The sequence below is a fragment of the Lissotriton helveticus genome, chromosome 12 (genome assembly GCF_964261635.1).
Source record: "Lissotriton helveticus chromosome 12, aLisHel1.1, whole genome shotgun sequence".
Taxonomy (NCBI): Eukaryota; Metazoa; Chordata; class Amphibia; order Caudata; family Salamandridae; genus Lissotriton; species Lissotriton helveticus.
This window is the reverse complement of record NC_136073.1, coordinates 81,404,763-81,548,941: the sequence shown is the minus strand read 5'-3', so window position 1 is coordinate 81,548,941 and position 144,179 is coordinate 81,404,763. Positions and strand designations below refer to the sequence as shown.

The 144,179-nt window shown below is 41.3% G+C and overlaps 1 protein-coding gene across 1 annotated transcript; it reads right to left on the bottom strand.

Annotated features, from left to right (window-relative positions):
- Positions 1–43,020: 43,020 nt before the first annotated feature.
- On the bottom strand, positions 43,021–132,813 carry LOC144797870 (vomeronasal type-2 receptor 26-like). Its single transcript, XM_078668673.1, has 7 exons — positions 132,519–132,813; positions 121,710–122,460; positions 69,830–70,121; positions 53,484–54,305; positions 47,826–48,146; positions 44,043–44,166; positions 43,021–43,949 (listed from the first exon to the last, which is right to left on the bottom strand). The coding sequence occupies exons 1-7, from the start codon at positions 132,811–132,813 to the stop codon at positions 43,021–43,023; spliced, it is 3,534 nt and encodes a 1,177-aa protein (XP_078524799.1).
- Between the last annotated feature and the right edge of the window lie 11,366 nt (positions 132,814–144,179).

Sequence of the window (144,179 nt, the reverse complement as noted above, 5' to 3'; positions counted from 1 at the left end):
TCGTAAAAAACTGGTGGTCCAGGCCTTAGTGGTCTCAAGGCTGGACTACGGCAACTCCCTCTTCCTGGGATCCCCGAAATATGCTAACCGTCTGCAAGTCGTCCAAAACGCAGCAGCTCGGTTACTACCAAATATACCTAGACGCCAGTCAATTACACCCAGACTGAAGGAACTTCACTGGCTCCCTGTTCAGTCAAGAATCAAATTTAAAGCACTCAATCTGGCTCATCGTGCTATGCACGGGAGGGGCCCTGCACTTATTCAAAAACTGGTTACCCACTACATTCCCCAACGACAACTGAGATCCAGCTCAAAATTCCTCATGAAGAATACCATTGCTAAAAGAGCCAGATGGGGGGGTAGATCCTTTTCCCATCTTATACCCAAACTCTGGAACAGCTTGGATACCGACATCTGATCCATCCAAAATGAAACCCAGTTCAGGAAAAAAATCAAGACCTGGCTCTTTCCACAAGGCTAGTCTCTCCCTCCTTCTCTTCTTCGCATCGCAGCGCTGAGATGCCCAAGGGTAGTCATGCGCTTTACAAATCCCATAAACATAAACATAAACATACTGCCATAGGACATAAAATAGAAGCATTATTTGCTGGATATTCATAATCACAAATAAATCCCTGACATTCTGATTGCAACAGTGAAGATCAAAGCACTGCTCTGAGGATTTTCACCATTCCATAAAGTAAAATCTGGGAATTGTCATCCTAATTCTGTTGCCTTGTCTTGCCTCTCATTTTTTTCTTTCTATATCTACAAGTTTCTTGTTAGACACTGGCCTTTGGCTCTGCTGAACCAGCAAAATGGGGGAATGGGGGTGCAGAAGAAAGCAGCAGAACAGAGAGGTAAAGAAAACAAATTGTGACAGATAAAGAAGAGAGGAAAGGGATGTAGAGATAGAGTTGAGTTAGAGGGAGATAGGGGAGAGAGGTAGGGTAAAGATAGAAAGATGAGGTTTACAGAAAGAAAAAGGCAGAGAGGTGTAAAAGGAAAATGTAGTAAAAGTGGTTGAGGGAGTGATATTGATACGTTTTAGAGTGATTTAGAAAGAGCTAGAGATAGACAGAAGGGACGGTAGAAACAGGGAGAGTGGTAGGACATACCAATGGGTATCAGGGGGGATCCTTGTTGATGGCCCACGTTACTTTATCAGAGGGTTTCTTAGATGGTATGGGTCCTTGGTGATGTTCCACGTTGCCCATGCTTTAAAATTGCTCGGTATGGACAAACATTTCTAAGTCTTTGAGTCTATTTGTGACTAAGTAAGGCAAATTATTTTTGCATGTCTCTATGCAATAAAGCAGTGCTTTGCTCCATACTTAATGTACAATGTATAGGTATCCTTGTGTGCTTGGGTGTGAATACATGTGTATATAAGTGAGCAGGCATCTATTAGCATGTGGGAAAAGGACACATCTTGATAAAAACACTGCAGAATATGGAGAAAATGAAGGTGGACACCACATGTGCCACAAATGTATACAGGATGATTACTTTTGAATAAAGCCATCAACCTGTGGGTGACAATGACCAGGCACCGTATTAATGATAGTCAGTGTGTGTCATGCTATCACATGCTAACACCATTCTAGCGCTTCCTATTGCACATTTTGTGGTTACAGTAACATATGAAAAAAATCCTCAAAAAGATTTCAAGGGGCAAGATGTATCAAGCGTTTGTGAAGGTAAACAGTCATAATATCGATTCCAAAATATAGAATGGACATAATATCGCAGTAAAAATATAGAATAGACAAAATATCGAATGGACACAATATAGTGGTTAAAAATATCGAATTTAGGGTAAGTAATATCGATTTTCAAAATATAGAAGTCAAAATATCGAAGTATACAATATAGGCATTAAGTATATCGATTTTTTAATAATATCAATTTTTTTTAAGTGTTTTGTATGTTAGTATATGTGTGAAAAGTGTATATTAATTTTTGTAATGTATGTTTAATGTATTTTAAGTAATTAATTTTATGTTATTTAATTTTTGCGTAATTTTATTCTGTAGCGGGTTGTGGGTTTATAGGGGAATAGGTTGGGAAGTAATTTAATTATAATTAATTAAATATAAATTTTTAGCAATTATTATTAATTTTTAATAAAATTTTTCTTTTTAGTTCTGTAGCGGGTTGTGGGTTTATAGGGGAATAGGGTGGGAAGTCATTTAATTGTAATTAATTAAATATTTGTATTTATTTATTGGTATTCATTTTGAATTTATTGTTATTTTTTAACAGGTAATTAATTTTTATTAATTGCCAATTAATTTGTATTAATTGATTAATTGTTAATTATGTTAATTTTCTAAATTTATTTTCTGTAGTGGGTTGTGGGTTTATAGGGGAATAGGGTGGGAAGTAATTTAATTGTAATTAAGTAAAAAAAAAATCATTTATTGGTATTGATTTTAAATTTATTGTTAATTAATTTTTAATTGGTAATTAATTTCTATTAATTGGCAAATAATTTTTATTAATTGGTAATTATTTTGTATTAATTAAATATTTGATAATTATGATAATTGTATTAATGTGTTTTCTGTAGTGGGATGTGGGTTTATAGGGGAATAGGGTGGGAAGTAATGTAATTGTAATTCATTACATATTAAACATACTTTTTGTGTATTGATAATTAATTTACTGTTAATTTTTAATTGGTAAATTTTTATTATTAATTAGTTTTTGTTATTGAAAATGAATTAGTTGTTAAGTAATTATAAATAGCTATTAATTTTTAATAACTAATATGTAGTTGCATTTCTAATTAATTATTACATAATAATAAATTGGTTATTAATTTCAATTAATGTTTTATTGGTATTGATATTTAATTTATTTTTAATAATATATTAAATCATTACTTTCCCTTCTGTTAAACTCACTGGAGTGGGACTAGTAATTTTCACCCTCCCGCTATCTAACACTTTCCCTACTGTTGCACTCTCTAGAGTGGGAATAGTATTTTTTACCCCTACGCTATACAACGCTTTCCCTACTGTTGCACTCTCTGGAATGGGAATAGTAATTTTTACCCCTACGCTATCCAAAGCTTTCCCTACTGTTGCACTATCTGGAGTGGGAATAGTAATTTTCACGCTCCCGCTATCCAACGCTTTCCCTACTGTTGCACTCTCTGGAGTGGGAATAGTATTTTTTACCCCTACGCTATCCAACGCTTTCCCTACTGTTGCACTCTCTGGAGTGGGAATAGTAATTTTTACCCCTAAGCTATCCAATGCTTTCCCTACTGTTGTACTCTCTGGAGTGGAAATAGTAAATTTTACCCTTCCAATATCCAACGCTTTCCCTACTGTTGCACTCTCTGGAGTGGGAATAGTAATTTTTACCCCTACGCTATCCAACGCTTTCCCTACTGTTGCACGCTCTGGAGTTGGAATAGTAATTTTTACCCTCCTGCTATCCAACGCTTTCCCTACTGTTGCACTCTCTGGAGTGGGAATAGTAATTTTTACCCTTACGCTATCCAACGCTTTCCCTACTGTTGCACTCACTGGAGTGGGAATAGTATTTTTTACCCCTACGCTATCCAACGCTTTCCCTAATGTTGCACTCTCTGGAGTGGGAATAGTAATTTTTACCCCTACGCTGTCCAATGCTTCCCTACTGTTGCACTCTCTGGAGTGGGAATAGTATTTTTTACCCCTACGCTATCCAACGCTTTCCCTACTGTTGCACTCACTGGAGTGGGAATAGTATTGTTTACCCCTACGCTATCCAACGCTTTCCCTACTGTTGCACTCACTGGAGTGGTAATATTAAATGTTACCCTCCTGCTATCCTACGGTAAAATATTGTACATTTTTTATTAATAACTTATATCAATTATATCTTAATTTTAAGGTTATATGAGTATTTTTAAGTATGTTTTAGTTAATTATATTTATTATTTCATTAATTTTAAATTACTTTTAAGACATTTAGAAAAAATCGATATTTAGACTGACTATATTTTTTACAGACTATATTTTGGATTCGATATTTTTGTACTTACCTGTTTGTAGATAGGAATTCGATATTTTGGCATTCTATATTTTGGTGACTATATTTTGGTAAGTCTATATTTTGTCATTCTATATTATGTCAGTGATCCGTTTGTGAACAGTAAAAAGCCTTTTGGGATGTATCTTCTCAAAAGGCATTCGCAAAATAGGGAAGCGCAATTTTGCGACTACCCATTTTGCGAATGCATTTAAGGAATCGCAATTTGCGATTCCCTAAATGCAATGCAGGAAGCAAAAAAAGATTGCGTCCTGACTTTAAGGAATCACAAATTACCACCAACTTCAAGTTGGTGGTAATTTGCGAATTCCAAGAAAAATTTACTTTTTGGAATTTTTCTAGGTACCATGTGGCGTACATACATGCCCTTAGGGCATGTATTAGCGCCAAAATGTGCACACATGTATATTTCAGGGAGGCACCAGTGTGTCCATTTGGCACCGCATGCAATTCCTATTCATTCCTATGGGCCTCTAGGTCCATAGGAATGAAGAGGAAGCTGTTCTTTATTTGCGACTCACAATTTGACAGTCGCAAATAAGGAATGCGTAGGAATCGCAATTTTATTTGCAAAACCTACATACATTGCATTTTCCGAGTTGATAATAGCGAAACGGTAAAATTCGCTATTAACGACTCGTAAAATACAATATTGATACATCTGGCCCAAAGACTTTTGAATGAAGAATCATGGCAAACAGTGGATAGGTGGCAGTGGGAAGTAAGAAAGTACTGCGACTGATTTAAAATATATGTAACATGCATTTTAAATCTGCCTGTATTTCTTTATTTAACAGAGTTATAACGCACAGCTGCTCTAGAACAGCTTTAAAGTACTCTTCATAGAAAATGGTTTGTGTTACACAAGAAAATAGAGCAGAACAAATAAAAGAGTGACTAATTCTATAACATATGGAGCAGATTCAGTAGATTAGCTTTTGATCATTTGAATGTACAGAAAATGTCATGAATAATCCGAAGAGGGGAGTTTTTAAATATTTCCTGGAGGTGATGGGAGAAGGTTGGGCTCCTGGTGGTCTAAGTAAAAGTGAGTCTTTGCTTCTGGTTTCCTTAAGGTCTCCTGAGATTGTGAGTGGGTTTGTTAAGAAGGGAGGATTCTTTAAATGAATAGCTTTTGTAAAGCATGCATTAAGTTCCTGAATTTCATTCTTGCTTCTATGAGTAGCCTTGTTAGTAGTAAAATGGTAAGGCACAGTTGTTTTTATGTAGGTGGTCCCAGTCTATCTGTGGGGTCGATATCTGTTTTCAATGGGATGAGAAATGACTGGTTTAAAAGGGCATTACCAAAATCAAGATGAGAAAGGTAAATCTAGAGCGGGGCACACCGGACTAACCTACACCTAACATCCTCCTGCACCAGTCGCTCCTGGGGCCCCGACGCTATTGGTCTCCCCTGCCGCCGCTGCCAGCAACACCGCGCGGCCGCAGAGGGGGGAAACTACAGCTCCCAGGCTGCCCAGTGGATGTACCGCCCACCGCAGCACAATCGCGCGCCCGGAGGCGCTTAAAGAACTGAGGCTCCCTTGAAGGAGCGGGGGACATTGGTCTAGAGCGGGGCACACCGTACTTACCTACACCCACCATCCTCCTGCACCAGTCGCTCCTGGGGCCCGACGCTGTTGGTCTCCCCTGCCACCGATGCCAGCAACAATGTGCGGCCGCAGAGGGGGGAGACTACAGATCCCAGGCTGCCCAGCGGCTGCACCGCCCACCGCAGCACAATCGCGCGCCCGGGGGCGCTTAAAGAACTGAGGCGAGGCAAGGCAGGACCCACTCCATAACATGTATTCCACCAGACTTCTTTGGCCTGAGCAAACCCAAGGAACTTGCACTTCAACAGAGGACTGAGCGCGCTCTCTACCAAGATCGGGGCTAAGTCTACTAATATACTGCATTAAGCTATTTAAAATCATTCCCAGTTTTATTGTGTTTGCTAAAACAGGTTACAGATATAGTGGTATGGGGAAGCGTAAATCGATGGAGGGGGGTTGGGGATGGCAACCCCCCTAAACAACGAAAGGGAAAGAAACCCAAAAAAGGGTCTAGCTATGCCGCTGCAAATTGTGTAATAGATCGAATTAATATTCTTGTGGAAGATTGTAGGGAGATTCTTGTGGCTGATCAAGGTAACACTAATGGTGAGGTCTCTACTGAAAAGAATGGAGCTATTTCAAGTCTAGCAAATGACGCTACTGATCCCCCTTTAATCCCTGCCATGTTTCGGGCAAAAAGAAGAGTTAAGGATGGAAGCAATAACGTAAATAGTGGCTGTTTAAGTATAACGGGTGAGGCTCTTTGCCAAGTGGGTCATGAAGTGCCCCTTAATGTTCCAATTGAGAAATGCCCATCTCCCTCTGTCCTCTCGATACCCTGTGGTAACAGATTTGCGGTTCTGGCTGATATCCATAATGAGTCCTCCATCACACAAATGATGCAGCCGGAAGGGGCTGATGGGTCATGTACTGCCCCCGAGACTCAATCGGCAGCCAGTTTGACTGCGGCACCTAATACCAATACTAGCAGGGGCAAAGTAGTATCTGATGAAGTTAATACGCTAACCAATCTTGTTATCCTCTTACGAGATGAAATAGAATCACTAAAGTTACTAATTATAAACCTAACAACTTTGGTTAGTAGAGTGCCAAAGGGAGGATCAAATACACTTTCTAACGTGATACAAACCACATGAACTTTCTTCCCGGCAAAACCAAGTATAGTAAACAAAGCACATCAAATACAAGCAAGGGACAAGCGTAGTGACTTAGCCAAGGTACCTCCCACTGACATAAGCAATAATGCCGCATGTCTTTGGAAGTCCCAAACCGTGGGCCATCAACGCAAAGTTGTAGAGCAATGGGCACCAACTTAGAACTACCACAGAAGTCAGTTTCTTTGGTGGGTGGGGCAGATACTACACTTAGGGCACTTGAAAGTACGAAAGCAGCAGATGACAATGCTAGCAGGAAAAGAGGGGCTACCTATGCTAATAACGCCTATTCCTCAAATAAAATATACATGGCCAATGTCCCTAAGCTTGATAAAGAGAGAAGTGTAATCAGAGAGTACCCGGATTCCTTAATCAATAAAGCTATCCACTGGCTGCGCCACGTTAGAGGCTGCCACTCGGTGATTAGGGAAGACATTCTGGAAGCTAAAAGGATAAGTGCCCCTCATGATAAATATGACTCTATCGAGTTAACTTTGAAATCAGTGCATCTTGCTGAAAATCTCTTTGCATTAGAGTTTAGAACTAGCGTACCGGCACATTCACTGATTCAGCTCAGGAAATCGTGTTCTTCACCCATGGAGCGTTTTTATCACACACTGAGCAGTGTGAATGGAAGAGATGGGTCCGGGTTGGATAATAATGATTGACGTACCCCAGACCTAAATCAAGGTATCAGGGGTAATTGGGATGCCTTAAGTGGGGAGAAAACCACAGGGGAAATAGTGACAGTTGGTAGGGAATCTATGGGTGTGGAACATCCTCCTGACTTTAACATGAAGATAATTGCGAATAGCGGGGAGAATCCAACAATTGAATCTAATGCAGAAACTATAGGTGAGGTAAAATTGGTCCCACTCACTTCCCCTGCCATTGCCACTTCTTTAAGAACATCTGATAGTATTAGGGTTGGTGTAGGTAAGCTAGTCTCATGGAATATTGCCAGGTTGCATTCCAGACAGCAATCTCATGATTGGTTAACATTTGTTGACGAATTCGATGTGTGCATTTTCCAGGAGACTTGGCTATGTGAACCTCATTTTGCTCAAGGCTATTTAAACAATTTTGTCCCAGCAACAAAGGGACCCAAGGGGCGACCTATGGGTGGCTTGGTTATATCGGTTCGGCAGAGTCTATCACTCCACATCGTAGAGGTAGACACCAGAAACAAAGATATCCAGCTTATTAGAGCCGACCTGGGTCCCTTGGGATGGCTTGATATTTACAATGTTTATGCTAGGGGTAATAAGGGTGGGAGGTCAGAAGTTTTTAGCGGCTCTGGATTCCCTCCTCGAAATTTACTCTGCAGATAATAACATTGTGATAGCTGGTGATTTCAATCGAACCTTCGAGCCTTTGGCCTTTTATGATTTATTTTTCTGGGGACGAGGAGGATAGGCAATGGGGTGTCCCCTAATTTGATTTGAAACTGGTTACTCGCTGGTCTGAGGATGTTATTTGCGTAAATGCTATTTGTTATGAAAAGGGGGTAAGGGCTAAGAGTGATAAGATAGGGGCAAACACTTTTGACAATGGGCGTTACAGTAGTAGAATTGACTACGTCCTTTGTAGCATGAAATTGTGGAAACTAGTTGGTGATATGGAGGTCAAATGGAGAATCGAAAGTGATCATAACCCGCTGTGCGTAGAGCACAAATGGTGGACATCTGAATCTGTGCATCCGAACCTAGTCGTGGATAGTGTTCCTACAATTGTCCCTACAAATGATTTGCGTAGGCTAAGATGGGCGCATGTTATGGCTAATCAACAGGCTATGGATAGTATTAGTGTGGAGGCTGATAAAGCCATAATGGCGATGGAGCAAACAAACATAGTTAACCCAGGCTCGGATGTTGTAACCAAAATCCACGAAAGCCTCTTTTCAAACATTAGGGACCACTTCTTGAAACCTGCAAAGAAGAATAGCGGTGCAACGTCTAAGACGGTTAAGTGGTATAATACTGAATGCAGGAATGCCAGATTCGCCTTAGGCTCAGCTATCAAGGGGAGGCAATTAGCGACCATCCGTATCGCTAGAAAGGAGTACAGGAAATGTATAATAAATGCCAAGAAATTGTGGGACAAGCTTCATTGGCAAGATCTAAAGGAGGCCAGTGACAGAAAAGATTCAAGGCAATTCTGGAGTGTTGTTAAGTGGGGTAGAGGTGGTGTATCTGATCCTCCTAATAACAACGTATCACAGGAGGACTGGGTCAACTATTTCAAACACCAGTACGCCCAAAATCAGCTTGACAACATGATGGTCGGCTTCAGGCCTGCCTATTACAAAGGAAACTCTTTTAGTATTAGTGAAGTCAAGATGGCTCTTAGCACAGTGGCTAGTGGTAGAGCACCGGGTCTAGATGGGGTGACGGCGGACGTCTTTATTAATGATAAAGAGCGTTGGAGCAAGTATATTGTTCTCTTTGCCAATGCAGTGGTACAAGGTGCAGCTGTCCCGACATCATGCAAGGCGCAGTCATAATCCCTGTATTCAAAAAAGGAGACAGATCGCAGCCAGGAAACTACAGGCCCATAAGCTTAATTGACACCATCCAAAGGGTGGTTGGGAGGATGGTTGTCAATAGGCTTCTTGATTGGGCCGAGGACAATAACGCTCTGTCACCCTTCCAGGCAGGGTTCCGAAAGTTTACCAGCACTGTAGACCAGGTCTTCCGCTTTACTCTATTGCAATGTAAGACCGTGTTACTGGGCAAGGGCAGCCTGTACACGGCTTTTGTCGACCTGCGGGCTGCCTTTGACCTAGTCCCTAGGTCTCAGTTGTGGCGGGTTCTGAAGAGTCTGGGACTTCCCGTAGAATTGTTGACAATGTTGATGAGGTTCCATGAAGCACATTTTGCTAAGATACAGTGGGTAGGGCAGGGAATGGTCACTCCAGACTTCCCGGTGGAGCGGGGAGTCCGCCAAGGGTGTGCGATGGCTCCCACGCTTTTTACGTTGTACATCAATGGTGTTGTTGCCCGCATGCTCTCTGCAAATGTTGATGCTCCCATATTGGCTGGCATTAAGACACCCATTATAATGTTTGCAGATGATACTCTGATTTTATCAAAGACCCCGAGTGGCCTGCAGCACGATTTATCTATTTTTGATCAATTCTGTGGGGAGCACGGCTTAGAAGTAAATGTAGCCAAAACCAAGCTCATGGCTTTTAACCCTCATCGAAGTTTTAGACATAAAATTACCATGAATGGTCGGCCTCTAGAGGTGGTTAAAGCCTTTACGTACCTGGGGATTCATGTGTCAAATGATCTTAGATGGTCCCTACACATAGATACTGCAGTATTAAGGCACAGGCAAATTGTAGGAGCTCTTGGGTCAGAGCATAGAAAATCCTTGACTAAACCAATGAAACCAGTACTTCAAGTGTATGAGGCTAAAGCCCTCAGCTCAGCGCTTTACGGCGCTGAACTGTGGGGGTTTGAGAAATTACAGCCACTTCAAATTTCGGAAAACAAGTTTTTCCGTCTTATCACTGGTCTTCCCAAAAGAACTCCCTTGTTGCCACTCAAGTACGACCTTGGCAGGAAAGCTATTGTTGACTCAGCCAGGCTTTGTCCAATCTTATATTGGCGTAGGCTTTGGACTACACCTGAACTCTCACATTACGCGGAAGGATTTCTGGACATCATTATAACTGATGTGTTCCATAAAGTCGGATGGTTGAATGAACTCAGAAAAATGCTGGGTCTTCTAGGTCTCCAAATGTTATGGGAACATCCAGAGACAGCTTTATTCCCATCAAAAAAAGCCCTAAAGGAAATCTACTGGGAGAAGGTGACCCTTCGGAACTGGTGTGGCACTAGCGCCTCGACCATGGCTGGAGGATTCTTAGAAGCTAAGCCCAATCCTAGTTTAGAACTCTACTGGGATGTTATAACCATACCGAGGGATAGGAAGCTCTTTTTCAACTAAGAGCGGGTGCCCTTCCGCTTAGATCTTTGACAGGCAGGTGGGGTGGTCCATCTACTAGCAATTGTCCTGCTTGTGGAACACACAGGGAAATAATTGGCCACTTTTTCTTTGCTTGCTTGGCCTATGTAGAACCAAGACGTATTTGGTTAACTCCATTGTGCAAGTCCTTTGTAGATAGGAATTCGATATTTTGGCATTCTATATTTTGGTGACTATATTTTGGTAAGTCTATATTTTGTCATTCTATATTATGTCAGTGATCCGTTTGTGAACAGTAAAAAGCCTTTTGGGATGTATCTTCTCAAAAGGCATTCGCAAAATAGGGAAGCACAATTTTGTGACTACCCATTTTGCGAATGCATTTAAGGAATCGCAATTTGCGATTCCCTAAATGCAATGCAGGAAGCAAAAAAAGATTGTGTCCTGACTTTAAGGAATCACAAATTACCACCAACTTCAAGTTGGTGGTAATTTGCGAATTCCAAGAACAATTTACTTTTTGGAATTTTTCTAGGTACCATGTGGCGTACATACATGCCCTTAGGGCATGTATTAGCGCCAAAATGTGCACACATGTATATTTCAGGGGTGCACCAGTGTGTCCATTTGGCACCCTTGAAATTACATGCGCAATTTGCGAGTTCCTATTAGGTACTCGAAAATTGCGCATGCAATTCCTATTCATTCCTATGGGCCTCTGGGTCCATAGGAATGAATAGGAAGTTGTTCTTTATTTGCGACTCACAATTTGACAGTCGCAAATAAGGAATGCGTAGGAATCGCAATTTTATTTGTAAAACCTACATACATTGCATTTTCCGAGTTGATAATAGCGAAACGGTAAAATTCGCTATTAACGACTCGTAAAATACAATATTGATACCTCTGGCCCAAAGACTTTTGAATGAAGAATCATGGCAAACAGTGGATAGGTGGCAGTGGGAAGTAAGAAAGTACTGCGACTGATTTAAAATATATGTAACATGCATTTTAAATCTGCCTGTATTTCTTTATTTAACAGAGTTATAACGCACAGCTGCTCTAGAACATTTTTAAAGTACTCTTCATAGAAAATGTTTTGTGTTACACAAGAAAATAGAGCTGAACAAATAAAAGAGTGACTAATTCTATAACATATGGAGCAGAGTTCAGTAGATTAGCTTTTGATCATTTGAATGTACAGAAAACGTCATGAATAATCCGAAGAGGGGAGTTTTTAAATATTTCCTGGAGGTGATGGGAGAAGGTTGGGCTCCTGGTGGTCTAAGTAAAAGTGAGTCTTTGCTTCTGGTTTCCTTAAGGTCTCCTGAGATTGTGAGTGGTTTTGTTAAGAAGGGAGGATTCTTTACATGAATAGCTTTTGTGAAGCATGCATTAAGTTCCTGAATTTCATTCTTGCTTCTATGAGTAGCCTTGTTAGTAGTAAAATGGTAAGGCACAGTTGTTTTTATGTAGGTGGTCCCAGTCTATCTGTGGGGTCGATATCTGTTTTCAATGGGATGAGAAATGACTGGTTTAAAAGGGCATTACCAAAATCAAGATGAGAAAGGTAAATCTAGAGCGGGGCACACCGGACTAACCTACACCTAACTTCCTCCTGCACCAGTCGCTCCTGGGGCCCCGACGCTATTGGTCTCCCCTGCCGCCGCCGCTGCCAGCAACACCGCGCGGCCGCAGAGGGGGGAAACTACAGCTCCCAGGCTGCCCAGTGGATGTACCGCCCACCGCAGCACAATCGCGCGCCCGGAGGCGCTTAAAGAACTGAGGCTCCCTTGAAGGAGCGGGGGACATTGGTCTAGAGCGGGGCACACCGGACTTACCTACACCTAACATCCTCCTGCACCAGTCGCTCCTGGGGCCCCGACGCTGTTGGTCTCCCCTGCCACCGATGCCAGCAACAATGCGCGGCCACAGAGGGGGGAGACTACAGATCCCAGGCTGCCCAGCGGCTGCACCGCCCACCGCAGCACAATCGCGCGCCCGGGGGCGCTTAAAGAACTGAGGCTTGCTCCGCGTCGCGGTCTAAGCCCGGGCAAAGGGCGGGCCGTCTGTGGCTGTCCGGGGCTGGACGAGGCAAGGCAGGGCCCACTCCATAACATGTATTCCACCAGACTTGCTTTGGCCTGAGCAAACCCATGGAACTTGCACTTCAACAGAGGACTGAGCGCGCTCTCTACCAAGATCGGGGCTAAGTCGACTAATATACTGCATTAAGCTATTTAAAATCATTCCCAGTTTTATTGTGTTTGCTAAAACAGGTTACAGATATAGTGGTATGGGGAAGCGTAAATCGATGGAGGGGGGTTGGGGATGGCAACCCCCCTAAACAATGAAAGGGAAAGAAACCCAAAAAAGGGTCTAGCTATGCCGCTGCAAATTGTGTAATAGATCGAATTAATAATCTTGTGGAAGATTGTAGGGAGATTCTTGTGGCTGATCAAGGTAACACTAATGGTGAGGTCTCTACTGAAAAGAATGGAGCTATTTCAAGTCTAGCAAATGACGCTACTGATCTCCCTTTAATCCCTGCCATGTTTTGGGCAAAAAGAAGAGTTAAGGATGGAAGCAATAACGTAAATAGTGGCTGTTTAAGTATAACGGGTGAGGCTCTTTACCAAGTGGGTCATGAAGTGCCCCTTAATGTTCCAATTGAGAAATGCCCATCTCCCTCTGTCCTCTCGATACCCTGTGGTAACAGATTTGCGGTTCTGGCTGATATCCATAATGAGTCCTCCATCACACAAATGATGCAGCCGGAAGGGGCTGATGGGTCATGTACTGCCCCCGAGATACAATCGGCAGCCAGTTTGACTGCGGCTTTAATACCAATACTAGCAGGGGCAAAGTAGTATCTGATGAAGTTAATACGCTAACCAATCTTGTTATCCTCTTACGAGATGAAATAGAATCACTAAAGTTACTAATTATAAACCTAACAACTTTGGTTAGTAGAGTGCCAGAGGGAGGATCAAACACACTTTCTAACGTGATACAAACCACACAAACTTTCTTTCCGACAAAACCAAGTATAGTAAACAAAGCACATCAAATACAAGCAAGGGACAAGCGTAGTGACTTAGCCAAGGTACCTCCCACTGACATAAGCAATAATGCCCGCATGTCTTTGGAAGTCCCAAACGGTGGGCCATCAACGTAAAGTTGTAGAGCAATGGGCACCAACTTAGAACTACCACAGAAGTCAGTTTCTTTGGTGGGTGGGGCAGATACTACACTTAGGGCACTTGAAAGTACGAAAGCAGCAGATGACAATGCTAGCAGGAAAAGGGGGGCTACCTATGCTAATAACGCCTATTCCCCAAATAAAATATACATGGCCAATGTCCCTAAGCTTGATAAAGAGAGAAGTGTAATCAGAGAGTACCCGGATTCCTTAATCAATAAAGCTATCCACTGGCTGCGCCACGTTAGAGGCTGCCGCTCGGTGATAAGGGAAGACATTCTGGAAGCTAAAAGGATAAGTGCCCCTCATGATAAATATGACTCTATCGAGTTAACTTTGAAATCAGTGCATCTTGCTGAAAATCTCTTTGCATTAGAGTTTAGAACTAGCGTACCGGCACATTCACTGATTCAGCTCAGGAAATCGTGTTCTCCACCCCTGGAGCGTTTTCTTCACACACTGAGCAGTGTGAATGGAAGAGATGGGTCCGGGTTGGAGAATAATGATTGACGTACCCCAGACCTAAATCAAGGTATCAGGGGTAATTGGGACGCCTTGAGTGGGGAGAAAACCACAGGGGTAATAGTGACAGTTGGTAGGGAATCTATGGGTGTGGAACATCCTCCTGACTTTAACATGAAGATAAATGCGAATAGCGGGGAGAATCCAACAATTGAATCTAATGCAGAAACTATAGGTGAGGTAGAATTGGTCCCACTCACTTCCCCTGCCATTGCCACTTCTTTAAGAACATCTGATAGTATTAGGGTTGGTGTAGGTAAGATAGTCTCATGGAATATTGCCGGGTTGCATTCCAGACAGCAATCTCATGATTGGTTAACATTTGTTGACGAATTCGATGTGTGCATTTTCCAGGAGACTTGGCTATGTGAACCTCATTTTGCTCAAGGCTATTTAAACTATTTTGTCCCAGCAACAAAGGGACCCAAGGGGCGACCTATGGGTGGCTTTGTTATATCGGTTCGGCAGAGTCTATCACTCCACATCGTAGAGGTAGACACCAGAAACAAAGATATCCAGCTTATTAGAGCCGTCCTGGGTCCCTTGGGATGGCTTGATATTTACAATGTTTATGCTAGGGGTAATAAGGGTGGGAGGTCAGAAGTTTTTAGCGGCTCTGGATTCCCTCCTCGAAATTTACTCTGCAGATAATAACATTGTGATAGCTGGTGATTTCAATCGAACCTTCGAGCCTTTGGCCTTTTATGATTTATTTTTCTGGGGACGAGGAGGATAGGCAATGGGGTGTCCCCTAATTTGATTTGAAACCGGTTACTCGCTGGTCTGAGGATGTTATTTGCGTAAATGCTATTTGTTATGAAAAGGGGGTAAGGGCACTAAACGGGAGGACTGAGAGTGATAAGATAGGGGCAAACACTTTTGACAATGGGCGTTACAGTAGTAGAATTGACTACGTCCTTTGTAGCATGAAATTGTGGAAACTAGTTGGTGATATGGAGGTCAAATGGAGAATCGAAAGTGATCATAACCCGCTGTGCGTAGAGCACATATGGTGGACATCTGAATCTGTGCATCCGAACCTAGTCGTGGATAGTGTTCCTACAATTGTCCCTACAAATGATTTGCGTAGGCTAAGATGGGCGCATGTTATGGGTAATCAACAGGCTATGGATAGTATTAGTGTGGAGGCTGATAAAGCCATAATGGCGATGGAGCAAACAAACATAGTTAACCCAGGCTCGGATGTTGTAACCAAAATCCACGAAAGCCTCTTTTCAAACATTAGGGACCACTTCTTGAAACCTGCAAAGAAGAATAGCGGGGCAACCTCTAAGACGGCTAAGTGGTATAATACTGAATGCAGGAATGCCAGATTCGCCTTAGGCTCAGCTATCAAGGGGAGGCAATTAGCGACCATCCGTATCGCTAGAAAGGAGTACAGGAAATGTATAATAAATGCCAAGAAATTGTGGGACGAGCTTCATTGGCAAGATCTAAAGGAGGCCAGTGACAGAAAAGATTCAAGGCAATTCTGGAGTGTTGTTAAGTGGGGTAGAGGTGGTGTATCTGATCCTCCTAATAACAATGTATCACAGGAGGACTGGGTAAACTATTTCAAACCCCAGTACGCCCAAAATCAGCTTGACAACATGATGGTCGGCTTCAGGCCTGCCTATTACAAAGGAAACTCTTTTAGTATTAGTGAAGTCAAGATGGCTCTTAGCACAGTGGCTAGTGGTAGAGCACCGGGTCTAGATGGGGTGCCGGCGGACGTCTTTATTAATGATAAAGAGCGTTGGAGCAAGTATATTGTTCTCTTTGCCAATGCAGTGGTACAAGGTGCAGCTGTCCCGACATCATGCAAGGCGCAGTCATAATCCCTGTATTAAAAAAAGGAGACAGATCGCAGCCAGGAAACTACAGGCCCATAAGCTTAATTGACACCATCCAAAAGGTGGTTGGGAGGATGGTTGTCAATAGGCTTCTTGATTGGGCCGAGGACAATAACGCTCTGTCACCCTTCCAGGCAGGGTTCCGAAAGTTTACCAGCACTGTAGACCAGGTCTTCCGCTTTACTCTATTGCAATGTAAGACCGTGTTACTGGGCAAGGGCAGCCTGTACACGGCTTTTGTCGACCTGCGGGCTGCCTTTGACCTAGTCCCTAGGTCTCAGTTGTGGCTGGTTCTGAAGAGTCTCGGACTTCCCGTAGAATTGTTGACAATGTTGATGAGGCTCCATGAAGCACATTTTGCTAGGATACAGTGGGTAGGGCAGGGAATGGTCACTCTAGACTTCCCGGTGGAGCGGGAGAGTCCGCCAAGGGTGTGCGATGGCTCCCATGCTTTTTACGTTGTACATCAATGGTGTTGTTGCCCGCATGCTCTCTGCAAATGTTGATGCTCCCATATTGGCTGGCATTAAGACACCCATTATAATGTTTGCAGATGATACTCTGATTTTATCAAAGACCCCGAGTGTCCTGCAGCACGATTTATCTATTTTTGATCAATTCTGTGGGGAGCACGGCTTAGAAGTAAATGTAGCCAAAACCAAGCTCATGGCTTTTAACCCTCATCGAAGTTTTAGACATAAAATTACCATGAATGGTCGCCTCTAGAGGTGGTTAAAGCCTTTACGTACCTGGGGATTCATGTGTCAAATGATCTTAGATGGTCCCAACACATAGATACTGCAGTATTAAGGCACAGGCACATTGTAGGAGCTCTTGGGTCAGAGCATAGAAAATCCTTGACTAAACCAATGAAACCAGTGCTTCAAGTGTATGAGGCTAAAGCCCCCAGCTCAGCGCTTTACGGCGCTGAACTGTGGGGGTTTGAGAAATTACAGCCACTTCCAATTTCGGAAAACAAGTTTTTCCGTCTTATCACTGGTCTTCCCAAAAGAACTCCCTTGTTGCCACTCAAGTACGACCTTGGCAGGAAAGCTATTGTTGACTCAGCCAGGCTTTGTCCAATCTTATATTGGCGTAGGCTTTGGACTACACCTGAACTCTCACATTACGCGGAAGGATTTCTGGACATCATTATAACTGATGTGTTCCATAAAGTCGGATGGTTGAATGAACTCAGAAAAATGCTGGGTCTTCTAGGTCTCCAAATGTTATGGGAACATCCAGAGACAGCTTTATTCCCATCAAAAAAAGCCCTAAAGGAAATCTACTAGGAGAAGGTGACCCTTCGGAACTGGTGTGGCACCAGCGCCTCAACCATGGCTGGAGGATTCTTAGAAGCTAAGCCCAATCCTAGTTTAGAACTCTACTGGGATGTTATAACCATACCGAGGGATAGGAAGCTCTTTTTCAACTAAGAGCGGGTGCCGTTCCGCTTAGATCTTTGACAGGCAGGTGGGGTGGTCCATCTACTAGCAAATATCCTGCTTGTGGAACACACAGGGAAACAATTGGCCACTTTTTCTTTGCTTGCTTGGCCTATGTAGAACCAAGACGTATTTGGTTAACTCCATTGTGCAAATCCTTAGGTACTACTAGTAGTGCTGTAGCTGTAAGAATTATACGCACTAGCACTTTACAGCCTATAGTAGTAGCCACTGCTAAATATCTTGGATGGGCATGGATTATTAGACAGAAGCTTTTAGATCATTGATCCTGTCATTTTATCAACTATCACTGAATTGGTAAACTAATGTATCAAAAGAGTATCTGTATTTTACTTGTAATTTTTATAATGTAATTATACTATGTTTTTAAATTACCTGTGTGTACACAATTGTTTATTTTTATTTTTTTATTGTATTATAATGGAGATTGTATATGCTTTTATGAGTGAACCTCGAATAAAGCAAATTTGAATTTGAATTTGAATTTGAATTTGCTATAGTTTAGGGGTGTACATAACAAACAACTGTTCCTATGGAACGGTACTATAACCTATACTGGTAAATATATGCACAATCGCAATGAAAAAAGGGTTATGGGGATGCCAAGGAAGAAGAGACCATGCACACCTTAGTTTCTATTTACAATATTTGTTTTATATGGTTCAACAAATTGCTCATATATATATACAGAAAAACAAAATAGTAGTGCGTAGTGTCCCCAGTGACAACGAAACCTTTAAAGCAAGAGTGACATATTTGTGACATGTAAAAAGGTTTCTACAATCTCCTAAAAGCGACCATCAATGAATTCACAATAGGAGCAGCCTCTGTATGCAATAATCAGAGCTAGTAATAATGGTTGCCTTTAGCTGTCGACGAAGTTTCGACCCTTTCTGCCGTGTAGGGTCTCTTCAGGACCTTAGGGTTTAGGGACAATTATAATTAAAAAGGAGATACTATCACTTTGGATACATAATTACGGCAACTGTACTTTGAAAGTAGTCTAAGGTGTCATCGGGAACCTGAGAACGGGGTTGCGCAGCCGCTTGAAGGAAGTGAAAGACCGGTCAAGTGAACAAGAAATAGAAAGAATACTCACACGGGACACAGGCGGGTGCTGCACATGTGAGAAGGAAGATAAGAAAGTAAAAAATACATTGAGGAGAGGAGCATATGTTAAAGCAGGCTACTATTGTCTGTAAATGGCTAAAAGAGGTTTACCCCGGTGTTACAGTGGGGGTGGGAAGGCTGGTGGATAAGGATAAGCTTACACATTGGGTGCCAATGGATAGGTAAAAGGGTATCCTGGAAACTCGGCCAAGAGGCGGTTCGAGTGGATATCAATGGGTAAAAAATCGATCATCATTATTTCTTATTCAATCATACATGTACTTACACAGTACAGTCTCTAAAACTCATTGTGCACAGCGGAAAGGATCCTACCAGAAAACAGGAGGTGCAATAGCTCCAACCTGTGTGTATAATATTCAAACCGAGGACTCAATCAATCGATCGGAGCAGGTGTGGAATCTAAAGAATTTCAAGACGTGCAGTTAGTTTAAAGGAGCTATGGCTGTGCATAGTAACCCAGTTAATTTGTAAATTAATTTAAATCCTGGGTTGCGGGGATTCTTACCTTCTAGTGAATAAATGCTAGAGATCTGTAGCATGCAGCGGTAGAACTGCAAGCGTCTACTGTACCCTAACTGAGAGTGAGCTGGCGGTTACAGCGCCCTTAAGTAGGCTGCAAGCATGTGCAGATTGGTTCTCATGACAGGCATTACTAGTGATTGCCGCCTGAGATGGTCATCCATTTAGCATGTGGTCAAAAGCCAGAAAGAGAGAAAAGTTTGGATAGTATAAAAAGGTCAAGAGTGAAAAAAAGAAAGATATCATAACAAAGTTTGTAAAAAGGTTTTTGGTGCTTCAACATTCATCTATTGTGCTGCGACGTAGGTGATCTCAAGGGCAGAAATAGGACACAACTTGAAGTGTTCGAAAAGCATGAGGATACAGATGCTATCTGTGTGCCAATATCCGCTGCAATGAATTCAGTCCCTGGACTATGGAGTTAGTCCTTTCTATCCAATGGCATTCCATCCATTGAAGGATTTGCGTAAGGTCCCCGCCTCTAGTTGGGATATTGGCTTTATCAATAATGTGCCACGTTATATCATCTGCAGTCTGATTGCACTCAGCGAAATGGGATGCCAAAGGGGCATTTAATGACAGACCGTCTTATGCGGCTTCTGTGATGTCCAATGCCTGCCTTGATCAGTTGTTGTGGGATGGTCACAGATGGGTACATGAATGATCATTTTTAAGGAAGTGAAGATGCTGATTGGCAGCTTCTGCTTTGTTCCTGTTCTGGGAGTGATGAAGCAATTGTAAGGGAATAGCCATTTACCTTTAGTTCATTGAGAAATGAGGGATAACAGAGTTTTTTATGTCTGGGTATGGTGAGTCAGAACACTTTTTTTTGTGAACTTGACATCAGAAAGTTGTCCAACATTCATGTCTGAAGCTTATAAAGCATGAGTAAGTGATGAGTGTGATATTGATGAAAGAGGTTGTCAAGTAGATTTTTGTCAGATAGACGGACAACATTACTTCATTCGTTTAATTAAAACCATAAAAGCATACTACAAAAAATTCATTCTTTTTAGAAGAATTGTTGTTTTTACAACAATAGGACATAAGCAGCAAACATAATCTTTCAAACATACTAAACCATCTTATACACAGCCTTAACATGATTAAAATGGTACAAATAACTAGAACATGGTAGTTAATCAAGATCACATATAATGAATTACTATTTAACAAATAAAAGGAGGATTTAGTCCTGCCAATTCATAGGGTTCCTCTTTTTTTCCTTTCTCTGACCCCCACAACCAAAAAACCAATAATATTTCAAATGTCCCAGGTGTTGTTCACCATCTCTAAATATCTGTGAGGTCTAACTTACAGAAAGCCTTTGTCCTTTAAAATTGGTAGGATGAAAAGTTTACGTAAGTGAATATAATGCTCACAAAACATGATAAAGTGCAAGCATCTTGGATGTAGAGATTATCGCAGGGGCCCAGATCCTTCACCTTTCTCCACCCCTGAGGTTCTGCCAAAAAAAATGCAAAGAGTTAAGTCTGAATCTAACTAAAAGGAAACGATGATGGGGCATAGTTACTACCTCTAAGTAGGGTTCTATAGTGCAACTTGTTTACAATAGTTGATGGGCTTGTACCATTGGTTTTATCCACTCACAAGCCTCTCTTTCAATATTTGTCCCATGTAAGTAAGATTTCCTGACCCACAACAAATCCTCCTTCATTAATTTATCTGGCAAATTAAACAGCTCAGGTATCCGAATTGCATTGCTGTCCCTTTTACATAACTCGCCCAGGGAATACTACATGCTCTAGCCAGGACTAGGCAATCATGCATGATCTTACGGTTCATTTCTAATTCGGGGTTAATCCAAATTGTAATCCATTTGACTAAGGGGGCCATTCCAATCAATTCTGATACAAAACCAGTGCCAATTTCCTGGTGGATAATATAGAGGGTGTAGATTGCGGAACTGATATCAGGTTTCTCGAGAATTCAAGTTCCACTATTTGAAGATCCTTAACTTTCTAAACCCCCCAGATTTCAGAGCCATAGTTTAAGATAACAATACATTTCGCTCTCTATATATTTAGCATTGCTTGCACTGGCTTCGCCCCTAACCTACGTGCAAAATCAAGAACAGCTGCGTTTATCTAGCTATAGCATTTCTTTTGCCTTTCTTTTGTGGTACCCATGTGCCCCTGTCACCAAATAGAACCCCTGAATACGGAAATGTAGTTACCCTAGATAATTTCTTTCATTTACAGAAGTGCGTTTTGAGTTTTTTAGGTTTAGAACCCATAATCATCATATGAGATTTAGCAAAAATCATACTTAAATCTAATGATCTCATGAAGTTTTCAAAAGAGTTTATGAGACTTTGTAGGACAACAGCAATACAGGCTAGCAAGGCATCATCGTCAGCATAGAGGAGAGCTGGTATCAGGCAATCCCCCATGCGTGGGATGTCCCTACTAGCTCCACCCAATACAACATCTAGAATATTAATATACAGGGTGAACAGTAAGGGGGCTAAAATGCATCCCTGCCTCACTCCTCTAATGATGCGTATGCCCTGTTAGAGATTTCCCCTTTGATCAATTCCTACTGTGACCGTAAGGTCCCTGTTCAGATCAGATAAAAAGTGTACAATGTTCTTGCCCATACCCAGTTTAAGTAATGGAGCCCATCATTTGGATCTGTTCACTCGGTCAAAGGCTGACGACAGATCCGTAAAAGCCAGATGTAGTGTCCCTTTCTTGGCAATGGTATATTTCCCTGCTAACAGATAGAGGTTAAGGCACTGGTCCATAGTACACCTGCATTTTCTGAATCCGTACTGCAGGTTAAATGGAACATTACGCTCCTGTAGCCAGTCTGTCAGCTTACTAAGGACCACTCTCCCTAACACTTTCACTGCTGAATCGCGGGTCTCCTCTCTGCCCTTATTGAAAACTGGAACAATGATTGAATGCGAACAGGATCTCAGCAGCCTATACCGACAAGACAAGCTAAAAACATGTGCTAATAAATTTGACCAGAGGGTCACATTCAGCTTCGTCCCTGAATCCAGAGGGCTGGCTGTTATGGCCAACTAGTTCTGATTCTTTTCAAAAACGCTTTCTATGTTTAGCCCCTGGCCTTACACTGGACAGAACTGATCTCCGTTTCAAAAATTCACATTCAGTTACCACCTATTCAGTGGGGAAATGATGTCAAAATTGGCTGAAACAGTCCACCCTTGCGTCAGTTAAACATCATTTATCTTTGTTGAATGACGATGTTGAGTTGACTGATTTTTTTTAAAGGTCCTGTGGGTGGCAGACCTAAGAGATATATATATATATATATATATATATATGCTATTTACAGTGAAGTTTGGAAACTGTCACAAGTTGAGGCTGCTTCCTGTTTAAGAGCAATAGACTTTGCAAATTTGGAAAAAGTGTTTGCTGTCATTTATAATAGCATCAACACATTCTCCTCTGGGATTCACACCTTAGATAATATTGTTTCATCTGTTTTGTACCATGGTCAAAATCAATTGCGTTCCATAATGCAGTTTGCTTGGACTTTACAAACTTTAAAATCTGGTAAGGTGCCTTGGGATTACACGAATATTTCATCAGTGTTTTTACCTTTAATTTAACAGAGAAAAACCAGTTCATGATCATGAAGGATGCAACATAATCTCTATTGCATATTGAAAAATCAGAACCATTACCATTTTCTGTGGCCGAATCTAATTCAGCTCTGTGGCTTATCCATGGTTTATTGACATTGCCTTTTCCTCTGTTTAAGTTAGTTCATGTATGAAGCACTATGCCCTGGGTAGATATCAACCAATTGGTACCACTTTTCTCCATTAAGTTTGGTCTCTGCCCCTCTCATACAGATGTCTGAGAGATAGCAAAGAGGTTTACTTAAAGGGGGAAGTGTGCACTTCCACACCTGATCACTCACTCTTGTGAAAGAATGTACAATCGCACAGCGCCTGTAATGTTAAAGCTCCGAAATTAGCTTGCACTTTCAAGGGGATTCCAGTACCAGCTATCATACCAACATTCACACTATTAGCTAACAGTAGCTATTTACTTTTAAATAATGAAGCTTGCTGCGGGATGTTGGCTGTAATTCCGTACATTGTTACTGTCTCACAGCGCGTAGTATGCTGTAAAAAAAAATTTCTTTTCTCGTCCCCGCATGGGAGGGTTGATATCTCCATTTGGCCCTCCATTCCGACCCTGAAGGTTGAACAGAATAAGGGCTTTGTTGTCCCAAAAAGAAGTCCCTCTCACTTCTTCTCATGAAACATTTGTCCTTCATGCTGCTAACACGCATATTGAAGTACACACGCTTTTAAATACGGATCTCCCACTTCATTTTGGTCCTTTGATCCAAACTATCTTTAATGCCTCTACCACTACAGGCTTGGCACACTTTTCTAAAACTGTTAGCTCCAGCCTTGTGACCTCATTCCACACTATTTTTGGTGTGATACCGGCATTTTTTCATTATATTTTTTACAGCATATTTGGCGGCTTCCATCTAATTCTCGTCTTGGCTGCCGGTGTGCTGCTGTTGATGTACTTGCTCTGAAATGGCTGCACTGTCTGTGTCAAGAGAAATCCGACCCCAGCTAACCCAGCTTCATGATCGAATGCTTGAACACTATGGAGTACTGCCATTGGCCCGTTGAGCATTGCACATGGATTATCCTTCTGCTTTTCATATTTTACTTGTATACAGCCCGTGTTCCATTGGTTGGATTTCCAAATTGAATGGGCATTAGACCTCTGCCTCTCCAATACGGTGTCTCCTGCTCCAGATTTTGATCATCTAATGAGTCCCTTAGTGGCTCATGAGTTGGCCTGTTCTGGAATTGGGATTATGACCTGTGCAGCAGCGCACGGAGTTTTGGCAAATTGGGACATATGTGCGGCTGCACATGACTTCTTGGAACGTAGTTATCTTGAAGAAAACGCAAGTTATCCCCTAATTGTGCTAGAGGCTCCTGCAAGCGAAGAATATGTATGTTTGTTTCCGTTACTAAATTGGATGGCAGAACTCTTTGCTGATAATAATAATGACTTCCTTTTGGAGGCTCTTGTGACATACTGTGCATATATGCTGATGGATTAAATTGGCAGCGCTCCAGCATGTGATGCTTGCAACACTCAAGATTTTATTCTTCTCCCCATGGTGAATTTGTTTTTCCACTTGCGTTTTTTCTTTTTGAAGACATTCAATTATATTTTGTCCCTCTCATCTCCTTGTGACCCCTGTTAACAAAACTGAATTTATTTTTGTCTCACACAAACTTGAATTCTGCTTTCTTATTATGCTTCTTTTCGTGCTTCGGCACGATCAAGGGAGGCTGTAGTGAGGATACGGTTCTGCCTGCACACATTGCTATGTTACCATAAGTGAGTTAGTTGCTCAAACGCCATTATGCCGCTTTTGCACACAACACTAAATGTCTCTTTTTTATAAAGAAAAACTGCTTGCTTTCCTTCACATGAGAACGGTCTGTTTTTCACATCTCTAGACTTAAACTGTGACCTCAAGTCTGCACAAAGTGTTCAAGGTTAAATAACAATGTATGCTGTTTATGCAGGTTGATCGCCCCACGCTCTAGACACAACACTCAATCAGCTGCTCATTTCTGAAACTCAGGTGCTTTTATGTTGCATTGCATGCATTAGTCAAGCACTGCGGAGAAAACCTTTCCATCAATGAAGAGCTGTGCTGATGTGATTTACTTCACCTGCTCTTGGAGGTATGGGGTTCCCTGTTTTTAACCTAGAGATCTTCTATTATTGTAATACATAGATCCTAGCATGGAGAGGGCGGTACACAAGGCACTGTAGACCTGGTTTCACTATCATTATAATATGATTTCTCCCTTTGTATTTTATGGAATTGTAACTATGCTGATTGCATTGATTTTATGCATCTTTTTACTTATGTTAGCAAAGATACTGCATCTTAGAGCACATAGTTAACAAAAACATTTTAAACTATACTGTGTCTCTTATTACTCACATTGTGGACATTTATGAGAATAAAAACAAAAGAGGGTTCTTGATTCCCACTATTTCTGAGAGGTTCCTAAGTCGCTTGTTCTGGGTTGTCTAATCATTGGTAGCTTCACTGTAGTACGGAGAATGGATGAGACACTGATGCTAGTCGGATGTGGGTTCTGGGCAGTGAGGTGGGTTTTTGGTACACCACAATACACTGAGGTCCTGGTTTCCTGTGCATAGTTCTGTGCATAAGCAGAATACCCACAACACCCTAAACTGCTTTAAGTGACCATAGTCAAGGAGACTGCTCATTACTCTGCACACACCTATGGATGGGCACATGGGGAGAAGGGATGCCCCATCTTGAAAGTGTGGGACACAGTGGGATAGTTTGCAGTAGGGTAAATAGGACTTGCTGAAAAGGTAGGTAGGGTTGCCCCCAGGAACGTTACCCCATTGGTTATGGAGTGGTCAGATGCCACCCTCACCGACTGGCTAGTGCCACACATAAATGTGGCATTCAAAGGCTCCCCATCAAACATTTTCTAGACCTGGAAAAGATCAGAAGAGGACTGGACCTGCTGACTGTGATCTGAGAGATAGGCTGAAGAATTAAACCTGCTCATTCTTGCACCCAGAGCAAAGACATAGTTTCAAAGAGTAATTTGGTTGTTCTAGTGTGTCAGGAACACCACAGCTGCAAGAGCCCTTTTACTGGAAACTCCCAGCTAACCAGTGACAAGTGGAATTTGAATTGGACCTTGCTGGAGGCCTCTGCCTGACATACTGAGAGTCTTGAAGTGCCCCCGATGTCCTGGTGGCTTGGAAGTATACGTATCTGGTTGTTTGGGGAGCAAGAATACCTTTGTAAACTTTTAAAAACTTTTATTCTGGAGCTTCAGAGTCAAGGGGAACTACCACAAGAAGTACCCGACCAGATTCACATCATCAGACTCAATTTCACATTTGTTTCCCTGAAACGGGTCAGAGCTTTTGAGTTTCATTGTAGTGTAGTTCCTATACCCCTTATAGGCTCTGCGCATTGGAATATTATATGCTATAGTTTTTGCATAGGACTATGGTCAGTATGCTCCTATCGAGTATATTAAACTTAATTACTTTGTGTGCCAGCTAATTTAGAGATCACTAGAAACTTCTCGAATGAACAAGAAGGGATTTGTTTCCGACAACTGCACAAACATAACAAGTTGTTTTCCCTTAGAATCGAAACAGTCTCAGAATTGTGGAAATAATAGATAACAGTTTCACTCAGTCAACCGTGCATGCTTAGTTTCTCCAGAGATACACAGAAATAGATAGACGGGCATTTCAATAAAAAGGGTTTATTGAACAGTCTTTATTTCTCATGCAAGAGATATGAGCTGTACCTATCGCAAGACAGTATGTGAAATATAATAAGTACAGCGTGAGCAGTAAGAAAAAATAATACAGCAATAGCATAGTCTTTTAGCTGTGACATATATTCATATAAACATACATAAATAAATAGCACAGGCTAAAAATTTGAATACTCATCTGATGCTTCTAAATAGTTCTACCGCAGTGTAACTAACCTAAGTGTAGTACGAGGTAAAGTGCTGTTTTTCAATAGTATAGTTTAGCTATAGTTTGTATTTGACAGAAGTCCCTCTAGGTTCTAGTCTGCTCCATACCTTAGAATGAGAGAGGTTGGAATCTCTTTCTGGGTCTCAATCTCTAACTCTAACATCCCGCAAAGGGAGTTAGAAACACTGGAGCTGGATTCTCTGTGAGGAGGATGACAGCGTCTGGTCAGTGCGTCAGGCGGGGACTCAAATTCCTTCCAAACTTGCTGTGGCGAGCTGTATCAAGTTGTGTAGCCAAGCCGTGGTTTGTCATGGTAAGTGAGGGTATATTTATACCTGGAAGATGCTTAGGAATGCTAGCATTGACGTAAAAGTCGGGCAGACAAACGTCATGAATGAACCCCTAAGGAAATGTTCATGCATAAATCAATTATCCAAGCAGGGAATGTCCCATGGTTTAAGGGTCTGGTTTATAAGAACTTGACATGGGATGGACGGATGTAGGTGACCATGTCTGTATTTGGATAGCATGGCTGATGCCGAAATATGGACTGGGATTCTATGCCTAAATAAGGGCATGATTCGGAAAACCTATGTATAGATACGGGTCTAAATTGAAACACAACAACATTTTGTGTTAGTCCTTCAAAGGTGTTTGACCTGGAATATCAAAAGCTGCAGAGTCTACCATAGCCATGGACTACCATTAGACATTTCGGCTTTTTGGCACTATTTTCCCTTACATTTTCAAAAAACTATACATTTGGTTTCCCTTATTGAATATTTGGCATATTGGTGTCAGTTTGTTGATCCAATTTTTCGTTATATTTCAAATTTTGTTTATGAAATTTTTGTTTCTTTCTGTTTTGACTTTATTATTGTTTTGTTACTGCATAAATACTTTATATATTACCCTAAGTAAATCATGACTAATATGGTCCACAGCTACCAGGGTTGATTAAGTTACTTTTATTGTACAGTTATTTAAAACATAACAATTGTAGCTAAACAGATTAAAATAAAATTGTTAAATGAAAGCATCCAACTGTTTACCTATTATGCCATAGAAAAAATTAACTAAGGAAATCAGTTTATGTGCAAAGAGTTCTCCATTGGGTACTGATTCCGTCCAGATGTGGTTATGCAAAGAGATCCAAGCCAATCCTTGATTTGTTGGAAGCAGAAGAATATCAATTCCACCCAACTGTGCAAAGATTGCAGGACTATTTCATGCTAAAGACTTGCAATCTTAATGAGCCTATTACATTAATGTGATATAAATACTCTGGTTAATGTGGCATACTTTCATGCAGTTTTCTGGGTTAAACTTCTAAGTGCTATTTCAGATAACCTAATGCTGTGATTAACCTGCATAGTGACACATGGATATAGGTGAAGCTGGGTGACGGATCTCTTTTGTCCAGACGCATCCCAACCAACAAGGGCCTAAAACAGGGATGCGTTTTGGCTCCAACCCTTTTTAACTTGTTCTTAGGAGATCTACCCCCGATTCTAAACAATTGCAATCCCATGCACCGAAATTAGGAGGCCAAATACTACCATCATTACTATATGCGGACGACATAGTGTTAATCAGTCAAACAAAAATAGTACTGCAAAATCTTGTGGATGCAAATCGGTTGTACTCAGATGGTAACAAACTGACGATAAATCTACAGAAGTCACAAACTATGTCGATTAACAAAAAAGGGAAAACGAACTATGGCTGGTTTTGGAACAAAAACCGCATCGAAGACACAACAGTATATAAGTACCTGGGAGTCAAAATCGACAACAGCGGCCAGTTTTCAATTCAGAAAGCGAGCATTAGAGGAAAAGGCATTGCGATATCAACTTCTCTAAAAAACTAAATAGCAAACTTGTTAGTCCATCTCTTCTGCCCCTGGCACAAGTTATAAGAGCTAAACTGCTGCCCACGATCACTTATGGGAGTGAAGTACAGAGAGGAAGGGATGCGGCGACTCTAGACAGAACTGTGGCAGCAGCATATAGAACCATATTCAGTATGCCAAAACAAACCTCTCCGGCCCAACTTAGGCTGGAATTTGGAGGACAGAAACAGTCTCTGGCAAGACAAGGGGCATACGTAACTACTTGGGATAAAGTCCGGAAGGCAAACAAAGGAACCCTAAATAGCTACTTTTGGGCAGAATTAGAATTGAATCCGGCATCGCCAGCCGCCAGATATTTGAAAAACAGCCTAGTGAATCTGGGGTTACAGGAGCTGTGGAACACCCCTACTAATCATATTACGATTAAAAGATTAGTAAAGAAAACAATAAAACACATCTCATGGATTGAAGACAAAGCGTGTGTTGCAAAGAGGTCACATGGGTGGATTATCCTGAACTCCTATTCTAAGCAAGGCCAGCAGAGTTATCTTGACCTCGGGTACTCACGTTATACAAAACTGAAGTTCCTCAAATACAGACTGGGCACGTTACCTTGCACACGCCATCTCCCAAAGTGGCTGAGGGTCAATGGGGGTACCCTCTGTCGTATATGCGGTATGGCGCCGGAAGATATGGAACATCTGCTGTGCTGCTGTGAGAAGTTGTTGGTGGAACGGAAACAGTTGTTGAAACATCATTTTATCCAGCGTGGAATACGCTCACGAAGACAGGCAGTTCTTGCCTGCTTTGCAACCAACGACCCACAGTTGAACTGCAGTCTGGTGAAGTACTTGATGAAGGTAGAAACAAAGATGCAGAAAACTGACCCCGTCATGTTTTTAGAGGTTACTAATCAAAGCAGAATCCCTTACTGGCAGCCTATAAAGATTGACACTAAGGATGACGGAAATAAAGAGAACTCTGGAATTCGTTACCTCGCCTAACCTACAGAGGACATTTAGAACAACATAAATACTATTTTTACTCTTACCACATATATTAAATTTTCACGAACTTTTGTTAGGATTTTTAAATTTAGACTACATATTTTATATGAAAGTAATGTGATTCAACTGATGAAAAATGTATTTTGTGCATCTTAGTGTTTTTAAGGATGAAATGCAATGGTTTTAATTAACTATGCTAATAAACTATTACTTAATTGCTTACTTACTTAATGCTGTGTAGTTCAAGTCTGTTTTGAACCCGTCAGGTTGGCTTCAGAGTTCTCGTCACAGATTTTATGTTCATTTAACTGCTTTGTAGTCGCAACATATTTAAGAATCGAACAAAGAAGCAGTTTACTTGTATTAAGTTTGGAATGACACAGACCAATACCGCCGATATGCAGGATCAGATGCCTCTTTGATTGGAGAAGGGACAAAGCATTGGTTGTTGCTTCTCCAAGAGTTTTGTGCAACTAAAAACTATATGAAGAAGGTCCTTGCTCCTTGTCCCACGTAAGCAGCAGGAGGACTTTGTTTTGTTCTGCTTCCAAGGTGGTAAATGTGGTAGCAGAAGTATCATGCCCTGACAATATTTCAAAGAGGTATTTATTTTGGTTGAAGCCTATGCCAAAATATCGTTGCAGCATTTCTGTGTCATACATGTTCAGTACAAGCCAGACGTAAGACCTGGCTGCTAGTGCTGTCTTCTCCTCTATAAAGGAGGTCGTTTCGATGATTTTCAAGAGGAGTTTTTTTTAAGCTGGTGTGAGTCGCTGGGATCTCTCATGGAGCCTGTAGTCCTAGCTGAGCTATAGAGTCGTGAAGATCTTTCTTGCGACATTTCTTCCACCCAGAGCTGATAGTTTAACGTGTTCTGTTGAGCACCCTTACCTTGTGCCGGCATTTGATGAGCACCCCCCTTTTGGCCATGGATTGTCTTTGAAGGGCAAATTGAAACCTTATTTGTGCAATGGAGTAGTACTTTGGGGGGCCAAATATTGCCCTAAAAGATCACCCTATATGCCTTAGGGTGGATGCATCTCTCTCATGCAGTGGCTCATATGTGTATGTTATTATTGGCAGGAGTTTCACTTGGTGTGCCTGGAGTAAAGGAGTTAAGGTAGGACCTGCCAATTTTGTCTTCAAAGATCTCAAGGCCAATGTTACAGTGATACCTCTTCTTCTTAGGGCTTCCTTCCGAGGTTTAAAGGATCCCTTTTCATCTATGATGAATCCTGAGTATTTTTATCTGCCACAGTTTCCGACCGATGTCTACACGAACACCAATTTTGTGTTTTCCATTTTGTGCAGTTTATTGCCGTGACCTAGTTTTTTTTCCAGGTTAATTTGCATGACATTTTCCAGCAAATACTTTTGAGTTGCATCAAGTAGATGTTGTATTCCAACTGGTGTGTGGCTCAGTAACATTAAATCTTCCCATATAGAAGACTTGAGAGGACCATATTGCCCAGTTTTGAAGCATGTGAATAGCAATTATCCAGTCTCATTGTCAGGTGGGCTATGAAGAGGTTGTACAGAGTGGGGGCAAGGATGAACCCCTGTTTTAGCCCTTTGGTTATGGGGATTCGTCTTGAGAGGTACATCCCAGCCCCCAACTTGAATCAGGTATCCATATGCAGTAGGACTAACTGCTTTTTGAGGGCTGGGGAATGCTCCAGCTCCTCAGCTTCTCCCACAATTTACCTTGGTTGATGCGATTGAAGGAAGAGCATGAAGACAATGGTTGCTTTGTTTCTTTGGCTGTTTTGATCACCATTATATTGGTGGTGGTTCCCAAGTGCTTACCAAAGTCTGTTTGATTTAATGATATGGAGTTATTTACAGCCCAGGATATTAATTCCTCCAGAATGGTTCCTGCATGGTATTTTGCATCATTATCAATCAAGGAGACAAGCAATATTATTTTTGCTTTACTCTTGTCACCCTGCTTGTAGAAGGGGATATTATGGATGCCTCCCAGGAGGCCAGGATCAATTCTTCTATCCAAATATGATTTAATATGGGTTCTACGATTTCAGACCAATGTGAAGGAACTTGCCTTGATAAGGCTGGAAGAATCCCATTGAGTTCAGGGGCTCCCACCCACCTCCTTTTGCCTACCTGCCTCTTTATTTGCTGTACCCTTGTACTGAAGCAGGCTCTCCAAGTGGTTTGTAGAGTCTAATGGTCTTGAGATACTGTGTCAGTTGCTCTAATCCAATTTGTTAATCCTAGGAACACCTTTAATTATTGGGTTTACACCAAGGGCTGTGTACTTTTACCAATGTTCAGCACTGTTGAAATTCCTGAACAAGAACTTGGCCTATGTTCCCTCTGAGAGATGAGAGTTTATACTTAAATGGGTCAGCATTGAAGGAAGTTAATCAATTACCTGAACCATCCACTGTCATTGTACGTTGTGTTATGAAGTAGCTTTGCCCATATAGATTAATTTTCCTGTTTTTTTAAGGACCAATTAGGCTTTTTTTATGGAGGATTTAAGATATCTCAGTTCGCACTGCAGAGTAAAATCCCAGCCTGGAGGGTGCCTTTGCTAGTTGTATTGATGGCAAATATATTGTTTAAGGTCTTGGTAAAAGTCTCCCATAAAGCAGTGGGATTCATGGAATTGGCTTCCTTCGGTTGAAATAAGTTTCTGTCTGATTCCATAAGATTGTACATGCAAAAGGAAGTGCACTTGACCTACCTGTTGTTGGTGGTAAACACTAAGTCGCATATTAAAAAGGGCCGGTGATAAATATCGAAAAGCACTTAGCGCTTGCATATTTATCGCCAGCTATCTCTGGAATTTATCACCTGGTTAGCGCGTTATCAACAATGCGCATCGCCGAGGCGATAAAAATTCCATAGATAGCGTGGATATCGCAGTTTTCCATGGTTGACAATGGCGATATCCTAGATGATAGGGCCTGTGGTCTTAGCGACAGAATCCACCCCCCATGTTAAGTATACCTTAGTCAGGAATTTAACAGATGTTAAATTCCTGCGTTAAGGCATATTTAACGCGATTTAAATAATCACTACCCTTCCTTGATAATATCGTGAAGCTGCCTTCACGATATTTTCCCTGGTTGGTTTCAAAGCCACACCTACTTTGCATCTCATTAGCGATGCAAAGTTAGGCGTGCTGGAAATGGGCGCTAAGTCAGCTAAAACACGCGGTAGCGTGTCTGCTGATAATGCGATAAAATTATCGCCGCTTTTTGGCCGATAACGGTCGCAAAAGCGTTAATAATTTTATATCGCCGCCTTGTTAATTTGCCCCTAAATTGTTGGTTTTGGTTGTAGAACTGAGAGGTGTCGTTAACTCGTTGAAAGTAACCTCTTGTGGGAGATGATCACTCATGTCTGTCATTCCCAGATTGAAAGTCCCCCTTGAAGACATCGTAACTCCCTTCGGCATAAAGGTAGTCAGGCACGCTGATGACACCCAACTGGTCGTCTCCATAAACCAATCGACCAAATGCCTGGACAACTTGTCTTCCTGTCTCCAGAACATCTCACAATGGATGTGCGACTCACGCCTCAAACTCAATGGAGAGAAGTCCGAGATCCTCTTACTTGGTGACCCACGCAAACTCCCACCTTCCCTTATTTGGCCACCCAGTATGGGATCTCCCCCCACCCCCAAAAATGAAATCAAGAGCCTTGGCATCTGGATGGATCAAGACCCCACCTTCAAAGTCTAAGCAAGAAAAACTGCTGGCACATGCTTTGTCCTCATTCAGATAGCTCGAAAAATCCTTCCTCTAATTCCCTTTCAGTCCAGGAAACTGCTAATGCAGGGTCTAATTATCTCCAGACTGGACTACGGAAACGCCCTGTAGCTAGGTTCCCCAACATCGGTCATTAACAGACTACAATGTGCCCAGAATGCCGCCGCTAGGCTTCTTACCGGGACAAAATCCAGATGCTCTGCCAAACCCGCCCTCAAATTATTGCACTGGCTCCCAATTCAGGAAAGGATTACCTTCAAAACCCTCTGCATCTCCCATAAAATACTGCATAGCAGAGGCCCCCCCATCCTAAGACCTCTCATTAAACCTCATAAATCTAACAGTTGAGATCAGATACCCTCTCCTTGGCCAGTGTCCCTAGAATAAGGAAAGCACGTTCAGGGGGACGTCTTTTCTCATATAATGCCCCAAAGCTATGGAATACGCTTCCGCTCCCCATCCGAGGGGAAACCAATCTACTGGTCTTCCGTAGGCTACTGAACACCTGGCTCTTTCCTTAATTCTCCCTCTGGTTCATGTAGGCAAATGTCAGCGCTGGGACGCCCTTGGGTAGCTACGTGCTCTACAAATCCGAAATCAAATCAAATCAAATCAAAGAGATGATTTGTGAAACATGGGGAGAGTGATAAACGTGTAATCGAGAACTGAGCTGAAGAAAGCCAAATTATATTGGTGCAGGCGGTTTATTATCCTGAAATTGTCCGTTCAATGCATGTAGGCTAAGATGCTCTAGTTCCTTTAAGAGTTGCATAGCTATCTTGTTGTGCTTGACTCCTGTTCTGGAATGTTCCATTGCGCTTACTGGGGAAGCATCAAGTCTGAATCTTTTGTTGTTCCCAAGAGGTGGGGATTTAAGTCTAATGTTAATATGAAGTTATTAGTTTCCTCTTCTTCTAAAAACCTTAATAGTACACTGATCAGTTGCTTTTAGTCTTTGGACCTGTCTCTGTGATGCAGGTAAATGTTGACTATCATTCACTACCCTCCGTTCATCTTGGCGCCTTCTGAGTGTCATGCTTACCGCTAGCATTTCACCTGGTACTATGGGGTTCACCTTCAACTACTTAGCAGAGCCATTGGCTGCTATTGAGATGTGTATCGAGAGGACACCCATTTAATGACGATATCTGGCTCCTTTCTGTGTGGGAAGATGATGGTTCGTAAAGCTCTGTACGTGGAGGGTTATTAAAGACAGGGTTCCTGTAGAAGTATGCATTCGAAGGTTTGAAAGTAGAGCAGGAGTTTTGGGTTGGATATTTTATTTGCTAATAAATTGATGTTCCATGAATATAAGTGTATTGGTCTTGATTTGGGTGAAGCAGACCTATTGTTTTGGATTTTTTTTCAGTAGGTCTTATTGGCACAATTTATTGTGCAATCATCTAATTTCAATTCTGGAGCTACCAGGGGTTTGAGCTCAGTTTACTTTAGTGACTTTAATGACTTACCATGATGAGAGTTGGTATTTCTCCATGCAACGGACAGTCACCCACCCCAAATAATAATCTAATTTCTTACAGGTGTCTTCCAACAATGGGGAGGACCCCGGCTCTATTTCTCCATCATCGGCCACAACACGCAGTGCCAACATTTTTGTGAGTTGGAGTTACAATGTAGGTTCTCTTCTCGATACACATTCTGCATAGACTGAACTCGCTTTACACCAATGCCTCTTCCATCTTGAGTTCTGGAGAATATCAGAAATTACCATGCTTAAGTCATTCTAGTGGGTCTGGATTGGGTATGAGCTGCATAAGGAGGATTTTCTATCACAGCAGCAGGGCACCTTCCTTGCACAATATATACTCCATGTATGGGGATTGAGAAGCAATAGTTGACTGCCGTCAAGCTCCCTTCCAAAGTAATAGATGAGATTTTAGCAGCCAGCTGTTCCTCTATGGTTGGACTTTGTAGAGGATGGACGTTAGGAAAAGTGTGTTGCCTGGCGTAATTCCTGCCATACAGATCCATTCTATCCTAAGTTGTGAGATGTTCCACTTTTTTGTGCTTTCTTTAGCCTAGCAAGACCTTGTCTTTTTACGCTTACCAGACAAAATATCCTTATTTACATAACCTGTTCTGATACATTTGAATAAACATCTAGGGCCAGATGTACAACCCACCGATTTTTGACTTGCAAATTGGGATGTATAATAGTGTCTCAGACACTGTTAGTGATTGATAATGGGGTGGCAAATTGCATGCCTCATGAATATGAATGGGGCTATTGCAATTTGCAAATTTGGGAATGGCTATCACTCCCAGGGATGGTAGCCTGCTGGGGTCAGCAGACCACCATATCTGGGACTGCTTTTAAATAAAGCAGTCTTTTCTTTAAATGCAGTCCAAAAGGGACGCCTTTTTAAAAAAAATTAAACTTTTGTTTTATTTTTTAAGGGCATGCAGTGGTCCCTGGGACCACTGCCTGCTCCTAAAAATATTTTCTCACATACTCACAAAGGGGAAGGGATCCCCAGGGGACCCCTTGTTTGCAAGCGGTTTACCACCTACTTGTAGTAGGTGGTAAACTGCAAATGTTTTCCTGCAGCAAATGCATTCGAAACACAATTGTACATGGCATGGTGACTCGCTATTAGGAAGGGACGCCCCTTCCTAATAGCGGGAGTCGCAAATGCTATTGCGAGTCATTGACTCACATAATAGCATTTGTACATGCCATTTCCCTATTTTATGGTCGCAAACGGGAGGATCTCCCATTTGCAGCCACAAAAAAGGGTCGGGCATTTGGCCCTTAGTGCATAGGTTTCTAGCCCAAAGGTTTTTGATGCCACAGTGGGAGCTTAATATGCTTCTCATTTTTCTTATGTATTCTCTATTTGAGCCAATGCACAGCTATCCTTTGTGTCTCCTAACTCTCAAGCTAGCCTTCCTCGTAGCGATAACTTCAGCTCCTTTCATGAGTGAGTTACAAGCTCTATGCCTTCATCCACCGTACACCACTTTTTACATTGACAGAATAGTATTACGGACTAGGGTGCCATTCTTGCCAAAGGTTATGATGCCTTTTCATGTCTGTCAATCCATCACTCTTCCTGTACTCTTTAGTCCACCACACCCCTTGAAAGAAAGGGAAAGACTCCATCATTTGGAACCATAAATAGCTTTGAGCTTATAATAGCTCTTCCATGGGACCAAGTGGTGACAATCAGCTCTTAGTGATTCACACAACATTTACACATCACTGAATGATCCCAGTACAATACATAGGAGACATGTACCAGTGGCTTTCCTTCAATCCCGGCAACAAAGGACTCATTTGGTGTTGTGGTGGCGCATGTGCAGCAATGGGAGGGAGGGTAAATAAACAGAATGGAAGGGGGGAGAAGGAAATAGGTAAGTTATTGTTTCCACCACCGGCAAGCATGGAGGTCTTCCCATCACATGCAATAAAATCTTTAACTTTTCCAGATTTTCAGCTGGTTATCTTGCTCCCACTAAAATACACTAAGGGCATCATTTATGAGGTTTTACCACAGTGCAGCGCCGCAAGCTTCCTGCGGCTCTGCCCTACGGTAAAAGAAAAGGGCAGGAATGCATCGTATCTACCAGATACAGCACATTCCTATCTATTTCCCCTACACCGGCATCAATGCAGGCACTTTTTGCACCCTGGGGCACGGATACCTGCATTGCAGGAATGATCAATTTTGTGCAGGACAGGTAGCCTTCCTGCACAAAAACATTCAGAAGAGGCTTTTTTCTCTTTCTATGTGCAGCAGAATGCAGCACACATTGAAAAGGGAAAAAGGAGGAGAAATATAGGTATTTCTCCTTGTTGTGCCTCCCATATTCCTCCCCTGAGGAGGTATACATTTTTGGCGCTTCCTCAGATTTACGTTTTCTCATAAATCTGGGACAGTGTCCAAAAGCTATGTATGTTACTGGGAACACCCCCAGCAACTGTGTTAAAGGGAACAATATTTATGAGGCAGCATTAAGCCAAAAAGAAAATGGCTTAGTGCTGCCTCGTAAATAGGGACCAGGCTCCTGCGCCACTGAAGTGTCAGAAAAAGTGACCTTCTGGCAGTGCAGGCCCTAAATTTTGAAGGATTGAGAGTTGATTTGTGAGCCATCTTTTCATTTTCTGACACATAACATATTGTACTTCCTAAGATAAATGTGGCTACATGCTGATCCATATTCACTTCAACAGATGCTGTCTTATTATGAGCTTATCATCTAAAAAATACACTTGTTCACAAAACTCTGAAGTTTTACACATTTTTTAATCCATTAGATATGTTTTTCCATTGCATTTCTTGTAGGATCTCATTTTTTTCTAGAGGGGGAGTGGTGGCAAAATCTAAAATAATACTTCTTCAAAAGTGGGTGAGGTTAAAGGAAATGTAAGGAATTGTATGCAACGGACATGATAATGCAAAACTTTCAGCAGCTAAAGAGCAAGATCATTGCAGATCACAAAATATGCTTCTGAAGTTTCAACAGTGCTAATTGTTCCAAAACATGCTTAAATGTCGTCCAGCCTAGCCTTGCAGTAAGTCAGGCACTACAGTAAGCCTTCAACACTGAAGAACTGTTGCTGTATTAATTAAATGAAAAACATATTATATTTGCTTTTAACTTTGGCGTTATCTGATTAATCAATATGAAACTTTCCAAAGAAAATGTTTGACCACCTCAGCTCCTTCCTGGAGAGTTTTAGGGTGATCCGTCAAGCTGGGGTTGGGAAACAAAAGGTGGGTCTCAAAACCAAATTTCCCCATGCATTTTCCATAGACTTTTATAGGCAGCACTGCTGCAAAAACTACTAAACAAAACTACACTAAATTTCTCAGGAAGCTAGATCTTGGACCAGAAAGTGTGCTTTTTGTGATTTGGTGTAAATCCATCCAGTAGTTTTTGAGAAATTAGGGTAAAAAGATATTCGTATATCTGGACGTTTGGGTTTCAGGACCTCCCGCAAGAGTTCCTCATACCCAATTTCAGAAAATAGAGCATTCTGATTGATATAAGGGTCTTTTTTCCCTTGGGTATATAAGAGAGTTCTCTGATTGGCTGTCTGCAATGTGAAGAAAAATGTTGTAGGCAGCCATTTCAGGGCTCGAGGACTTAGTCCCCTATCCTGCATTTAATAGTAAAAGTAAGTGGGCAGGGTAGGGATACCCTGCCCCATAGGCTTTTTAGGGGGATCCAGGGTCCACTCCACCCAAAATATATATTTTGTTTAAACGCTGTGACTCCTGTAGGACTCCTGTGGGATCACAGCTTTTTTTAAACAGGAAAGTACCTCTATGCATTTTTTTATATGAAGAAACTGACCCCTAGGGTGTGCCAGGGTGTGGGGATCTTCTGAATAATATATATTTGGGGAGGGGGCCTGAATGGGCCCGAGTGGGAGATCCACTCCAGGAGACAGTCAGGGCCCCTGGACCCTTTCACCTAGGGCTCAATGTTCAAAAAAAGAGAAGGGGGTGTGTGGCCCACCTCCCGAACTTCAGTGAAGCCCCAAAGATCCCATTCCCCAGGGTAATCTACAATTGAAGGAGATGAGGCTCATCCCCCCTCCATGAGTGTGTAAAGGACTCAGGGACCCAATCCCCGGGACCCAGCTCAATTAATGTATCCCTGGGAGCTCACCCGTGGGACACAGTAGTTTCCCTGACCGCAACAGGACAGGAAGGGAAACATATGTTTGCTCCGACCTGGCGGGAGAACTTTTAAAGCTTCTGCTGGGTAGAAGTAGACATGCCATCCCTGCTCGCAGGAATGGAAACAGGGAAGGCATCCCTGCTGCCAATCCGGAGGAACTTTCAAAATAATACCGCTTGGTGGAAGAACATTTTGGTGTCCCTGCCCACGCCTTACTCATGATGCTTCCCATTGCTAGATGGTAGAATCCCCTGATGAACCATGTACTGCTTGGGTGAGGGTTCTACCACCCTTCTGATAGACTGGAAGTAGTAAAAGTACCTACCAGATGCAAAAATAAAAGAGACCACTCCACCTCAAACTGCAATATAAAGCCGATCATTTCAACCACCCTCCATCCAAGAGACATGTTCACAGCCTACTTAGTACAGTGAAATCCCTTCAGATACCTAGAGGCATATTTACAAGGAGCTAACACTGCCACAGCCTCATTTCTTTAAATGCAGCAGTGGCGTAATCAGATTTTCACACTGCTCCACATTTACAAACTGTCACATTGGATGCAATGTGCCAATTTGTAGAGGTCTGTGTCACATTATACCTTGGACGTTAAAAGTAACATAGAACTGACGCACTAAAATGTACAACTTTTCACTGCATCACTCTACGACTGGACTGCATTAAAAACCCTACGCCTTCTTAAACCAGGCATAAGGATTGACCCAGGGCTTTTAACATGGGGCCCGCCTCTGTGTTCTGATGCATTGCTGGAGTTGCCGCAGTTTTAAGACGAACTCCAGCAATGAGTCACTTTAAAGCCAAAAGATGCGCCAGAATTTCTGACGCATCTGTGAATCTTTGCAACTTGGAGCACTGTATTTTTAAATATAGCACATCCATGTCATCCTTAGCGCATTTCCAGCCGGCGCGACAAATCTGACGCATCAATGCTGATCATGTAAATATGCCCCCAAGTGTCATAGGATACTACCGACAAATGCAGGAATATTGCCCAATAAATATTAAAGAATATATGCATTTCCTTAATACAACTGAGAGATGACTGTGAGCTAATAGTTATCAACTGTGCATGTCATCCTCATTAGTTATGTTGAAATTTGTTCAGTGCAGACAGAAATAAGGACTGTGTCACTTATTTATGTTCATTACTTCTTAAAAATCACTAATGCATCCCTTTCTGAAGTCTAAAATTAGCAGTTCCAAGACATCTCTCTTCCAAAAGCTGAGGTTTTCTCAACTGTTTGGGTGTGTGGGGATGCAACAGTAGATCATTAGAGCTCTTGGTAACACTATGAGATACATCAGGACAAAGAAAACTCTGGCTTTCGCGGGTACATACATTTCACATAGGTTGTCAAGGACACATTTCTGCAAGGGAATACAAACTGAAATACAAGATGCAGAAGAACATGATGGATTTGTCTATTATTCTACTAACATCTGTGGAATTCAGTAGGTAACAGGCAGGGCTTAGCTGGAGCAATTTCTAAACCACACTTGGAGGTAATGTTAGGATGGAAGTGATGCCAATGGCCATGCAATCTTGACCATGGGGCACGAGCATTGTCATTGTGAAGCTTTCCTTAATCTTCACTAAGAATGTTAGATTGGGTATCAGGATGCAAATGACCCTGGTCAGTGATTATTGTTTTCAGCAAGGTATTACACCTGGCTGCCACAGTGGAGAAGAATCAAACCCTTGACTGAAGACACATATATAGTAATCTTGTAGTGCAGCTGTAACCACGCAGTACCTTTACCATGCATGCTTTACAGCACATGCACTGTTACCACGCATAGCCATTACCACACATTTTTTTACATCCCTTATGCCTTTAACACGCTTGCCTTAATAGCGGAATAACATTGGAAAGGTATGAATGGAAAAGACATATACGTTGCACTAGTGTTAAAGGCATATTCCTGCAACGGTGGTAAAGGCAGTGGTGTGGGCAAGGCTATCACCATTGCTAGAGGAAACCGAGAGACCCATCGGCTTCCTCTAGACAACCTGTGCTGCACCTCGCATCGGAAGAGCAGCCTCTTTATCCTGTAGAGGTAAAGGGATTGGGCCTCGGGCGGGGGTTACGGAATATGGGCTTTAGACTGGGGGTGTTTTTTTTCTTTAAAGTTCCAGGGAGGAATGCCTGGTTTTAGGGCTGTTCGCTGGGGTGGGTTATATTTAAAAAGGGCTGGGAGCAAGGGGGGGGGGGTGTACTAGGGTATACTTTTAGGGCTCAGGACAGGGATGGGTATTTTAACAAAGGATAGGGGCGGTGGGGTAATGGGGACGGGTTCAAGAGCAGGGGTCAGGGTAAACCTTTAATACGCCTAGGCCTTTAACATACATACATACAGTGGAGAAGTGTGGCTCAATGGTTAGAGCGGCAGACCCTGATGCAGAGGTCTAGCCCAGGACCAGGGTTCAATTCCCCGCCTCGGCGGGTCTTGAGCTCAAAAATTCCACGGACCTGATAATTCTCGCCTCGGTGCCTATTCCAATCATGGAGTCCCACTCTGCAACTCTGGGCAATAGCTTGCTTAATCTCCACAACAGCCCCCACAACGCTAAGGATGCCTGGCCTCCACCTTGGGGGTGCCCAGGAGTGGACACCTCACAGGGAAAGCCAGGATGGGTTCCACAGCGGTATTCGTACAAGCGCCTTGAGACCCTTGCGGGTGAGTAGTGCGCTATACAAGTATCAATTTACATTACATTTACATTTACATGCCTTTACAACACTATGAATTGTAAAGGCATGCGTGGAAAGGCATATTCATTATTAAAAAATGTGTGGTAAAGGTTATGCTTGGTAAAGGAATTCACGTGGTAACGCATGTGCTGTAAACATGCGTTGCATCTAAATGCATCTTACCATCGTACATTCGTGTTTGTGCACTTCAGGAGACAGCCCACTGTGACCCACCTGACAACAATGACAGCTTGATGATATCGACGGTCTGATTTCAGAGTGGTCCCAATCTTGTAACATGTGTCAACTCCGCTCCCAACAGTCTGAGCACAAAGGAATATTAATGACAGCATTGGACAACTTTGAACTTGTCCATGATTAGGCCAAATGGTTAAAACACTCACAGGTTACAAATCTCGAAATGAATAGGGTGAAAAATGTCTGGGAACTATGTTATGTCACTGCTTCATATTCTGCCCTTGCAAATTCTGTATGAACAATAGGTGCCAACATGTAATTTTGTGGTACACTTTATAAACATATACAGTGTTTAACTGACTAGGCATGACATCAATAAACCTCCAAATATGATATATTAACGATGATATATTACAACAAATAAGAAGTTCTGAATGTAGTATGTTATGGGATAGGAATGTGATATCATATTGATGGCACCTGCCTCTTACTCATTAAATACTCCTAGAGTTTTCTATATGGTCCCAGCTGAAAAATGACATATATTATTCTACAAAACAAATCAGAAATAGGAGCCAAGCACTGGGGAGGGTAACCATGCCGCATGTAATTAATTTAGACCTCATTGAAGGAGGCTTTATTTTAAATGCTGGTTCTCTTCAAATGGGTTTGGGCTAATCACATTCACAAGATATTGTGAAGTCAAGAGCCAAATGGTACCACGGCTACAGAGGGGGCCTTGTCTGAAACATAGATGAGGAACAGTGTTTTTGCTTAGCTGCTTTATCATCCACCCAACCTTCCCATACCACGGTTGTGTTACTTGTGCATGTCACTCTTCCTGGATCAATCACTTTTAAAACCAATTCCTTCATCGGGGCGAAGCAATTGTCAGTATTGAAGCTTAATGCTTTACACCCTTTTCACCTTCATGCTCCTGCCTGCATTCTGCCCCAACAGATATTCCTTTGTGTTGATCTCTGATCTAAACAATATGATATAGCATTTGGGGAAGAATAAACAGGAAAACAAGGATGAGCTTGATGATAAGATAGCAAAAATCTCCATGGCCACCATGTACTTGCCCCGAGTGCTGAGATAGGCTGGAATAAATGAAAGCCAGACACTGAGGAAAGCGAGCATGCTGAAGGTGATGAATCTGGCTTCATTGAAGCTGTCAGGCAGCTTCCTAGACAAGAAGGCCATTATGAAACTGATAGTGGCCAGAAAACCAAGATATCCCAGCATGCACCAGAAAGCAATGGGAGATCCTTCATTGCACTCAACTAATATCAGCCCAGGATGAATGTGAATGTTATATTCTGAGAAAGGGGGAGAAAAAACCAGCCAAAGTGCACAGAGAACTACCTGAATTAGTGTTCCAGCAACTATGATCGTACACGACAGTTGAGGTCCAACCCATCTTCTTAAGTTGCTGTTTGGTTTGGTGGCTTTAAAGGCTATGACCACAATGACGGTTTTGGCCAAGATGCAAGAGACACAAAGTGCAAAGGTAGTGCCGAAGGCCGCCTGCCTCAAGAGGCATTTCATTTCTGTGGGGCAACCAATAAAAGTCAGTGGGCAGAGAAAGCACAAGGTGAGGGACATGAGCAGGAGGAAGCTGAGGCTAGTATTGTTTGCTTTCACGATGGGCGTATTCCTGTAGTGAAAGAAGAGTGCTATAATGATAATAGGAATCACTGAAGATAAAATGCTGCTTGCTGCCAATATAGCTCCAAAGGTTTCCTCATAGGAAAGAAAGTCTGTGTTTTTTGGAATGCATTGATCTCTATCATCATTGGACCACTGATCCCAGGGGCATTTAAAGCATTCAATGGAATCTAGAAAAGGAAACATGGAGAAATACGTAAGAGCACTTTACTTAACAAATATAAGATTGTAACTGGAGGTCACTCTAGTGCTGAGCGTCCTACCTGTTTGATTTGATATCTCCCCTAATCTGCATGGAAAGCATTGAAAGCAACACACTGACTTTCCTGGTCTGATGGCTTTTCGGAATCCTTTTGGACAGCTGGGAGAGCACACAGAGATAGGGACCTAAAAGGAGAAAATAGAGCCATGTTTAACCATAATGAATAAGATTGACTGAAGAAGTGATGAATATTGTCATTGCAGCAAGACGGAGATCTGTCTACAAAATATAGCCAAGCTACAAAAAAGATGAGGTAGGCGTAAATAATGGTAGTATTTGGTATTCATCTGAAGAAGTTCTGCTTATTTTAACTTTACATAATGAGAATAAATGTATTGCAAATGGTACCGGCTATTTCCACAGGTGACATTGATGTTGATGATGTCAGGTGAGTGAAAGAAGCTTTTACAATTGATGAAAAGCAACAAGTGACAGTGGGTCTAAGGATGCTCAGCATGACTAGCTTACAAAGTGCAGTCATTTTTGAAAACCATAGATAGAGAGAGGGAAATGCATCATGGTAGCCTCTTTGCCACGTTTGCTTTCCCAAGTGTCTGACATTATAATGATAAGGTGGGGGCTTAAGACAAGTGTGAAAGCTCTCTCAAAGTCTTCCTATCACAGACCATGCAGTCCAACATGAGAATAAAGGTGGGCAGGTAAGAGAATTGTGAGATAGAGCTAAGCCAAGGGTGTGACTCTGCTCCGTGAGTCAAACCGTGACTGAATGGTGACCAGGTTATATTTCTTTGCAGTATGACCAAGTATAACACAAATAATTTCACATGAGAGGTTTAGCCTGTTTAGAAACAACATCCTAATTTCCCAGAGGTCAGTTATCTGGTCTCATTATATTTTAAGATGGTGAGGGATGTGCACCCAGGTAAATTTGTACTCCCCTGGAGTCTCATGGATATATTAGTAGGCTCCTCACCCACAGGTACCACTAGTGGCATGCTTTATCATTGGATCTTCACCAACTGCACTTAGTGTGAGTGGGTGGGCTCAGTGCAGTTTGTAAAAGCAGCTCATTGTCTAAAGAACAGCCAAAGCAAGTTAAAATCACCTTCAGGCTCCTAAATCCTATTTACTAGCAATGCCCTTTGTGGAGAATAAAAACAGGGAGATGTTTATGGGCATAGTGATCCCTAACATCAATGGATCGACATGTTTCAGCCTTTATCTAGTGCCACAAATGGTAAATAGTCTTTCTTCAGAACCAGAAAAGTACTTAGTAACCCTAAGACATATAGGGCCAGATGTAGGTAACGTCAATTTAGCGAGTCCTTAATAGCGATTTTTACCGAATCGCTATTAAGGACTCGCTAAATTGAATGTAGGTAGGAATCGCTAAAATATTAGTGATTCCCTAGTATTCCTTAATACCAAATCGGTAATTGAGATTCGTTAATAAGGAATACCTAGCCATTCATTCCTATGGGCTAGGAGGCCCATAGGAATGAATGGGAAGATATCCACTATTAGCGATTTGGTATTACAGAATCACAAATAGCGGGAGCTATTTCAAGGGTGCCAGGGTGTCCAAAGGACGCCCTGTTGCACCCCTGAAATGTGCATGTGTGCACATGTGCTGCACATACAAGCCCTATGGGCATGGATGTGTGCCACATGGAACATTTAAAAAAGAAAAAAGTGTTTTTTGAAAGGAAATCGCTACTTACCAACAACTTGAAGTTGGTGGTAATTAGCGAATCCTTAAGGCTGTAGTGCACTTTTTTTAGTGCTACGTACATTGCATTTAAGAAATCGGTATTTCCGATTCCTTAAATGCAAGAGCAAAATAAGGAATCGCTATTTTGCAATTCTTTATTTTGCAAGTAGGTTTAAACTCACCTACATTGCACTCAGCCAAATACCGGTTGGTATTTTGTCACCGTCATCTGGCCCATAGTGGGTAACTACCAACTTTGAATAGTAGTTTATAGAAACATCATTAAGCATGCAAACATAGAGACCAAAGATGACCTTTTCCTGTAATGGTCTCCGAAACAAAAAAAGCATGATTGTATTTCTGTTAGGGGGTAATTCTGATTCCTTCATGTTATATTGGCTCATTCTCAGGCACACCTTGGTTGATGTGTATGACAGGGCATGCAGACATGTGACTTTACCCTCCAAAACATCAGACATGACATATACACATTTAAAAGCACACACGGAAAGTTAAATAAAAGCAAATCATATTTAAGATAGTGTTCATCATGCACACACAGGTGTCTATAAGAAATAAAGGGGGAAGATTTACTAAGATTTTGCACTGTGTTTGTGTCACAAAAGTGATTCAAATCACCGCAAAATCTTTTTTTCCTAATTTACTAACTAGCCCCAAACCTGTTAGGTGCTGGAAATAACAGAAAAGTCATGTGAAGCAGTGCATACTTTCCACCATGGGGGTGTACCAAGGGTGGTACATGGGCATTCACATGCAACCATCCAAGGTTTCTCACGCTAAACCCAATTTACTAAACAAAGTAGATTGGGTTTAGAGTGAGAAACTGCACCCTTTTCAAGTAGGCACAAGGAATGAGAAATTATTTAATTGCTCCTTCCTTGTTTGACTTTTCATGTATGCTGCACTTTACAGCACACATACAAAGTGGGAAAATGGTTCAAATGAGTCTGTGCATAGTATCGTGTACTGTAAGGGAAAGTCACAACGGATAGGGAGGTAGCGAACTGAAGTTTCTCCACCTGGTTACAAAGGGATAAATGCAGAAACTGGGGTTTTGTTGGGTACTGTATATATAGGTAACCCACAGAAAGGAAATTGCTGAAATACAGACTTGGGTGCCTAAAAACATGCTAAAAAAAGGGAAACCTCATTGTGAGGTTGGCGCAGTGAGTGAGTGCTAACAAATACAGAGGTGAAAAAGACACAAAAGGAAAGTGGTTTCTTGCTTCTTTCTCAAGACATTTTACTGGGTATACATGGGGTGTTTGTCTAGTACAGAATAAAAAAGAGGATTTTCTTAAGTTTCTTGTTCCTTCATTGACTTGTTCTAGGGTGACCCACTTGAGATCTATAACAGAGGGTCCAGTGAATATGTAATGTGCCACCATTTTTGCAGCGTTGCGTTTGCACCTGATAGTGCTCCTGTGCTCAAATATCCTGGTGCTTATTTTTCTCCTAGTCATGCCTACATTTAAGATTGCATGTGCAGGTTATGAGGTATATCACTTGTTCGTGTTACAGTTTGTATGTTATCTAAATTGCCTGGGCAAGTGTAGCCCTGAATCTATTTCTTTAGCGGGCGCAGTCAGATGGCAAACACTACTTTGGCCACATGATTAGTGAACTACTACTCCTGGGCCAACACTAAAAGATGATGGATGGAATGCTGAACATTGTCAAACACTCACACTCAATAAAGAGATCTGAGGCTAAACTGCACCCATTTCATTAGGCGCTATGATAGAGAAATGCTTCTATTTCTCCTTCCTTTTCCGACTTTGCATGCAAAATGTACAAAACCTATGCTAGACTCATGGAGACCCCCTTGCACTATGGTATAAAGGTGTGTCCTTGGAGCACAGCTGCACATTTCTGCATCAGCTTCAAGGAGAGGGGAGGAAATTGGCACATTTCTGTAACTATATCACTCTCTTGAACTCTCCATCACATGCAGTGCAGCGCATCATTTGCAGCTGCTGCACTGCGCTGTGTGATAAACTATTAAATCTGGGCCTTCATCCCCAAATATGGCTGATAACAAATAAGATAAAATAAGCAGATGTATGAAATTTCCTCTTGAAATTTGCCTACCTGTCTGTTCGTTGTTGTCCATTGAACAGCGCTAGTGTTGATCGTAAAAGTGTTCGGTGCACTGGAGTCATAGGTGCCCACTTTCATGTGCATGATGTTCCCTTTGGGATCCTGCTGCCAGTTTACAATGTCATATCGTGCTGGTGGGTTGCCATGTTCATCAAAGAATGATTCTGTGTCTTTGCTTCTTAACCTCAACTTCTTGAGGTAGTAAAGGAGCTGGGAATAAAGCAGGGTGGAAGTGGGTTTGAAGAATTTCTCTGCAAGTCTTGCTCCATTAAGAGTGCACTTTTGAACCACCCTTCTTCTATTTCCATGATGCTATTTTTATTAAGGAATAAGAATGTTTAAGAACAGCATAGCTTTATAAAGTTCCCTAAATGAAATCTTCCTCATGGCATAATTAAGGAAAGCAGACATATGAAACTCAAAGCACTGGGATACAAAAATATTGCTTTTATATGTTTGATGGCAGTCTTAGAGCCCACTGTTTGGGAGCACAGAAAAGGTGACGCAGCAAGGACAGATTCTACACACCTCGTTGCTACCCACTGCATAACAAAGCAGCATATGTATGCAGGTGATATGTTATTCAGTAAGTCGCATGTGCACATAAGCATGGGAAGGGTGAGAGTGTTCAGACTCGCCGCCATGGCTCCTAAGACACAGACACCTCTGGTACAATCCAGTAGAGTTCTAGTAGAGTTCGCCAAGTGCTAATTAAGCCTCTAGGTTTTGCAAACATTTTAGGGCTTTTCAAGAGCCCAAATCCCATCTGCCAGTTACTTAGTTTAACTCATTATCTATCACAAACACATACTCTTCTTAAAATTTAGGTGGCAGACGTTCATCAATACTCTCTGAAGAAAATTCACCACATCTCCCCAGATCATCAGAAAACCACTGTTCATTCTCTGACCTTTTTAAGAATTGACATTGGATCCACACTACTTGTAAGGCTTTACCAAGCATCACTTGCTCAGCTTAAAGTTGTACTACAATCCACCGTTACATTGAATCATTCTACAAATAAATTCAACCATGTTACCACCATACGATATTACTTCTGCTGGCTCCCCGTATCTGCCAGAATCCATTTTAAGATTTGCTTTCTTGTTCATTAAGCTAATCATGGCACATCCCCTCTGCATCAGACCGAATTAAAATCTCAGGAGGTTCATGAAATCATCAAAGCTTCTGTTTACACTGACACAAACATATCCGGGTACTATGGAATTGATAAAGAAATTCATATCCACTAGGTATGAATTCAGAGCAATAAAACAACCTGCGCTGTGCCTAACAACAAGAACACTGAAACCTTCTACCTTCCTCACAGTCCCTGTTCCTTCCTGCAAATGTAATGAGATTAGCCTCTTCTTGACACCATTCTGGATAAATTGATTGTATACATCACTATCACAAGTCATCATCCCAAATTGCCTTTCAGCTGGTCAAGCCATCACCCTCCTGAAAGAGTCGGTGATCGATCTAGAGCAGTTGGACAATTATCAACCGGTAGCAATTCTTCTCTTCCTGGCCAAGGTCCTGAAAAACTGTGTTAAAATCCAACTAATTTTGTTAATTGCCTATAAATGTCTTCTTGATGCTGTCCAGTCAGGTTTCAGGATGGGTTGAGGCACTGAGATTGCAATACTTCAAACTGTAAATTATGTACTCCTGGACAAAGTGACTTCTGCCTCATCACCCTCCTTTATCTCTCTGTGGCACTCCAAACGATTAACCATCCCTCTTGCCTTAAGATTCTTTATGAAAGAATGGGTCTCAGTAAATAGGTATTAAATCATGCTTTTCATAGCTGTACAACATCTCTGAGTCAATAAAAGTCCTAAATTCCCGATCCAGCTTCATGTATACCCAAAAATAGGTACCCTAATGTTCTATAACCTCTACAGTATGGAACCGTGCATAACTTTCCTAATACTCCAAAGTCTCCTATCATTGCAATTTAGATGAGACAAATGGTGTATCTGAGACTATCTCTCAAATAGTCTGACTTTAGACATGCAAAAAAATACATTCTTGGACGAACAACCACAATCTCAAAATGAATCCTTCGAAAATTGAACTCCTACTGATTTTAAAACCTAACTGCTCAATACCAAGGCAATGTTGGCTAATTGCCCTCAATATCCTCGACTTTCAGTTCTTCATAATCCATTGAGTACAATTCTGGGACATCCAGTTAAATAAGTATGGCAGTCTTTAAACCCACATCAACCCCATTTCGAGGTGCCTATTTACAAATAAGAATTCTTCACGGAATCAAACCCTTCCTGCCAGCCAAATACTAAACACATTGTCCAATCCCTGGACTTCTCTAGATTAGACACTTATAACTCCTTGTTAACAGTTATACCAAGGCTTCACCTCTCTACCCTAAAAGCAGCTCTTCATGTAGCTCTGGGGCTCGCGTAAAGCACCAGGAGGTTTGGCCATATCACACACGTCTAACTACAGATATATGTACCTTGGTGACATATATGTATCTTAACGAAGCCTACATTTGAAGCTAAGAATAAAAAACATATACTTATCGATTTGTACTCACCTTCTCAATACTCTTGTCCCAGTTCTTCTGGCCACACTATATTTTTGTCCTAGATATTCTGACAGACAACCATCTTGAAATTTACTTTCATTATTAATAAATATTTCCACTCTAAGACACTGAACTATTTCTCTAATAAACTTGTTGTATCATAGTGCAAAGATCTTTCAGTTGGAATTCATTGTCTGAAGAGCGAAAAAAACCTTTAACAAATCCTTCACTGAATGGATACCAACACTGCAGAATTCAGACCCGCCCAATAACAGGACAAACTCATTTTTTTTAATCTGTTATAGCAAATGAAAAAAAACTATAATTCAAGGATTAACTAATTAACTAATTAATGGCTTCTATTTGCAACTGAAACAAGCCAACAAATGTTCCATGTCTGTGAACTGGACTTACCTTGGCGAATGGATCATGGCCTAAAGTGTTCCTAATGTAAATTGTACACAATACAATTGTTTGAAAAATCGTTGTCATTTAACCATGGACAGATGCACCAATGCCTACCATAACTTTCACTGCTCTACTTCAGGTTAGAAATAAAATGAACCTTTTGATATTTATTTGTATCTCATCTCATTCTTATACTAAGTGAATGTCCATGTTTTTGTTTATAAATCACAATCTCTGTGAAGTGTTTTTACTTTCCTTTGGTCTATTACATGCCACACAACATCTTCAATAAATAAATACATTATTTAATTAACTGTCAATATTTCATAGCACAGGATATCTTCATCGTTTTCCTGGTCTGCCACCTATTGTAATTTGGATTAAGTCTTCCATCCCCATTATTTATTTAGCTGTCCTTTTACAGTGTAGTGGCTCTTTTTTTTCACAGAATAATATTCCACGGTCAGTATGTAGAAAACAACAGCTTGATATACTAGGGCTGATGTTTAAAAAAGAATTATAATGTGCCTATTACATGAATATTACAAGAGAAAGGATGAAAATTAAAAAGAACAGATGAGAAAGCTCTATGCATTTAAAATATATCCCAGTATGTATTCATAAAATTAATCAGAGCTTGGAACTTGGAATGGATATGAAGATCACCAGTTTTTTCAAGAAACTCTCTCTCTTAATAGGAATATGTTTGCTCATATATTCTGCCTCCTTGTGAAGGGCACCTATGGTAAGATACCCTTACACACATACAGTCAGCTAGTTTGTTCCAAATAATAACGTTTATAAAGCAATACAGGTAACAAATTCAACAGGCAACTGTCTAAAATGTTCACGCAAATTATTATTCGGCCTGTGTTTTAAGATCCTATTGTAGCACATATTAAAGTTTAAACATAGTAGCAATAGCACTTCTCATTTCAGCTCCAATCTCATTAGTAACACCAAAGATCTGGATGGTGCTAGTGTTGATCCTAGTACCAATAGTATTATTGGAGTTTTTGATAGTTCCCCTATAAACCAAAGTTTCTCGCAGTCCACAAAGACATAGACATGATCAAAGTATTCCTGTCAAAAGCTTGGACAAAAAAATGTTAATTTTTTCCAAATTATGCTTCTAACCCTTTGTAAAAATAGATGATGTCATAGAACATTTGTGGCAGTTAAGCTATCAGGCATGAACTGTTTTAAATGTTTGTTTAGATCTCACAGCACACACGAATCAGTATTCAGATAAACATTAGTTATAATTATACATCTGCAAATATGTTCTAACATATACAATTATTCAGCATCTGTCACAGGTGGTTTTCCCAGAATTATGCTGATCTCCTCAGATATACTCAGTAGGAAATCTGAATATTGTGGCAGTCTGATATTAGATGGCAAGCATGGCTTCTGAATTACCAGGTAGCAGAGTTTTTACTTGAACTAATCATGTGCAACGGATTCGGAGAATGTAACTCCTTTTCTACAGCTTAAAATGAACGAGCCTATAAAAACATTAAAAGAGACTCCGCATGACAGCACCAGGATAGCCCTTACTGCTTATATTTATTAACCTGCCCCAGACATGTACCTCAATGATATATACATCTTTAGGGTACACAGATGTAAAGTTAATCATAGTAACTCTATACTTTTCTGTATGCACGTACATTAATGATATCTTATTAGTGGATATTTCGGCCACCACATTTTTGTAGTGTAATATTTATACCCACAGTATTCTGACATACTACACCTAGCTTTTATATTGAACATTTGTCCAGATATTCGGGCAATTTAAAGGATTTGGTACTGACTATCACCACTTGAGATGATAATCTGAGCTGGGGAAAATAAAGTCTTTAACCCAGCTCAAATGAAAAGCCACTCAGGTCAGAGTTGTAGGAGAGATGGCTATGTCATCTGAATCAAGCAAAACCAATCGTATGAATTTGATACATATACTATTAAAGTCCATGGTGTTTCTGGTTGCCTGATCAAAGAATATGGCTGTAAGGAGCAATGAACTGATAATAGCAGCGTTACCCTGTACTAATTGTCTAGCAGTGTAATAGAGAGAGTGCTAACCAGTGGTTTACAGTGATATGTTATAGTGACTAGATATTTTATGGTTGTGAGACTTTCCACGACTGGGTGAACTTACCTCATAAAATTAACGCACACAACAGCATGCAATGGCAAGAGCAATCGTATAAGTAAATACAGCGTGCCATCATTTCCAGTGGCTGAGCTTCTGAATCAGCACCTGCCAAGGAGCCTTAGGAGCATCAAATCAGCTTATGATCAAACAGTGCAGTGGGTAGCTTTCCTGGGCCCCAATGGTAGTCAGGTTAAAATGCCAAAATGTGCAGTTAGCTAAAGTGATGATTACAACAGCTTTCTTCAGAGCGCTATGAATGCAAACCCATCAGCTGAATTTAAAGGGATGGTAATTAAAGATGTTATCCTGGTGTTCTTATGTCATGGTGGAGGTGTTGCCTTTAGATCGTAATGTATGGCCACTCATTGGGGGCACGGTCAGCAAACACATAAAGTACTGTGCTCCCTTATTTGTAACTAATAAAAGGATACATATTGGTGGTGGAACTATCTGTGCCAAACCCTCTTCTCTTCCTCACATACAAATTAGATTTCCTTATAATATGCTTCAATTGAAAACATACCTGCCATGGGTGGAATTCTGAGATATTTGCACAGGTCTCTTCAATGAAAGGCCCGTCACCCTTTATGCACATTGTCAGATCTTTTAAAGCCAGTGCTATGGCATAAACTGCTTTGTAGATATTGTAGGTGTTTCTAAAGTCCATAGTGCTGCTGATTGGAAGGCTTTCAAGTTTCTCATCCCCTGTGCATTTCTTAGTTTTATTGTCCTTCATCGCAAATGTGTCCTCATCTGACCACTGACAATCAAAGGTTTCTTCCCAGAACTTTCTAACAAAGATGTCCTCTGGAGTTTTAGAAGGGTGGATTCTCATGAAGTACTCTTGAAAGCCTAACATCTCTCCGCTGTATATTGCAAATCCTATGGTGCTGGCCAGGATTTCTGAGTATTTCTCAAATGGGAAGAGGAAAGCAGTTGACCAGGCTTCACTGGCAATCCAGGTCTTACCAGTTACATTTTGCCTCATCAGCTCATCTAAGAGAGGAATCAAGAACGCAATAGAGGAAAAGATCACAATGGCACTGGCCGCTGAGTTTTTGATAACTTGGGCAATATGAAAAGCATTTTTGTCCACTCGGCTTAAAAGAATGTTCTCTGTGAAGGCCACACAAGCCCCATTGTTGGTTATTGATTCTTGCACTATTTGACTCCCCAGTTGTCCATAGGTGTCATCTGTGGCTACAATGCCCACCCAAGTCCATCCAAAATGTGTTACTAATTGGGCGAGTCCTCTGGACTGGAAGTCATCACTTGGGATGGTGCGGAAAAAAGAAGGGAATTGGTTCCTGTCACTTAGTAGTGGACTTGATGAAAGAGAACTGACCTTTCCCAAAGTAGAAAAAGACACATTTTAACACAAGATTACTTCAAATGCGCACAGTTTCAAAGGTGAACTGTACCCTAAACCTATACTTAAACTAGATACCTTACACACAACAAGACACATTGAAAACAATAACTTTAAAGGTGTTGCAAGTGGTAAAATCAATTAAAGTTGGAGCAGGAATATTGATTAAAGCAGCGGAGGAACTCCAGTTTAAGTACAAATTGATGTATGTTTTTGGATTCCATTATCATAAGTTAGTTGCAAAGAACTATGACAAACTGCTGATAGTGCAAAATTGCAAAGAGATAAATATTGTCTGAGCCATTTCAGTCGGCTCTTCCAAAGTATAGTACAGCAGCCATATTGTCTAAAAAGTTATATAACCCCTTTTACTTGTAATGCTGCACTGCACTGTAATAGAAATCCCAAACAGGATTACATCCTAAAGTTTCATTACAAGCATTATACATATAAAGCAATAGTCCCTAAAACAGTTTAAGACAAAGTAAACATCAATAGGCATTTAATATTAAGTTGATGGGGCATTTTTTCATTTTAAAATAATTGATCAACATCATCCACTATCTTAACGATAATCATCAGTGATGTCATTTGAGATGTCATCAGTGATGTCAACAGTGATGTCATTGACCATGCCATGAATGATGTAATATGTGATGTCATGAGCTGTGCATTGCGGGGCGCGAGTTCTAGTTAGCTGAACTAACTATAACGGTGGAATTTCTCTGATTTTGTATGAGTAAAATGTCCAACTAACTATAACGGCCCTGAAACCTACGGTTTTTTCAGTGAATTTCTAAGGTTTTTTAAATGCTAATTTCTAACTATAACGTGCTTGAAACCTATGTTTTTTTAGTGAATATATATATATATATATATATACAAAACCATTGAAATTCCCCTGTTATAGTTAGTCAGCTAACTATAACTTGCACATCTGCAATGCACTCATGACCTCACTGATGACATCTCAAATGACATCACTGATGACATCATTGTTTAGAAAAAAAGCTTTTATGCCATGGATGGGTTTAAGTTGTTTTTTGGAACTCTGCTAAAGCTGGATCCCAAAATGGCTGCCAACACTTTCTAGCTGAAGTGTTGGCGGCTAATCAGAGGTCATGAAGTCGCTGTCACCATAGATATCCTTATTTTTTCCTTTCAATTTTTCAACAACTACCGAATGGATTTACACTGGATAACTGCAAACGTGCACTGCGTAACGAAATGTACCTTGCTGCCAAATTCTGTGTAATTTCATCCAACAGTTCAGGCTGCAGGCGTGTCTAAAGGTCCCATGAGAATCAGCATGGGAAATCGTATTGTTTTTACCCCCCATTTTTCTCAGCCTCCTCTTTTACGGATCATCGCAAAACTTCCCATGCACAAGAAATTTTACTATGACACTTTTAGGGGGAAAATCTTGAGAAATTTTTCAAACGATGATGATAGGAAAATCTAAAATCTTTTTTCTATGGAAAGATGTTTGTAACTATAACTACCTACTGCAACCACTACTAGGATATAGATATCCTATATATATAGTTAGGAAACAGAATTTAAAAAATCCTTAGAAAATCATTGAAAAAGCCAAAGGTTACAGTGATGTATGAATGGGTATATATGAGTGATATAATATGTGAGATAATAAGCAGTAAGTTGCAGGGGAATACGTTATAGTTAGCTCAGGTAACTGTAACTATTGAATTTCACTGGTTTTGTGCAACTGACATCTGAGCCTAACTATAACCTCCCTGTAACCTTTGTTTTTTTCTGTGAGTTTCTAAGGTCTTTTTAATTTTATTTCCTAACTATAATGTCCCTGTAACCTTTGGTTTTTCCAGTGAATTTCTATGGTCTTTTAACAGGTAGTCACATTTGTAGAGAGGTGGAGAAAGGGGCGAGGCCTCCGACCAGCTCTCATAAATCCCACTGTGTCACACTTACTAGAGGTAAGAGGAGGGCTTCTTGGCCCCTAAGAAACCATAGTTTACAAGAAGACTTTATTCCCCAAACAATAGTGCACCAGGAGGCACATATGAAGAATGGTGGAGGAAGGGGGCATGGCCTCTGGAGACCTTTCAGCAATCCCACTGTGTGGGATTTACTGGAGGTAACAGGAGGGATTGTTGGCCCCCCACAGACCCTCAGCAGCCAAGGAGACTTCATCCCCCACCCAGTAGTGAGCCAGGAGGTGCATTTGCAAACTGGTGGAAAAAGGGTGTGTGGCTTTGGATGACCTCTCAGCAATCCTGCTGTTTGGGACTTACTGGAGAAAACTCCAGCATGCAAGGGCACTGCATCCCCCAACTAGTAGTGCACCAGAAGGCGCAAATGCAGAGTGGTGGAAAAGGGGGCATGGCTTCTGACCACCTTTCAGCAATCCCACTTTGTGGGACTTACTAGAGGTAATAGGAGGGCTTTCTGTCCCCCAAGGACCCTCATGAGGAGCAGTACAGCTCCTGCCAAGCCTTAGCAAACAGATATGTCCTGGGGGTATCCACGAGGCACCACACCATTATATAAGTTTTAATCTCTGGGGAGGTGGTGGCCCACAGTGTTGCAGGAGCTCAGCGCAGCCCCTGATTTAATTATAGACAAAACCTCGGGGAGGTGGTGGTCCCCAGGGCTTTGGGGGAGGCTATGAGGGTCTCCTGTGCTCTAATTTAACAAATAGCCCTGGGGAGGTGGCGGTCCCCAGGGTGTCGGGCTGTCCGTTTCCTCACATCAGTTTAATTGTTTGCCCCGGGAAGGTGGCAGGCCCTAGGTGTGGTTGGTGCTGCATGAGCAACCCCTGCATATTTTTAAAAACACGCCTTTGGGATTTGGCCTACCTGGGGGATTATTATAAAAGATGTGTGGGAATTTTGCTACGAATCCGTGGAACCACCCACGAATTCATGGTAAATTGTTTTTAAGAGAATGCTTTAAAATCCCGACAGGGTCCTTGTGGGATTCCCCTCACCATATTTTTTGTTGGGCTTTCCTTCAAGCAGAGTCCCACGATGGCTGTAAACACTTCCTGGTTGAAGTGTTGGCAGCCAATCAAATTTTTGTAGGATCCGCAAGGCCACTGCAATGACTCGCGTTCTTAGATATCTATATTTTTCAAACTATAATATCTCTGAAACTACTGAACAAATTGACATCAAATCCCAGAAAGCACACGTTTTGGCCTAACAGCTAGCTTTCTGCCAAATTTGGTGTAATTCTGTTAAGCGGTTCGGGCTGCAGTCATCTTCAAAAATGAAAAATTTCCATAGACATAACATTGGGAAAACGTGTTTTGAAATCTCCTTTTTCTCAGCTCCTGCTTTAAGGATCACCCAACAACACACCAGCTGAACCAAAAAGTGGATTTTTTTTAATTCTGTTAAGAGCCATCAATTATTTGCAGAACAAAAAACACTTTTCCTATGGAAACTTTGGTGGTAAGTATAACTACCTATATATACATATCCTGTCTCAAAAAAGGTTTCACCTTCTGCCACACCGCACCGCACATCTCGAGTTTAACTCCTGTGGTGGTGAGGCGCTTCAACATTGATTCACTTCAGCAACCACAATCCTCTTCCTGGACATTGAGTGCACTCCCAGACCAAAATGCTTAAAGATAGTGCTTTTATTTGCAAACCACGAGCAAAAACAGACGCGTTTTGGCACAATGCCTTTTAGAATGGTGGCCGCTGAGTGGGAGCGCGAGCAGGACCTCGGACCATCTGGCCAAAGACCTGCACTTTCCCTCTGCAGCTCCATTGCCTGTGCAGTGCTCGGTGCAGGTAGGGGTTCAAGCCACTGTGTTGTGCCTTACTGTGTCGTGCCCACTCCCTATTTATTGGCGGCTGCTGTGTGGCCGCGTGCAGCGGGTGTACCACTGGCACACCAAAGGCAAGCCTGTCTGTGTCTGTCTGCGACTCAACTGCGACCAGCGCCAGAGACCCTGGATCTCTGACGTCCCATCACTATTACTTAGCGGCCCTCCTCACACTCAACCCTGGAAGGAACCACAACTGCCAGTTGTCCATGCTGAGCACCACCCATGGACAGTTCTCCTCCAGCCACCAGACCTTTGCCACCATCTACACCCCCATAGCCACTACCCACACGCCAAACACCAACACCGCCAAATCCCTGAGGTGCATCCTACTCAATGTACGCTCCCTTCACAGAAACGCCATAGAGATCTGGGACCTCCTCGACACCCTCTCACCAGATGTCATCTTCTTCACAGAAACCTGGCCAACTCCACCACCGCCCCAACATCACCACCGCCATCCTCAACGGATTCAAGATCCAGAGGAAGGACCACCCCACCAGCTCAGGAGGACGACTTGTAATAGCACACAAGAGCTCCCTCGGACTCACAACTTCCAGCTCGAGTGACAGCCCACCCACCACCGTAGACCTCCACTTCCTGATCCAAATCAGTCCCAGAATGACCCTGCGAGGCACCCTCACATACAGACTTCCCGGACCTTCATCGCTAACCTCATTGCGTAGCCCATGCCATCGCCTTCCACAGACTACATACTCATCGGAGACCTCAACTTCTACCTCAATAACCTCAGCCACCCCAACTCCACCACCTTCCTGGACAACCTCAGACTGAAACAACTTGATCACCACCCCCACTTAAACTGAGGGACACACCCTTGACCTTCGCAGGAGGTAACAACATCCACTTCAGCCACATCACCAACCACCAAGGACAGACCACCACTGCGTACACTTCCATTTTGACAAACCAAAGGCAACCAAACCTACACTCCCTGTGAAGAAACTGGAGCAAGATTACCGAGGAGAATCTCAAATCCGCCCTCAACCACGATGCCCCAGCAACCCTGACCAACGCCAACCTCGCAGCTAAAGAACTCCACAGATGGATCTCCAACTGTGCAGACGAACTTGCACACCAACATAACACTGACAGACACCACCCCAAGAAGGCCATCTGGTTCACCGCCATCCTCCGAAAATCCAGGCACACCTGCAGACCTCTCGAGATGGACTGGAGAAACAGCAAATCCTCCAAAAACCGGACCACCTACAAGAACACCATGACCGAATACCACCAATGCATCAGATCCACCAAAAGGACCTTCATCTAGAACAAGATCCTCGCCAACTCCAGCAACTCCAAGGAACTCTTCAGCATCATCCAGAAATGTACCAAGCCCCCCAGCAAAACCACTGACATCAACCCATGCCAGGACCCCTGCAACAAACTTCCATCTGAAGATCAAGGGCCTCTACGACAACTTCAGCGACCAGACACATGACTCCTAAACCACTTCATCCTTCAGCAATGACAGCCAACCCACCATCTCCTCCTGGACCCAAGAAGTCACCACCAAAGACACTGCATCAACCATGAAAAGCATTTACTCAGGAATCCACACGGACCCCTGCCCCCACACATCTTCCACAGAGCTGCCGCCACCATTGATCCAGAACTATAATGCACCATCAACATCACTTTTAAAACCGGCATCTTGCCTGACAACTTGAAACACACAGAGGTCAGACCCCCTACTAAAGAAGCCATCAGCTGACCCCACGGACCTCAAGAACTACTGACACATCTCCCTCGTCCCTTTTGCAGCCAAAGTCACCGAAAAGACCGTCAACATTCAGCTAACGAAATTCATTGAGTAAAACTCCATCCTTGACCCTCCCAATCCGTGTTCCGTGCCAACCAAAGCACAGTGACTGCTCTACTTGTGGCCACAGACGGCATCCGTACCCTCCTCAATCAAGGACACACTGCAGCCCTGATCCTACTCAACTTCTCCGCAGCCTTCGACACCGTCTCCCACCTCACACTCACACTCAGACTCCACAAAGCCGGGCATTTAGCGAACCGCCCTTGAATGGCTCGGCTCCTTCTTCGCCGGAAGCACCCAAAGAATCAGAGTCCCACCCTTCCTCCCTGAACCCTTTGAAATCAACTGTGCTCTTCAACATATACATGGCCCCACTTGCCACCACCGTCAGACAGCACAGACTCAATATAGTATCCCAATGCCGACAACTCCCAGCTCATCCTCTCCCTCACCATGGTCCCCATCACCACAAGACTCAACTTCCAGGAAGGAATGATAGACGTCGCAACCTGGATGAGCAACAGTTGCCTGAAGCTCAACTTAGAGAAGACAGAGGTCCTCCTCCTTGGACCCTCACCCTCTGCATGGGACAACTCCTGGTGGCCCACTGCACTCTGCAGCCCCCCACCCCCACAGACCATGCCCAAAACCTCAGCATCCTACTAAACTCCTCCCTCTCCATGAACCAACAGGTCAACACCTTCGCCTCCACCTGCTTCAACACCCTCTGCATCCTCCAAAAGACCTTCAAATGAATCAGAATCTGACCTCAGTGAAGAGGAGAGAAGTGTACGTATGGGTGGTGTACTACTGTTTTAGAGGAAATAAAATTGATTTACATTGACCAAAGGACACCAAGGGGAATAGGAAGAGGACGTGGTTGTGGCAGAGGATGAGGGAAGAACCAAGTAACAGGCCCAAATGACGGCGAAAGACGCAAAGAGGCACAAGAAATAACAAGGGGGTATCCCCTTCGCAACAGACTCAAGAAATAAACAAGCAAGATACAAACTGACAGTTTGATTATCAATATATCAAAGTACCTGCTGAATGAACATGAAAAAGGAGTGCTAAATAAAGGCCTTACATTTTGTCTCAAAAAGCACTACAACCATGTAGAGACTAGGATCGACCTCTACAAATATGTAAGGAAACTTAAATTAGTAAAATTCTTCACCAAATCAGGCAACACAAGGAGAGGAATAAACACTGAAGAACAAAGAGCAATAACTCTAAACATTGAAGATATAGAAAGCCTAAGAACATCATATGAAATGACGCGCACCTCAAATGATGAAGAAATAACTGAGTCACAGACATTGGAGGATCTAGAAATCCCTACTGGTAAATATGTTGCATCTGGCTTAAAACCCAAATCGAAATGTTGTCCCACAATGAGCCCTGGAAACAAAATAGATTCATTTCATGATCTAGTCATAGCCGATCTTTAAGCAATGGAACATTTTACAGGCAACAAAAAAGAAAATCTCTCTCAAGAAGAGCAGTTCGCACTTGAAACATAAAGGGGTCGATTCCGATTCGGGAAAAAAAAAGTCCGTACGATTTGTATCCGGAGCCCTCTCCGTACGAATCGTACCCGTCCGTCCGAGTCGCGAAGTACGATCCGTATTCCGCGAATCCGTCCGAATCATCGCGATCCGTACGTATTGCAAGGCTGAAACCGTGAACCATACGACTCGTACACATACCGTACGACTCGTACACATGCCGCACGACCCGACAAGTACAATCCGGACCGGGGTATGAGGACGCGATTCGTATGGTCCACGTCAGGTAAGGGCGAGTCGTACAGAAAAGCACAGAAACACATACACACCATACGGTCCGTACACCCCATGATCGCAGGGGTACGCACCGTACCCCTGCGATGATGGGGTGTACGAGCCGTACCCCCATTGTACGATTGGTGTACGAGCGGTACCCCATGTACGATCGGTGTACGAGCCGTACCCCCATTGTACGATCGGTGTACGAGCCGTAACCCATGTACGATCAGTGTACGAGCCGTACCCCCATTGTACGATCGGTGTACAAGCCGTACCCCCATTGTACGATCGGTGTACGAGCCGTACCCCATGTACAATCGGTGTACGATGGGGTACGGCTCGTGCGTACCCCTGCGATCATGGGGGGTATGCACCGTACCCAGGGGGGGCGTTCTGTACCTGTTTCGGCGTGAACTCTGCTTTTAGGGCTGTTTTCAGCTCCCGTAGAAAAAGGGTCGTACGGTGCGTATCCGACACGTATCGTACTTGCTGGGTCGTAAAAGCCAGCCGTGAACCGTACAGATGTCGCGTACAGCGGGTTCCGAGGGAGAATCGTACGAAGATTAGAGTCGTACGGTGTCTTGTACGACTCGTATGGAGTACGGCTCCTGGTACGAATCGTACTTCATCGTACGTATGGGGGACGTTGCAGGGTACGATTCGTAAGGGAAAAAAGCTCCGAATGGCTATTCGGCGTGTTTTTTCCCGAATCGGAATCGACCCCTAAGTAAGAAAACCGAAATAGCAATGAAACCGGCCGACAAAGGCTGAAATATAGTGATTCTGAATACTAAAGACTATATCCAAGAAGCAATGAGGCAATTGAGTGATGTAAACAACTATACGAAATTGGAGACAAATCCAATAAATGACTTAACAATCAATTTGGGGTTGAAAATCTGAAGTTGGCAACAAGAAGGCCTTCTTATTGAGGATGAAGCATTATTCCTTAACAATGAGAGTCCACTGATGCCCACTATGTACTTTCTGCCGAAGGTGCATAAGACATTGATCAAACCTCCAGGTAGGCCGATCATCTCTAGATCCAACTCTTTGTATGAAAATATGTCTATTTATGTCGACCATTTCCTGTCTCCCATGGTCATGAACTTGAGCTCCTACATCAAAGACACCGGGGACTTCTTGAGAACACTTACCAATACAGGATAGCAAAATGTATTTTATTTAGTAACCGTCGACGTAGTGTCATTATACACTTCAATTAGCCACGATCTAGGACTAAAGGCTGTGGCATAATCTTTGCGACAAAGGAACATCAAAGAACTAAAACACACAAATATGAATATGCAAATGATCGAACTTTGCTTAACCAACAATATCTCTTTTCTTTGCCCAAAAGTGCGGAACTGCCAAGGAAGTTTCATTCTCTCCTAGTTATGCCAACCTCTGGTAGCGTGGAATGAGGAGAACGAAACCTACACCACGAAAATATAATTATGGCTGAGATAAATAGATGATCTCTTTCTGATCTGGAATGGCAGCAAGGATGAATTCAAAGAATATTTAAAAATGTTAAACAACAACACAGTGGGTCTTAAATTTGCTTACAATATGAGCAAACAACAGACCTAATTCTTGGATGTGACTGTTTATATAAAAAACACCCACATTCACACCAAACTCTGCCGTAAACCTACATCACCCAACAGTATTTTACATGGACTGAGCTTCCCCCCAAACCTACTGAAAAAAAGTATTCCCTATGGAGAGTCTTCAAAGAAACAGAACAACAGTTCATCAACAGAAAGTACAAATACAGAGATGTAAAACAGGGACACGAAAGAGCACATAAGTTAACATGTACCTTGACACTAATCAACACAGATAGAGAAATCAAAAACAAAGATGAAGAAGAGGTGACACGGATGATCATGACTAACAGTAAAGAAAGTTATAAGATCGTGAAAATCCTTCAAAAGTATTGGAATGTCCTTAAGAAAGATCCTGATATTGGCAATAGGATAGTCGAAAGACCTATGATAACCTATCGCAAAGTACCATTGCTGAAGGACAAACTTGTGAAAGAGACAACATGGGGTGCAGAAAGAGACAATGGATGCAGAAAGAGGCAAGAGAGGTGCATAAAGAGGCAATAGAAGTGCAGAAAGAGGCAAGAGAGTTGCAGAAACAGGCAAAAGGGGTGCATAAAGAACCAACAGAGATGCACAAAGAGTAAAGAGGGGTGGTGAAAGGGGCAAGAGAAGTACAGGAAGAGGGAAGTGGAGTGCAGGGAGAAGACAGTGAGGTGCAGAAAGAGGAAGAAAGGTACAGAAGGATGCAAGAGAAATCCAGAAAGAGGCAAGAGAGGCACAGAAAGGGGAGAGATTTGTGCACCATTAGTACTAATTTATCACCCACATTTAGCAATAAGTAACACATGACCATTCCAGCTTTGCAAAGGGCCTTCCACCATGCTGTAACACTTGAAGCTGCATTTTTTAGAACGTTTGAGCTGTTTGAGCTAGAAACAGGCTTTTTTTGTTCAGATCTGCAGATTAGGCAGCTAATGATGGAATAATTGGCAAATGTGGAAAATGTTTAATTATTAATTATGTGACAATTGATGCAGCAAAACAGTCACATCATTCCAGTGCCTGGCTCACACCTCCGACTAGGTTCAGAAGTGCTCCTCAGTGCTTCCTTCTTTTTTTGTGTCTCATTCAGTTTATACTTTAGCTTCTATGGAAACGAGGAAGACTAAACCTCAGGCTACCAGTCCACAACACAGACTGCAATATCACATAATTACTCTCTATGACACATACTTTCTATCCACATAATTTCACTGCACAAAATACCACATAATTCCACTACACACAATGCATATCCACTCTACCCCAAAAAACATTAGTAAAAATGTGTACAATTACAACGCCAATAGTTCTAACTCTCGCAAATGCAAAACCTATCACATTGCAAATGCTTCTTTCACTAGTAGTCGCATTTGCAAAGTGGTGGAGAAAGGGAGCTGGGCCTCCGACAAGCGCTCAGGAATTCTGCTCTGTAGAACTTACTGGAGGTACCAGGTGGGCTTCTTGGCCCCCAAAGTCTCTTAGGAGTAAAGTGGACTTCATCCCCCATCCTGAAGTGTGCCTGGAGGCGCGTTTGCAGAGTGGTAGATAAAGGGGGTGTGGCCTCCGAAGACGTCTCAGTAGTGTGGGACTTTTTGGAGGTAACAAGAGGGGTAGTTGGCCCCCAATGACATCCTAGGGGGCTAACTACCTCTCCTATTACATCCAGTAAGTACCACACAGCAGGATTGTTAAGTTCTCATAGCAGGCAATGCCCCCTTTGCCCACTACTCTGCAAATATGCTTCCTGGCATGCTCTTGCATTGGGTGTGAAGTCCCCTTTGCTGCTAGGGGTCCTTAGGGGCCAGCTAGGCTACCTCCTACCTCCAGTAAGCCCCACAAAGTGGGATTGCTGAGAGGTGGACACAGGCCACGCCTCCTTTCTCTACCACTCTGCAGACATGCCTCCTGGCATGCTCTTGGTAGGGGATGAAGTCCCCTTTCCTCATGAGGGTCCCTGTGCGCCAACTAGCCCACCAGGTACCTCCAGTGAGCCCCACACAGTGGGATTGCTGAGAGGTGGTCTGAGGCCACTCCCCTTTTTACACCACTCTGCAAATGCAGCTCCTGGTGCACTGCTGCTCGGGGGATGAAGTCCACTTGTGTCCTGAGGTCCTCTGTTGTAGTGTTTAGAGGTCGCTCACTGCTCCACTAACAAATAACGTACTCTTTTAAGAATATATAGGATAGTGGTATAATAATGTACACTACTGGTCCTATATATTCTATAGGGAGAAGGTGAGGAGGAACCGCAACTGAGAAAGATAGAAATTACAAAATATGATTTAGAAATGTAAGGTTTATCAAAGGTACTCACTAAGAAAGTATCTATGCAAACTATTTTAGACTGCAATTTCGAGAAATATTCTCACTGTAAAAATATCTGATCAAGCAAGTTATAAAGGTCAGTAAGCTGAATATCAGATGCTTTACTCATGTCACCGACAAATCTCCAATTCCTGTTCTGTGACAATATGACACTCATATAGAGAGTGTCCCTAATGCCACACAAAAAGGTAAAGGAAAATAAAGTTATGAATACAAAACAAGATCAATAAAAAATACTTTCCAGCAGTGAATATGTTCAGAGCTTCTTTTCTCCAGGAATTCTAAATCTTTCATCTTCGCGGCGACGGGTCACAAACTCCTCTGAGATCATAATGACTGTGAATATTATAATATACATATTCACACTATATAATACCAAGGGGAAAACAGAGTTAGATACCAGAAGCTACTGACGTTACATATAAAAATGTAGTCTTCGCGCCAACGGGTCATGAACTCCTCTGACATCGCAATGACTGTTAATATTATAATATACATATTCACAGTACATGATCCCAAGGGGGAGACAGAGTAACAACCAAATGCTGGTGACGTTGCATATACATCTTTAATCTTCACGCCGATGGGTCACCAACACCTCTGAGGTCAAGTACAGTGTCAATATTATAATATACAAAGTCACAGTATATGAGCTCAAAGGAGCCAGAAAAGGAACAATGTTTGCGGTATTCTGTCTGTTTCTGAAAACAAGCTGCTGATGTTACAGAAATAAAGCAAAAAGAACCAATAACACTTTTTTCTAAATCCAAATGTTTATATATTGACAAATAGCTACATATAATAAATATCTAGTATGCCATAATCAAACAACTTACAATTCTGGAATAGTCTTTGTTGCCGCAAAACAAGAATCCAAGGCTAGAAAAGGAAACCTGTATCACAGAATAAACACGCGTAAAGAACTCGCAAAAACGAAACTAATCAAACAACTGGTGTGGTTTATATACTTTTTGGTTATTAAGTAGTCAATTGAAGGAAGATGCGGCTCCGCCCATTTAGATGTCACGTTTCATAGTTCACACGTGTTCATGTTTTAACTGTGTAATTTGTGCACGTGTTGTAAAAAGTACAAAAATGTGAAGAGGTGAAGGATTCGATTTCACACTGGAGAACTTAAACAATGTTACTCGGCAAACAGTGTAACTTTAAAAAAAATATCGTTCAGAATAGAAGAAAAAAAATACGTGCGCATATTTTTAATCACTATGGTTTTAAATTAAAACAATGCCAGCATTTGTAAAGCGTACAGCTACCCCCGGAATGGTGTGCTGGCGCTCGGGGGGTGGGGGGCGGGTCGATTAAGCAAGGTGTTGCCCACAGTGACATAGTGATGGGCTAACATGCCGCTGGAGCCGGGAATCTAACTGTGAACGCTGTTGTTCGAAGTCAGGTAGCATAGCTGCTGTGTCACACTTTTTCCACACTTATATGTTAATTACTGCTAATTAAGTTTTAAATATTGTTAGATTATGACGTATAACAGACTACTGTTACTGTTAGTTTTTCACTACAAAAAGTATGCACGTCGTTTTAAAATTTACTTAAAAACAATATAGGTTTCATGGACATTGTAGTTAGAAATTAGCATTTAAAGAACCTTTGAAATTCACTGAAAAAACCATAGGTTTCAGGACCGTTATAGTTAGCTGGACATTTCACTCATACAAAACCATAGAAATTCCACCGTTATAGTTAGTTCAGCTAACTATAACTCGTGCCCCCGCAATGCACTGCTCATGATGTCACATATTACATCATTCCTGGCATGGTCAGTGACATCACTGATGACATCTCAAAGAGAGAAGACCATGTCCAGATGTGTCAAAGGAGGAAGTGGTCTGAGCAAATAGAGCGTCAAGAGACACAGGAAGGTGCTGTTGGTGAACATCCAGGGCACCAACAAGAGTGCCATTCACTGCCAGTGATGAACTAAAGCACATCGCTGTGCTCATCTATGAGGAGATCAGCAGTGTGCTTAATTTCTTTCTGGAGAATGTGATTAGAGACTCTATCACCTAAACCCTGAATGCCGAGGATGGGTGTAAGCCCTGGATCCCCGGTGGTCTACTCACTGTGGATGTGGTGGCTAAATCATCTACGTTTCAGGTTTGTATCTTACCAGGGCAAGGTCATCACATAATGTCTAGAAGGTTTGCAGTAAGTGAACAGGCATGAAACCAAAAGAACTCCTGAGAAAACTATTCAAACCAACCCCATATAGGGCGAATGATTGGGTCATTGCAACCTATCCTACTTTGAATGCAGCCTTTTAGTTTGCAGCATAAATGGAGAATGTCAATCCAAGTGATTGCCAGTGAGTCAGCGACTCTTTTGGAGTGTTAAGTTATTGTATTCAGACATATAACATAATAAACAACAACTAATGACCATATAACAGACAATGAAGAAAACTGACCTAGTACTGTTGTTATTGCTTCTTAGTAGTTAATAATTATTTTGTTGTGAATAATTAATATTGAAAATGTTTCAGTTCTGAAAATATTGGACTGTGAAATAATTAATATTAAGGTTTGTGGAAGTGTCAATAGTCGTCATAGGGTCTCAATCACTAAGGTTCATTCATCCCTGCACACCACTTTCTAATGCTATCTCTCACTGTTATCCCCTCACATTCTTATACTCTCAACATCTTTTTGAGATCTTCATTCTTCATATATATCACATCATCTCCTTCCCCCTCATCATTGTCATTTTCCTCTCTCCTTCCGTACTTCCTTGCATTACCCGCCTTTCACCACAATCCCACCCACACTATCTCCTCACCTGTAAACACACCATTTTCTTTGCCTTTGCCTGCCAATATTCAACGCCTTGTAACTGTTTCACACATTTTGATGCAAAATTTAATTACAATTAGCACATATGTGACCATTGATCTGTGGTCTCTGCAGAGAGGCCAATGAATGGATGAGAATGTAATCTGAACACCTTTATCACCCACTGCCACAGTGAGAAACTATCACTGCTTTCCAACTCAACTCCAGATCTCTCAGTTGTGCCCTGTCTTCATCACTAGTTCATAACCTCAACTTACCTAGACACTTAGAGGTGACTCAGTTAACAATATGCACTATACAAGAGTCACACGCTGCATGGGAAAAAAACTATGTGCAATGTAAACAGAGAGTTGATTCCATTACTGAAATGCATTACTTCAAAGGTTGTCAGCCATTGTTGAGCACTTGATCTGAGCTTCACTGGCTAACTGTGTCCATGCCGCTGTATGATTTGTCTTCTCATTCAGGAAATTTCACCTGACCTGGAGAGAGAGCTGAGCAGATCTCAGAGTGCCTCAAACTTAACGGGACCTCACTGGATACTTGTCAGGACACTGGTGCCGGATGCAGCGGAAACCTCCAAACTGTCCATCTTAGAAATCTGACTTTCTGTGTCCTTCACACTGCTCAGAAGACCAGATGTGTTGTTTTTTAAAGCCATTGTGATGTTTTTGGGGTTGGGCAGTGCCGTCCTGTCAGGGCAAGATAGAGCATGCTCATGGCATCCTGCAATGTACTGTGTCACATAGCACAGAAGACCAGAATGCAAAAAAGAGATACATTATAATATCTTGGCCCAGTGCTAGTTTCCAGGGAAACCACAGTCACATCTTTTATGAAATTCGCTCACACTGCCTGGGGCATTATAAAAGATGCGATCACTAAGACTAGTGCAAGCATTACACATAGTGCAGTGAGAGCAAAGCACTTTGAACAATGAAGAGAGGCAGCTAATTATACACGTGAATGCATTTTAGTGCAGTAATACAGGACATGCACTAAAGTACATTAGACGAGTACTCAATGTGCACAACTAGGCAGGGTTGCTACTACATTTGTTTGCTTACTAAAGGACTCAAAGCTTGCAGAGTTTGTCTCTGTCTGCTCCATGATGTATACAATTAGTGTTTCTGCTTCAGGACCCACAGGGTGGGACAAGCGCAAATAGAATATATTTCTTGTATCTCTCTGCTCTACATCTTCCAGGATTTGAACTTTGTGCGACCTGGAACTCATAATCTAGTTATTTACACCCTATCATATCTTGAACAGTTTTGTTCCTTCTCCATAGCTGCACTGTTTGTTGTTGTAACATATCTGCACATCTTAATGAATCAGTTTAATTGATGCACCTTACTGTTAATGTCTTACCTGTGGATATTTGTAAAGACCCAGTATGCGTGCAAGGCTAATTGAGTGTGTAGATCCGTAATGCCCAATGATAGCTGCTGGTGGCAAACTCCTCCGGCACCGAAAGTTTGGAATCGGCTCCTCGTGTCCTGATAGAATCCATAGTGTCCCCTTCAGTGATCGCTGGAGCATCGTACAAGTGTCATAGATCTGGAATCCCAGGGTAATGTTGGGTAAAAGGTTTGGGTTGTTGTTAATCTCTTCAATGGCAAACAGAATAGCCTTGACCATCTGGTAATTCTGGAGTCCAAACCTGGAATATGCAGAGTTTACTAGCATGTTATATATTCAGCAGTCATGAAATGCCAAAATACCAAAGAAAAGGACATTGTGGAAATAATTTCTAGCTCCTATTTTTTCATAGCCACATCTAAAATACCAATATAGCCTTATAGCCCGCCGTAGCGGGCTATACCGGCTATTAAAGGCCCGCTGAATCGTTAAAGGCCCGAGCCGAAGGCGAGGGACTTTGACGAGACAGCGGGACTTTAATAGCCGGTATAGCCCTGCTACTAAGGGCTATAAGGCTATTAGAACATTCTGCCACTAGAGGGCAGAATGTTCTAATAAATTAAACAAAGGGTTCTCGAAGCTCGAGGGGATATAAATCCCCTCGAGCTTCGAGAAGCCTTTGAAGAACATTGGAATGTTGCTCTGCGGGCCTTTACCGGCCCGTAGAAGCAGGGAGCACTCCATTGTCTGCAATGGAGCTCCCAACATTCCAATGTTCTAATATGTATTATAGTGCAAAGCAATATGGTAAGGATGATAACTGTTTGCTCTGCTTCAGCACCATACAGAAATGTACTCACTATTTTCTTAAAAGTGCTTTATTTACCATAACCAAAAGGAGCTAACAGATCTTTTCACACCCCAAAGACCTTGCTCTCACTTATTATCCTATTTGCTAACTTTTTGGGATGATTCATGCATGATACTCTATGTCATTTAGCCCTTGGTGTCTTCTTATCATTTTTCTTACTGCAGCATGTATCACCCTCAAGAGTCATCTTTTAAGTGAAACTGTTCTGGGAATGGCCAAGGAGATCATCAAGACAGATGTGTAAGCAGAAGGCTGCCACAGTGGAGCTCCGTTCTATCTGATAATTATGTTCAGTATCTGCTCCTGATCCAGCGCTCTCACCAAAATATTGCACAAATGACACTATCTACTACCACAAAACATACACTACAACACTAGGCCCATATCAACAATAGAGCGCCTGAATCATGAGGCGATAAGATCTAAATATAGTTGTTTAAACTATCTACAATAATCAAGACCAGCTTGTCATTTTAGAAAGTTTATTTAAACACATCTAGAAAAACTTAGGTTTTGGTATTTTATTAGGCAAGCATTAGAAAAATGTCATAAAGAAAGATTTATTCAGTATTAATAAAAAGAGCATAAATCAAGAATTATTATTCATTAGCAAGAATAAGTAAAATTAAGCATTTCCCAAAATCCTAACTATATCTCTGTCTCTACCCTCATCACCTAGTAATAAAGTAATTAATAAAAATTTCTTTCCTCACGTGTAAAGTCCATCAGCATAACATCGTCCTCCAGATTTCTCGAGCGTAAGCCAACTATGTGTTCTCTGAACCTATTCTTATACCCTAAATTAAGCTGAGCTAACTATTTTTCACATTCCAGCAGACGAATTCTAGTTCTCCATTGGCTGAGCCACCTCGTACCACAGTAAACTGTGACACCTCCTTCTTACATGCCCGGGCAAATTCACTTGTTCATTGTTCATTTAGAAGTCTTGGCAGTTCTTCCTTAGGCTGCTACATTTTGTAGCGAAAGCTTCCTTTCAACCTTGAGCCTGTCAGCTCTGAACTCCCGTGGCACGTTAGCAAACGTTAGCAAATTTCTCCAAAGAGTCATCTTTTTAGCAGTTCAATCCAAAACCTTTCAAAATAAAAGCTCAGAGGCCTTTTCCATCCTTCTCAGAATTATTTTCACTTGAGCCATTTTCATCATTAGGCCTCTTTTCAAAGAGCGTCAATTTTCTGCGCCACCTCTCCTGCGCCACTTTTAAAAGTGTACTATTTTCCTGCAGTCATCTCTAAGCTTCACTTGTAAAACTATTATATAAACAAACACAAAGAATAATTAATGAAAGAAATACAGTTTGTTCTGTTGCCTCCCATTATTGCTAATTATTAACCCATTAGTCTAAATTACCTAGCAGTAAAGCACAAATAAAGCAGCATTTTATATCTACCAGTCTTCATGAATCCATAAAACCTTATGTGCACCTAGAATAGTAGAAATGACATCACATATACAAGGGAAGAAAAATGAGCACATGTCTTTATTTCAAAAACAGCTGCTATTAGTTATGACATGACAATAGACAAGATTAATTTATTATTTTCCACATACATGAGAATGCAACATAATGCACATTTATGAGCACACATGTTAGTTTCCCACGTGTCTTTTGTGAAAATGCAACTTTAAACTAGATTGAATTAGCATACACATAGCACAAATTGTTAACATTATTAATTTATTTATGGAAGTGTGACTTCGCGAGTTTAAACAGATTTCTGTTTTCCATCTCGCTCCATCAACTCCCTCATCTGGTGATTAACAAATCACCACACCACCACCCAAAATTTAGCAAAAATTTTATCTAAGATGAACACTATTCAATTTCACCTGTGTTAGTATTTCTAAAGACTTATCTCATCAGTGTATCTACAATTCTCATATTGAGTTTTAAGAAACCCCTCTAGTTCTATTTCTTTCTCTTGTGTATCATACAACTGAGCTTCAATAAAAGTGTTGCAAAACTATAACTAATAAAATGTCAGTATCTTGCTTGTCATATTAACCTAAAACTTCTCCTTGTTAATTTCAAAAAGAACAATAACCTAAATTAACCTAAGTTGAATTATTAGGAGCATATATATCAGAGACATCTTACAACATCCCTTAAAGATTGAGCATCTTGAACTTGTTGAATGTATTTTTCATTAAGCTTGCAAAGAAAAATAAAACAAAAATGTTAAAAATTTTACCTACATTTTCTAAAAATTTCTAACACCCCCCTTTTTCAATTTTTTTTAATTTTTTTTTTTATACTCTTTAAACCTTCTAACAGTTTTTCTTCGACCTAATGTCACAAATTAATTTTTTCAGCTAACAGAATTTCTTCGACCTTGTGTCATCTAACACATTTTCTTCAGCCTTATGCCAAAAACAGAAACCTAAAATTTAACAGGTATGCACCTCAATCATTGTCACTTTTGTTTTCAATCTCTTTTTGACTCTCATTATTTACCTCCACTACAGGTATCACTTCTATTTTCTTTCCTGCCTCACTTTTCTTTACAGAATCTTTTTGACTTGATTTTTCATCAATCTGTTTCTTTGATCTGTATCTCAATCTCAATTTTAGGCCTTCAATTTCTTCTGGCCAGTTATCACTTTTCCTTGGTAATTTCTTCTTTTGCTTGGTCACATTACATTCTGTTCTCCAAGCTCCTTTTCTGAATTTTCTTATTTGAAAATCTTCATCACTCTCATCAGTTTCCGTGTCAGAAATTTGAATTCTGGACTCAGGCACTTCTTTACTCGGCAGCTTCACTCCGTTAGGAACGTCATCTTTGTAGCTGGTACTTGGCAATTCATTTTCTTCTTCAATTACCTTCAACTTCCCAGTTTCAGAATTCTTGTTCCTGCTTTCAGAGCTACTTTCCTGCTTTTCAATACTCTCCTGGTCTTGAATCACAATCTGATCACATTCTTCTTCTGCTTCTTTTTCTAGCAGATCTCCATCATTTTCTGAGTCTTCAGTCACAACTTTCAAGTCTTCTTCAATCAAGGCTTGTTCTTTTTCAGTCAAACTCTCCAGATGTCGACCAACCTGTCGATCTTCAAGATCTGGATTCTCTTCAGGCTCTTCTTCAGAATCTGAATCATCAATTGTGACACTATTCTCATCAGGATTTTCAGGTGTAGTTACACGAAAAGTATGGTCAGTGTCAATCCACCTCTTCAGTCTTTTGCACTTCTCTGCATTTGTTGTGACAAGACTGATTGGCCTCCTTTTCTGCCACCTTGGCACTAGACAATTTCTTTTTAGACGAACCTTTTTCCTGATCCTTTTACCTGGTAACAATTCAAGTACTTGCTCTTTTTCTCTTGTTTGTACTTCAGTTTCATCTTCATCAAACACAAAAATCATTTCATCTGATAAATTCCTGCAGTTCTCCAATTTGATGCTATCATTGATAGGCATCATTCTTTTCTCTAGTATGAATGTCTGTCTCATGACCTTGTCCATCATAATATCACGTGGACTTAAATCTGTCTTTTTATCAGTAGTACTTCTCAGAAACATCAAAACAAGTGGAAGGACATCTGTCCACTTTGTACCTGCAGCTAGGCACATTTTTGCATCTCTGTCTTTTATAATACCAGTCTCATGCTCCTCAACACCTGAAATTTCTGTTCTATCTGTACAATGGAGCAATCTGTTTTCAATATGTTTTCTGTTATCTGATAACTTTGCAACAGTAATTTCATCATCATGTCGCATCTGAAATGTTTCAACCCATTTTGTAATCAAACAGTAAATCACAAAAATGTAGCACAGTTTGTAATGCAGTGACATCTCACAGAAATCCATTTGTAATCTGGTCAATGAACCACTCTCCTGTAATTCTGTTCCCAATCTCATAATTGTTCTCTTAATTGTGTTCACTTGCTGGCAAGTCAGACACCTCTGGTAAAGAAATTCCACATATCTATGGTACATTCTGTCCATGACAGTAATCAAAACTACTCTGTCATCTTTGTGTGTCCAAATCTCATTCACATCTTGCTGTTTATAATCTACTCTTAACCATGTGTTTCTCAACCATGTGTTTTTCTCCTCATGAGTTGCTTCATCTTGTAAGTCTTTGACTCCTTGCCATGTTTCAACTACGGATGTTAGTATTAGTGAACTCAAAGCATGTTCATCATTCATTTTGTATGCTGCACATATCACGCCAGCAAACCTTTCTGCCAATTGAATATCATCAATCAATCTTTTAATTAAATTTGCATTTCTGAAAAGTGAACCTGTAGAAGTCAATGTTTCAATCTGTTGATCAATTGTATCCTTTATTTTAATGTCTTCACTCAAAAGACCATTATTTTTATTCCAACATACTGGAAGTATTTTTATTCTTTGTGGTCTGTTTTCCTGTTCTATATTTAATCCTGTATCTGTTTTGTCTGTCTGTTCATTAACAAAAATTTGCAATGGCAATGAAGCCATCTCAATCTCTTGAATCATTACCTGTCGCTGTACTTTTAGCTGTTCATTCAGCTCATTTATCTCAATCTCCTTTTCCTTTGAACATAATTTTGACTCATCATGCAGTGTTAATTCAATTAGGTCAATGTCAGACTTCTCACTTACCAGAACTGAAGTCATCTCTGTTTCTTGCTGAGTTACAATCCCTACTAATTCAATTTCAAGTACAATAGAATAAACCTTTTCAGTTAATGGGACCTTTAAAACTGCGGAACTAATTTCATCTTTTCTAAGCACATGGACTATCTCTGTTTCTATAATTTTCATGGACTCCTTTAAATCATTTGATGAATTTACATAATCAGGAATATTAATTCCAGAAGTACCAAGCATCTCATCATGCTTTTCTGTTGCATCATTTTTAGAAGAAGTCTGAGCTGACATCATGTCAATCTGATCTTGGACTTTTGGCGTTACATCAATCTGCTCTGGGAGTCTTCTTGGATTTTTGTTCTGATCCATATTTACAATATTAATTTTACACTGATCAACATTTTCTACTCTGACACCTTTATTATTTATTTTCGCTAATTTGGGAATCTTTAATTTACTCTCACATTTAGCAACAACCTTTTTCATTTTCTTATATAAGGAAGACATTTTATTTAATTAATTTGGTAAAAGTACTCTCTAAATTTGCCTTGCAGTGCTTGCTGATCAATTAATTAATTAATTTAACACTATCAGGTGTAGAAAACCTTATAATTTGGTCAATTTAATATTTCTCCTAATTTACCTGTATCACTAATTATAATTAACCTGAAAAGAAAAATATCAATTTGCAAAAACAGTAGCAACGCAAAATATTTATTTATAACAATAATACCAACATATAATCACATGTGTTTTAAATGTACTTAATTTTCACTTACACACCTTCCGCAACGTATACCTGTGGAAAAAGAAAACCTACTCTGTTTGCCTTTAATTTAAATAAAAATGTTTTGCTGCAAAACCTTTAGACTCCTTTTATTAATTTCTTTAAACCAATAATTTAATTTAACTTGTAAATCAAAATTCACCAATTGTAATACAATGTTGCTGTTGAAGACGTTTTAACTGTTATTACTGTTATAAATTTTATTTAATTTTCAATTCAAATAGTAACTTTTTATTATTTGCCTTTTATTTACTAAGTTCTAATCACCTTTACTTAATCAGGATAGCTGCTTGCTGTAATATAACTTTTCTTTTTAATATTATGGCTAATTTTAGAATCAATCAGTTATTAAAATAAGTCTCTGAGCATTACCAACATAAGAAATGAAACACTCGATAGAAAGTAAACAATGTGCATCAGTCATTGGGATCGCCTCAACCAATCATTGCACTTCTGCTAAAACACTTAGCTAACCACAATACCCTCTGAGCCTCAACCAATCCGGTCGCGGCCTTTCTATGACGCTGCGGCGTCCTCAACCAACCAGGACATAGCTCGTCAATCAGGACACAGTTCTACTCGAACAACAGACAAATCAACCTCAATTAAGCCAGTTCCCTTAAGCAGAAATTAAAACTCTCGAAGTGTAGCTCAATTTGTTTATTATCCCAGAGCCAGCACTCAATAGCAAGTCCAATAATGCACAAAGCTCTGACCAATCAGGTCACAGTTCTTGACAGTACACGTCACAGCTAGCTCCAGCGCTGTTTACTAATTACACACAACACAGCAGCTTTGTCAAAATGTATGTTGCTGCTGCTACAGTCTCTTTCCCCTCGCGCTTCGCTTTGGAAAGTATTTTTAAACAGCGCGCAGTCTCTGGCCATATGACACGCTTTTTCCCCTCAAATTGGAGAGCCTCGCCCAATCAGAGCGCGGCTCACAGAGCCTCACCCAATAGCTCACGAAGCCTTCCTTAACCAAGCCTAAACAACCTCGAGGCTCACAAAGCCTCAACCAATGAGGTCGCGGTCTTTATATGACGCTACGCGTCAACAACCAATGAGTGTACAACCTCCCTAAGCTGCACCGGGAACCAGGGGTGTGCGTGTCACCAGCCAATGGGTGCGCGACTTTGCTATGACACGACGGGACCTCATCCAATGGGAGCGCGGCGGCTGATGCAAGCAGCCGCTGCAGCTGGCAGCTCTCCCTCCTCTCCCTCGTTCCTTGGCAGTCCCCCCTTCCTTCACTAAATTACTCGGCGAGAAACAATTTATCAGCATGAACAGCCAGGCACATCATTTAGGGGCTCATTTATTTACGAAGCCTTACCAAGAGAGCACAAATAGCAGAAAGCTCGTAGGGATGAGTGTTAAGCCTTCTAAAATAGCGCAATTTACAATAGAAAGAAAAATCAAACGGGGAACACTTTTGAAATAATTTTTCAATAATAATCGCACCTCAACCAAATTGATCGCTTCTTTGGTCAGACACTCCAGACCATGTATTATTAAATGGGAGAGCCTTGCCCAATCAGAGCGGGGCTCACGGAGCCTCGCCCAATAGGAGCGCGGCTCTTCTATGACGCGTCGGCCTCTGGACCAATGGGTGCACGGTGGCTGACGTAGGGAGCTGCTGCAGACAGCTCTCTCTCGTACTCGCGCTTTAACAGCCCCCCTCCTTCACAAAATGCAATTTAACAGAGCGCGCTATGCTCTTCTCTTAATATTAGTGTTTGGGAAGAATTATAATTAAATTAAAATGGGCATTTATTTCGAGGACGTTTATTTAAACAAAATCTTTTAGCAGAAGGCACTCCAGACTCTTCAATTAATTGGAGTGATAATTTATTATGACGCTTTGGGTGCTTGACAGCTATTTTTATTCTTTATGCCTTGCACTTACTACACGCATCAGTTTTTAATTTAGCAGCATTATTAAAACGAAGGGAACAAAAGTGGAGGCTTAGCCAATTACAGCATAACAACGCCTCAACCAATCAGAGAGCAGCTTGTCATTAACAATGCTGACGCTCTAGCCAATCCGAGCGCGACAATTCTGACGTAGGCAGCTGTTGCAGCTTCAGTCTCTCCCCACACGGTCTTACTCTTAAAACAGCCCCTCCCTTACAATTTTCGATCGGGGCACTTTTCAATGGTTTTAAACTACGGAGAACAATTTATTATTATAATTAAAGTGTGGAATGTTTATAAAATGAATACTAATCACTTTTTACTTACTTAAAATTGTTTAACAACGTGGAATACCTTAATTATAACCTAATTAACACAGAACATTCCAAAATGCTCCTGAATGTTTTAAAATAGCACAGTTCACCTTTTTATACTTTTCAACTATGCTGAGCACTTTTGAATTGAATTTTATTAGCGTGCAGAGCTTTTAAATGTATTTAAACACTGCACAACATCATAAAAAGTCTTAGAATGGTACAGACTTTATCCTGAACTTTCCTAAGTACCTTAGAATTACTTTTGGTACATTTTAGTGAATACATAAAACGAAACTCATCTGTCTGCTTCTCTAATTAGGATAGTTTACATACATTCAAGTATCCACACTTCGGAATAGTCGGCGCTATTCTCACTAAGGATAATTTTCATTTGCCAGTAGAGCAACTCTTACCCTACCCTTCTAACACGTAAAATATGAACTCATTTTCCTCTGAACGCACCGCGAAGTGACAGTTCTAAGAGTTCCACTTGAACATACCTTACAAAACAATCACGCACTTTCACACGGAGAATTCCCTAACTTCAGTCACACATGAAATCCGTACAGGACTCTCACCTGTTTATAGAAATCATGCACCGTTAGCAAAATAACATCGTTATCCGTACAGGACTCTCACCTGTTTATAGATATAAAACATGTACCCGTACAGGACTCTCACCTGTTTATAGATAATCATGCACCGACATTACTCTACCCTTCACTCAAGCTCGAATATACCTAATACTCTTATCACAGTGAGTTTTATGGAAGGCGCTTTGTCCCTATTCTCATGCTGCTCTAATTTCCTAGGCAATCCTCACTATACAAGATTCACACCTAGCCCTAAAACTGTGTTGCACGGCGACAACACTGTATTGCACGGCGACAATACCTCTGGTACACGGCGATACCAACAGTGATACTCGGCGATATCACAGAAACAGATCAGATATTCTGCATGACTACCTTCTCATCACACAGTTTTGTACCGGTACACACATAGTGATCCAGCGGCCTATAGAAAATATATCATAAACAACGCTACCCAACTTCATAACCTATAAACAAAATTCTACACTAATTTATGGACCCATTTATAAACATGACATATTTGGGCCTACTGAATCAGGTGGTCTGATTAAATCTATATACACATTATTTACAAACTATATACAATTTATACATCTGTGGAAGGAATATTGTCATTATAACAAATCCTAATTATTTAAACGACCACCATTGGCGATGGGATCTAGCTAAAAGTAACCTGCTCTTCTGAATAACCAAGACCAGCTTGTTTGTCAAAAGTAAGATTTTATTTACTAAATTATGGTATTTCAAAATATAATTTTATTATTGTAATTTTATTAGCATTAAGGTAAGCATGTTTGAAAAGCTTCATGAGAAAAATACAGTTTAAGTAAGAAATTCAAAGTTTAAGTAAGATTTTAAAGTTTAGCATTTCTATAGCCTAAGTCCCTAGCTAAGCTAAATAAAAGGAAAATAAAGTAAAGTTCATTGAGGATTCTTACGTGCTCCACGCAAAGTCCAGCAGCACTTCACCCTCATCGGAAAGTCAGAAAGCAGCAGCCAGCCCATCCCTAAGGGCATGACTTTTTATACCTTTCTATGCTAGCTAAACTAAGCGAAGGAAAGTTTTCATAAATCCACGATGTCCCATTGGGTGAGAGTGACAAGTGACATGTCACCCACATTTCAAAACTTCCATTAGGTCACATTTCTTAAAGACCATTGTCTTTTCCGAACGCAACCAGGAGCTTCCTTGGTTTGCAACAATTGTAAAATAATGTTCTCACAGTGTTCATTTCACTTCCGCGGGTGCCAAGTTAGAGCTGACAAAATTGTCCTTTATCACTGACTTCCGACCTTGGCCACGTCCGACAGAATGATGACAGCACGTCAGATTTACTTAGTGAATGCAGCTTTGACGAACACTTTTTCAGAATGGACATCTCGTGACTTTTGCAGAAGTAAAATTCAGCTTTAGCAAACTCGAGCAAACTAGGCCCAAAAGCAGGCAACTTATGCTTTCTAGTAATAAACAAACACAAGAAAAGTATTAATGTAAGAAATAATGTTGATTCTGTATCCACCCTAGGTTTACTAATTAATTAACCCTCCCAATTAGTCTAATGTTACCTAGCAAATGCAAACAAATAAAGCAGCGTTTATATCTACCAGTCTTCATGAATCCATGAAACTTATTTGCACCTAGAATAGTAGAAATGACATCACATAGACAAGGAAAAGCAAAATAAGCACATGCCTCTTTAGGTTTGCTGCAGTTAGTAATGACAAAAACGAAAACAACAAATTATTTTGTTATTTTGCACGAACAAAAAGATGCAACACTAATGCACGTTTATGAGCATACATGTTAGTCCCCCCATGTGTAAAGTTTAATCTAGGTTGTATTAGCACGACACATTACAAATCATTAATTTTATTATTCATGTTATGGGAAATGTGACTTTGCGAGTTTAAACAAAATTTTGTTTTCTATCTCGCTCCATCAACTCCCTCATCTGGTGATTAACAAATCACCACACCAACACCCAAAATTTTGGTAATTTAAATTTCCGAGAAAATGATTCAAATTCATTTGAGTCAGTAACCCTAAAAATCTGTTTCTGCATAATCTTTAGAATTAGCATAACGCTCTCTATGTAACTCCTGTAATTCAATCTCCCTTTCTTCTTCTTTTCTAAGTTTATAAATCCTTTTCTTTTCTTTCAACTGCTTCTTTCTCTTATGCAACAAACAACCTAATTTTGTCAAAATAAAAATGAATACTATTATAATTAAAGGTGCCAAAATCTTGCCAAGAATTGAACTACCAATGTTATGAAACCAATTTTTAATTGCTTGGAATCTTTTTGAAAGTTTCCCAGTAAAATCATCTTCTTCTAAAGGAATTATCTCTGAATGCATTTGTGTAATGTTTTTAATATACATTTCTATATTCTTACTTTCATCAGGTATATATGTGCAACAATGTTGTACATGTAAAATGCCACAGACTCCTCCCTCTTTTGCTAAGAGTATGTCTAAAGCAAGGCGATCTTGAATCACCATAGATCTGATTGCAATTACTTCAACATTCACTAATTGGAATCCATCAGCTGTGTCTGTTGACAATCTGTCAACAATTGTAGATAATTTTCTAATTCTCCCTGCATTTAGGGTTATACCAACAAAAGGTATTACTGCTTGAAAAATATCTCCCAGAACTTCTGTAAAAGTTTCTCTTTTGACTCTATTTACATAATTATGAATTTTGAACAATCCTTCTGAATCTCTGTCAACATGAAACACTTTAGGAAAAACAATTCCCACATAACAAGTTCCATACCAATGGTCTGGAAGGTTGTAGTAGGCTTTGTCACCACAAACAAAATAAATCCCAGGGAAAATTGGATCTTTTCCACCTTTGAATCCCCAACCTCCCAAAATCTGATAAGTATCTTCACAGTTACTTGCACCTACAAAGTAATTATCAAAAAGTGTATTATCTCTTCTAATGCAAAGCTTTCCACTAATTGGTTTGTCTATGTGAATTGCAACATTTTCAAGCATTTTGCCATTTAACTTCTCATCCTCTTTTTGCCAAAATTTTGACTTAGTCTGCTTGACTAATTCATTTCTTTTGTAAATTGCTCTTCTCTCCTCAACCATATTCAAAAATTTCTTTCCCTCAGCACTCAATTTGCAGGTTAGATTATTCTTGTAAGCATACTCGTAAGTGAGTTCATTAGTAACAAGGAAAAATTCTCTCATTTGTTTTGCTTTCTTGTGCTTTTTTAAAGCACCCTCAATCTTTATATTCGCAAAAATCTCGTCAAAATCTGAATAGTAATATTCTAAGCGTCCAGTTTGATAAAATAAGCTAGTTAACACACTACATGTTACACCATATGTAAGAGGAAGCATATTGTATGTCACTCCCTCAGAAACAGAAGCAGGTAACTTGACACAGACGTAGCAGTCTTTTGCATCCATTACCTTAACATATTCACTCAAAAGCTTTGTGAATGTATTACTTGAAAAATCACTAATAGATTTATCTTGATGAATGTTAAGTTGATGATCAATAACTTTAGCAGATGCACTATGTTTAGTTTGACTAACCAAAGCTTTGCTTGTCATGTTAACTTTGTGTAATTCTCTATTCATCTCTAATGGGATGATCACAGCTAAAACTAACCAGAGCAGAATTAAAATGAGCAGACACACCAGAGTCATCTTACAGCATCTCCTAAAAACAGAACACTTTGAAGTGCTCTCCTTAACATAAGGCATTTTTGGTTAGTTTTGCCTCAAAATTAAAAACAAAATTTATTTTAAAATTTCTAAGAATTAAACTATTTATACCCCCCTTTTAAAATAATTTTATTTTTAAAACCCTAAACAAGTTTTCTTCGACCTTATGTCATACATAAGATTTCTTCAACTAAACAGTTTTTCTTCGACCTTATGTCAGCTAACAAAATTTCTTCAGCCTTTTGCTAAATCAAAATTTCTGTACTTCAATCATTGTCACTAATTTCCTCTATTTCGTTTTCTTCTTCACACTACCATAGATGTCAATAACAGGTGGAATTACTAAATAAGTCCACTCAGGAGACTTGTATTTCTGGTTTGGTCTCACTATTCTTTTTCCTTTTCTCGACACCACTTCAATTTTCCTTCCAACTCCCACTTCTTTTCCAGGACTCTTTTGACTACTGATTTCTTCAACTTGCTCTTTAGGTTTCTTAATCAACCTCACTCTCAATCTTCCACCAGGCCAGTAGTCTGCTTTTCTCACGTATTTCTTCTTTGGTTCAGAAGCATTTGATTCTGACTTCCAAGCTCTTTTCTTTCTGTTTTCACTTTCACCATCCACGTCACTTTCTTCAGTTTCGTAGTCTGAAATTTCAATTGACTCAGGAACTTCTCTATTCGGCAGTTTTACTCTTTCAGGAACATTTTTCTGATTTCCAATACTGGTACTTGGTAATTCGTCGTCTTCTTCTTCTTCAATTACCTCCAACTTCCCAGATTTTGGATTTCTGTTCCTTACTCCAGAGCTTGTTTTCTGCTTTTCGATACTCTCCTGGTCTGAAACTTCTTTTTGTTCTGCTTCTCTGTCTTCAACGGAAACAACCGAATCCTCAGTTATCTTTCCTTTTAACAGATTCTCTTCACCTTCAGAATCTATTTCAATAATTTCCAAGTCTTTTCTTGTTGAATTGTCATTCACAGGTACAGGTTCCAGATGTCGACCTTCTTGTCGATCTTCAGAATCTGGATTTATTTCACCTTCTGCTTCAGAATCAGAATCATCTGTAGTATCACTTTCAACATCAGAACTTTCAGGAGTTGGTACTGGAATAGTATGACTAGGATGAATCCAACGTTTCAATCCTTTGCATTTTACAGCATTAGTAGTGATCAAAATTATTTGCCTAGGCTTCTGCCATCTAGGAGCCAGACAATTTCTTCTCCGATGTACTTTTGTTCTGACCCAGTCACCAGGTCTCAGGTCATGTGTCAAAACTTTCTCATTTGATTGTGCTTCAGTTCCCACCTGATTAGATACAGAAGTCACTATATCAGATAACCTTTTACAGTAATCCAAAATAGCACTGTCATTTATGCTCAACAGTTTACCTACAGGTACAAAAGCTTGCCTCATAACTCTTCCCATTAAAATTTCATGAGGACTCAAACCTGTCGTTTTATCTGGTGTACTTCTTAATGACATCAAAACAAGTGGAAGAGCATCTGTCCACTTTACACCTGTTTCGAGACACATTTTTCTGATTCTGTTTTTAATTGTTCCATTAATCTGTTCAACTACCCCAGATGCCTCTGGTCTGTATGCACAGTGTATTTTCTGCTCAATGCTCAAAGCTTCACAAATTAACTTCATCAGTTTGTTATCGAAATGGCTTCCTTCATCACTCTCAATAGTGACTGGAAAACCGTACCTTGGGATAATTTCTCTGAGCAGTAGTTTTACTACTGTAATTGAATCACAATGTCGTGTAGGAAATGCTTCTACCCATCTTGAAAATAAACAAACAATCACAAGAACATATTTTAAGCAATTGTGTAAGGGCATTTCAATGAAATCCATCTGTAACCTGGTAAAAGGACCACCCTCTCGACCAATTATTCCTGTCCCCACCAATGATTTTCTGTTTGGATTCATTTGTTGGCATGATAAACACCTTTGACAAAAAGATTCTGCAATTGTTCTGAATTTAGTATTGAACCAAGTTTCTCGGAAAAGTCTGATCATAGAATCTCTTCCAAGATGCGCTGGACCATGTTATAATCTGGCCATATCAGCAATCAAACAATTTGGTAAGACTACTCTGCCATCTTTGTAAACCCATATTCCATCTTCATCACGTGGTCTACAATCTGATCTTAACCACAGATCCTTTTCTTCATCATCTGCTTCGTTTTGTAATTCTTTAATCTCATTCCATGTTTCTACAACTGTTGTTAGCATTAATGAATTTGAATCAATTTCTTTACTCCTTTCCCGATTGTATGAATAACCTTTTCTTGCACAGAATTTTGCCGTTTCATCTGCAAATGCATTGCCTTTTGAGATATAATCAACTCCTTTAGTGTGCGCTGCACACTTGACAATTGCGATTTCTTTCGGCAATTGTATTGCTTCTATTAATCTTCTTATGAAAACTGCATTTTTAATCGGAGACCCTGCTGATGTCATATAGCCTCTCTGAGACCAGAGTTGTCCATAATCATGTACAACTCCATACCCATACTGACTATCAGTAATGATGGTAACTCTTATATCCTTTGATATTTCACATGCACGAATCAAAGCAATCAATTCAGCCACTTGTGCTGAACGAACTCCTTCAAGACATGATGCTTCTTCAACATCTTTAACTCTACAGACTGAATATGAGGCTTTCAAGACACCTCCTTCAGATCTCAAACATGAGCCATCTACAAAGTAGACAAAATCTGATTCAGATAAAGGTCTATCTTTGATATCATGTCTTGGTTTCGTGCAGAATTCCATAACATCTAAACATTCATGTTCTGTTTCGTTGTTATCAATGATTTCAGAATCAGGCAGTAATGTAGAAGGATTCAGATTCAAACATCTTGAAATCGAAACATTATCTGCTCCTAGTATGATTTTCTCATACTTTGTCAATCTGCTGCTTGTCAAATGCTGAGTTTTACCTCTTGTCAGTAATATTTCAACTGATTGAGGCACAAAAACTTACACAGGAAATCCCATAATGATTCCTTCACTCTGTTCAAGACTAACACTTGTAGCTGCAACTGCTTTCAAACAACCTGGTAATGCTTTTGCAATGGGATCAAGAACTGCAGAGAAGTATGCAATAGGTTTCTTTAAATTCCCATGTCTCTGAATCAATACAGACAATGCACATCCTTCTCTCTCACTACAGTACAGTTCAAAATCTTTCTCATAATTCGGCATACCTAAAGCAGGAGCTTGGCATAAGCTCTTTTTCAAATTCTCAAAAGATTCCATCTCAATTTCATTGAGAATAATTGGATCTTTTACATCAGACTTTGTTAGTCTCTGTAGTGGTTTTGCAATTACTGAAAATCCACTTATCCATTGTCGACAGTAACCAACCATTCCTAAGAACATTCTGACTTGTCTCTGTGTTCTTGGAGGTTGCATTGCTTGAATCATTTTAATTCTCTCAATTGTCACTTGCCTTTTTCCCTTTGCAATTCTGTGACCAAGATATTTTACTTCTTGTTTGCAAAACTGTAATTTTCCTGGAGACACTTTATGTCCCTCTTCTGCAAGGCGATTTAACAGTATTATTGTGTATGTTACACAATTTTCTCTTGTCTTTGCAGCTATCAACAAATCATCAATATACTGCACTAACGTAGACCTACCTGGTAAATCCAAGTTTTCCAAAGATCTTTTTAACAACTCATTAAAGATTGAAGGACTTTCTGTATAGCCCTGAGGGATTCTAGACCATCCGAGGGTCTTACCTTGGAATCTGAAAGAAAAGATTTCATAACTGTCTGGATGTAAAGGAACAGTAAAGAATGCATTACAAAGATCAATGACAGTGTACCATTCAGCATCATGTGGAATCTGGTACAGAATTACTGCTGGATTTGGAACCACAGGACAACATGGAACAACGATTTGATTAACCTTTCTCAAATCTTGTACGATCCTAAAAGTTCCATTTGACTTTTTAACTCCCATAATTGGTGAATTACAAGGACTACTCTCCATTTCTTTTAATACACCTTGTTTGATTAATTTTTCAATTATAGGCGTAATACCTTCAATTGTTTCTGCTTTCATTTTATACTGTGGAATATTAGGAAATTCTATTCCTTGTTTCAATGTAATTTTTACTGGATATACATTTTTCATTAGACCCATTTCATTCCCAGTAAAATCCCATATTTCAGATTTCACTGTTTCCTTGAGTTCTTCAGGCAAATCTTTCTTTTCAAATGCAGGAAACAATTTTGTTTCTTCTGCTTCCATCATCATCATTGTCATTCTGTATAAACCATCTTCCTCCATTGTTTGTAACTCAACTCCATCAGGGGAACAATATATTCTGCAATTCATTTTACACAGAATGTCTCTGCCTAGTAAATTTACCGGACTACTATTACAAACCACAAATCTGTGTTTGTCTTTATAATTTCCAATTTCAACTGGAACTGGATCAGTTAAATCAGTTTTAATTTGTTGATTACTTACTCCAACAACTTGGATGGTATCCCCAGAGAGAGGTAGGTTTTCAATTTCCACTGATCTAACAGTAGAACGGGTAGCACCAGTGTCCACTAGAAAAGTGATGTCTACATCGTTAACTTTCCCGTTTACAAATGGACCGGACTGGTCAACCTCAAGAGTGGCTCCAACAACACACTCTTCCTCCTCTCTCGGGCACCGTCAGCAATAATCATCAGAATCACTGTCTTGGCTTTCTGTTAACAAAAATTGTTGTGAAGCATTTTGCATTTGCACCCTTTGTTGCTTTTGCTGTTTTTGCGGTCTTATTACCTGTTCATTTCCCTAAAATCCCACGTTTGGGTTATATTTTTGAACTCCCCCACAATTCGGAAATGGTGGTTGTGGCAATTGATCCTGACAGTTATTCACCTGTTGTTGTTGCTGTCGCTGAATGTTTAACTCGTTTAACCCCTGTTGCATCTGTAGCTGTTGCTGCAGGTCAACACCATTCTGCATCTGTGGATTTAATAAGGGATTCTTTAAGTTTCTAGGAGGTTTAGGACACTCGTCTCTCCAATGTCCAATTTCGCCACAATTAAAACAAGGTAATCTTTGTTTCAACTCCTCAATCTTTGGGCTAAATTTTCTTGGAAAAATATTACCTTTAAGCTTTCCTTGTATCTGGTTCGTATTTTCAGTTTGAACAAAATTTGTGTTCTTATTACCCATGCTGGCAATTTGTTGCTCAGCCACCTTTACCTGAGCCCACATGGCTTTCTCTTTGAGCTTCTTTTGTCTCACCTCTAACTCATCACTGCAATACTTAGCTTTTCTCAGAATATCATCCACAGAAAGTGATTGCCATCCTACAATGCTATTTCTGATCATGTCTGCAATTTCAGGTTTTAGTCCATAAACGAATCTATAGATAAAATGACTCATGTCCTTTTCATCCAATTTTTCATAGCCACTGTATTGTTTAAAAATTAACAGTAACCTCTCATAAAAAGAATTAACTGATTCTTTTGTCTCCTGATTTGTCCTTTCTATTTTAACCCAATCAACTTCTTTGGGTGGAATTTTGTTTTTCATCCAAACGATCACTTTTTCATAAAAATCCATTACAAGAGGATTTGGGGCACCTGTTTCTTTGATTCGTTCAGGTTCTGTTTTTGGCCAACTTATTGATATTTTACATTCTGTCCAAAGATCTGATGGTACGACAATGTCGAAAAATCCATCTAAATCAATCCACAGAACTTTTGACACTTTAATAAACCTATCCACTTGTCTATACCACTCCACTGGTTTCTCCCTCAATTTTGGAAAGTCATTTGTGAATAGCAGTATGTCCTGTCTTGACCAAGGGACATGAACATATTCTCCACCTGCAATCTCTCTCATTGGAAATTGTTTTGACAATTTTTCCAATCTTTCATCTTCCTTCTTTTTCGTCCATTTTACTCTCCACTTATTGAGTTCTCCCCGCTTTTTGATGTAAACTATTAAATCTTTTATATGCAGTATTCTTCCCATTGAGTTCAAACTCTCAATGTCACTTTCTGAAAAGTCTAGTCTGTAATGCTTTGCAAAATTCTTTTGTTTACTCACATCAATTTCAAGTTCCGCTGCTAGTTCCTCTAGTTGATCATATTTATTTTTAGTTTTCCACTGTATACTTTTACAAATGAACAGTAGTTCATCATCTCGATAATAATTCAAACTATCTGGACCAATTGTTCCAATTATTAATTCTTCAATATTTGCTTTTAATTTAGCCACATCAAGTTTCGGAGTAGTCACCCTAACTTCAGGACTCCCTACATCTGAAATAGCACCCATTGGTGTTTTTGGAGATAAATCCTCATTAAAGGTTAAATCTGGCATTCTCGATCTCGAAGAGTTTATTTCGGATATGTCTGAGTAAAATTTTTCAGCAGCTTTTTGAATTTCTGCATTTAAAGGAATAGTTAACCCTGTTTTGTTTGATTCTTTTTGGTCAAATACAGGCTGAACAGGACCAATCGTTACTGGAACTGTCACAGCTTCCATACTTTTTGTCATTCGTCTAATTAATTCTTCTTTAGATTTAAAATATTCAGCAGAATCAACAGCTTCAACATTTCTTGTCTCTCTTGTATAATCTTTTGGAGTTTCTCTTGCTCTTGGAGTCATTGAAAAATGTCTACCTTCATTCCGAACATTATCAAATTCTGCCCTTCTAGGAGTTTCAATAATTTCACAATTATTTGGATAAAGTTTTGGAGTTTCATTAATTGGAGGTGCACTCGGTGAAGTTTCAGTAGAAACCACCGGAGTAGACCATGATCTAGGAGGTCTCAAAGGTTGATTCTTTCTAGCTGTAGTGTATATTTCTTCCATAACTGCATCTTCAGATTCACTTTCTATAGATTTCCCAGCAGGAGTACCCATAACCATTTCCTGAATTAAATATAATCCTTCACTCATGTTTCCTTGCCTCCACATTCTCAACCTGTCTCCATGAGTATCTCTTCTCCAAGCTGGAGTTTTAGTAGGTCTTTTAATTCCACTAGCTTCTCTTTGTAATTGATACATCTCATCTTCCCACTCAACTAAAGCTTCAAATTGAGTTGGTCTCGGTTTTGGAATAAGAGCATTCATTTTCTCTCGTAAATTTCTCAAAACTTTTACGTTAAATGAACCATCATCAGGCCAAGTTAAAACACCGTCGTTCTTAGTATAGCGTTTCCAGCTATCAAACCATAAAACAGTATGATATCCATATTCACCTTCCATATACGCTGCAGGTGTTTTATACTTATGAAGTAATTTACCACCTCGCGTTTCGATTTTCTTGTCAGGTGAAAATACATTTTTAAGTTTCTGAAATAATGTTGGCTTTTTCTCAACATGTTTAAAATGATAACTCATTTTTAAAAGTTAAATTTAATTCGCAAAATCGTTCGTAAAATATTTCCGGGATGTTCTGCAAAGCAACCAATCCGTGCGCGAAACACACCAACAAGCCAATGACAGTTGAGCTACGTCACTTTCCTGCTCAACGAATAAAATTGGAGTTTGTCTGAAGGACCAATCAGCTTACAGGTCGTCAGAGACTCAAGAGCCAATCAGAGTATATCTTGTGACGTAGGTCACCCAATCCCAGCGCGGCTCTGTGACGTACACAGCAGCTGCGGTTTCTCGCTTCTCACTCCTAGCGCTTACCCCTCCTTCGCAAAATCTTTTCACAGCGCCATTTTAAGGGCACTTTTCAGTGTAAATTAATTCTTAAACAATGACAATAAGGACTCATCTGTTTGTTTCACTATTTAGGATAGTTTACATACATTCAAGTATCCACACTTCGGAATAGTCGGCGCTATTCACACTAAGGATAATTTTCAATTGTTAGTAGAGTAACTCTTACCCCACCCTTCTAACACGTAAAATTATGAACTCGTTTTCCTCTGAACGCACCGCGAAGTGACAGTTCTAAGAGTTCCACTTGAACATAAATTACAAATCAAACTCGCACTTTCACACGGAAAAATTCCCTGAATTCAAACACACATGAAATCCGTACAGGACTCTCACCTGTTTATAGAAATCATGCACCGTTAGCAAAATAACGACGTTATCCGTACAGGGCTCTCACCTGTTTATAGATATAAAACATGTACCCCTACAGGACTCTAACCTGTTTATAGGTAATCATGCACCGACGCTACTCTGCCCTTCATTCAAGCTCGGATATAACTAATACTCTTATCACAGTGAGTTTTATGGAAGGCGCTTTGTCCCTATTCTCATGCTGCTCTAATTTCTTAGAAAACCCTCACTTTACAAGATTCACACCTAGCCCTAACACTGTGCTGCACGGCGACAACACTATGGTACACGGCGATACCACTTGTGATACTCGGCGATATCACTGCAAACAGAACAGATGACTTGCGTGACTAATTTCTCGCCACACAATCTATACCGGTATAGCTTACAGATAGCACGAAAAACAAACTCAACATGTGTTAAAACATCGATCCTATTTCCATACCATAACACTTTAGTAACCCTTAGCAACCAACATATTACCTTGGTTACCCTCAGCAACCAGAAATCTGGAGGACGATGTTATGCTGATGGACTTTACACGTGAGGAAAGAAATTTTTATTAATTACTTTATTACTAGGTGATGAGGGTAGAGACAGAGATATAGTTAGGATTTTTGGAAATGCTTAATTTTACTTATTCCTGCTAATGAATAATAATTCTTGATTTATGCTCCTTTTATTAATACTGAATAAATCTTTCTTTATGACATTTTCTAATGCTTGTTTAATAAAATACCAAAACCTAAGTTTTCCTAGATGTGTTTAAATAAACTTTCTAAAATGACAAGCTGGTCTTGATTATTGTAGATAGTTTTAAACAACATATTTAGATCTTATCGCCTCATGATTCAGGCGCTCTCTTGTTGATATGGGCCTAGTGTTGTAGTGTAAGTTTTGTGGTAGTAGATAGTGTTATTTGTGCAATATTTTGGTGAGAGCGCTGGATCAATTTCAAGGGCATGACTTTTTATACCTTTCTATGCTAGCTAAACTAAGCGAAGGAAAGTTTTCATAAATCCACGATGTCCCATTGGTTGAGAGTGACAAGTGACATGTCACCCACATTTCAAAACTTCCATTAGGTCACATTTCTTAAAGACCATTGTCTTTTCCGAACGCAACCAGGAGCTTCCTTGGTTTGCAACAATTGTAAAATAATGTTCTCACAGTGTTCATTTCACTTCCGCGGGAGCTGACAAAATTGTCCTTTATCACTGACTTCCGACCTTGGCCACGTCCGACAGAATGATGACAGCACGTCAGATTTACTTAGTGAATGCAGCTTTGACGAACACTTTTTCAGAATGGACATCTCGTGACTTTTGCAGAAGTAAAATTCAGCTTTAGCAAACTCGAGCAAACTAGGCCCAAAAGCAGGCAACTTATGCTTTCTAGTAATAAACAAACACAAGAAAAGTATTAATGTAAGAAATAATGTTGATTCTGTATCCACCCTAGGTTTACTAATTAATTAACCCTCCCAATTAGTCTAATGTTACCTAGCAAATGCAAACAAATAAAGCAGCGTTTATATCTACCAGTCTTCATGAATCCATGAAACTTATTTGCACCTAGAATAGTAGAAATGACATCACATAGACAAGGAAAAGCAAAATAAGCACATGCCTCTTTAGGTTTGCTGCAGTTAGTAATGACAAAAACGAAAACAACAAATTATTTTGTTATTTTGCACGAACAAAAAGATGCAACACTAATGCACGTTTATGAGCATACATGTTAGTCCCCCCATGTGTAAAGTTTAATCTAGGTTGTATTAGCACGACACATTACAAATCATTAATTTTATTATTCATGTTATGGGAAATGTGACTTTGCGAGTTTAAACAAAATGTTGTTTTCTATCTCGCTCCATCAATAGCACAAAATAAACAAACTCAACATGTGTTAAAACTTAATCCTATGAATTTACCAACATATATGTATCATGCATGTAACATGTATGTCAAAAACAACATATATAAACCGTCCGATGGCTACCAGAAATTGATCCAGCGCTCTCACCAAAATATTGCACAAATGACACTATCTACTACCACAAAACATACACTACAACACTAGGCCCATATCAACAATAGAGCGCCTGAATCATGAGGCGATAAGATCTAAATATAGTTGTTTAAACTATCTACAATAATCAAGACCAGCTTGTCATTTTAGAAAGTTTATTTAAACACATCTAGAAAAACTTAGGTTTTGGTATTTTATTAAGCAAGCATTAGAAAAATGTCATAAAGAAAGATTTATTCAGTATTAATAAAAAGAGCATAAATCAAGAATTATTATTCATTAGCAAGAATAAGTAAAATTAAGCATTTCCCAAAATCCTAACTATATCTCTGTCTCTACCCTCATCACCTAGTAATAAAGTAATTAATAAAAATTTCTTTCCTCACGTGTAAAGTCCATCAGCATAACATCGTCCTCCAGATTTCTCGAGCGTAAGCCAACTATGTGTTCTCTGAACCTATTCTTATACCCTAAATTAAGCTGAGCTAACTATTTTTCACATTCCAGCAGACGAATTCTAGTTCTCCATTGGCTGAGCCACCTCGTACCACAGTAAACTGTGACACCTCCTTCTTACATGCCCGGGCAAATTCACTTGTTCATTGTTCATTTAGAAGTCTTGGCAGTTCTTCCTTAGGCTGCTACATTTTGTAGCGAAAGCTTCCTTTCAACCTTGAGCCTGTCAGCTCTGAACTCCCGTGGCACGTTAGCAAACGTTAGCAAATTTCTCCAAAGAGTCATCTTTTTAGCAGTTCAATCCAAAACCTTTCAAAATAAAAGCTCAGAGGCCTTTTCCATCCTTCTCAGAATTATTTTCACTTGAGCCATTTTCATCATTAGGCCTCTTTTCAAAGAGCGTCAATTTTCTGCGCCACCTCTGCTGCGCCACTTTTAAAAGTGTACTATTTTCCTGCAGTCATCTCTAAGCTTCACTTGTAAAACTATTATATAAACAAACACAAAGAATAATTAATGAAAGAAATACAGTTTGTTCTGTTGCCTCCCATTATTGCTAATTATTAACCCATTAGTCTAAATTACCTAGCAGTAAAGCACAAATAAAGCAGCATTTTATATCTACCAGTCTTCATGAATCCATAAAACCTTATGTGCACCTAGAATAGTAGAAATGACATCACATATACAAGGGAAGCAAAATAAGCACATGTCTTTATTTCAAAAACAGCTGCTATTAGTTATGACATGACAATAGACAAGATTAATTTATTATTTTCCACATACATGAGAATGCAACATAATGCACATTTATGAGCACACATGTTAGTTTCCCACGTGTCTTTTGTGAAAATGCAACTTTAAACTAGATTGAATTAGCATACACATAGCACAAATTGTTAACATTATTAATTTATTTATGGAAGTGTGACTTCGCGAGTTTAAACAGATTTCTGTTTTCCATCTCGCTCCATCACTCCCAAACTGTTGGCTTTGGTGTGGAGCCTCATAGCAAAGATTTCCTGGAAGGTGGGATTCCCATAGCGGTTTTCGGTTCCGCTTTTGTGACTAGGCAAGATGGCTTTCCTTCAGGCCACTCCCTGAGGAATCTATGTGTATTGAGCTTATTGTAGTGGAGGACACGTAGAGGATCAGCCCTGCTCCCACATCTGCGGCAGGTCAGGTTCTGCCAATTTTACATGCCCTTCTTTGAGGTCAATTTCTGTAGCAGTCACAGAGTGTGGGCTAGTGTAAAAAACTGGTTATTCATTGAGGGTGGCTAAAACCTTTCTCAAGGATCAGCCATAGTGTTTGCCAGGGTGAACGACAAAACTCACTAAACTAACATGTGCTTAACCTTCTGGTAGCTTGGAACAAATGCAGTCAGGCTTAACTTAGACGAACTGTGTTTATTCTGCACACAAACAGCACTACAGTGAAAACACAACACAAAAAATTCCGAACCAATTTAGGAAAATATAGAAAATGTTGATAAATAAAATGAAATGTAATCAGAGTAACTTGAGTCATGAATTTTTAAAGCTTTTATTGAAAACTGGCACCTAAAAGAACAAAGCATCAATCACACGCATCCAGTCTTGCAAGACCATGTCAAAGTCAAAAGTTATGGCGGACTGTGATGGGGGAGGTTCGGATACATGAGGTGGTTTGGGCCCGATCTCGGCTTACCTTCAGTCTTAAAAGAAATTATGAAGACAATTTCCTGAGACAGTAAAGCTCAGTGGGGAAAGGCAGCCAGTGGTGTACAAAGAGGAGACATCATCATCGGGGAGCCGCTGGAAGAAGTCATGGTGAAGATTTCTGCACTCATACTTTGTCGCTTTTTTTAAAATCAAACATCTCCATCAGAACGGAGCTGCAGACTATAGCCGACGAGGGCTCCATGAGGTCAGATTCCTTTGTCAAGAGGCTCAGCTGAACAGGATATGCTGCTACCGAGCAGGTCTGGATCTGCTGTTGGTTCTCAGGCCACATTTTGGGGAAATGTTTTTAAGTTTCAATTTTTGGCAGAAGAAGCACTTTCAAGGTATCTGGAGCTTGTTATGTCCCTGTAGCTCACGGAAGAGCCCAGAGATCTAGCCCTTGGAGTCACTCTGGTAGTCCTGGGCTCAAGTAGATAGGCAGGTCTCACACACCAGTGCAGGCCTCTGAGAAAACAAGGCAACCTTCAAGCAGCATGGCTGTCCTCTGGTACCAGCAGGACAGTTCTCTGAGTTGCAAAGCAGGCCTTGAGCAGAAAGTCAGACCTCTGAAGTACAAGACAGTTATTCTAGTGGGTCTCTGTAGGTCCAGGAGTATATTAAAGTGTTGGTCTGAAGGTCCAATATTTTGAAGTGGACCACCCTTTGAAGTGGAGAATATTTCCAGCTCCCCCACATCTGAATCTATGAGGACCCTTCCTTCAAAAGTCAAGGCTCCTAGAAGTCTATGGTGGAAAAAGGCTGGTATCAATTTGCTGTGTGTGTGTTTGCTAGAAGAAGCCCTTTGAAACGTAAGTGGAGCTTGGAGCAGCTCTGCTCCACCCCTCCTGCCAACACCGTGTCCCCATTGTCCCACTTTCAAGACACAGGCTGCAGGCACCAACCGGTTAGGACAAGCAAATACCAACTTTTAAAATGTGTTTTCAGGAACAGGGTTTGGGCCAAAAATGTGTGATCAAGGCTAGGCCACAATAAACTATGACAAAACTGCAATTGCCAGTGCTGACAATGCTTTCACACATTCAATTTTACTCTTCGTGATAGCGCAAATGAATTCCTGCTACCAATGTTCATTTTCTTTACATTTAAAATGTTACCACAACACAACCATAGACAGTTGACCAACAAACATAGAAAGCACTACATACAATTCTTCAAGGTCGGTCACCCACATAACATTTAAAAAAGCATATGACTCCTACATGAAAATTTTAACACACAAGACACTTCCAATTTTTATATAGACAAAAAAAACACCTGTATCCTGGCTCTGAATTTGACAACCCACTGGGTGTAAAAAACAGGGATGTATCTTTATTACCATTCTTTCCCCTTATTCCCTATCTGCTAGTGATCCCTTGAAAATGTGCTCTCTGTCGTTTAAACACTGACAATGTGTTTTAAATGAAATGTTACTTGAAGGTTCTCCTCAGGACTCAGAACTGCGGGAAACTCAATGTGAACTATTGAACGGATAACTGGGTCTTCCGATTCTCCCTTGTATATGTAAATTCTGAGAAAAAATTATTCCAAACTACTGAAGACCCACTGACATCTGTGGGGGATCAGTCTTTTTCTGTAAACCGGAAGGATGCTGATTTGTCCTTGAAGCCTTTCACTGGATACTTTCAATTTACCTATACATGCCACTTGGTACGATTCTTTACATGTGGTAAATCCATGTCATTTAATGAAGCCTTTCACCGGAGAATGTTGGTTTGACTGTGAATGCTGCTTGGTCGGTTTCGCCTATCGCCTTCCAGTATGGAGCGTGAGCCAATCAGGTAGCTAAGGTGTGCACAGTTAAATTGAATGTGTGAAAGGATCATCAGCACTGGCAATTGCAGTTTTGTTTTAACTTTCTAAAAGTGACATTTTCAGAATTGTTACTTAAAATCCAACGTTACCATTAAAGAGGATTTTAAATTACAATTCGTAGAGACCAATCATCACATTTCTTCCTGTTCCCAAACTAAGGCCAGCTCTTATCAAATGTTATAAGATAACCCAAAGATATCTTATGGGAGAGGTAGGCCATGCAGAATTGAAAAACTAATTTAAGAGTTTTTCACTACCAGGACATGCAAAACTTAAAGGTACATGTCCTATCTTTTAAATACATTGCACCCTGCCCTATGGGCTGTTTAGGGCTCACCTTATGGGTAACCTATGTATTAAAATTGAAGGTTTAAGCTTGGCAACAAGGTTCATTTTGTCAGGTTGAAATTGCATTTTTTTTAAACTGCATAAAGACCACAATAGCAGGCCTGAGACATGTTTTAAAGGGATACCTACATGTATGGTACAAAACGTGCTACAGGCCACCCGTAGCCTTTTATTTACATGCTATTGATATATGTTGTACCACTTCACTAGGGACTTACAAGTAAATTACATTTGCCAATCAGGAGTAGGTCACTTTTACTATGATTTAAGCATAAACACGTTATACTGGTTAGCAGTGGTTCCTAAAACCAACAAATATTTATTTCAGCCAACATGAGGGGATAAGGCAAAAAAATGTGGGGGGTGAAAGCTGAAAGCAACTACTGTTAAACAGAAAAAGTCAGAGACCTCAATAGATGGTCAATTACTGATGACTAGGATACCCTTTAGTTGTAATTAGAGCTAAGTCCCAGGGAGGATTACTCATGCATCTGACCAGCTTATATGCATCTAACCCACTAACTACATCTAATCACAATAGAATTTCTGGAGTGATCCTATCTTCCCCTCTACATATATCAATCTTGCATGCAACTCATTATTTACCCCTTTTAGGCTCCACTTTCCCCAGATTGTAACTCTTATTTTATATGCCTTAAATCAGCACAATGCTCTTGTGTTCTATGCTTTAGCTCACTGTTCAGAATGCCTCCAGATATGTACTGTTTAAAACATGTTGTTGCTGTTTGCACAATTTGGGAAAGACTCATTATAACATGAACAACCCTATTGTTGTTTTACAACACTGTATTATATTGTCTTAAAGTGTGTACTTATGTATCTATGTACTGGACATTTTTATTGCATGACCTAGCCAAAAATTAGAACTGTACAGGGTCAAAGCCAAACATACGGTTGAAAGGGATACGAGAAGTAGTTGTGCTGTGAATGGTGAATTCGATGTGTTGTAATGTACTTTAAAGAGGACACTGGCGGCTCTTCCGCTATGGCGAGGAGCGTTGGCCCACTGAACACTTCGAAAAAAAGAAAAAAAGAAAATGATAATAACTCATTGTTATTATCATTATATGTTTCCCCTTGCTCAGCTGGGTTAGAGTGGAGCTGCTCTGCTCACAGAGCAGGGCAGGGGAGATGTGGTTTGCCCACTCCAAGTGAGCAAAACACTTTGGACCGGCCGTCTGGTGCCTGCCAAAGAATCATGTGCACTTTGCATGTTCTCCATGCAGGCTGCAGTACAGCCTGCATAGAGAACATGCCCAGTCTCCCATTCTCTGGCTGAGTGCCGGACTACGGTGCTCAGACCAATCACAGCACTGCATTGACCATTGTGATTGTCTATTTGGAGGCTGGGAGCCAGGTGCATCCTGCTTCCTGCCCTGGAAGCTGGGAGGAGGACCAAGAGGAGGTGACGGTGATGGTGGGTGGCAGAGAGGTACGTGTGTATTTTAAATTTTATTCAATTCCCTTTCTTCCCCATGACCTGCCCCCACCACCTTCAAATAACAGTTTAGAATCACAAACTAGGATTAACCCTGGGTAGAGTATATGAACAAGGAACAACGTCTCAACCGGTGGACATTTAGAGGGCAAATACATGAAAAGAATTTAATCAACAGGAGAGGGAAGAAGGGAGACCACAAAAGTGGATTAAGAGAAGGTAAATTCTTATTTGCAAGTAGTTATATCAGCACTCCAATACAATGTATGCATAAGTAACCAAACATATTGTGCTCGTGACAGTGAACGGCGCAGTGTCACAGTGAGGTGAAAAAACAGTGTGGACGGCACAACAAAAGCAATAATACAGGGGAGTTTGAGGTCAACAACACAATGGTGATTATTTACAAGGCAGATTTGGCTTGGGTTGACCACAGTGATGCCCGAGGTTACACTGAGTGGAAAACAGCGTTTTGACCTGAATGACTCCAGGTCATCATCAGGACCGGGTTACTTTAATCAGTAGGGTGCTGCATAAAGTTAATGAGAACAAGAACGAGGCCCAAAAGTAAAAAAGAGAAGGTCATTTCCAGGTGGACATGAGAAGAAGAAAGCCACCTGTGGTGGTAGTTGAGGGTCCAGTCAGAGGAAGAACGAGATTTGGAGGATCTTGGCTGTTTCTGCAGTGAAAAAGGGAGAGCGCTCTAATACCAGATCAAGAGGTATGCGAAAGGAAGGTGACAGGGAGAGTGATTTACCTGTGGTAAAGGATAATATTGTCATTATACTTGTTGATTGATCGATTGACTGCTCTATCACTCCTCTGTTCAATCTATATCCGGTACGAACCCTTATGTTCTTCTATATTTTTGCTGTCAAGCACTTTGATCCCTTTGTGTCCAGCTAGCGCTATATAAAACTCCTAAAATAAATAAATAAAATGATTGGTCAAGTAAATCACATAGAAGGAGGCAGAGTAGAAGGTCCAGAGGGCAGATGTCAATGGACTGAGACTGGATGTCAGGATAACTGTTGAATAAATCAGGAACCTGTTCGGGAGAGGGTCAGGAGGGCAGGTATCAGTGTACCTTGCCTGGGCATGGAGTAACAAGAAGGCCTGGGGTGAGGCAAGGTGCGGGCGGTGTTGGCTGGGAGGGAGGAAGCAGGTGGATCGGCGTATGGGCGTACCTGGAATTGAAGACGGAAGACCTGGAATGAAGAAGTGGTCCTCACGGGTCCGGGAGTAAATTTGGCAACGGAGAATGCTGGCAAGGGCGAAGGAAGCGCCCTGTTTCAGAGCCCACATCTAAGGTGCTACTGAACGTGCTAGTGAGAGGCAGTCGTAAAGATGCAGAGTACGGGGGACACGTGACAGGAAAGGATGGGCCAAGTGTGAGGTTGCCCCATATTGTGGGGACAGATGGAGGAAGAGTGCCATACCAAAATGGAAGAATACTTGAGACGAATACAGAAAACACTTAATTGGGGACAGTAGTTACACATGTTATACAGTATTCATGTACATTTAAAAAGAGGCGTGGGTTAGCAATTTACAAAACCGAAGTTGCAATGAAGGTACATGTTATACAGTATTCAACCCGGGTTGAAGAAAGGCATAAGATGATTGTGCAATTTCCCAAGTTCAAAAACACATGTATATGTCAGAAATCAGCATAGCAGAAACAATAAATTAAAGTAAGTCAAATCAGTGGCAAACACAACATTAATTAGCGATGGGAGTGGAAGGAAGAAAAGGGCAGGGGTGGGGCGGGCAGGGAGTAGGAGGACAGAGAAGGGGGGAAGACAGAGGGTTTTGAGGGAGCGTGATTTCTCCAGAATTGTAGCAGAATTGCTGAGATATGGAGAGCTGGCCATACAATGGTATTTGGAAGAAAAACAAATATTTAGAACAAGTGGCATAATAGATACACTTGGGAGGTTCAGGTGAAACAGTAGGGCTTAAATACAGTAGCCAGATCTATGGAAAATTAATAAAGTAGTTATAGAAAATAACACGTTACACATATTTACACTGTTGAGCAAACATATTAGAGAGGGGAAGAAAACTACTCAGACAGGTCGGGATCCAGGTCAGGGGATCTGTCTGTGTATAATAATGGTCGTAGTCCATTCATCAAGGGTGTTGAGACCATTGTTGATGGAGTTGCAACGTGCTAACCATTTGGCACTCACATTTGTTTAATAGCAGTTATAGGTTACCATCACAAGAGGGGTAGTACCGGTTGATTAATCACTTGACAGACCATGTCTGTCTCAGAATGGTTGTTGTCCCTATATTGTGACACTAGGTGGGCTGTGTTGATTTTACATCTAATGCAACTCTTGTGTTGTGTGATATGTTGTTTGATCTTTTAGGTGGTTTGGCTGATGTACAATAGATTGCAGGGACACCGGATGGCATGGATCACGTTGGTAGAGGTGGTACTTGGAGAATTGTTTTAATTGGTAGGTGCGGTCTCTGGTGACAAATTCTGTATTATTGCTGAGGTCACAGACGGAACAGGTTTGGCATTTGTAATGGCCAAGGATAGGTGGCAGCCCCCAAAGAGAAGTGATTGATTGGGCGTGTCTCTTGTTGTCTGGCAAGGTAATGGCATGTACAAGTTAGTCAGAGAGGTTGTTGCTCCTTTTGTGTGAGAAGAGCGGGGGTTCCTGGAAGGGGGCCTGAGTATGGAGTATGCTTCAATTCTTTATGATTATCCTTCTGACTTTGTTGCTTGAAAGGCTGTATGTAGAGACAAAGGGGATGCGGAATTGGTGCATTTGGGTTAGGGTGATAGGAGGAATTCTCTGGTTACGGGGAGTGCGGAGCAGTGAGGCGAGCAGCTGGTCAGCGAGGAGCAAGCAAGCGGGCTGCGGCTCGAGGTTTCGTTGTGGTGCTGTAGCGTGGGGAGGCAGTGGTGTAGAGCCATGCCAGTCTTGAAGGTTAAGCGGAGTTAAGCGTAGGCTGCGGGAGAGCAGGGAATGAGACAGAGCACGGTCACCCTTAGCGGTGGTCGCTGAGTGAAGAGTCCAGGTAAGCCTGCAGAAGTGACCCAACTCGCTTGGGTTAGGCTTGCGGCTTCCTGCGCACCCTGCTCTCTGTTCCTTTTTCTGCTCCTCTCCTCTGCCGCTAGCCACTTGCCACTGCTGCCTGCCTGCCGCCCACCGGTCCTATGCTCCTCCTGCAATTCCCGCTCTCCTCACTTCTCTGGGGGATGGAAAGGCTACTGGACGCTAGAACTGGCGAGTGCGCATTGTGGCCGTATTGGCCATGATTGCAGCCACATTGCTCTTGGGGGGCCGCCAATGCCTTCAACCGCAAAACGCCCTCAATTGTTGCCCTCAACTGCTACCACCAGCCAACAGCCCCCTGCGTGACACAGTTCTTGGAGCCCCAGGCCCCCGGCGCCCCTGGTCAAGCCCTAGGTGAAGTTGCAGATGTTTCACTGTTTATCTGCACCACAACTGCGTATTTGCTACAAGCAGCACCCCCACGCACCATCACACACCCCCAAGTCTGAAAACCTGTAATTGGTGCCAATAACAGAGGCGGACAGAGGCGGACAGGAGTGAAGGATAAAGGAAAGAGAGATTATTAAGACGAGGCAAAAGAAGGAAAAAGTAATGAGGTCAGGGAAGTCAAGGGACCAGCCGGCACTTGCTAATCCCATCAAAAGAACGAGGAGGGCAAACAAGAAACTCAAGAAGGACCTTATGAAACTCAGTGAGGATGACCTGAGGAAGAAAGGGGAGGAGTAGGAGGGAGTAGCTGTCCTGATTTCACCCCTACTCACAAGTCCACAACCTTCTTTAACATCAAGGTGAGAGGGGCACCAAGTGAATCTACCCTGAACAAGCCTGGCTATCGACCAAAAATGTGTACGAAGTTCTCATTTATTAAAGGTGCTAGTTCAGCCCTCTGTCTGAACAGCCACAATGCAAGCAACCTGCCAACCCTGCTGCAACCCAGCAAGGTCCATCCCTTGAATCAACAATCACAGTTGGAGTCTAAGAGAGAATCAGTCGAAGCCAGAGAAGGGGGGAACGGCGTAGAAGGGGCAGTCCACACAAGCAAGTAGAGCGTAATAAGGGACTGCAAAATGCCACTCCACTGAGCCCAAAGATGCAGGACCAGGAGCAGGCAGACTCAAAGCTAAAGGTTAGCAGGAGGGGGAGCAAAAATTAGTGTGAAGGCAAGTGTCAAGACCCCACCACAAGCTCCGGAACCTCAACATAAAAATATTGGAAGAAGAGCCCTCCAAGTCCTGCAAAATTTGGAGCAGATGAACCTCTATATGAAGGACAAGTACCACCTGGAAACACTGAGGGACAAAAGGTACCAGCACCCAGCATGCCCAGGAACTTTATCATGATGGACAGGGATGACACAATATTCATAGAACATGGTGATTCACTCTCTCAAGTAGAGTCTGTGCGTGGCAAGCACATATCTACAACGCTAGATGGCATGTTGGTGCAGCAAGAGAACAACAAGGGAAAGAGATAACTTATATCGGTTGACATGACAGAGAGAAGGTTTCCAAATACATCAATCACACTGCAATCAACAGTATGAGAACGGCTCGCACCTCATATAAATGACCAACAACTTGAGCAACTCGAGCCAAGCCAAGCTCCCAGTCAAATTCATATTCTGGGTTCAGCCACCCCAGTCACTATACCATCGCAGGCTATGGATTCCGAATCCTCAGCTTCCTATTCCATGCCCCCCCATGAGTAATCAACAGGCTTGAATAACAGTGCCCCAAATTCAACCCCGGCAAGGAAACACCACAAGTGAAAGAAGACATGGACTTCTATTTTACATACAAAGAAAATGTCGGTAAACGCCATCCATTATCAATCAGACAAGATGGATCTCCAACTTTCTGTCCTTAGTTCACTTTCAATCTTCAGTACTAATATTGATGACAAGCTAGCAGAGCTCATTAACCTGGTCAGAAAGGCGCAAGCAGAGACACAACTCACACAAACCAACTGCTCCTGCATAACAATCGTGGATAAGCTGGCAACACTCCCAACTGCAATTGTGGAGGAGTGTGGCTCAATGGTTAGAGCAGCAGACCCTGATGCAGAGCACTGGCCCGGGACCAGGGTTCAATTCCGGCCTCGGCGGGTCTTGGGCTCAATTTCCTCGGACCTGACAATTCTCGCCTCGGTGCCTATTCCAATCATGGGCCCCATGCTGCAACTCTGGGCAATAGCTTGCTTAACCTCCACACCGGCCCCAACAGCGCTAAAATGCCTGGCTTCACCCTGGGGGTGCCCAGGAGTGGACACTTCACAGGGAAAGCCAGGAAGGGTTCCATAGCAGTATGAGTAATAGCGCCAGGAAATTGCTTGGTGGCAGTGCGCTCTACAAATACCTTGACATTTACATTTACATTTGCAATGGATAATCTCCTCTTGGACATTATGGAGGCTGCAAAAAGAAATCCATTGAACAGATCTGCTCAGATGAGACGAGAAGTGAAGCCTGGCCCGGGTACCCAGACCTACTAGGTTACTCTGTGGGGCAGGACCCTTGATGCAGAAAGTAAATGGGACTATTACAAACACTGCTACAGGTACGTGTTGTAGAAGCTGCTCACGTCGCTGCTAATTCTGTTGGGCCATTTTTATGTTCTTTTCTCTTCCTTTAGGGCAATTGTTTTCTACCATTTTGGCATCTCCTCTGCTGCTAACCATGCAGTGTGTGACTAAAGGGTTACCCTATGACCTCCTGAGGCCCCCAGTGACGCATTTTGTCTCCCAAAGAGGGGTAAGGGGGAATACTATGGATGGATGTATTGAGTGTATGATTAACCAGATGACTGGTAGCAGCATTTTGCTGTTTGATATGAGTGACTCAGGCATATTTCACTGAGACTGAGCACGCACAAGTATGTGGATAGGGACAGAATGCGAGTCATGTCACCACCACACTACATTCACCACCTAGTCGGATGTGGTAATATTATATTGTATTATGTTCACATACCAAATAGGTGTGTTGACTGTAGTGTACCGCACATTAACACAGGTGCATTGGCTAGCACATCACTCTCAGGAAGCTAAGTGTTGTTTACATTATGATACACTATGACTACTAGGTTGTGTCTTTTTTCTTGTCTTTACAGATGGAGATAAGAGTGTAATATCAAAAAACCTATCTGTTCACGTGATTCTAAGGAGCAGCTATCTGCCCTAACTTAAAAGCAGCATAGGGACCCCCCTTCTACGGCTTTTTCCAGGGAGGACTCATTTCTGTTCCCTGAAGAAAGTCCGGGACCTTTCTGGTCTACACTGGACTGAAACATGTTGGCATTAGGGTCATAGGACCATAATACTCCCACTGACCCATTTTATTTACTTCTTAATATTACTGACAGATCCACTAATAAAGGGACACCAGGATCTGTCTGAGGGTTTTTAATCTTTATACTCCCCCTGGCCAAATCTCACTAAGAGCTCCCTGGAATATGGTCGAGCCCACCCTGACTTCTAGGCATAAGGGTGACCCGATGATGAAGCATGACACCACTAGGGTGTGTGAGGGTAATGAAAACAAAAATAATCCTCACCTTCCCCACTCCCTAGTGGGTACAGATTCATGTCTTCACTTATTGGCTTCCCTCTCTCAACTTAGTTTAGATCGTCACATTGTCGTGGAATATTGTTTGGGGTTTAATACACAGAGGGTGTCATAATTAATATTATTCTCTTGCTCTGTCTGGTGAATAGTGACACCAGCATCAGGGATGGCTGAAAGCCAGTTTGGCAGCATCTGGAGAACGGCCGTAGAGTTTCATCCTGATTACTGCCCTCTAGGGTGGTGGATCAGAATCCAACTTTTAACCATTCAGTGAGCTTAGAATAGCTCTATTTTGCTATTAAAGCCAGCATTTGGAGGGAATTGTTTTATTTCGAGCACAAGCCAGTAAACCTCAAGCAATACGCCTTATTGCATATGTAAAAGCATGATAACATTATGACCACCCTTACTTGTTTTGTGTTGCTTTTTTTACACAATAGTGCACTTCTAAAAGTATCAACCTGCAATCAAACCATACATATTGTTGGAGCCGTGCTTGCTGTGGCAGCCTTCTGCACATACCAGTGACAGCAATGTTGTCTACTTAAATGATTATCTTTTTTTCCAGTTTGGCTGATTAGGTGCTAATATAAGTTCACTTATTAGAGAGACTTACATAACCCCTGGTTTCCCCAGAGTTTATGGGTTTCACACTTCTCTACAGACTTACAGCAGAAAACAAACAGGCCCAGAGTACAAGAGACTGTGTGAATAAGGCACCAACATGGGGAAAACGCTGCTACTGTGCTGCTGCTGCCTTTAACAAACATCCTCACAGATGTGCAATGGCTGCCTTCAGGAAAACAATGATAATGTTTTCACATGAGTGTAAACACACTGACCAAAGCAAATAGAGTTTTTTTGCACAAACGCTGTGTTCGAGAAACACTAATTCACCCAGACTAAATAGTAGGTTTATAAACAAGGAAATAATGCCATAAATGTAATGGCACTGACTGGTCATTGAATATTCATCCATACAATACAACTGGAGTGAACCATCTTGGGGCGTGGGTGTTTTCTTAGCTTTAATTAAGTTGTATAAGAGAAGCAAAATATTACATTATAGAATGTGAAGTACTAGGAACATTTAAATAGCAACAAAATACAACTTGATAGAGCATCACAGCTCGACATGAAAAAGTAACTTTCTGGTAACGCTCCTACGATTTGGAACTCTCTCCCCAAAGATCTTCGCTGCAACCCCTCCTTCCCTCTCTTCAAAAAGGAACTCAAAGAACTTCTTCTCAACAAATATTGGTGTACCTAATGCCTTCGATCCTGAACTTGCTCACGCTTTAATCTTCCCCTACCCACTCCTTCCCCACACCCTCTCCACCTCCCACTCTCCCTCCCTTCCACCTCACCCCCTTCCTTCTCCTATCTTTAAAACCTCATCTTCCCCTTTAATTCTATCTTTGTTTTTCTTTGCTCTCATTGCTCTCCTGAATGCATTGCTACATCCCCTGTAAATTTGCTGCACATTGTCTAAGTGTTTGTTATTTGCTATTATTATGTGTTACCTTCCCTGTAAAGCGCTCTGATACCCTCGGGTCCAGCAGCGCTATATAAAACCATTGAAATAATAAATAATAAATAATAACTATTACCAGAAGAAAAATATCAAGGAACCAATATGCATGTTTACTTGCAGATTTAATATATGTGCTGTTCTAGGTGACTTTCACATCAGCAGACCTTGCAACTGAGGACTATGGTGGTTGAGGACTCATGCGTAGTCAACAGTGCTTTTTTACATTGACGAGAGCTGGCCATGCACAGTACTAGGTCCCTGCACCACCATCTTACATTGCTGCGGTCACTGTTGTTATTCGTCAGAACATGGAGGGCTTTAGGGCTTCCGGGGTTCAGTTGATACAAGTATGTAAACACTAGGGCAGATTTACAAGCCCCTTGCGCTGCCAGTACGTCACTTTTTGTGGCGCACTGGCAGTGAATTTCTCTGCCCCATATTTACAAGGACTGGAAAAGTCACCCTGTGTGACTTTTTCTGTCCTTTTAAATACGGCCCCTTTACACGCAGCACTTTGCATGAAAGGGGCATTCCATGGGTGTTGCTGTGGGTGTTCCCCACACCAGATGAATCGTAAACCTGGAAATGCATCAGTATGGTATGCCACCGTAGCGGTGGCGTAGCGAGGCGCAACAAGGAGAAATGTTTTCATATCTCCTCGTTTTTTTCCTCTTTCGATGCTTGCTGCATTCTACAGCACGCATTGAAAGAGGGAAATGCCTCTAGTGATTGTTTTTATGCAGGAAGGTGGCCCCTCCTGCACAAAAAAATTCTCCCCATGGCGCAGGCCTCCTTGCATCATGGTGCAAGGGAGCCTGCGCCGGTGCATGGCAGCTGTTTGTGCTCCAGCTCAGGGGAGAGCACAGGAATGCAACATATCATTGTAAATATGTTGCATTCCTGTGCTCTGAAAATGCTGCAGTGTGGCACAGCCAAATGGCTTGTGGTGCCGCACAGTGGCACGTTCTTGTAAATTTGCCCCTGTGTTCACTAGTGAGTAGTAATGAACTTACGTCTGGCACCGGGCTGGCTCAGGTTCTTCTTGGAAGGTGATCTCCTTCTGTACCACAGAAAAGTGTACCCAGAACATCCCAGCGATCAAGATGTCTCCACTTCTTGAAAATCCAATTGCATTGTCTCTATTGATCTGGCAACCGGGCACCGTGCTGTGGGCAACATACACTGGCATCAAGCAGGACAAGAGGAGGTACAAGACTGCACAAATGCCCAGAAGATTGTTGATGAAGGCCATCAATGTCATAACTCTGCTTGTGGGAAGAAATGTGTTGTGCATTTTTTTGATAAAGATGTCATCTAAAACACTGCTATATTGAAGTGTGTTTGTGGCATTAAAGTTGAGGGTACTAGTTTTACCTCTTGCTATGGCCGTATGCCTGCTCATAGCATGTTATTGCATCATCATATTCAACTCCTGGCAATTCTCATACAATGTTATTACCAAACTAGAGGCAATGTAATGTACGAATGAATAGAAATGTATATTATTATATGAAATGTGTGAGTGGATGTCTTTGTGTGAGTGTGTGTTAGTATTAGTATTAGTGTCTTTATATGTAAGTTCATGTGTGTTAATAAATTTTTAGCAAACAAGGGTATTTTCTTCAGTGGGTGCTGTCAAATAGAAGCTGCAACTATCAATACAAAATTGTCACATTCTAAAAAGTCTACAGTCTAAAAAAGATTGTACTAATACTGTGTAGCTGTTCTGCCTCACAGAGTGGTCATTTCTTTCTCTATACTGTGTCTTATGCTCTTTTATATCCTACAGTGCTTCCAAGAGAGACTGGAGGGTCCACAGAGGATGGTGGTAATTGTGTTTATTAACACGAGATCTTGAATGGTTGTTAAATTTCAAGTGAAGAGGCGTTCAATGAACAAATTGGAGTTGTATCATGGAGTGGTGGCTTAGGAGATGACAAGTGGATAATCAGCATTTGCTCCCCAGAGTCTGTAATAGGTTCTGTCACTATTACACACACATACCTTCTTTGACCTGTGATCATTTATTCAACTAATTTTACACTGAATGCAGAGTAATTGCAAGGGTTGAAAGAGGTAAGGCGGTGCATAAATTAAAAAAAAGTATTTATGTAGAAATTAAACATTAAACATACATTTCATTATTGCAATTTCTTTTTATATATTGACTTTAAATGTAGAACAAAAAGATTCTAGAGCACTATTAAATGAATATTGAAAAAAATGTTAATTCTTTGAATTATATTAAATTAAATAAAAATTCTTTTTCTAAAGTTTAATATTAAAACAATTAATTCCCCTCTAAAGAAAAAATAAATATTGTGTAATGTGAATTAACAGTTAGTAAATATGATACATAGAATTGATTCAAATTAATTTAACTATTTTTAATGAAATGTACTGTTACATCGTTTTTTAAATTCTAAATCGGTTATTCAAATATTTCATATATCAATAATAAACATGTACTCTTTATATATAAAAGGAATATGTTTACAACGAATTTGCATCTATTTATATTTTTTACTATTTCAAATAATTTAATTTGTATTTTTTCCTAAGTCATGCCGGCCAAACATAAATTCTGTGCCTCTCTGTGGAGCAGGGATCAAGCACTGATTTATTAAACTTAATCAGTGACTGTCCACTGCTTCCGTCTTGATTGATGTGCAATTTTGTTCTTTTTAACTGTTGTGCCCTGCAAACAGAAGGTGTGTGAATGGCAAAAATGTGCACAGCAGGACAAATAACATTTCAAAGATTTATTTTCTGTAGTTAACTTTCTTACAATTTCTTTCTTATGTATAATTACTCAAATGATGTTTTAACACATAACCGTGCAGTACACCCCAATCCACTCCGCTTCAATCCAGTAGCGGCACTGCTGCTAAGGAAGGTGAGCATCGTCTCACTGCTTTAGGAGTAGTGCAGCGGAAAAATAAAATGATAATAACCTGAATTTTATCATTTTATTTTTCATCATGAGCTGGGTTAGGGTGGGGCGGGGCTGGGGTTATGGGGAAGGAGTGGTTTGTCCACTCCAAGTGTGCATGACTGCTTGGTCGACTCTCTTGTGCTGGCCAAACAGTCCTGCACACTTTGCCTCCTAGTCCCCGTATGAACACCAAACCACGGCGCTCAGATCAATCACAATGCTTCCTTCTGCTATGGAGGCAGAGGAGGAGGCACCTGAAGGGACCGAAGGGGAGAGACAGTCGGCTGGCCAGCCGGTAAAAGGTAAGTGGATTTTAATTTATTTATTTGTCTCTGCCTCCCTAACCCTGCCAGCCCCGTCCCTTGCCAGCTGCCACTACCCAATCTGTCCCACTCCAATCCACCCCACCTTACTAATCTATCACAGACCAACCCACCCCACTCCAATCAAAACCACCCACTCTAATCCATTCCACTCCAATAAACCACACTCCAATCCTTCCAACCCACCTCACTCAAATATGCTCCACTCAAATCTGCCTCACTCCAACTCACCCCACTCCATTCCAAAACAATCTGCCCCAATCCAACCCAAAACAATCTGCCCCACTCCAAAACAATCTACCACACTCCAATCCAAAAAAACTTGGTCCCACTCCTGTCGAAAACAAGCTGCCCCACTCCAATCCAAAACAATGTATCTCACTTCAATCTTCCCCCTCCAATCTAAAACTGTACACCACCCAACATGCCTCATTCCAATCAAAAATAGTCTGACCTCCTCTAATCGTCCCAGCTCCAATCTAAAACAATCTTCCCCACCCCAATCTGCCCAACTCCATTCCAAAACAATCTACCCCATTCTCATCCACCACCATTCAATTCAAAGTAATTTGCCACACTATAGTCTGCCCCACTCCAATCCTCCCCACGTCAATCCACCCCACTCCAATCCCAAACAGTATACACACTCTAATCAACCCCACTCCAAGTTGTCTTATTCAGATCCAAAACAATCTGCCCACTCCGTAATGTGCACTCCAAGTTGCCCCACTCCAATCCAAAACAATTGTTCCCATTCCAATCCATTCCACTACAATCCAGACAATCTGTCCCACTGCAATCCAAAACACTCTGCCCACTCCAATCTGTTCCACTCTAATCCGCCCACTCCAATCTGCCTACCCCAATCCACCCCACTCCAGTCTGCCCCATTCCATACCACTCTAATCCAGATCACCCCACTCCAACCCACCTCATCCCAATGCATCCACTCCATCCCAATTTACCCCACTCCAATCCACCACAATCCACCTCAAACCAATCCAAAACAATCTGTTCTACTCTAATCCACCCCACTTCAATCTAAAACAATCTGCCCCACTTCAATCTGCCACACTCCAGTCTGCCCCACCATAGTCTGCACCTCTCCTGTCTGCCTCACTCCAATTCACTCTACCCCAATCCAAAACAGTATGCCCCACTCTTATCCAACCTACTTCCATCTGCCCCACTCCAATCCAAAACAATCCGCCCACTCCAATCGACCTATTCCAATCTGCCCAGCTCCAATCTGCTCAACTCCAATCCAAACAATTGTCCCCACTCCAATCATTACACTCCAATCTTCCCCACTCCAATCCAAAACAATGTGACCCATGCCAATTCAAAACAATCCGCATCACTCCATCAGCCCCACTCCAATCCAATCCACCTCAAAATACCCCAATCGAATCCACCTCACCCCAATACAATCCACCCCACTCCAATCTAATTACCCAAACTCCATTCCAATCTAATCCACCCCTCCCCACTCCAATCCAACCCAGTCATGCCAGATCCAATCTACCCCACTCCTACCCACCTCAATCCAATTCACCCCCAATTCAGTTAACCCTACCCATTCCAACTCACTCAATCCAATCCACCGCACTCAATCCAATCCACCCCACTGCAATACAATCTATTCCAATTCACCCCTCCATCCGTCCCCATGCCAATACAATCTACTCCACTCCAATCTACCTCAATCCAATTCTCCCCACTCTATTTCACATCACTCCATTCCACTCCACCCCAGTTCACCCCACTCCACCCCACTCAATCCAATTCACCCCACTCCATTCAAATCCACACACTCCAGTCCCCCTACCTTACCCCATTCCAGCTCACTTCAATCTAATCCACCCCACCCAGTCCACTCCACTCCACTCCAATCCAGTCCAGCTCACTCCACTGCAGTCCAATCCACACCACTCTACTTCAATTCATCCCACTCTACCCCAATCAAATCCAACCCAGCCCAGTTCAGTCCACCCCACTCAATCAAATCCACGTAACCCTCCACACTTTAATTCACCCCAAATCAAATGAACCCAACTGCAGTCCAATCCACCTCACTCTGGTCCACCCCATTCCATTCCAATCTAATACACCCCCTCCAGTCCAGTCCGCCCCTTCCCTTCACTTTAATTCACGCCACCTCACCCCAGTTCAGTCCACCCCACCACAGACAATCCAATACATCTAACCCACCACACTCAATTCCACCTCTTTAATCCAATCTACCCCACCCCACATCACCTCACCTCACTCCAATCCAAACTGTTCCACTCGTATCCACCCCACTCTCCACTCCAATCATCCTACTTCAATCCACTCCGCCCTCCCCTAGTCCAAGCCACGACCCTCCACTTCATTCTAATTCACCCAACTCCAAACCACCCTACTCTAATCCTATCCACCCCACCGCAGTTCAGTCCACCCCACTCAATCCAATCCATTTAGGTCACCACACTCCAACCCACGTCCGTGTGGTTTTTTGTCTATAAATGTGACACTGTGACATATATGAATAAATGAAATTCATATAAAAAGGGAATGAAAGAAAATTGGATATCCCATTATGTCACATTGATAAGGAAACGTGTGTCCTTAAGGAGGAGTCTTGTGTTCTTTATACAGGATTTGAGTGGGAGGCGGCCTCCTCCTTTTCTCCCCCTGGGCTCCAAGTAGAGTGATGAAAACAAACTCTAACAGCAGTATTGAGACACCAAAGCTACCAGCCTGGCAATCCTGTCTGGGAGACATTTTGACTGTGTTGGGGGAGAGGAAGGTCATTGTTGCAATTTGGCAAACAGACTTTGAATTGTACATATTCTCACAGGATATGTAGGTGTTACCTGTATCTCCAAGGGCAAACAGGTTATTCAGCAAAATATTGCTGTATTCCTCAGTGCTATGTTCTTAAGGTTTTTGAATAGAAAGTGCCTATTATTACTGGAATTGGTATATAAAGAGATACTGGCAAGAAGTAAATATCCATTCCCTGATTTGGTTGCAGAGGCATGCCTTGGGAAAAGATTTGTTTTAGTAACTCAAATAATGAGGCAACTGGTATGTTCCTCGCATACACTTATCATAAACTGCTTGAACAATGATGTTACATTTTAATTAAAGTGACTTCGAGATAGTAAAAACTCTGCATGGGGCCGGGGCTGTCAATCAGGATATGTCTCATCAATGGTTACTACATAAGTGCAGTGTGTACAGACACCCTGCACCAGCTTCCAATTCATACCCATCAGCTATTAAACGAATCTGAGATCATTATTATGTTCAGGAAAATATGTGGGTAATAAAGGAAGCCTATGTGAAATGTTTAAAGACCATGGTAGCAGTGCCATCTTAAGGAAGATTGGGGCCCAGGCTCAAATATATCTTGGGGTCACCTGTTCAAACGATCTTGAAATTTGTTGCCCATTTTTAGCTGATTGAAGCCCTCTTGTTGCCAATAATCTTGTGAAATTGCACTAAAAGAAAGCATAAACAAACTTTGGTAAAGTCACATGTTGTTGTTGGTCTTATATTTTTGTCTTACAATATCGGGATAGGCAAAATTCAGTGCCTAACCAGCTTTCCCTCGAATTATATTAAAGTCACAGTAAGAGTGACTTGATGGACATTAAGAACCTGCAAGCTACATTACTGCACTGTGCTGCATGAGGGCAGGAATGCACCTTATTTCACATAATACAGTGGAATCCTGTCCTTTCCTAGTGCTGTCGCACTTATGGCTGCCAAGTGCCAATGCAGGCACAGTTCCTTCATGGTGCAAGGATACCTGCGTTGTAGGCAGGATTTTTTTTTGTGCAGGAAGGGACCCTTTTATGCACAAACAAATGCTCAGCGGACTTTTGCTCTTTCTATGTGTGCTGCAGAATGCAGCACAGGTAGAAAGAGGAAAAACCAGTAGAAAGAAATATATTTCTCCTTGTTATATCTCACCTGGGTAGGCGTAGCATTTTGAGCATTCCCAGATCTACAGCTAATTGTAAATCTGGGAATGGAACAAAATCCATGGTTGGATGTATGGGAACACCCACGCTCCACTCATGGAACTTCTTCCTGGGGCAGAGTAACACAAGGTAGCAATTTGCCCTGCCTTGCATTTCTCCAGATTTACCAACCCACACAGGGCCACACAAGGTGGCGTTGCCTGACATGATCAATTTCACTTAGGTTTTGCATTGCTCATGCGCCACCTTGCATGGCCCAAGCGTGATGCAAAGCCTTGATGAATCTGCCCCTAAGTGAATAGCACATTATAGTAAAATAAGACATACTGCCATAGGACATAACATAGAAGCATTATTTGCTGGATATTCATAATCACAAATAAATCCCTGACATTCTGATTGCAACAGTGAAGATCAATGCACTGCTCTGAGGATTTTCACCATTCCATAAAGTAAAATCTGGGAATTGTCATCCTAATTCTGTTGCCTGGTCTTGCCTCTCATTTTTTCTTTCTATATCTACAAGTCTCTTGTTAGACACTGGCCTTTGGCTCTACTGAACCAGCAAAATGGGGGATGGGGGTGCAGGAGAAAGCAGCAGAACAGAGAGGTAAAGCAAACAAATTGTGACAGATAAAGAAGAGAGGAAAGGGATGTAGAGATAGAGTTGAGTTAGAGGGAGATAGGTGAGGGAGGTAAGGTAATGATAGAAAGATGAGGTTACCAGAAAGAAAAATGCAGAGAGGTGTAAAAGGAAAATGTAGTAAAAGTGGGCGAGGGAGGGAGATTGGTACGTTTTAGAGTGAATTAGAAAGAGCTAGAGATAGACAGAAGGGACGGTAGAAACAGGGAGAGTGGTAGGACATACCAAGGGGTATCAGAGGGTTTCTTAGACAGTGTGGGTCCGTGTTGATGGCCCACGTTACATTATCAGGGGCTTTCTTATATGGTGTGGGTTCTTGTTGATGGTCCACGTTACTTTATCAGGGGGTTTCTTAGATGGTATGGGTCCTTGGTGATGTTCCACGTTGCCCATGCTTTAAAATTGCTCGGTATGGACAAACTTTTCAAAGTATCTGAGTCTATTTGTGACTAAGTAAGGCAATTTATTTTTGTATGTCTCTATGCAATAAAGCAGTGCTTTGCTCCATACTTAATGTACAATGTAACCTTGTGTGCTTGGGGGTGCATACATGTGTATATGAGTGAGCAGGCATCTATTAGCATGTGGGAAAAGGGCACATCTTGATAAAAACACTGCATAATATGGAGAAAATGAAGGTGGACACCACATGTGCCACAACTGTATACAGGATGAATAATTCTGATTAAATCCATCAACCTGTGGGTGACAATGACTAGGCACCCTATTAATTATAGTCAATGCGTGTCATGCTATCACTTGCTAACTCCATTCTAGCGCTTCCTATAGCACTTTTTGTGGTTACAGAAACATATAAAAAAATCCTCAAAAACATTTCAAGGGGCGAGATGTATCAAACGTTTGTGAACAGTAAAAAGCCTTTTGGGATGTATCTTCTCAAAAGGCATTCACAAAATAGCGAAGAGCCATTTTGCGACTACGTATTTTGCGAATGCATTTAAGGAATCGCAATTTGCGATTCCTTAAATGCAATGCAGGAAGCAAAAAAAGAATGCGACCTGACTTTAAGGAATCGCAAATTACCACCAACTTCAAGTCGGTGGTAATTTGCGAATTCCAAGAAAAATGTTACTTTTTTTGCATTTTTCTAGGTACCCTGTGGCGTACATACATGCCCTTAGGGCATGTATGTTCGCCAAATATACACACATGTATATTTCAGGGGTGCACCAGTGTGTCCATTTGGCACCCTTGAAATTACATGCGCAATTTGCGAGTACCTATTAGGTACTCACAAATTGCGCATCCAATTCCTATTCATTCCTATGGGCCTGTAGGCCCATAGGAATGAATAGGAAGCCGTTCTTTATTTGCGACTCGCAATTTGACAGTCGCAAATAAGGAATGCGTAGGAATCGCAATTTAATTTGCAAAACCTACATACATTGCATTTTCCAAGTCGATAATAGCAGATCGGTAAAATTCGCTATTAACGACTCGTAAAATACAATGTTGATACATCTGGCCCAAAGACTTTTAAATGAAGCATCATGGCAAACAGTGGATAGGTGGCAGTGGGAAGTAAGAAAGTACTGGGACTGATTTAAAATAAATGTAACATGCATTTTAAATCTGCCTGTATTTCTTTATTTAACAGAGTTATACCGCACAGCTGCTCTAGAACAGCTTTAAAGTACTCTTCATAGAAAATGTTTTGTTTTACACAAGAAAATGGAGCTGAACAAATAAAAGAGTGACTCATTCTATAGCATATGGAGCAGAGTTCAGTAGATTGACTCTTGATCATTTGAATGTACAGAAAATGTAATGAATAATCCGAAGAGGGGAGTTTTTAAATATTTCCTGGAGGTGATGGGAGAAGGTTGGGCTCCTGGTGGTCTAAGTAAAAGTGAGTCTTTGCTTCTGGTTTCCTTAAGGTCTCCTGAGATTGTGAGTGGGTTTGTTAAGAAGGGAGGATTCTTTAAATGAATAGCTTTTGTGAAGCATGCATTAAGTTTCTGAATTTCATTCTTGCTTCTATGAGTAGCCTTGTTAGCAGTAAGATTGTAAGGCCCAGTTGTTTTTATGTAGGCGGTCCCAGTCTATCTGTGGGGTCGAGATCTGTTTTCAATGGGATGAGAAATGACTGGTTTAAAAGGGCATTACCAAAATCAAGGTGAGAAATGAAAAGTGTATGCTATAGTTTAGGGGTGTATATAACAAACAACGGTTCCTGTGGAATGGTACTATAATCTATACTAGTAAAGACATGCACAATCACAATGAAAAAAGGGTTATGATGATGCCAAAGGAAGAAGAAACCACACACGCCTCAGTTTCCCTTTACAGTATTTGTTTCATATGGTTCAACAAATTGCTCATATACATACAGAAAAACAAAATAGTAGTGCGTAGTGTCCCCAGTGAAAAAGGAACCTTTAAAGCAAGAGTAACATATTTGTGACATATGTAAAAAGGTTTCTACACTCTCCTAAAAGCAACCATCAATGAATCCACAATAGGAGCAGCCTCTGTATGCAATAATCAGAGCTAGTAAGAATGGCTTGCTTTAGCTGTCGACGACGTTTCGACCCTTTGTGCAGTGTAGGGTCTCTTCAGGACCTAAGGGTTTAGGGACATCTATAATTAAAAAGGAAATACTATCACTATGGCCAAGAGGCGGTTCGAGTGGATATCCATGGGTAAAAAATTGATCAACATTATTGCTTATTCAATCATTCATGTACTTACACAATCCAGTCTCAAAAACTCATTGTGCACAGTGGAAAGGTTTCTACCAGAAAACAGGAGGTGCAGTAGCTCCAACCTGTGTGTATAATATTCGAACCGAGGACTCAATCAATCCGTCGGAGCGGGTGTGGAATCTAAAGAATTTCAAGACGTGCAGTTAGTTTAAAGGAGCTAGGGCTGTGCATACTAACAAAGTTAATTTGTAAATTAATTTAAAGTCTGAGCTACGGGGATTCTTACCTTCTAGTGAATAACTGCTAGAGATCTGTAGCATGCAGCGGTAGAACTGCAAGCGTCTACTGTGCCCTAACTGAGAGTGAGCTGGCGGTTACAGCGCCCTTATGTAGGCTGCAAGCATGTGCGAGTTGTTTCTCATGACAGGATTTACTAGTGATTGCCACCTGAGATGGTCATCCATTTGGCATGTGGTCAAAAGACAGAAAGATCGGATGGTATAAAAAGGTCAAGAGTGAAAAAAAGAAAGATATCATAAAGTTTGTAAAAAGGTTTTTGGTGCTTCAACATTCATCTATTGTGCTGCAACGCAGGTGATCTCAAGGGCAGTAATAGGACACAACTTGAAGGGTTCGAAAAGCATGAGGATACAGATGCTATCTGTGTGCCGGTTTCCGCTGCAATTAATTCAGTCCCTGGACTATGGAGTTAGTCCTTTCTATCCAACGGCATTCCATCCATTGTAGGATTTGCGTAAGGTCACCGCCTCGATTTGGCATATTGGCCTTATCAATAAAGTGCCACTTTATATCATCTGCAGTGTGATAACACTCACCAAAATGGGATACCAAGGGGGCATTAATGACAGACCCTCTTATGCGGCTTCTGCAATGTCCAATGCCTGCATTGATTGGTTGTTGTGGGGTGCTCACAGATGGGTACATGAATGATCATTTTTAAGGAAGTGAAGATGGTGATTGGCTTTGTTCCTGTTCTGGGAGTGATGAAGCAATTGTAAGTGAATAGCCATTTACCTTTAGTTCATTGAGAAATGGGTGTGGTGAGTCAGAACACATTTTTTGTGAACTTGACATCAGAAAGTTGTCCAACATTCATGTCTGAAGCTTATAAAGCATGAGTAAGTGATGAGTGTGATATTCATGAAAGAGGTTGTCAAGTAGATTTTTGTCAGATAAACTGACAACATTACTTTATTCGGTTAATTAAAACCATAAAAGCATATTACAAAAAATTCATTCTAACTACAACAATAGGACATAAGCAGCAAATAATCTTTCAAACATACTAAACCATCTGATACACAGCCTTAACATGATTACAATGGTAAAAATAACTAGAACATGGTAGTTAATCATGATCACATATAATTAATTACTATTTAACAAAGGAAAGGAGGATTTACTCATGCCAATTCATAGGGTTCCTCTTTTTTTCCTTTCTCTGACCCCCACAACCAGAAAACTAATAATATTGAAAATTTCCCATGTGTTGTTCACCATCTGTAAGCATCTGTAAGGTCTAACCTGCAGAAATCCTTTGTCCTTTAACATTGGCAGGATGAAACGTTTATGTAAGTGAAAATAATGCTCACAAAACATGATACAGTGCAAAGCATCTTGGATGGAGAGATTATTGCAGGGGCCCAGATCCTTCACCTTTCTCCACCCCTGAGGTTCTGCCAAAAAAAAATGCAAATAGTTAAATCTGAATGTAACTAAAAGGAAACGATGATGGGGCATAGTTACTACCTCTAAGTAGGGTTTTACAATGCAACTTGTTTTCAATATTTGATGGGCTTGTACCATTGGTTTCATCAACTCCCAAGCCTTTCTTTCAATATTTGTCCCATATATGTAAGATTTCCTGACACACAACAAATCCTCCTTCACTAATTTATCTGGCAAATTAAACAGCTCAGGTATCCTAATTGCACTGCTGTCCCTTTTACATAACTCGCCCAGGGAATACTACATGCTCTATCTAGGACTAGACAATCACGCATGATCTTACGGTTCATTTCTAATTCAGGGTTAATTCAAATTGTAATCCATTTGAGTAAGGGGGCCATTCCAATCAGTTCTGACACAAAACCAGTGCCAGTTTCCTGGTGGATAATATAGGGGGTGTAGATTGTGAAACTGATATCAGGTTTCTCGAGAATTTATTTTCCACTATTTGAAGATCCTTAACTTTCTAAAACCCCCAGATTTGAGAGCCATAGTTTAAGAAAGCAATACATTTCGCTCTGTATATATTTAGCATTGCTTGCACTGGCTTCGCCCCTAACCTTTGTGCAAAATCAAGAACCGCTGTGTTTATCTAGCTATAGCATTTCTTTTGCATTTCTTTTGAGGTACCCAGGTGCCCCTATCATCAAATAGGACCCCTGAATACGGAAATTTAGTTACCCTAGATAATTTCTTTCCTTTACAGAACTGCGTTTTGAGTTTTTTAGGTTTAGAACCCATAATCATCATATGAGATTTAGCAAAGTTCATATTTAAATCTAATGATCTCATGAAGTCTTCAAAAGAGTTTATGAGACATTGTAGGCCAACAGCAGTACAGTCTAGCAAGGCAGCATCGTCCGCATAGAGGAGAGCTGGTATCAGGCAATCCCCCACGCGTGGGATGTCCCTGTGCAGATCAGATAAAAAATTTACAATGTTCTTGCCCATACCCAGTTTAAGTAATAGAGCCCATAATTTGGATCTGTTCACTCGTTCAAAGGTCGAGGACAGATTGTTATTGTTATTGTTACTTTAGTTTGTATAGCGCCAACTCACCGACAGGTCTCAAGACGCTTTCAGACCAAGAAACCCAACAATTCCCAGCTAGAAAAGGAATAGAATACCCTATGATTAGCAGGGGCCACAGGCTTCCCTGAATAAAGTTGTTTTCAGCTGCTTTCTAAACTTTAAAAGGTCGGCTTCTTTGCGAAGCATGTCTGGCAGCTTGTTCCACAGCTGTGGAATTAGTGTGGAAAAGGATCTTCCACCCTTTGTTGCCAGTTTGAAGCGAGGGCAAACCAACAGCTGAGCATCCGAAGATCTAAGCGATCGTGTCGGATTATAAGGCATCAAATGATCCTTCATATAGACCGGTGCTTGTCCATATATTGCCTTATGTGCAACACACAAGCTCTTAAACTCCACCCTCTGCTTCACGGGGAGCCAGTGAAGTTTAAGCAATAGGGGGGAGGCATGAGCTCTTCTGGGGAGTTTAAAGATTAAACGTGCCGCATCATTCATGACAACCTGCAATCTCTTGATCAGGCTATTTGGCAGGCCTAAATACAGGACATTGCCGTAGTCCAATCGTGATATAATTGTGGTTGAAACTACCGTGCGAAGCATCGATTGAGAGAGCAGAGGAACAAGCTTACGCAATTGCCTGATTAGACCAGTACATACGCCAACTACCGTAGAAATCTGGGCAGACATTGACAGGTCGTGGTCAATTTTTATGCCAAGACTTTTTACATTTGCTGCTGGTGTTGGAGTAGGACCAAGTTCTTGCGGCCAATACGAATCACCCCAAGGTGATGTACCAGTAGATACCACCAAGACTTCCGTCTTTTTTCGGGATTAATTTTCAGTAAGTTGACCGTCATCCAACTAACTGTGTACCTAAGAACTTCTAACACATGCGCCTGAGCCACAGTAGAGTTCTCAATGCTAAACAGCAACTGAGTGTCGTTGGTGTAATTGAACACTCGACAACCCATGTGCACTAAAGACTCAATCAGAGGTTGTAGGTACAGATTAAAAAGTAGTGGCGATAGTGCTGAGCCCTGCGAGACTCCACACTCCACCATACCTACATCGGAGAGATCATATCCCTGTTGAATCCTCTGTTGCCTCCCCCTTAGGAAGGATTCTAGCCACTTATAAGCTACGCCACTTATTCCTGAGCTGGCCACTCTTTTGAGGAGCAGGTCATGGCTGACAGTATCAAACGCCGCTGACAGATCTAAAAGTATCTGGGCGCTTGGTTTCCTACTGTCAGCCATGCCTCTAAGCTCGTCCAGCACCGAGAGCATCACTAACTCGGTGCTATGGTGTGCACGAAAGCCTGCCTGACGCCCATGAAGGAGGTTGTGAGACTCCAAAAAAACAGAAAGGTTTTGTAGCACATGTTGTTCTAAGATTTTTGATATAAATGGTAATTGGGAAATCGGTCGATAATTTTTCAGGATAGCTGAATCCGCTTCCGATTTTTTTATCAAAGGTCTAACCCGAGCCTCCTTAAGACTAGGTGGAAGATACCCCTTCAACAATGACATATTGAGAAAGGAGACAATATGATTTTCCAAAATGGGACGCGCCGCCCGGAAGACTCTCAGGGGACACGGGTCAGCTGGCGAGCCTGATTTAATGCTGTTCATCAATTGCTCAAGCTTTGTAGAGTTAATTTCAGGAAAGCTTGAAATTATACAATCTTGAGGAACTTTGGTATTCTGCGATGGGATAGATCCACTTACTGTATTATTTTTAATCTCAGAGAGAATAGATTGCACTTTCTCTGAGAAATACTGTTGGAAGGTATTGCTGTCAATCTCTGAGTCAGCTTTGACCGGTATCTTTGTCAATTCTCTCAAGATGTTGAACGTTTCCTTCTGAACATTTTGCGCCTGCTTTATACGCGTGTCAAAGTGTTCTGCTTTAGCTGTCAGAATCAGTTTCTTATAGGCGTTTAATTTGACTTTATAGTGCTCACGGTCAGTTTCCTCCTTTGTCTTCCTCCAATTCCTTTCCACACGACAAAGCTCTTTCTTATGTTCTCTCAAAGGAGAGCTGTACCACGGCGCACCTTTACCCAGCCCTTTAGCTTTTAGTATCCTCTCTGGGGCAATTTGATCGATCGCTTGAGTTAAATTTTGAGTTAAATTCATATAATCTTGATCTAGATTGCCGCTAAGGGGACTAATACAAGGTGGAAGAGTGCCTGTCAAGGTTTGCAAATCAACCTTCTTCCATTGGCGAACTTTCTTCATTTCTGGGGCTTTGGTTACGGAATTCCCATTAATGGGAATAGCATAGTTAATCAGGTAGTGGTCCGACCAAACGCAGGGTAAGATGTCTTGGATCGTCACTTCAGGGTCCGAAGTCCAGACAAGGTCAATCGTATGTCCCCTGTTATGCGTGGGACCTTCTACCAACTGCTTCAGGCCGATTGAGGACATAGAGAGCTCCAATTGTCGAGATATCGAATCTTTAGGTGTTTTTTCCCAGTGTAGGTTAAAATCACCGGTTATCACTACCTTTTGGTATCTAGTGCAGATATCTGATAGAATAGGGGCAAAGAGATCATTAAATGTTAGAGTAGTGTTAGGGGGCCGATAGATTGTAAGAAGCGCAAGACATGAGTTATTAAAAATCACCTTTATTCCAAGTAGGTCTACCAGATCCACTGATTCCGCTATGAGGTTTTCCACTCTCAAATATTTTTTAAATAAAATTGCAACTCCTCCACCACGTGCGCTATTAGCACGATTATGCCAAACCGCATCATACTCTTCAAGAAGGGCTGCTATGATGTCCGGTACTGAATTATCATCTAACCACGTTTCGGTTAGGGTTAGGATATCTATATTTCCCTCTTGCAGAAGGGTAAATATTTCCAGGTGGTGCTTATGGAGAGATCGTGTATTCAAGCTCACAGCCTTCAATACAAGATGATCTAAATTGGAACTTCCTTTGAAGGGTTTAAAAATATGCATATCTTTTAGCATGCTAATAATATTTGGGCTCAACCTCACCTTATTGGAGTGTAAGCCATGTAGAGTTTCCGATGAATACGTGAGTCTACAACCAAGAGTCCTGGCCCCTGGGCCCGTTCGCGCACGGACGGGCACAGACGGGCTGGACTCTGGCGTGACTCCGGCATGCTCCCGCTGCGCGCAAACGCTGCGCGCTACCATGTCCGTTTTAAATACCTTGCAGTATTCACGCCGCCTAGCACGCTGCCCTAAGTGGCGCTGCTGTGAAGAGATTACTCCCAAGATGGCGCTGCCTAATCCAAAGCGAGGGAAGAAGGACCCGCGAAATGCGGTGGTTTACTAATTATTGTGCAAGTGAATGGAGCTAAAAACAGGGTCAAACTAACATAACACTAAATAAAATACAAAACGGGTTATTTTAAAATGATTCTGATTTCGAGGCTGGTGATTAGAAATGCGCTGCTGATCTAAGCGCTGCGCTAGAATTATGGGTCTTGCCTGGTCAAAGATCCATAAAAGCCAGGTGTAGTTTTCCGTTCTTGGCAATGGTATATTTCCCTGCTAACAGATAGAGGTTCAGGCACCGGTCCATAGTACACCTGCATTTCCTGAATCCGTACTGCAGGTTAGATGGAACATTACGCTTCTGTAGCTAGTCTTACTAAGGACCACTCTCCCTAACACTTTCACTGCTGAATCGCGGGTTTCCTCTCTGCCCTTATTGAAAACTGGAACAATGATTAAATGGGACCAAGATCGCAGCAGCCCATACCAACAAGACAAGCTAAAAACACGTGCTAATAAATTTGACCAGAGGGTCACAATCAGCTTCGTCCCTGAATCCTGAGGGCTGGCTGTTATGGCCAACTAGTTCTGATTCTTGTCAAAAACGCTTTCTAGGTTTAGCCCCTGGCCTTACACAGGACAGAACTGATCTCCGTTTCGAAAATTTACATTCAGTTGCCACCAATTCAGTGGGGGAATGATGTCAAAATTGGCTGAAACAGTCCACCCTTGCGTCAGTTAAACATCATTTATCTTTGTTGAATGACAATGTTGAGTTGACTGATTTTTTTAAATGTTGCTGATGCTATTATCAATGACAGCAAGCACTTTTTCCAAATTTGCCTAATCTATTGCTCTTAAACGGGAAGCAGCCTCAACTTGTGCCAGATTCCAAACTTCATTGTTAATAGCATATATATATATATATATATATATATATATATATATATATATTTCTCTTAGGTCCTGTGGGTGGCAGACCTAAGATATATATATATATATATATATATATATATATATATATATATATATATATATATATATATATATATATATATATATATATATATATATTCTTTACCATACCAAACTTCTGATGAAAGAAGGCGCTGACTCTGTGAGTTTCAATTCAAACGTATTTATTCCTTATTTCAGTTTCTGCTCAGACGCGTTTCGACAGACTCCTGCCGCCTTGTTCACTAACAAATGCATACTGACATTCAAGCTTATATATACAGAAAAGCACATTGTCACTGATTGGGTAGTCTCAGTTGATGCTAATGGCAGTTGCTATAGTTACATGGTTACACCCTAGGTGATGACGCTGCTTGACATATGACTTGCACATTTGAGCCATCATGGAAGTCTTTCTACTGTTACTGTTGGATCACATATAACAGACAATTGCAGCATATTTAACCAGCAAACTTCATGCTTAAATTATACAATGCGATCCATTGCGCATTACATTACTATGAAAACCAACATTTCAAACACCCACTTTCCACCGATTGTGGTTTACATATGTCAAGCCCATATTTCAGCGAATCCCATGTATTCCTGCATACAGGGTGGACATGTCTGCTCATATAAGCATGCTGATTGGGCTGGCGCTGTAATCTCAAAATTGCCAGATCCCTTGGCGCGCTCTGAGGGGTGGACACCACCTTTTATTATCCTGACTCGGTGAGTTCTAGAGTAAAGCGGCGCGCGCGCCCTGTCTGGCCCTTAACCCTAGTGCAGTTAAACTAATGTTTGTGGATTAATGCTCCTGCTGAATAGGGGATAGCGAGCGGGACCTGTCACTGTTATGTTACATTACAAGTGCTGTTCACTGACGGGCGGGGGTTGCCTAATATGTGGCATGATGTGAGATGTTCGCTGCCATGTTGCATGTCTTCTCCCTATAGTGATATTCATGTGCACAGTGTATTTACAGTGAAATTAAAATATGCAGTTGTTCAAGGGTACTCGGAAAAATGGAAGCAGACGGGACGCTGTGATGTGTTAGTTCAAATGTGGACACTAAGTGACTCATCCGCATTCAAACCTGAAGGGATCTTGGAATTCAATAGAATTATGTATCTAGACTCCAGGCGGCGTAACGCAAGTTTTCGATTACCACCTCTTGGGTTCTTGGGGATGCTGTCTATAACAAAGTATGTTAGACCATCCGCATTGCCCCCATGGGACTCATGAATGTGTCGCGCCACTGGGTATGCCTGGTCCAGGTTTGCAACCGCCCTCAGGTGTTGTAGAATTCTCACATGGACTGGATGAATAGTAGATCCTACATATCTTTTGCCACACTGGCACGTCAATACGTACACAGCAAACTCGGTTTTGCATGTGAAGTGTTCCCTTAAGGTGTATTTCTTCCTCCTGAAAGGTAATTGGACCTCAGTGGTATTGATGCCATGCATGCAGGCCTTGCATTTCATGCACTTTTTGAACCCCTTTTGGGACTGTAGCCAATTTTTCTTCTTTTTCAGAACCGGTGCATTAACCACCAGGGCGTTGCGCATTGATTTTGCTTTTCTGAAGGATATCAGTGGACTCTCGCCTACTTCACTCCCTATAGTAGGGTCGTTATGTATCAATGGCCAGTGCCTTTTTAAGATTCTCCGGAGGTTCGAGTGGTACCGGTTGTACCCTGTTATGAGTCTAGGGGGTTGTCTAGCCTGGCTTTGTGAAACTGCTTCATTCGCCACTGGAAATATTAGATCTTTTCTATTCTTGGTGTTACACTTCACTTCTGCTTTCCTGCATGTTTCTGGGGTGTACCCTCTTTTTTGGAGTCGTGAGAATAGATTAGTTTTGGCATTGGCAAGACCCTCAGTTGTGCTACAATTGCGTGTCATCCTGAGGCATTCTGCATAGGGAATCGATTGTTTGAGAGAGGTGGGGTGGAAACTGTGGGCATGCAGAATCCCATTACCTGCAGTTGGTTTCCGGTATGTGCGTGTTTGGATTCTATCCTGTTCCACAAACAACTCTATATCTAGAAATTGTATAGTTTCTGTGCTGGTGTTACAGGTAAACTTTAAATTTAAACCATTCTCATTCAGTTCTTCTGTGGATTTCACAGCACTCTCCACATTGCCCTCCCACAAAATAAATATGTCGTCAATGAATCTGTTGTAAACAACCACATTGTTTTCCATAGTTTCTCTGTGCTGTGCCCATAGTACCTGCTCCTCCCACCAGCCCATGTGTAGATTCGCATAGCTGGGGGAGAAGCAAGTACCCATGGCCGAACCTTGTACCTGTTTGTAAAACAACCTATCAAACATGAATGTGTTATTCGTGAGACACCATATATATATATATATATATGAAATCCAACGCGTTGCCGGCGGCAGCCGTCAGCCAGAAAACAGGTACACAGACTCCTTAATAATTACCGCAAGCCAGACTTCATTTCGAAAAATGTATTTCCAACAAATGGTGGTGCCAGTCATCAGACGCGTTTCGGACTTAGGTCCTTGCTCACTGATATATATACATACATATATATATATATATATTTATATATATATATATATGCTATTTACAAAGACGTTTGGAAACTGTCACAAGTTGAGGCTGCTTCCAGTTTAAGAGCAATAGATTAGGCAAATTTGGAAAAAGTGCTTGCTGTCATTGATAATAGCATCAGCACATTCTCCTCCGGGATTCACACCTTAGATAATATTGTTTCATCTGTTGTGGGTATTATGCACAATGAAGTATTTGTTTTGTACCATGGTCAAAATCAATTGCGTTCCATAATGCAGTTTGCTTGGACTTTACAAACTTTAAAATCTGGGAAGGAGCCTTGGGATTACATGAATATTTCGTCAGTGTTTTTACCTTTTAATTTAACAGAGAAACATCAGTTCATGTCAATGAAGGATGCAACATATTCTCAATTGCATATTGAAAAATTAGAACCGTTACCTTTTTCTGTGGCCGAATCTAATAGCTGTGTGGCTCATCCATGGTTTATTGACATTGCCTTTTCCTATGTTTAAGTTTAGTTCATGTATGAAACACTATGCCCTGGGTAGATATGAACCTCTTGGTACCACTTTTCTCCATGAAGTTTGGTCTCTGCCCTTCTCATACAGATGTGTGAGAGATGGCAAAGAGGTTTCCATAAAGGGGGAAGAGTGCACTTCCACACCTGATAACTTACTCTTTTGCAAGAATGTACAATTGCACGGCAGCTGTAACGTTCAAGCTCTGAATTTAGCATGCATTTTGAAGGGGATTCCAGTACCAGCTATCATACCAACATTCACACTATTAGCTAACAGTAGCTATTTACTTTTAAATAATGAAGCTTGCTGCGGGATTTTTGGCTGGAATTCCGTTCATTGTTACTGTCTCACAGCGCGTAGTATGCTGTAAAAAGTAGCTTTTCCCGTCCCGCATGGGAGGGTTGATATTTCCATTTGGCCCTCCATTCCGACCCTGAAGGTTGAACAGAATAAGGGGGGAAACATCACTTACAACGCAACTTTTACCAAGCAATGCTTTTACATCGCAACGCAAACCATTACAACGCATTGCGCCGGGGGGCGCTCTAGGATAGGGAATAGATTTAATTTACTATCCAACACCTTCCCTACTATCCACGGGTACTGGAGTTAGAATATCAAATTAAACTATTCACTAACCAGCACCCCAAAGCGCTATGCGTTGTAAAGGCATGCGTTGTAAAACTTGCAATGTAAAAGCATGCGTGGTAAAAGCATGCGTTGTAATGTCATACATCCGAATAAGGGCTTTGTTGTCCCAAAAGAAGTCCCTCTCACTTCTTCTCGTGAAACATTTGTCCTTCATGCTGCTAACACGCGTACTGAAGTACACACGCTTTTAAATACGGATCTCCCACTTTATCTTGGTTCTTTGATCCAAACTATCTTTAATGCCTCTACCACTACAGGCTTGGTCCACTTTTTTAAAACTGTTAGCTCCAGCCTTGTGATCTCATTCCACACTATATTTGTTGTGATACCGAAATGTTTTCATTAAATTTTTTCCAGTATCTTTGGTGGCTTCCCTCTAATTCTTGCCTTGGCTGCCGGTGTGCTGCTGTTGATGTGCTTGCTCCGAAATGGCTGCACTGTCTGTGTCAAGAGACATCTGAGCCCGGCTGACCCAGCTTCACAATCGAATGCTTGAACACTATCGAGTACTGCCATTGGCCGCATTGAGCCTTGCATATGTATTATCCTTCTGCTTTTCATATTTTACTTGTGTACAGCCCGTGTTCCATTGCCTGGATTGCCAATTCAAATGGGCATTAGACCTCTGTCTCTCCAATACGGTGTCTCCTGCTCCAGATTTTGATCATCTAATGAGTCCCTTAGTGACTCATGAGTTGGCCTGTTCTGGAATGGGGATTATGGCCTGCAGGGCAGCGCACAGAGTTTTGGCAAATTGGGACATATGTGCGGCTGCGCATGACTTCCTGGAATTAAGTTATCTTGAAGAAAACGCAAGTTATCCTCTGATTGTGCTAGATGTTCGGCTGGTGATCTATTAGGACCAGCCGGTATGAAAAATCCATCTGCCAACAAGAGCAAAGGGAACGCCCCGTGGTTCTCGCCGGCTCTGAAGTTGGAACTGGGAGAAGTGAGAGCACTCGAACGGAGATGGCGTAGGAATTATGAGGGGGCTGCTCGTAATATCTATAAAACAGCTAGAAGGCACTATCATGCTGGGATTAAACTAGCTAAGAAAACCCACTACTTACAGGCCATATCCATAGTGGGCTCTGGACACAAAGAAATTTTTAAAATAGTAAAGGACTTCACCAATCCATCAGCCCTGTCACAAGAGATTCCCCCCTCACAGGACCTCTGTAACTTAATTGCCGATTATTTCGACAATAAGATTGCCGACATTGTGAAGACTTTTCCTCTGCCATCTTCTTCTCCATGCAGCTTAGAGCGGGCTGAGGGAGTTGAAACAGTTAGGAGGACCTCATGCTTTGAGTCTTTTACATCTGTTCCCCTTGAGGAGACTTCTAAAGCCATCTTGGCCAGTAAATCTGGATCTCCTTTTGATCCATGCCCACCTCTGGTTTTGAAGGCGTCGGTGGAGGTTGTCAATCCTATTATTAATGACCTCATAAATTCATCGCTAGCCACAGCAGTAATTCCCACTGAGTGGAAGCTCGCAGCAATTAAGCCCCTCCATAAAAAGACCCTCGCTGACCCAACGATCCTCTCCAATATGCGACCTATATCCCTGCTCCCCGTGGTATTCAAACTGGTGGAAAAGTTTGTTAATAGCCAACTTACGAACTATTTGGAGGAGAGTAACATCTTACATCCCAACCAGTCTGGGTTCCGGTCGAAACACTCTACCGAGTCTGCCCTACTGTTCACGGCAGAGACCCTACGAACGGCTGTAGACCAAGGAAAGAAGGCTGTCTTGATATTATTAGATCTGTCGGCAGCCTTCGACACGGTCTCACATAACATCTTAGTGGACCGGTTGGTGGCCGCAGGAATAGGAGGGACAGTTTTGGGTTGGCTTAGGAACTTTTTGAACAACAGATGCCAAATTACAGTCTTGGGCAAATACCAGTCAGAAGCTAAGGTCATCAGCTCCGGGGTTCCTCAAGGGTCCAGGTTAAGCCCGGTTCTGTTTAACCTATATATGGTACCCCTGCTTGAGCTAATTGCATCATTTAACATCAGTACAATATCATATGCAGATGACACTCAGCTAATTCTGGTGCTGGATGGAGAACTGCTGGGGGCGGAGGAAAACTTGAAGATTTGCTTAACAGCTACATTTAAATGGATGCCTGATAATCATCTTAAATGCAATTCTGGCAAGACGGAGATCTGTTTTCCCCAAAAAATTGGTGGCCGGACGACGCTGAATCTCCCCCTGAGACTATTTCATCTGCTCGAAATCTGGGCAATAAATTTGACGACCAATTGTGTTTTAAGCAGCAAGCGGTGGCCGTAGCCGGTATGTGTTTTCACACAATTAAATCTTTGAGGAAGTTCTTCGATCTTCTTCCTCTGTCAGCCACGAAATCAGTTGCTGTAGCCTTAATAAGTTCAAGGCTGGATTACTGTAATAGCCTATATGCTGGAGTCAATAAGTCCGTACTCCATAGGCTACAGATGATCCAACACGCTGCTGCCCGGCTGGTGCTACGTTGGCCTCGAAAATCATCTGCGTCAGCTGCGCTAAAAGCGTTGCATTGGTTGTCAGTTGGCAAAATGATCCTATTTAAAATCTTGCTGATCACATTTAGAGCCGTTCAACAGCAAGGGCCTAAATATTTGTGTAATTGCTTTAAACGCTACTATCCTACTCGTTGCTTGAGGTCTGCCAGTCAGAATCTGTTAACCATCCACAGATTTAGATTGGCCACCAAAGGAGGAAAATCTCTTTTTGTCCTGGGATCTAGAGCCTGGAACAAGCTCCCACCTCACCTTAGGTCACTGTCTTGTGAAACTCAGTTCAGGAAAGCGCTAAAGACCTGGGTGTTTTCTCTTACAGATGCAGCCTGCTTAGCACTGGTGTAAAGTGTAAGCGCCTCCATTGGTCAATCCTTCCTTAAACCGTTTCCATCTGGTTTGAGCGCCAAGATACTCCATGGAGTGATAGATGCGCTATAAAAGTGTCCCCTACATTTACATTTACATTTAGAGGCTCCTGCAATTGAAGAACATGTATGTTCATTTCCGTTTCTAAATTGGATGGTGGAACTCTTTGCTGATAAAAACAATAACTTTCTTTTGGAGGCTGTTACGACATACTGTGCATACACGCTGATGGATTAAATTTGCAGCGCTCCAGCATGTGATGCTTGCATCAGTCAAGATTTTTTTCTTCTCCCTATTGTGAATTTTGTTTCCACTTGCATTTTTTCTTTTGAAGACATTCAATTATATTTTGTCCGTCTCATCTCCTTGTGACCCGTTAACAAAACTGAACTTATTTCTGTCTCAGATGAACTGAAATTCTGCGTTCTAATTATACTTCTTTTCGTGCATTGGCTGTAGTGAGGATACGGTTCATCCTGCACACATTGCTATGTTACCATAAGTGAGTTAGTTGTGAAACGCCATTTTGCCGCTTTTGCACATGACACTACTTGTCTCTTTTTTATAAAGAAAAACTGCTTGCTTTCCTTCACATGAGAACGGTCTGTTTTTCACATCTCTAGGCTTACACTGTGACCTCAAGTCTGCACAACGTGTTCAAGGTTGAATAGCAATGTATGCTGTTTATGCAGGTTGATCGCCCCATGCTCTAGACACAACACTCACACAGCTGCTCATTTCTGAAACTCGAGTGCTTTTAATATTGCATTGCATGCATTAGACAAGAACTGCAGAGAAAACCTTTCCATTGACGAAGAGCTGTGCTGATGTGATTTACTTCACCTGCTCTTGGAGGTATGGGGATTCCCAGTTTTTAACCTAGAGATCTTCTATTTTTTTTTTTTTGTTTAATTTGTTTATTGAGATTTCAAAAAGGGACAAACAATAAAGCATGATACAACACAGTCATATGAGTGATTACATTTGGCAGTAACGTAAAATGTCAGCAATATTGCATACTTCAACTTAGCAGAAACAGGTATCAAAATAGGGCAAATCAACCTGCAGTTCCCAGTCCCCCAGACCATAGTCACTCAGGGCATACAGCATATCCGTAGGATGTAACACAGCATTACACACATCCCGCCCCAACAGTCGTGTCAGTACTTTCGCAGAGGGCTTCCTCAAGAGCCGGTTCCTCCCTGTCACTTGCTTCCCCATCATCTTCATTATCCCCATTATGTGCGTCTGACATTAGTGTGCCGTCAAGGATGAGGGACCAAAACATTTTAGGTCTATTCTTAGGGGGCATTAAGTCGCTGTATAGTTCAGATTGTGTGCAGCAGTATATCAATTCCCTCTTCCATAATTTGAGAGTGGGGGATGGCCTCTCATCCAAGCCCTTGCAATGCACCACTTAGCGATTAAAAAAGCCATGTCAGCAAGTCGCCTATGAGCAGGGCGCAAGGGCTTCGAGTAGCCCAAAATGGCCAACAGTAGATCTGGGACCAGGGATAAAAGCATCACTCTGTTGATTTCCCCATAAACTGCCTGCCAGAAGGAGAATACTGTAGGGCAAGCCCAGGCTACATGTAGAAAATCCGCCAGAGGGGCCCTGCACCGTTCGCACTCAGAGGACTCGCGCAGCTGATAACTGTGAAGCATCTCTGGGGTGTAGTAAGTCCTATTCAAGAACTTAAAATGTATGAGTCTGTGGCGTCCATTTAGCGAGATTTTCCTAGTGCTAGTGCAGCAGTATTGCCACATTTCCTCACCAAATTCAATTCGCAAGTCGTGCTGCCAAGCCAACCTCGGCTTCGTGTAGTCAGTATATTTTTCGGATATGGCTATCCTATAGAGATTAGTCATCAATTTTACAGGGGACTTGGCATTTACCACATAGTCAAATGCTGCAACCGTCACTGGCTCCTCCATGTCATCCCCCAGGAGCTCCCTCAAAGCATGTCGCACCCTATGAACTTGAAAGTGTGCTAACAGTGGGGGGTTCACCTCTTCATTAATAATGTCATCCCACTTGCGTGCTTTGCCTCCCTCAAATAAGTCTCCCATAGTGTGTATTCGTAGCTGATAAACAGCCAATATCACTCCCTTCTCCCTGCATGGAACTAGCCAATGACACCATTCAATCGCTGCCTTCGGGGAGAACAGAAATGTACATGCCTGAATCTCCATCATGTAATGCCAAGCGTGTGTGACCGAATTCAGAGAGTTGAGTATGCCCGTACGGCGATCTCGAAACTGTGTCAATGGAGCTGGCAAAGGAGTCAGATCCGCAACTATCCCATGCCCATTCAACCAAGTCAAATGCCTTCTCCATGTCTAAGAAGACCGCCACAGCCGACACCTCCGGGCGTGTGTGCTGAAACGCAGCAAAGACAGTTCTAATGTTGTACGTAAGGTTCGCGTTGGGACAAAACCTGACTGTTCTGGGGCCACCAAAGACGTGACCAAAGGTTGAAGGCGATTGGAAAGGAGTTTAGCAAATATTTTTGTGTCAACATTCATGAGAGAGCGCGGGCGGTATGAGGCACAATCACTAGGATTCTTGCCCGGTTTTAGAATTGCAACAATAATAGCCTCTCTCATGGAAGGCGGCATTGTACCCGAATTGGCCATGTCGTCAAATAAAGTAAGTAAGTGTGGTATCAAGAGATCGGAGAAAGCCTTATAAAAGGCCACCGTAAGGCCATCACTGCCCGGCGCACTCCCACTTTTCATTGGTGTCAAAGCCAGCACAACCTCCCTATCAAATGGCCGAGCAAGGAATTTGCGATGCAGGTTTGAGAGCCATAGAAGCTCGATATGGAATTGATAATCAATGAAACGCTCCTCTGGAGCAGGACTTCTCGACGCGTACAATTTTGCGTAATAATCACGAAAGCGTTCCACGACTAGCTCATTCGTAAGAGGAACATCTGTGGCCTCCGATCTCAGCACCGGGATAGAGGTACTATTCTTACCGCGTTTGGCCAGACAAACCAGAACAGAACCCGGACATTCGCCTTCACAATAGTTCCGGGCTGTGGCATACTTCCCCAGATGCTTGACCTCCGAATCCGCCTCCTCATTATACTCTCGAAGGACCCTCGCTATATCCTAATTGATAGACTCATCGCCAGTCTGCATCCTCAGTGTCTCCAAATCCTTAAGTTTATTTTCCAATATTCGAGTCTGCCCCTGTTGTAGTTCTATCTAGGACCCTAATTCGATATTCCTGATTTATGCCCTTATGTGGCTATAATAAATAATATCCTTATAAAGGCATAAGAATCATATCCATATTTAGTAACAACCCATGCAGTCCAAATACAGCATGGCTACTCCTCTAGACTCCTAGAAAGTACAACACGTTCGTTAAACAAACCAAGCCTCCAGCAGCCTGGAAAATCCCCCTGCTCTTGTTTTGATTTGCACAAGAACTCCTAGAGTCAGAAAGAACTGTTAGTTCTTGGTGACGTCTTATGTCCAACCTTACGTCAAACCCGGCACCTTTCAGGTATAAATATACCAATGTTGCCTTAAGCAAACACACGGTGGTTTGGAGCAGAGCGGCTATCTACTTGCCCGAGAGCCCAGCTGATGCGGAGAGCCCACGGACGCCGCCCCTGCCTTTTGACGCACTGAGAAAGACGCTGTCTTTTTCTCCAGCCGAGAAAATCCAGCTCCGGTGTTTTCAGCCGCCCTTGCGGGTTGCTGGGATATCGAGTCCTGAGAGAGAGATACCAGACCTCCTGCTTTCTATTACCCAGGTACGGAGCTGACTAAACCCTTAAAAGAGAATTCTTGATTCAGATTCTTGGCAAAACCAACTTAACTTAAACCGCTACTTACTTACTCCTTCCCAAGTATTAGGCTTAGGTCAGGTACACGGGGTAGGCGTATTTAGAAGCACCAGTTGAGTACGTTAGTCAATGTATATATGTATGTATATATTTTATCCATTTTAAAGTATCACATGGCTAAGAAACCATATCAATGCTTTTACAGTATTATTTCATAATACTCCTTTTACTGTACGCACTTTACTTTATGCTAAGTATTGCAATTGTGGCAATTCATTTCTCTTGCATTTGGAAGAAGACTGCTCAATAAATAACACCTTTTATTGAAAACGCCGTCTCTCTATTCTCTGCACTCTGGTGAAACTAAGTATGCACGATTGACTGAGTAAAATAGCTGTCTATTGTTTTCACACTACTCTAGAGATACACTCTTATTCTGAGGGAGTAAAGTTGTCATGTTTTATGGTTGTCAGAAGCTAATCCCTTCTTGTCTATCCAGGGAAGTTAAACTCCTCCTTGTTTACTCGAGAAAGTTTCTAGTGACCTCTGAGCTAGCTGGCAAAACTAATTAAGTCTAAAATAGTCAGTAGAGACCTAGTCAACCTCAGTCCTACGTCTACACTGCTGTTTATATTATTCCAATGCGCAGAGCCTATTAGGAATATAGGAACTACACTACATGGCGACCAACATTTTGGTATGGTAAGGAGATAAATCTAACGCAAGACGTTAGAGTAACTCAGTCGTGCTTTTTCACACAGAACCCTTTTCCCGTAAATACTCCAAAAGAAGTCTGGAGTGGGTAAAAGGTTAAAATCTGCCGGAACTTAGTAGGATGAGAATCCTATGTATAGTTTTTGGTTTAGTCAACGTTGAAGGATACCGTGTTCCAAAATATTGTGCACCTAATCTTTGTTTCCCTTGAAACTTGATCTGCAACAAAAAACTTTCTGTAAGTAAAAATGACGGAAAGTGAAGACGAAAGGGAGGCAGCTAGAATAGCAGCTCAACTCCTAGCGGATGACACAAGTCTCCAAGAGAATGACCCGAATGCTATAATCATTCCGGTAAATGTAAGGAAAACTATAACTATTAAACTTATAGAAAATGGACTGACATCACGAAGTGGTACATTCATATTCGTGGTAGAGGCCCATGAATATCGGTAGACAGAGGTATTCTATTCATGGATACATTTTCCAGCAGCAAATGCTGTGACACACGACTTCCACTATTACAAAATAGAGGAACTTCCGGATGAATACACTCCTTTCGAGGAGGTTGAAATCCCATTAAATTACCAAGAGCACCTGCTCTGGTTTAAAGGCGCCCTAAAACATAAAAATCCCATCACCAGGCTCTGTCCACTAGGTAGACCAGGAGCAACGTGGCCGGTTCTAGCCAGCTACACACCACATCCAGACATTGAAAAAATGTCAAACCAGGAACTTTTAGCCCAGCTAAAACAACTAATTAAAATACATAGACAATTGGTCCAATATGTAATGCGGACTTCAACAGTCCAACCAGCAATTAACATTCCACAGCTGACCCCTCATCAGGGGAGCACAAATAAAATTACACCACAAAACATACAATCATGTCTTGGTAAAACTCCCGCAAAACGGGAACAAATTCCTTTCTGGTTAGCACAAAAAAGCACTCAAATAGAGGCAGTATTTCCTGATACTACACCTACTGAGAAACACAGAATTCTGACTATCTGTCTTCCAATGGGGATCACACCACATGTGGAGGACTATGACACTTGGGGCACAGTCTTTGCTTCCATTTACACAAAAATACATGGTGTTCCGTCCATGGCGGTTATACCAGATGTGCTAAGACAGATTCAAAATGAATACGGTCCAGAACCTGCTTTAACTCTGGTTATGAAATTACTGAAAGACTTCAAGCAGGTCTCGGCTGTATTATTAGCCAACATAAAAGGAGAAGCAGCATCTGTGGTGATCCGCCAGAAATTGAAAGAAACAGATATAGCAGAACAACCTTTTGAACTTGCCAGAATCATAGAAAAATCCTATGAAGAACTAGGTAGAGATAGTTTGGGTGGGAAACCAGTAAAACCCCAACTAACCGAAAATCCTTAAAAACATTTATTAAAAATAATCTAAACACTCCAAAAAAGAGTTGGGATGGAAATAAGCAATCCACTCCCAGAGAAAAACGATTCCAGTCTAGAGGAAGGTCTCCTCAACGAAGAGATAGATCTCCAGAACGAGGTGACAAGTCTCCCCAGAGGGAGCCCTCTGAGAAAAGATACAACCTTAGAGATAGGGATAAACTAAGAAAGCCTGATAGATATCAAGATATTGATACACGTCCCTCTCGATCTTTTCAGACTTCCTCACCGAAATCAGAAAGAAGAGGACGGTCAGAACACAAGGAAGACCACGTCAAGTCCAAAAACAAGGAACCTGCTCATCAAAGTAAAAAATTAAAATTTCCAAGAAAGAAGGTAGCTAGTATTAAAATAACTAAACATGCCGAGGATACTGAGGACACAACTGAAAAACGGAGAATGGGCCCAGACAATGCTAGACAGCGCAGCAGAAGTGACCATAGCTCGCAAGATCTTGATGAATCTTCTGGAGACAGTGGACACGAATGAATACATTCAGGTGGAAACTGCAGATACCAGAGTTAGCAAACCTCATAAAATATACGAAATACCACTACCTATAGAGGTGGACAAGACTAGGAAAGTAAGGGGTCTCTTTTGGGATAACCTTTCGAAAGGCTATGACATCCTTTTAGCTGAGAAAGACTGGCCACCAGAGTTTGTCAGGGAGTGCCCTCATGGCGAAGAAATGATTATGCCTGCCTTCTCAAATCATATTCCAATTCATGGAAAATTTACATATGCAAGAAAATGGGCAGTTGCCCAAGATCCTGCATTATATAAAAATCATGTAGGATGGGATGAGGACTCTCCTCCTCACAAAAGCCAGTTAAAATGTCAACCCACTGCACAAAGGCAGTACCCAGTTAAACAAGAAGCTAAAAAATAAGTCAGGGAGATCTTAGATCAACTTGAATACCAGGGGGTGATTGAAACATGCACCTCACAAATGAACAATCCTTTGTTTCCTGTCTCCAAGCCAGACGATTCATATCGTCTAGTTTTGGACTACAGACACCTTACCTCATGTTGCAAAACATTTGCAGTACAAAACTCACACAGTGCAGCACTAATGAATAACATCGTGCGCAAAAAATAAAAAACGACATTAGACATCTCTAATGGATTCTTTTGTCAAAACATTGCACCTTAGAGCAGGTATTTGACCGCGTTCTCAATAATGGGGTCGCAATAACACTTCTGTCGACTCCCACAGGGATTCAAGAATAGCCCAGGATTATTCTCAGCAAGAGTAACAGAGTTACTACAAATATATGATGACGAGGCATTATCCTATGTCGGCGACATCTATCTAACAGATGATGACCTGGATACTCACTTGAAAAGTGTGAACACCATAATACTTGGGTTCACAGCTGAGGGTTACAAATTCAACTTTAAAAAATCACTAATTGCCCATCTAACTGTCCTATTTTTAGGATATGAATTATCAAGTGAAGGCAAGAGCCTAGCAGACAACTTCTTAGAGAAGTGCGCTGTACTCCAAGCACCAAAAACGCGGAAGAACTTACAATCAATACTAGGTTTCCTGAATTTCGGAAGAACATACATTCTAAATTATGCGGAGAGGGTTAAACCTCTCTATGAATTAATAAAACCTGATTTCAAACCAATAAATTGGACTCAGAAACACACAGAAATTTTAAGATCATTGCAAACAGACATGTTAGCTAAAACAAAATTGCAAACACGCGAAAACATAATTGTAATGTAAAACATTGTAATCGAGTCATCCCAGGAAGATGCGGATTCACGTACCTGACCTCTAATGAGCTTATAGCTTACAAATCACACTTGTACACACAAGCTGAAATGAAATTCAGTTCTACTGAAAAAATTATCATAGCGGTTCAAACTGCTGTAGCAAAAGAAAGAGCCCAAGCCCAAGGCAGAAGGATAATTGTTTTAACAGCAGAATCAGCCCTTGAGGCATTAACAAGCCGTCGCAATTTGACTACCGAGGCATTAGATCCAAAATGGATACAATGGGAAAATTCTCTTGCTGCAGAAGACGTGAAATACTATTTTGACCCGAAAATGAAAAAACAAAAAAATCTAAAATATGAAGAAGAATATCCTCTGCCAATCGAAATTCTGCCTCTAGAATAGTACGCCTGTATAATATATACAGACGGATCAGCACAACCTGCAGTTGGGGGTAAGCAAGCTTACAGTGCTGCGTGCGCGGTTGTTAAATGCCGGTGGCACGAAGAAAAATTGAGACCACATGTCACTATAACTCAATCAGTAAAAGATTGTTCGGCTCAAAAAACTGAACTACTAGCATTTAAGATGGCGCTGGATATTGCCGATCGCGAATTCCCCACACTAATAGTGTGCGATTCGCATTACTCCATCAAATCTTACAATAATGACTTGCAGAACTGGGTTCAAAATGATTACAAAGATGACACAGGTGCCACAATAAAGCATAAAAAGCTTTGGGAACAGGTAGTTCTTTTACAGAAAGAACTACAAAAGACTCATGTGATACATACACTGAGTCATCAACGTGATGGCGTTCACATTGCAGGGAATTCATTGGCTCACAGAGCCACAGCGGAAGCAGCTCAACCGGCTTCCATAGCCACAAAAAAGCGTTGAGAAAAATACATAGGCGGGGAAACAATGCTGGCAGTAAAAACGTCTTTGCAAGGCGACTGTGCAGTATTACCTGTGAACTATCCACTCAATTATACATACATAATTGATGCAAACTCCGTTCCTTTTGCTCGAATCCCTGGAGTGGGGGATAGAGTAATTCCAAACACGAACAGGAGAGTCTTTTTATTAGCAGAGCACACATGGGATTGGGTCTAAGGCACCAAGAGATCGTGAAATCTCTAAAAGAATTACAATCAGAATACTGGTGGCCGGGGATGAGCCTGCAAAACTACAAATTTGCAATGGGCTGTCCAAACTGCAACAGAGATCGCAGTGGTGAACCGACCGGAGTATTACCAGGACCCTTCTTTTAGAAAGCATAAGGCTATCTATACGCAGAAATCCAATAGGAGAAATGCGTGCCATTTATATTTAAGACTAGATTCACTTAAAATGTAGACACCAGCGCTCGGCTGACGCCAGAACTGTTATAAAAGATTTGCGAGTCTTTATCGGCACATACGCAATTGGCATGCTTCATTCTGACCAGGGTCCTGCTTTTAGCTCTCGAGCTTATAAGGAGGCCATGATCAGCATGGGCATTGCATTGCGGTACTCTTGTCCATTCCATCCTGAGGGTAATGCGGTAGTGGAAAGAAAAAACCGGGACATAAAGCAATCTATAACGGCGAGGGTATTAGGTTTGGGTGAGGGGTGGGTCCAACATTTAACAAGTGTCCAACGTAGTCTTAATAATCTGCCAAGAAATTCTCTAAAAGGTCTCAGTCCGTACGAACTATTGTTCGGTACTAAGATGCATATCCAGGACCTTGATAGTCAAACTTCAGTGGTAGAAGAAAAATGCTTTGATATCAAAGACCGTTTGGCTGTTTTACAGGACTTAAACGAAACAAGACGAAACCTGAGCAACGTAAAGTTAAAGCAACAACCACTGAAGAAAAACCACCTGTCCCAGCAAGACCTGTCTGGATTCCAAAGATTGGGGATCTGGTCAGAGAGAAGATCGCGGTAAAGAAGGAATTTGGGCCTTCTTACAGAAAAGCAGTACCTGCCTTAGCTGTCAGCGGAACAAGATCAGTAGTACTACCGCCCCTTGCTGGTAAAAAGGAGAACCGAGTTGTATCCATCGACCTGGTAAAACCACAATCATGTGGCCAATAATAAGAAGTAGGCCCAGTGGACTCCCAAGAAATAGCAGAACACCAAAATTTGCTACAATACACGAGGTTCAAACTGAGAGACTAATCACATTCGCAGTGAATAAAAAAGGACTATGCAACAAAGCCATGGAACTTATGCCTCTTGAAACCCAAATTGCAACAGTTTGTCAAGAAACACCAATCTACAATGATGTAGCCTCAGACTATGCTAATAAAACAAAGAAAAATCCAAAGGCAAATGAAAATTCGGAAGCAATTCCAACAATTGACAAAACTGCATCTGGCTACTTCATCAATTTCAATGACTTTTCTGAAGATCCAAGCGAACCTGAAGAAACGCCAGCAACAATAACTTTCAAAGACAAAGTAACTGAACTCTTTCATCAACTCAAAGAAACCTATCTGATTTCTCCATGGATTGAATTTTGGATTGTGTTAGGTGTACTTTTCCTCCTGCTTTGGCTCATCATGTTTCTTTGTTTGGGAAAATTCATTGAAGGAAAATATAGTACAATGGACACAGCAAGTCAGAACATCAACTTGATCCTAAAGCCTCACAAATCATCTCACATCGAGAAAAGAGAACTATCATCAGTGAACGTCACAGCCAATCCAATACCCGGCGGGGTAGCATGGGACAGAACTGATTTTGACATTTTTGGCCCGATTGAGCTCTTGAAATATCCACATCAGTTCAAGATTTCATTAAGTGACTTTGTAAAACCAAGTACTTTTTCTGATGATTGGGACTTTCAAAATATTAACAATATGATGTCAGATTTAGTAAAGTCAGCAAAATTCACAGAACATGATTATTTACAGGGTTCATCAAATTATGAAGAAATGAGCTGCTATAATCACTTTGGTCATCACTATTTGCATAAATCTGCACAGCCTAGAAATGTTTTTAGTTGTAATCAATGGGAACATTGTGCAACTCCACCAAAAGGCAGTTCAAAAACATTTTAATGAGAAATTCCCATACTTCTCAGGGTTTAACACAAGTGATGCAGAAACGTTTCATTTTAAAATGTCAAATAAGACAGGAATGAAAACAATGTTGACAAATACTAAATTGATCTATTCTGAAACATTTTATGAAAAAATTATAACATTTGGTTTTGAATTTTGGAAAAACAACATTGAAACAAAAACCATCTGGGGCACAAAAGAATGGCAGATTCAAGGTTTAGAAGCGTTGTTTAGAGCCAGCATGATCCCAGAACAATTAATATTCTTGAATGACACCATTCAACAGACTACCTGTCTTGGCCTAGCCAAGATTAAAGACTTAAACAACCCGTCTATTCCAAAGCCCATACCTGATAGTAATAGCACTACTGATATGGAAATAGACGTATCCCATATTTTATACTAAAACAGAACACATCCTGATTGGAAAAAATGGTTGATCTGGCCCACAGACACAAATAACTGTCAAGATAGATTCCTGAACAAAATACAGGGGTTCAAAATGACCAGGCCAGACCCAAGATACTCCCAGAGACAACATCCAGGGATAGTTACAACATACAGTGTAGGGAAACTATGCCTCGAATGGCTACAGAAATCCACACTGGCTGAAATTAAGCAACACTTGATTTTACTTAAAGACGGTGCTGACTTGCGTGATTTCATATTGGGACCATGCAAACAGCATCAAAAACGTTCCATAGCGGCCGGTATATGCGCTGCGTACAACGAAGCTTGGAAAGTAATGCAAATTCAAACAGCAGAAAAATACGAGAAATTGATCATATTAATTTGGAAAAATCACTTTCTGTTGTGGACAATGGGTTAACGACTCTGTCCTCCAGAATATATTCAATGGACAGTATCGTATCATCTGCTATTGATATAATAGAGCAGGACTTACTAATGTTACAACATGGTCAGTCCAAATTACCTTCTATTGTACAGCTTGGCTGGACGTTGCAAAATCTGCGTTCAGGCTACATACCATGGCGTTTAATCAACACAACGTCATTATTCTCTATCTTTAACCTTACTGATAAACAAATCAGTTTGGCACAAAAAAGGAGCAGACTATACGATTCTGAGCATTGAAAAACTTGAGAGATTACCGTTGACAATGTCAGAAAGACCTGTCATTGAATGGATAATACACGGAATAATCACAATTCCGATAACAACTTTCCAGTTTAAATATTGCCAAGAATATATACCAGCAGGCCAGTATGAAAGGTTGGGTAAAGGGTACAACAAGTCAACATGGAAATTACCTTATACACACAAATGTTACAGTGAAAAGAAAAAGGATGTATTTCTTAGTGGTAAAAATTGTAAAAGATCACTAAGCTGTACACTCCTGTGTCAAGGCATTAACCTACATGGAGTCTGCGAAGGGTCTTCGAATAACCTTTCATGTCACCTGCACAGCACTCCTGCAACACAGATAGAGCCATTCTTTAGACAGCTTTCTAACGGGAGCTATATTCTAATAAATGACCACAGCTGTTGTGGCATGGTGCCAGGGAAAGCCTATCTCGTAAGTCTGAGTTCCGTGGTCACTTGCTGTATGCAAGTATTGTATCCAAACAGCACTACAGATACGGAGGCGGCAATATGGCCTTGTTTGAATATCTCTTCTATTCGAATTGATACTTTAAGCACAATGAAGTCTATTATTTTACAGACAACTGTGCCTCTGACACATGTATTTAAGACATTTTTTTCGGGACTGTTAACACCCTTTGAAACAGTTCTGGGAATCTTCCCCAATTTTGTCCATTCTGTCTTTGGCGGCCTACCTCTACTTTTGGGACTAGTGGCAGGAATTTTATTTTTGATTCTTCTGCTCCGATATGGCAAGCCAAGTCTCAGACAAGACTCCAGCAACGATGGAAGAAACGATCCTAGCTATACGCTATCGGGACCGCATAACTAAAGTCCTTGGATTAGCCCGGCTAAGAAATCTGAATATAACCTGGTTTCTTTCATTCAGACCTATCTGGCAAAATTGCATCTTACCTGTGCTTCGATGTATGCTATGCGGAGAAGAATGCGTGTTGGACGTCTGTCTTACACTACCATCAGCAGTACCAATGGATACAGATACCTTGCTAGGTCCTGTAACGGCTCATGCATCATGTTGTCCCCAACGGCTACCTATTCTGATGATGGCATTCGTTGAGACTTCACCACTATGAGTATGTGGCAGTGGAGTACGAGATGAGAGCAGCATCACACAGGTACAACCTTCAGTGAGCATTGCTGATCCTGACATCGATGATAGCAATCATTCTCATGACTGCACTTTCAAACTTGGTCGAACTTTCACCTGATGTCGTAGACAAATTTTTTGCGAGTCTGTCTGAAATGTTGTTCTCCCCTGAACAGAACAAATAACTTTTTAAGCAACAAGCACACAGCGTTCCCATAACTCTGAATTCAGCCTTCAGCTTTGAAAAACAAAAGCTACTGAAAACAATTGGAACTATTTTTCCCCTTGAGAGCGAAATTATTTTTTTTCTCAATTCCAAAATATTTACCTTTTTCTGGCACATGTACTCTGCTTAAAGTAGAACTATTCTTAGAGAACAGAGCTTCTATTTTAGGAACTCTAGAGACAATATTTTACCTCAGCCTCTAGCACATGTACAGCATTTGTATTATTATGTGATGGAATGGTCTCGACCTTCTCTTCTGTATTAAGAGCCATTA

What these genes read in the sequence shown, in the direction of transcription:
- LOC144797870 (XM_078668673.1), bottom strand. Translation starts at nt 132,813, where the DNA reads ATGGGAGACTTATTTGAGGGAGGCAAAGCACGCAAGTGGGATGACATT. An exon ending in GACAGCAATACCTTCCAACA is followed by an intron (nt 70,122 to 121,709) that starts GTATTTCTCAGA and finishes TGCATATTCCAG; the next exon opens with GTTTGGACTCCAGAATTACC. An exon ending in GGAGATATCAAATCAAACAG is followed by an intron (nt 43,950 to 44,042) that starts GTAGGACGCTCA and finishes TTCCTTTTCTAG; the next exon opens with ATTCCATTGAATGCTTTAAA.